Source organism: Sciurus vulgaris (assembly GCF_902686455.1).
Source record: "Sciurus vulgaris genome assembly, chromosome: 9".
Classification (NCBI taxonomy): Eukaryota; Metazoa; Chordata; class Mammalia; order Rodentia; family Sciuridae; genus Sciurus; species Sciurus vulgaris.
The window spans coordinates 45,965,277-46,087,172 of NC_136469.1; the positions used below are offsets into that span (position 1 = coordinate 45,965,277).

General features: G+C 35.5%; 1 protein-coding gene across 1 annotated transcript; it reads left to right on the top strand.

Moving 5' to 3' along the window:
* The first annotated feature begins 44,720 nt into the window (after positions 1 to 44,720).
* On the top strand, positions 44,721 to 118,033 carry ARSJ (arylsulfatase family member J). The gene is made up of 2 exons (XM_079153457.1): positions 44,721 to 46,336; positions 115,748 to 118,033. Exons 1-2 carry the CDS (start codon positions 45,924 to 45,926, stop codon positions 117,144 to 117,146), a joined length of 1,812 nt encoding a protein of 603 aa, XP_079009583.1. The 5' UTR covers positions 44,721 to 45,923; the 3' UTR covers positions 117,147 to 118,033.
* The last annotated feature ends 3,863 nt before the right edge of the window (positions 118,034 to 121,896 follow it).

The following is a 121,896-nucleotide window of genomic DNA, read 5'->3' on the forward strand; positions in this document are numbered from 1 at the left end:
ACAGAAATAAAATCCCTATTCAACTTATTTGCCAGTTGTTCTCCAGCATTTGAGATTTCTTCTCCAAGAGAGGTGGAGAAGGACTCCCACTGATAAGAATGAAGTGTTAAAAATAAAATGTCATTAAATAGTGAAAAGGCAGTGAATACATAACAGTAAGAGGTGAATACATTCTAAGGTTAAATACACTCATGAATATTAAATCCACAAATGTATAGATTTCAGCAAATATATGTCAAGTCATAATTAGATGAAGGCAACCCTACATTTTCAGTGATAATACAGGAGCTTTTCTAGAAGTGATAGTAATTTCAGCTACCTATATTAGTAAATTAGAATTAGAAATTCAGCTGGTATGGCTGACAACCTCTGAGATGGCCCTTGCTGACCTCCATCACTTATACCCTGCACCTATGGACTCTCTTCCAGTGTACAGAAATATGGGAAGAATCGTGATGGGTTATCATTTCAATATTCAGTATTCCTACAATGATGGCAACTTCTGTCTGGCAGTCACTCTGTCTCTTGCTCTCACTGAGATCATTCTTCCAGGCTAGCTGCCATGTCACAATGTGGCCATGCAGATAGAGGGCCAAGACATGCCAACAACCACTTGAATGAGCCTAGAAGTAGGTCTCTCCCCAACCTCCACCTGCAGATGAGCTCTAGGATAAGACTACAAACCTCTAAAGACTGTCAGTGCTTGAAGCAAGAAACCAAAGTGTGCCTGGATTTCTTGCTCATAGGCATTATATGTGAATAAGTGTTCATTGCTTTAAGACAACATGTTTTGAAGTTAGATAAGGTGGTCCACCTATAATCCAGTGGCTCAGGAGGCTGAGGTAGGAGGATCAAGAGTTCAAAGTCAAAACCTCAGCAAAAGCAAGGCACTAAGCCACTCAGTGAGACCTTGTCTCTAAATAAAATGCAAAATAGAGCTGGGGATGTGGTCTCAGTGGTCAAGTGCTCCTAAGTTCAATACCTGGTACCCCAAAAAAAAAAAGACACATGTTTTGGAGTAATATGATATATAAGATGGCAACATTAGTCACCAGACATCATTTAAGAAACACTAAATTAGATTCCTCAGTTAACTCTAATAAAAGCTTATGAATTTTGTTATGAATAATAAAATCATATCACCCTTAGTAACTCCTTTTGCTAATAGTAAATAATTCTTGGTTGTATTAAACCATAAATCCATGGAATTCCCCCAGCTGTTTTTCCAAAGAAAAGACTGGAATTTCTGGATCAATTTGTCTATCTCTTGGCCAACACTAACTGCCTATCAGTGGGCCATGAACCTTACTTAAAACAAACAAGTCAACCCTGATCTACATCATATGTACTTTGGAGGAAATGCAAACTGAGAATGTTGGGCAGTGATGATCAGTATCTTCCAATGAGATTTTCAGTAATAGTTAAAGTTGGAGTACAGTTGGGAATATTCCATTGTGTTTTGCCAAAGAACAAGAGTGTATCAAATGGAATAGGAGAAGGAAGGCTGTTCTTCTACTTATATTGTATAAAATGCAAAAAAAAAAAAAAAAAAAAAAAGTAGAACTCTCGATCTAGTGATGACAAAAACCTGGATCATCTATAAAATACTTTAATCGCGTTAGAAAACTTACACCACAACACAATCAGGTAAACTGAATTCCCAAAAGTGTCAAACCCCTCCCAGGAGAAATAGGAGCATGTGAACTATGTGTTATTCAGTTTTCCATTTTGTGACCAAAATTCCTAAGAGGAAAATTAAAGAGGAAAGGTTTATTTTGTCTTGCAGTTTGAGAGGTTTCAGTCCATGATCACATGGCTCTGTTGTTTTCTGGGACATTGATGAATCAGAATATCATGAAAGAGAACATGTGAAGCAAAGCTGTTGATCTCCTGACAGCAGGAAGCAGAGAGAGTAGGAACTCAAGGGGTCCCAAAAAAACGTTAAATGCACACCTCCAGGGACCTACTTCCTGCATCTAGGCTCTTCTCGTTTCAAAAACCTCCAAAACAGCACCACTAGCTGGGGACCAAGCCTTCCACTCATCAGTCTCTGGGGGACATTGCAGATCCAAATTATAACAAATTCATAGTATTAACAGCACAGGAGAAAGAGATTGACAGTCACAAAAGTAAAACTCAGAGAAAGTCTAACAAATTTATTGAAGGTTGAGGATTAGTTATCATGACTGTTTGGAATCTCTGGGAACCCCACGTCCTCAGTACCACAAGCCTCCTCCAGGGCCCAGAAGGAAGATCTGGGCAGGACAGGGGATGTGAGGTAACCCCAGTTCAACATACAGACAACCTTCCCTGAAGTCCACATCTGCAAATTCTGAAAGTGCTGGCTCCACCAACAATGAATCAAAATATATATATTTTAAATTGCATCAGGACTGAACATGTATAGACTCCTTTTTTTGTTGTTGTTATTCCCTAAAAAAATGTAGTAAAACAAAAAGATTACACAGTATTTATAGTGATTTATAAGTGATCTAAAGATGATTTAAAATATATGGTAGGAACTGGATAGCAAAGAGGTAGAGCATTTGCCTAGCATGTGTGTGAGTCCCTGAGTTGATGTTCAGCACCACAAAAAATAAAAAGTAAAATAAATAAAACATGTGAGCATACGTTTAAACTAGATACAAATACCTTTAGTTTTTGTATAAGGAATGTGAGGATCCACAGATTTTGATATCTGCAAGGCCCTGGAACCAAGCCCCTGTGGATAACAAAGGGTAATTTACATCTACTAAGTCTGGAGGAAAAAAGAGGAATACCTACGAGAACCCATCCAGCTCTGATCCTGCTGTTGGGAGACAGGACAAAACCCACATATGGGCCCAGACCTTCTCAGAGGTGAATGACAAAATCAAAGAAACCCACTCATGCCCTGGACTTGACCCTGCTTTGACAAGGGGCCAACACTCTTTGTTGCGTTGTATGGGGCCTCTCTCTTCCTTAAATTCCTATGAAGGCTTTTGCTGTACCGATAAGGTCTGTTTCTAAACTGCACTCCTACCTAACATATAAGCTAAGCCCAGCACCTTGATCTTCCAATCTCAGAACTATTTGAAACACTTTTCTTTTCTTTAGAAACTACCCAGTCTCAGGTACTTTGTTATAGCAGTCCAAATTGACTAAGAGACATTTCAACAAGTTAAGCACTGTCTCAGTCAGCTCAGGCAGTCAAAAAATACCATACGATGAGTGACTTGAAGATCACAATATATGACTCCCAGTTGTGGAGGGTGGAAACACCAATATCAAGAATGCAATGGAGAATGATACATAATGGGGGGGGGGTAGGGAGTGAGAGAAGAATGGAGGAACTTTAGATTATGTAGAAGGAAATGAGGGGGCGAATGAAAAATGGTGGAAAGAGACAGACATCATTACCCTATGTACACGTATGGTTACACGAATGGTATGAATCTACCGTGTACAACCATAGAAACGAAAGGATGAACCCCATTTGTGTATAATGAATCAAAATGCAGTCTGTAAACAATTAATAAATAAATAATTTTTTAAACAAAAGAGTAGTAAATCTTTTGTATCTAAATTTCTTTTACATGAAGGATAATTTCTACATGACTAATTTTGGTCTCTGTTACAAGCAATGAGGTAATTCCCAAGTGATATATCTTACAATCTTCACAGCCTGTTTTCCTACTTGTAATTTGTATTGACCTTCAAGAATTCTTCATATTAAAGATAATAAAACTTTTTGTTACATTAAAAAAAAAAAAAAAGGAATGCAATAGATTTAGTTCTCTGGTGCAGACTCTCTCTCCCTGGCTTACACAGCAGGAAAAGAGAGGGAGGGAGGGACTGCTAGCACTCTGACCTTTCTTCTTCTTATAAGCTCCTTGAGACCATCACAGAGGCCCCACTCTCATAACAACATCCAACTTTACTTACTTCCCCAAAGTCCAATCTCCAAATACCATCAGGGCTTCAGCAAATGAATTTGAGGAAAAAAAACAAGCACAGTATTGAAAGTCTTATCTAGCAATTGATAGAGCAAGGCTTGTATACAGGCTTATTTGATCTTGAACTGGCCTCTTTCCATCACTATTTCCACCCCTCAAAGATGTGCTTAAAGGAGGCAGTACACAACCATTCAGGAGGGCCCTATTAGATACCTTTAGTCCTTTAGTAAAGGACCAGGTACCTTTAGTGTTCTCCTCATGGGACCACTAGCAGATTTACTTGTATCTTCCGTTGTTGAAGATGTCTCCTATTGCTTCTGAATTCTCCAAAACTTGGATTGTTCTTTCTATAAGTGATATCCTCTGTATCATCTCAACTTTCTTCTCTCTTGCTGCTATTGCCAGATTTGTTCTTTTACATCATGGAAGTTTTCACATTATGGTGTTGTTTGTTTGGTTGGTTGGTTGATTTTTGGTTTTATTTCCTCCACAAACTCCCCAAACTCTTCAGTCTCTAGAGCTATAGGTTGTGTGACCTAATCCTTAAGCCCCTTCTCAAATATAGCCTGGTATGTTTATGAGTCTAGTGATTGCCTTTGGCAGGAAGGAGTAATGCTCCCACCCAAACAACCTTCCAGCTTCCATCCCCATTGTTAGGGTTGACATTCCTAATGGAAAATTAGTCTCTTGGGGCACAGCAAAATGTACAATAGGAAATAAATATAAGCACTGGTTTCCATTAAAGCTTATTTGAAAATGGCTTTATTTTAAGTTTCCACAGTGGGGATAAAAGGGTTGGAATAATGGGTTTTGTTTTGGTTTGTTTTTCAATTCAGGTCACATATTCCTACAGAAGAAAGAATATCTGGACCATATAAAACTGCTCATTAATTTTTCAACCCACCTTTCTAGAAAGGTAACAATAGCCCTTTTGAGTTGGGGGATCCTTCAAGCAGTAGAAGTGGCCAGTGAGTCAATATGCCTTAGCAGTCTGCTGCAATATTGCCAGTGGTGAAAGGGGACTTGACTGAATAGTCTCAATTCCATCTCCCTCTATCCTAATGATTAGTGGGACATATTTCTTAAATATTTGTTGAATAGAAAGAGTAAATTAATGAATTTTGGAATTATCTCAATGTGCCTACAAAAGGCAACAATCATTGTTCAGCTAAATATTTAATGGATTTTAATATCAATAGCATAAAGAGTTTTCCAATTAATCTTTGGTTTCCAAAGGTGAGAAAGGAGAGTATTCAATGAAGTATTTTTAGAAGTCAAGGGCACAATATTAAACATCCCAGTACTTTCATATTCCCGGCAGATAATTAGGCACAATGCATAAAGGACTCTGTTCTACCCAACATCAATCTTCATGGTACTTCATCATTCAGCTACTTATTATTAAGCACTTGTTATGGACAGGTGCTTATTAGGCCCTGAGAATAGAATGGCAAACCCAACCTGATTTATTTCCTTCTCCATTATAATGTTATGAGAAGTCAGGAGTTAATCAAATACCCACATCACCTTGAAAACAGATAAATGTTCTGAGGAAACAAATGGGGTGCATGGAGGACAGAACTGATACATGATCAGATGTGTAAATTTTTTAAAATATAATTGCTGAGTATAGAAAATCAATTGAAGGAAAGCCAAATAATTACTCAATCAGTCGTAAAATATTCTAGTCATTTTGAAAAAATTGATTTTTTGTATTAGATTAATAAATATGCAGACAGAAAAAATTTCATTTTATGTGCATTTGTCTAGAGCTTTGTGAAAGAAACCCTATTGTCTTTATGGGAAACTTATAAGCTGAATAATGTTGGGGTTTTTTCTCTCTGTTTTTCCTTTTGATGTTTGTTGTGTATTCTTTTTGTGCATGCTTTAACTAGAGTGGGTCATGAGTGGGTGGTGAGCAAATACCCTTTGTTTAAACTTGTTATAATTATTTGCTTCAAATACAGTTACCAGTGAGACCAGATTCAAATGGTTGTTTTTTTATTCTGAGTCAAAGGATTAAGTTAATATGATAAAATGAATCCTTACAGGAAATTGCAACATAAAATTGACTCCTCATACTAGATTCACCTAGTAATTTCCAGAAAATAATATTGGAGAAATTCATCTAATAGATATGACACAGGAATTAATATATAATAGTATGGGAAAGCATTATGATTTTATTGAAATCTACTTAAATAAAATTCATCTTAGAATGTATAAATGAAAAAAGTCCCATTTTTGTTTTACATCTATTTGTGTATATGAAGTCCTTAAATATTGCATTATTATTCCAAATACTCTCTTTTTTGCTATTTAAACTGGATTATTTGAACACCACTATATGCTTACCACAACTATCCAATCTTAAATTTAGAAGATTTCTAGCATTATAAAGACTTTACTTTTGGGGGGACTAGGTAGCTAGGAATTTAACTCGGGTGCTCTACCCACTAAGCTATATCCTCAATCCATTTTGTTTAATTTTATTTCTTTTGATAGGGACTCGCTAAATTGCCCGCTATCCGGAATTCACAATCTCCTGCCTCAGCCTCCATAGCTTGGATTAGAGACATTTACCACTTCCCCTGCCTGGTATTTTACTTTTTCTTGCATTTTGACTTCTTATTTCTTTACAAGGTGAAGGTCTTTATTTTTTGTAGCCAATAGTACAGTAGTACAAGCTCAGATGAGTTATAAACAAAACAGATTTATTTCAGCTCATAGCTCTAGCAATGCAAGAACAAGGGGTCACTTCTCATGAGGACCTTCTCAATGGCAGTGTCCCAAGGTTTCTCTCCCCCTTCTTATAAAGCCACCAAGATTCAATCATAGGCGCTCTATCCTACTGCCTTTAATCCCAATTACTTCCCATAGACCCCACTTCTAAACACCTTAGGAGGAATAAGTCTCACAGTGGGGACCAGATGTCAACACATGACACCTTGGGAACACACTCAAACCATAACACACCATAGATGTGACCACAAGCAAAGCAATCTTTGATTTCAGACTTCATCAAAGTTTACAGAAGTGTTGAAAAGAACAATTAACCAAAACCAGAATTATTTTATACTTAATAATTTATGAATTTGAAAAGTTCCCATCACATTAACTTTACATATATAATTATTGGTCATTTAATGTTGAATTCAAATACCTGTAAGTTAATTGAATGAGTCCACAAGGATATAATACATGATTATATGTATATTTACATTTTATATTTTTGTCACAATATTAAAATACCACTGTAAAGGAAGTACAGGTTTCTTATATTAATTCACACAAGATGAAATTTATGAATGTTACAAAAAGTTTCCATATGGCATCAAACTGAAAGAAAATGCATAAGTACATTAGATTTATTTCCATGAGTTTTTAAAGGATGCATCCTTTCAATTAAACTTAAGTCAGACTTTGAGTCTCAGAATACTCAGTATACTAATAGAAACATCTGCAGAAAATCTGTCTTTCTATTTAATGTGGTAATGTGGTAAGAAAGCAAAATAATCATGGGAACTATTTCTTATAAAATCTTATTTTAATGAGCCATATCTCTGATTTCAAAAAGAAATTATTCCAACTACAGTAATGTTTAAACTGTTGAAGTACTCAATATATTTTTCATAAGATTATTTTAATATAATCTGACAAATAATGTTTCAAAATCTGTAGTTTTATTCTAAAATAGCTTTTTAAAAATCTTATCAAATTAGCATTTCTCATTTTGTATAAGAAATGGTAAAATAATTGTATTTTATTGCTTCAGTTGACCCAGGGACTTAAAAATCAAATGCTTCCTAAAAGACTTGGGTGGGGGATGTTATTCATCAGATTCTCCAGAGGAACAGTACCAATAGAATGTATATGTAATTATGAACAGGGATTTATTAGACTGGCTTACATGATGAGAGGCTGGATATCCCACAATGGCCATCTGCAGCCAGGCAAAGCAGTAACTGCTGAGTTCAAGAAGCCTCAGAAATCGAAGGACCAACGATGATTCACCAATACAAGGCAGAAGGCCTGGAAGCCCCCTACAGAGTTGCTGGAGCAAGTCCACATTCAAGGGCTGAAAGAATCAAAGTCTGATATCCATGGGTGATGGCAGTAGCTTAGAAAGCACCTGGTCAGAAAAATCCTGTTTGCGTGAATGGAGTGGTTTTCCTAATTTCTCTTTTCAGAGGATTCATCACTTATGAATAGAAATGCATTAGATTTATATGTATTGATTTTATATCCTGCTACTTTGCTGAATTCACTTATTAGAGACCTATGGTCCTCCCAAACTGAATCAGGAAGACATACCCAATTTAAGCAGATCAATTTCAAGCACCAAAATAGAGGAAGCCATCAAAAGCCGACCAACCAAGAAAAGTCTGGGACCAGATGGATTCTCAGTCAGATTCTACAAGACCTTTAAAGAAGAACCAATACCAATACTTCTCAAAGTATTCCAGGAAATAGCAAAAGAGGGAACCCTTCCAAACTTAACTATACTACTAGTATCATTCTGATACCAAAACCAGACAAAGACTTATCAAGGAAAGAAAACTTTACACCAATATCCCTGATGAACGTAGATGCAAAAATCCTTAATAAAATTCTGGCAAATTGTATACAAAAACATATTAAAAATATAGTACATAATGATCAAGTGGTTTATCCCAGAGATATTAGGTTAGTTCAATATCCATAAATAAATAAATATAATTCATCATATCAATAGACTTAAAGTTAAGAATCATATGATTATTTCCATAGATGCTGAGAAAGTGTATGATAAAATACAGCACCCCTGCATGCTCAGAACACTAGAAAAAATAGGGATAATAGGAAAATACCTCAACATTGTAAAAGCTATTGATGCTAAGCCCATGGCCCACATCATTACAAATACAGAAAAACTGAAAGCATTCCCTCTAAAAACTGGAACAAGGCAGGGATGCCCTCTTTCACCACTTCTATTCAACCTCACCCTTGAAACACTAGCCAGAGCAATTAGACAGACCAAAGAAATTAAAGGGATACAAATAGGAAAAGAACTCAAGCTGTCACTATTTGCAATAAAGCAATTCTATATTTAGAGGATCCAAAGAACTCCCCCAGCAAACTTCTAGAACTAATAAATGAATGTATTTTAAAAGATAATACAGACAATAACCAAGCAAACAAGTAAATAAGCAAGATTTGAAAATTTAGAGGCAATATCCCCACCGCATGAGGGGACATACCCTTAAGACTTTAGGGGTAAAATTTACTCATTTACTTAATTTAGCAAACACATATCAAGCTTCTACTCTATGACAGATACCATTCTGGATGCTAGAAATCAACAATGAATAAGAAGATACAGTAAAGATACAGTCCTTGTAGCATTGGCATTGATGTCTACAAACCTATCCTTTCATGTTAATGCTACATTGACTGCATTTAACCTGGTTAGGAAAAATCTTGGTGGGATCTTTGAATGTCTATAAGGCTGGGTGTGACAGTAGACAGTTGGGAGAGGGGTCTGAAATAGATTTGAATAAGTGGAAGGAGACCAGATCATGCATGATTCTGTAGGTCATGGAAAGAAGTCTCTTTTTACTCAGTATGATTAGAAGGCATTGATGGATTTTAAGCAGACGAATGGTAGGAATAGATTTAGTTTTGAGATCAAAATTTCTTACTGCTTTGTGGAGAATGATTTGAAGAAAACAATAGTAGACATAAAGAAACAAGCTAGTGAAACATATTCCAGGCAAGAAAGTATAGTAATCTGACTGAACTTATATAGGAAAGTGAAAGCAGAATTAGATTAGGAAAATAAATTGAAGATAAAATAAACAACTTACTGATGGATAGGTATGGTAAATAAAAGAAAAAAATTATTCTTTTACTTCCCAAAGAAACAAATAAGTGATGTTAATCCCATATACTAAAGTGGCAAAGAGAAAGAGTAGTTCAAAGAGGAATTCAGAAACAAACAACCATGAGTTTCTGCTTTTTGGTAGATTATGTTAAGAGGTATACAAAACATCCAACTGTGGTGCAAATAGTTTGAAACGCAAGGGCTGGGGGTGTAGCACAATGGAAGAGTGCTTGCCTAGCATGTGCAAGGGCCCAGGTTCCATCTCCAGTATTCAAATACAAACAAAAACAAAAAAAACAAAATGTTTGAAATGCAAGTCAAGAATTTGGTGGTAAGTTTAAACATTTAAGATCCATCAGAATAAATAATGAATGGCCAATCAATGAAATTGCCTAGAAAAGGCATGTTGCTGAAGCAAAGTGGATCTAGGATTGAGATTCAGCCAGTCTGGATGTTCAATGTCTAATTAAGAGGGGTAAACACCAAAAAATTAAGACACAGTTATTGAGTTAAAGAAATCAGCAAAGTAGTAGAACAGAAGCAAAAGGAGAATACAATAGAATAATTACAACAATTTTATGACATATTTAATAACTAGAAGAATCCAAAGGTCCTCAACACATAAACAGGAATAAGGAGGGTGGAAACTGTTCATTCCTCCAACTTGATCATTGCACATGTGTAGAATTATGATATTATATCCCACACCAATATTTACAAACATTAAAAATGTAAATTTAAAAAAAAGTGATGGGGGAGCATTACCTACTATCTCATATAATTGGTGAGGAGCAGAGCAAGCTGGAGACAGTAGAATGTTGATGAGCTCGCTGAGAGGATTTTCAGCGGAATGGCTGGCGGCAGAGTGGTGGGCACAGAAGCTGGCCTTAGTGTGGTGAGGTGTAGCTGGAAGGGAAAAAGTGAGAGCACAATGAGTCATAGTGCAGATAAAGGAGAAGTTATGGGTGATTTGAAGAGAGCAGAGAAAGTATGAAAGTGTCATCTTCAAAGTGGCAAACATGTCCCCATTAGAAGAAAACAGCAGAAATCAATGAGTGGTGTTGAATGGGTGTTTGAGATTTGAGATCACAGAGTCCATGAAATTATACTAATTTTAGTAATAGAAATATTCCATAAAAGACAATTTTGAGGATGATTTGTGTTTTAAACAAATATATGAAAAATTACTAGACCATGGGAAAAAGTAGCATGAAAAAACTAACAAGAAACTGAAATAAGCAAGTCACAAAGTGTGCTTTTATTCGATTACAGTTTAGATAGAGTAGTGTATACATTCTATTAAATTTAAGGCTGTCCCTAGGCATTATTAACTTGTATAACCAAATCATTGATTTTTGTTTAAGAACTCTAGCATTATCACAGTTTGATGTCAATAGTAATGAATATTCTCCAAGTCTTTCCTCTTTTCTCTCAATCAGGTAAGTGAGCCAAGATGTTAGTCAAACAACTTCCTGAAAATTAACATACAACTGGTAATTAAATTTGATCTTTAAAGGAAAAGAGCAACACTGAAAACAACATGTAGTCTGGTCCTTATTTTCTTAGGTATATGTAATCTCATCAAACGAATTTCCCATTTTAATAATTTGCTAAGTGTCACGAGCAGCAAGGAGGAGTCAATGAGAGTAAATTTGGTTCAAAATCAATTGCTTTTATTTGATGCTGATCATACAATTGTTACAGTTATTCAAACTTTTAGTCACACCAATATCACACACAACTTAATCACTAAATTATTATAAGCCCCGAATAAGCAAGACTCACTCCTTACTGAGACTCATTCCTAAGGTCCACCCCTGTGTGACGTGTCTTGAGTCGAAGGGCAGGGACTCCCAGAGGTCAGTCAGGAAGACAGCTCAGGAGATCTTGCTGGGGAACTCCCTTCAGCCAGAGTTCTGATCTGCGAGGAGGTTGGAAGGCGAAGGAGGGCGGCGAGAGATCATGGCAGGCAGGCCAGGCAGAGACGTCTCAGGCAGGATGCACACGGGCAGCTCTGCTGTCACTTTCCACAGGAACGTCTCAGTCATGGTCAGGATGATGGATGTTCCAGCAAGCAACGAGCAAGTCAGTGAGTCCCCTTCAGGCTTGGAGCAACACTGGCGTCATTGGTGTAAAATGGGGACTGGAGCTAGGCTCATCATGAGTCCTTTTCAAATCCTTTTTATCAGACCCTGCCAGCGGTCTTGGTCAGAGGGAAGTTAGTTATCTTACTCGGGGTCAGTTGCACATGTCTCCAACCTGGGGGCAATGTCAATCCTATCTAATCCTATCTTGGGGCAAAACCATATCATTACCTCATTACAACACAAGCAAGTTATTTTTTGCAAGTTACACAGCACAGAGTAAACAAGTTGTTTTTTGCAAGTTACACAGCACACAGAATGTCACACATATAATTTTGCTCCTTACACTAAGGGTTAATTATTAGATCTGCATCTATGTCCCAAGTTAAAGGGTTTTTGTGATAGAAGGTAGACAATAGATAATAATTAGATATCAGGAAGTATAGGTTATTTCTCTTTCATAATTAACAACGCCCACATATTTGCTTATATAACACACACATACATAAATCATAACAACAGAAATTTTGATGGCATTCTTAGAGCCTCAAAACACTATTGCCCTTTTATTTAGTAATCCCTCCTTTTTGACAGACTAATTTGCATGCCAAATTATGATTCAGAATTCCTTTTTACCAAGAAAGAAAGAACAGACTTTTATATTTTTCAGAATAGAGAATTTGTGTTAAAATGTGAGAAAGTAAAACTAAGTTGTTCAGAACACAAAAGATGGTAGATCTTCCAAGTTGGGCCAATACAGAGAGTGCTTTCCAAAAACTCAGTAACTCATATCTTCTGTGGAAAGGATTTTTATGTCTATTTACTTCATGCTCAAAATATCACAATATTTATAAGAAAAATTTTCATACAGAGAAGTGTAAATAAAAATTTAATAAAATATCCAGATTTCATTTGATAAGTAAATTCCATCCAGAACTAAATCATATAACAAAGATAAACTATGAAGAACTCTTTCGGTTACTACGGGAGATGGTCTCTCTTTGTTCATGTAATAATAACGGAAACAATAAATCAGTAATCTTTTGGGAAGTTGAGGGCAAAGGTGTGAGACTGTTCCATTCAGAATCCCCATCCACCCTCTACATTAAATCACCAACTCTCTCTAAATAGTACCAATTATAAAAATTACAGGATGCTCTCAATCTTTATCAGTTATTGCTTTAATTTTCTAGAGCTGTTGTACCAAAATACCAAAGATGGACTGCTTAGACTAGGACCCACCCTGACATCTTCAGGGTAATTTAGCACCCCTGTAAAGGTTCTTTCTGCAAAACAGTCGCATACTGTGGGCTAGGGTTTCAGCATATGAAGTTTGAGGGTGTACAATTTAGTTCATAATACTTATTATTAATATTGTTATCCTGATTATTGCATTAGTCCATTTTAAAATTTCACTTGACTTAGCTGGGCATGGTGGGTGCACACCTGTAATGCCAGAGGCTCAGAAACTGAGGCAGGGCACAGGCACAAGTTCAAAACCAGCCTCAGAAACTTATTGAGCCCAATAGATAGATAGATAGATAGATGATAGATAGATAGATAGATAGATAGAACTAGATATATACTATGTATATGATATATTCTACAGATACTATATATACATATATATATATAAATAATATGTTGTTTGGATTCAATTTTTTTTTTTTTTTTCTTTTTTTTGCTGTGCTGGGGATGGAACCCAGGGCCTTGTGCTTGCCTTGCTGAGCTATCTCCCCAGCCCGTATAATATGTTGTTTGGCTTAATCTTTTTAGTTACACTGAAAAGTAGCTATTTTTAATCTCCATTTAAAAAAAGTTTCTAAGACCTTTAGTGTTTTGATCAAGTGTCTTAAAACAAGAATTGGAGAAACCCGAATACCTTCCCCAAAATGAAGCTTCCTCTGGAAAGTCTGTACCAAGACAAATTTTGATGTGGACATACTATTTCTCCAGCCCTGCTGCTGAAACAGTCCTGCTTGCAGCAAGACAGCATGCTCCCTGTAGGCAGCATCCACCACCTTAAATTGTTGGTCTAGCAAAATTCCTTCCATTTTTAATTGCAAACCATTTCCCCTTTGCTCAAAAGGATTCAAATCTTCAATCCTGGGGAGTGGATAAGACTTTGTTCTATCACAAGACTTCTTCCTTCAGAGTCTGAGCTTTAATGTTGGGGAAAAAAGCCACCATCTTGAAAATGGCCAAAAGAGCATTGCTAAGCCCATGGGACTGAAAGAATCATACTTGCTTAGAGTGGAGTATGGTTTCCATGGCAGCAGCTTTAGGGAAGAATGACAAATAGCTACAGATTTTTTTAGCTGTTCTTTTTACTTTATTTTTTTTTTTTTACTCTCTCTCGTCTCTCTCTCTCTCTCTCTCTCTCTCTCTCTCTCTCCCCCCTCCCTCCCTCCCTCCCTCTCTCTCTCCTCTAACAGGAACCAGATATTCAAATATACCATAAGCTATATGATTAAGTTCAACAAATATATTCTGGGACTCAGCACTCTGGCCCCTCCATCATTTGAGAAGGTTTTTATTTTTATTTTGACTAAGCTCTTTTCAGGAGTAATAATACTTTCCCAAATCCAGAGGGATCTCTCTGCAGGCCTGCACATCACATTACTCTATCAGACCACATAGATGTCTTTATTCCTGCATCTCTTCACACTCTTTATTTCATTCCTTTCTCTTTTCTCTAAGGAATAAGGCAACTGAAAACAAAATGCTTTCCTGCACACAGGCAAAAATCTAATGAGTTATTGTGCTTCAATTTGGAAAAATTTTAATGTAACCAAAACATTGTTAAGGAAATGTATTGAAAGCTACCACTAATAATATATGCCCTCTATTATTTTCATTTGTTTATGTTTGATTGTTAGGAATAAAGGTATGCTTAACAATCTCTAATGATTTAAGATGGCTGGGTAGTATTGCTCGTTTTTTCAAGTTTAAAAACTGTAAATAATTTTCTATTTTCTTTTTTAAAATGCTTTATTATAGAATAATATTTTAATCAGTACCTCTTACTGGTCTATGTAGATGTTGTCTATTGCATATTTTCTATATTTTTCCAAATGGGTAACATTTTAGGAGAATTTATCATTTCCTTTTATAACAATGTAACAACAGTGATACAGAAACAGAAGTACCATTTCAAAAAAATGAAAATCAGTTCCACTATGTAATAGTAATTTAAGACATTTGTGCCCTTTCTTACTCACCCCCATTATATATATATTCTACCATTTTACATCTTTTTATTCAACTAAAAAAGAGAAAAATATTTTAAGCTTTGGTCACTTTCTGAGTGCCTACGTCACTGGCATGAGTGGTACCCGTGGTCTTTCACAATAGATTTTCCTGTGGATTGGTTTGTTTTGTACCTCCACCCAAATAACTTGCAGTTCTCAGGCTCCAAAGTGGTTCAAGGCTTTTCAACACCAACTGACTTTAAACGGTTGATTTGCCAGTTGAAAAAAGAAAAGTAGATGAGCTATGTGTGGGCTAGGTTTCACTGGGTTCATAGACACATTTTCTTTATACTAGAAAATACTCAGCAAAGGAAATAGTTAATTTGTAACACTTTTATTGGCAAATCCATGAAATGGCAGATGTTCTTTCCTACTTATATACTGAGTTCAGGGCTGGCCTTGAACTTAAAATGCAAAGATATGAATTTTAAGGTTTTTTTTTTAATACAAAAACCTATATGCTGACTTTTAAAAATTTTCTCTTTTGGTTAGAACACAGGAAATCATCGATAAATTCTTAAATATTGTTCTATAAATCTATTGGTAACACAGTCTCATGATTTCTTCCTACTGACAATGGCATAAGAACTTTACTCATGATGTTAAGCAAAAGTTTAGAAAGCTACTTATAAAAATAATAAAAATAATAATAATGATTAATTATGAGGTGGTTAGAATTCAAAGAACAATTCATCTATAAATTTTCATCAAGTAGAAGATTGCATAACTGATTCTAAGGTGCAAGGATATCTAAAAACAGTTATAAGAGGTCTTTAAGAATTTCCAAAATAATTTAGGAAAGAAGACAAATACAAATTACACCAACCCCAAGAGACTAACTAGTAAACCCTATTATTTTGAGACACTTGATGGATCAATAGACATTCTCTCAAAATTTTTGATAATGAGTCTAAAGACACCACTTTTCTGAGGGGTTAGATTACACGTATAAAATAATCTCTGCTCCCAAATCGTTTCTCATAAAAAATAAATTTTAAAAAATGATAAAGGGATAAAGGAAAATGTTAATTATCCTGATTAAGGATACACTATATGCGTGTGCTTAAATATCACACTATGCTTCATTAATATGTGCAGCTAATACATGTTGATAAAAAAATTAACTCCCTCCTCCCCAAAAAAGCATTGCATCCTAAGCTTGCCAAAAATTTGTCTCTAAAAATATTATTGGCTCAAAAATATAAAAAGAAAATTATAAACTGAAATTATCATTAACTGTTTACCCAAAAGTATATAGGATACAGTATATCAACTATTCATTTACACTGAAACTCAGTTTATTTAGCTAGATGTAAATAATATTTAATGTGGGACGTGAAAGTATCTTAACATACTTAATATAACTAAGATCTTTCATAGTCCCAGATTCTATGAAGGCTTTAAAGTGGTCACCCCCCAGCCAAAGTATTCACTTTGATAAACCTTTTGAGTAAGCAACATTCAAATAAGTAGTCTTTACTTCTATTAAATGACATTGCTAAGTAACATTCAAACAAATTTGTCTTTATACCTGTCTAGTATTTAGACTCAGCAGGATTAAAACCATATGAACAATTTTAATGAAACTTAAGGAAATAGAACATCAGGCAAATGTAAAAAAGGAAAAAGAATTGAAAAGTGTTTGGTTTTTAATCCACAATAGTCTTTTTTTTTCCTTTTTTTTTAAATTTATTTTTCTTGTACACAAATGGAATACATACTGTTCCTCTGTTTGTACATGAAGTAAAGGCATACCATTTGTGTAGGTAATTTACATAGGATAATAGTGTTTGATTCATTCTGTTATTTTTTCCTTCCCCCCCCCCCCCCCCCCCCCTCTTTCCCCTCTATACAGTCCCTCCTTCCTCCATTCTTACCTCCCTCCCACCCCCAACTATGTGCAAAATAGTCTTATGATCTGGAGTAGATAATGAAAATTTCAGTAAATGCCCGCTCTAAATCACTACAGCAACATTCTAATTGTTCTACTCTCAGTCTTTACCTCTACTTCCAGTCTACAGGTAACTCAATAAAATAATTTTCTAACTGAAATGACACTGTCATTCTTGCCTCCAATTCTCAGTTCATATTTTTTCACAGGGGAAGTTTTTGCTCTTCTTTCAATAGTTCTAATGCTCCCATCTTTAACTTTTGCACTGAGAGAAAAACATCTTCTATGTGAATTAATACAAAATATGATGTCATATTTCTGTCATGAAAGACACATCTTTTCAGATTCTTTGCAAATTTGATAAGAATTTCTGCTGCCTTAGTCTTTTGATCAGTTTCTTCATATCTGTGGAATGAGAACAAATGGAAAAAATGAATATCATTTTAGACTTCATGGTCCAGAACTGCCTGTGTTCACCCTGATCCATAATCACAAGTTCCAGTTGCCTGTTTCTGTCCCCTATATCTAGAAGGGCTGCTCCAACAGTAACCTTGTCCTAGACTGTACACTTGCAGAAGGTGGATCCTCCTTCTCTGAGCTAAGCTTCAAGATCAAGCTGCTGCCCAGGCTCCCTGCCTTGATTCTCAATCTAGGGTTCAGGGACTTTCTTCCCTGAGTTCTGGATTTGTGTTCCCTCTGGCTATTGGATCCAACACTATTGGATGCCTTGGTTCTTTCTCTCTTCAGGGTTTTGAACTCCATTATTCATGCTTGCCCACTTTAATGCCTTCCCCATCACTCTTAAATGTTCATTAATGTCCTTGTCTATCATTTTCCTTTCTTATATTTTTTTAACCTTCAGCTTCTGAACTCTTCTCTAGTCCTACTTGACAAATCCTTTTCTCCTTTTTAAAGTTACTTATCTTACATTATAACATTCATTTTTTTCTACCAAATTTATTAAGGTATATTTGACAAATAAAATTGTGTAGACTATAGTGTACAACTTGATGTTTGTGTGTGTGTGTGTGTGTGTATACACATGTGAGATGATTAAAACAAGCTTATTTTTTAAGTAGTGGTTATTCTCTGAATAAAAATTTTGATAGAAATTTTACATGTGATTTAGAATAGTTCTGAGGTACTCTTCCAAGCAGGTATCCTTTCACTCCGTTTAATGATAAGAAAAATATGACTCAGAAAACTTAGATCTTGTAGTCTGTGACTTCAAGACTACTCTGGCCATTACAATTGTAGCTTCCATAGTAGAAGATTTCTAAAATAGGACTCTCAGGACATATCTTAGAAAGTCTGATTCTAAAGATTTTAAGGACTATCTGAGGGATTCAAACAGCAAACCAGCTTCGGGACCCAATGTGCTATACGTGGTGCCTACTTACCATATTGTAACCTCTATTATGAGGCATCATACTCTTGACATGAAACCAGAATCACTTATACAACTGAAATGTACTCTTACAGTTTATCGAGGTACATTTTGCTCAGGGGTGTTTCATATATTAGTTTACTTACATGCTAAATATATTAACCATTCTAGATTATGTGTTATCCTCATTCTTTCTCCTACTCTTCTACCCAGATCTCAATTTGAATAGCAGTTATTTAGCACCAGTAGCTCAATTTAAATCTTGCAATAGGAATTTTTCTCCTTGGCCTAGCACACTTTCATAAGAACTAAAACTATGACAAAGAGGCCACAATCATAAGGATGCCTTCAAATTGCCATTGCACATGGGGAAGATATAGTGAGGTGACAACTCACTCTTCCACAATAATTGAGAAAAAGAAAGAAGGAAGGAAGGAAGGAAGGAATGCATGAAATGTATGCAATTGTTTTATTCATATAAAGAGATCAAATTTTAACCTAAGCATTCTAAATGAATCTTTCTACCAGAAAATAACCACGAATGTTTTTCATAACTCAAGGAAACATTTTACTGTATCATTACATTACAACTAAAACCAAGGTTCAAAAATCATTCATTTTTTCTTCTGAGATTTTAAAGTCCACTATTATTTTTTTTAATGAGAACTGCGGTACATAGGATAATTACATTTTTTCTTTTGCTCCTTGTAGTCTTCATATTAAATATACCATCAAGACACCTAGAAGTTTTATAGTAGCAAGAAAATCTTCAGCCTCATGGATTAAAAAGGTAAGAACAAAGTGTCTGTCATGTTATTTTACCAAACGTTTGAGACCATAATTTTTCCCACATTTACACAAGAGATAGAAATGAGCTTTGGAAATATCCAGTGATCCTCTAAGTCAATTAATGGTTTAGTAGAAGATTCAGGGAGAACCCCAGGATGTATGTCTGAAAACCCTTCACTGGGCTTAACAAATCCTTGTGGTTCTGATATCAATGTTCCTATAATACTTTCCCATTGTTATAGAGTCCTCTTAACCAACACTGTTTTTCCTATAAGGCAATAAAATAATTTAGAATTTGACCTTTAATGTCCCAAGTAAAGAAGACCAAAGGATTTATGTTGCTTCTGCCTGTATTTTTGTCTGTGTAGAGCAAAGCAAATGGATTTAAGCAATGATTGGTCAAGACTTCACATAAAAGGTCTGAGTTGAATGTAGTTGATTTTGGAATAAGTCCAAAGAAGAAAGAAGAGAATAATTCTGAGATGGCAGCCCAAGAAGGCATTATGCCAGGAAAGAGTTGTAAAAGCCAGGAAATGAATCGGGATGGTTGTGAATGGAGAGAGTCAAACACATCACTAAATCAGGAGGGCCAGGCAGACAGGAAACCAAAAGAATACATCCAGCTTGGGAAATACTCATTAGAGGCAAGACAGATCGGATGAATCTATATTACTGGGGTTTTGTTTGTTTGCTTTCGTGGTGCTGGGGATTGAACCCAGGGCCTTATGCATGAGAGGCAAGTACACTATCAACTGAACTATATTCCCAGCCCTATGGTTTATTCATCTGTCTTGTTCTTTTCATCCACAGCACACTGCACTAGGGTTATTTCCACAAAGAAAGACATACCTATTCTCTTTGAGTTTTTGCATTCTTTTAATAGAGAAAACGTGTGTTCTCAGTTCTGACCTGTTGTTAGGTATTGTGCTTTTGGTGAACTCCAAAAATAGGCTAAGAGGAATATTTCAAAATTTAATGTAAATGGCATCATTTTTCAAGGAAGGATATTTGGCATGTAAGCTATGTTGAATTTCTGACAATTATTCACTCAAATTCAACTAATTTATCTTTTATTCCAAATAAGGTAGGATGGTGCTAGAAGATAAAGAGAGCATATTACCAAATGGCCATGACCTTGAGATTAAGTAATGTGATTTTAAAAGGAACAAGAAGTTCTCCAGTTTGCCACTTATATTAATATTACTCAGAGCAAATTTCTGGTATAAATCTAATAGGTAAAAGAGAGACCAATTAGATTGTTTATTTATGCCTTAGAGAGCTAAGCAAAATTAGAATGCTTCTAATTTGTTATATTTGGATTAATTCCCTGAGTCTTATACCCTGTCAAAAGATGGCTCTCTTTGCATAACAAAAACTTAGTAAATAGTTCTAAAAATCTTACATGCATAATTTGAAAAACTGACAAGGCATTTCTAAAAAGTATTTCAAGATTCTTTTCAATTAGCTTTCAGACCATAAACTTACACTTAGTGTCTTGCTTAAGGTTTCTCTGAAAATCAGTAGTTAGAATCAAATCCTTATTTTATTTAAGCAATACTATTTCCCAACACCATAAAAAATTTCCAGTTATAAAAAACACATTTGCTATTTTATCTGTTGTGTTTTCTTAACCACAGGCTATAGGCTGTACCATTTTTATTAGTGCTAAGGGAGTGGGGACAGAGGCTGTCCAAGCTCTGCTTCATAAAGCATTAGAGAAAGGGGTCTATAGATAGGAAAACATCCATTAAGAAAATTAAGAAACCCAAATCAATTTATACTGTGGCACTGGATGATTTATCACTGTTTCTTTTTGCTTATTGTAAAGTAATATCTTTAAAATGAACCTTTAAAAAGCCACCATTATGTTTACTTCTGTTCCAACATAAAGGCAGGGAAACCAGAAGAGTGATTTTCTGTGTGTGTTTACATGTGTGTTTGGAGTGTGTTTAATTTCCTGCTTCTTTAGTCTTCCTTTATAGTTTATTTGGATACTTATTATAATACCAAGTTATAAAGTTTTCAGGATTGGCAAGTAAACATATTGTTGAAATAGCATGTAAATCCTCACAATAACCTTATGAGGTAATGAAGTATGATCCTTATTTTGTGAGTTAAGAAACTGAAACACAAAAATGTGTAACCTACCATTAGTATTATTTCCTTATATTTCAACAATCACTAACATTCACTGTTCAAATAGACGACTTCCTGAATGATTTTCATGTATACAAAATAATACAGGAATTTGTCTTACAATTTTTGATTTTTAAGTTGAAATACTATTTCTATTTTAATCTGTTCTATTTTAATCTATTTTCATTGACATTATTTCTGTATTAAATCAAAAATATATTCAAATGGCACCTGTGAATACTTGTGTAACAGCAATTTCTTGTTAACGTGATCATCCTTAAGAAGCATTACACAATGAGATGTGGTCTAAGCAGGTCTATCATTTGTCAGGGTTAAAAGAACATAGTCCTACTCAAGATGTTAGTAAAACACACACCTCAGCCAGGTGTGAGACAGAGCATGATCGTTCTCTGAGAGGGCTTGGCACCTCTTCTTTCCAGGTGCTTCATTATTTTTTGGCAGTGTTTTCTATTTGCTTCTTCTACAGAGAATTCTATATATCCATAACTTTAAAGGTAGGACTTTTCATCATTTGCAAAAAAAGAAAGAAAAAGAAATCATGATTTAAAAAAACTACTGCCCAGAGGTTTAGAATATTTATTCAAAACTGAATATGAATCACAGGAAATCGTTTTGCAGCCAAAGGCTGTCTCTAAAGATCTAACTAGGTTAGTAGGTCACTGAATTCCTTACTCTTAGTTTAAGCTCATCCTTTTTGGGAAAAAAAAAAAAAAATGACATAACCAAGTGTGAGCAAGATCTGTACTTTAGAGCTTAAAAAGAAGCCACTGTTTTGCCCACCCTCTCTTTAGGGGTACTGCCAGTGGTAGTGACTTATGTGTTCTTTTCATGTCCCCTGTGTCCTCCTAACTTGCTCTTGTAACTAGATCAACTTACAACACAATTAAACATGTAGTCTCTACTTTTATTTTCTCGAATTCCTTAATTTTCCTTCTTGGTGCTCCTTTGTCTTCTTGTAGATTTTCTCTGAAATTTGTATGTGCTTAGTTTTTCTACTAAAGAATTTTGAATTGTCCATCTTTTTTTAACTTTAATTATTTTTCACCTTACATTTTTAAAATGTGTGGTTAAAAACTGTATGTTTCCTTCATTTTCAATTAAAATTTAAAAGTGTTTATTTAACAAAAGAAAATGGCAGTAAAATGTGGTAAAACTCACACTGGACCAAAGTGTAATGCATCTGAGCCTACGGCCCAACTCATTCATTCAGACATTCTGCAGCAAGTGCTTCTAGATCTCAAATTTTGTGCCAGATACTGATATAATATAGTGCACAGTACATTCATTGTCCCTGCTTTCATGACACTAATAGTCTGGTGGGAAAAGCAAGAGGTAATCAATTATGCAAATAAAAATATAATGACCAAATGTGATGAGTGCATTAGAATGTGGGGGAATTTGACTGCATATGCCTAAGAATTCTCGCTGTAGGAAGTGATAACTAACCTGAAATATGACATACAGGTTGGGTAAAGGGCACAGGAAAGATTGATTCAGGCAAGGGAGGAAAGATTTTAAGGGAAGGACTTGAGTTAATAGAATAAGCTTCATGGTAAGAGAAAGAGTTTCCATATGTGGCAGGGCAGGAGAGGGGGACAGATATCGCAGGATCTAATAGGACAAATTTGTGATCTTGTTCTCAGTGCCCAACAGAAATTAGAAAGAATTAAATCAATGTGATTAGATTTTCATTTCAAAGGAGGTTTCTGTGCCTAACCTGTGGAGAATGAACTAGACCAGGGCAAGAGCAGAAGACAGATGATACCTTTAGAATGTGGACTGTGGTCATTTGGACCAAAGAGGTGGTATTAGGAAGAGACAAAAGTGAATAGATCCAAGATATACTTTATTTAAGAAGTACAATCAATAGGACTTTAAGAGAGACTGAACATAGTGAATAATCTTCTCAAAAGGAACTTACATACTCCATTGTCTAGAAAGCAGAATATGTTTGCAAGAAAAGATCAAGAGTCTGATTGTAGACTACATAATGAGTGTCCCTATCTGAAATCAAGATTGGTAGAGTTTCAGATTTCAGATTTTGGAATATTTGCACAGACATAATGAGATATCTCAGGAATAGGACCCAAGTTCAAACATGAAATTAATTTGTTTCATATATACCTTCTATACATACCTTGAGGAGAATTTCATGCATTATTTAATAATTATGTGCATGGAACAAATTTTCATACATTGAGCCATCAGACTTGTGGTATCATGTCACCACCCAAAATGTTTCAGATTTTGGATCTTCAGATTAGGGATGCTCAACCTGTGTTAAAGTTTGTAATTTCTTTTGAATTCTAACTTTGAAACTAAAGCTTTTAGAGATTCACTTTCTGTATCCATAAAGTAAGAGAATGAGTAAATCATCTCTAAGATACTCCTTTCGGTTATCTACTTTCATTTTAAATCCTATCCATAGAAAAAACTGAGAAATTAAATGTCCTTGCTTTAATTAGTTGCCTGATTATAATCAAAGTATGAAAGAAGAGAATTTACCCTAATCTTAACCAAGTATATTTTCAAAGTTAGATTAGGAAAAGATATTTGGGGTTCAAACTATTGTTATTGCTCATGACTTTAAGCTGAATACAGAAATAAAATCCCTATTCAACTTATTTGCCAGTTGTTCTCCAGCATTTGAGATTTCTTCTCCAAGAGAGGTGGAGAAGGACTCCCACTGATAAGAATGAAGTGTTAAAAATAAAATGTCATTAAAATAGTGAAAAGGCAGTGAATACATAACAGTAAGAGGTGAATACATTCTAAGGTTAAATACACTCATGAATATTAAATCCACAAATGTATAGATTTCAGCAAATATATGTCAAGTCATAATTAGATGAAGGCAACCCTACATTTTCAGTGATAATACAGGAGCTTTTCTAGAAGTGATAGTAATTTCAGCTACCTATATTAGTAATTAGAATTAGAAATTCAGCTGGTATGGCTGACAACCTCTGAGATGGCCCTTGCTGACCTCCCATCACTTATACCCTGCACCTATGGACTCTCTTCCAGTGTACAGAAATATGGGAGAATCGTGATGGGTTATCATTTTCAATATTCAGTCCTACAATGATGGCAACTTCTGTCTGGCAGTCACTCTGTCTCTTGCTCTCACTGAGATCATTCTTCCAGGCTAGCTGCCATGTCACAATGTGGCCATGCAGATAGAGGCCAAGACATGCCAACAACCACTTGAATGAGCCTAGAAGTAGGTCTCTCCCCAACCTCCACCTCAGATGAGCCTTAGGATAAGACTACAACCTCTAAAGACTGTCAGTGCTTGAAGCAAGAAACCAAAGTGTGCCTGGATTTCTTGCTCATAGGCATTATATGTGAATAAGTGTTCATTGCTTTAAGACAACATGTTTTGAAGTTAGATAAGGTGGTCCACCTATAATCCCAGTGGCTCAGGAGGCTGAGGTAGGAGGATCAAGAGTTCAAAGTCAACCTCAGCAAAAGCAAGGCACTAAGCCACTCAGTGAGACCTTGTCTCTAAATAAAATGCAAAATAGAGCTGGGGATGTGTCTCAGTGGTCAAGTGCTCCTAAGTTCAATACCTGGTACCAAAAAAAAAAAAGACACCATGTTTTGGAGTAATATGATATATAAGATGGCAACATTAGTCACCAGACATCATTTAAGAAACACTAAATTAGATTCCTCAGTTAACTCTAATAAAAGCTTATGAATTTTGTTTATGAATAATAAAATCATATCACCCTTAGTAACTCCTTTTGCTAATAGTAAATAATTCTTGGTTGTATTAAACCATGAAATCCATGGAATTCCCCAGCTGTTTTTCCAAAGAAAAGACTGGAATTTCTGGATCAATTTGTCTATCTCTTGGCCAACACTAACTGCCTATCAGTGGGCCATGAACCTTACTTAAAACAAACAAGTCAACCCTGATCTACATCATATGTACTTTGGAGGAAATGCAAACTGAAGAATGTTGGGCAGTGATGATCAGTATCTTCCAATGAGATTTTCAGTAATAGTTAAAGTTGGAGTACAGTTTGGGAATATTCATTGTGTTTTGCCAAAGAACAAGAGTGTATCAAATGGAATAGGAGAAGGAAGGCTGTTCTTCTACTTATATTGTATAAAAATGCAAAAAAAAAAAAAAAAAAAAAAGTAGAACTCTCGATCTAGTGATGACAAAAACCTGGATCATCTATAAAATACTTTAATCGCGTTAGAAAACTTACACCACAACACAATCAGGTAAACTGAATTCCCAAAAGTGTCAAACCCCTCCCAGGAGAAATAGGGCATGTGAACTATGTGTTATTCAGTTTTCCATTTTTGTGACAAAATTCCTAAGAGAAAATTAAAGGAGGAAAGGTTTATTTTGTCTTGCAGTTTGAGAGGTTTCAGTCCATGATCACATGGCTCTGTTGTTTCTGGGACATTGATGAATCAGAATATCATGAAAGAGAACATGTGAAGCAAAGCTGTTGATCTCCTGACAGCCAGGAAGCAGAGAGAGTAAGAACTCAAGGGTCCCAAAAAACGTTAAATGCACACCTCCAGGGACCTACTTCCTGCATCTAGGCTCTTCTCGTTTCAAAAACCTCCAAACAGCACCACTAGCTGGGGACCAAGCCTTCCACTCATCAGTCTCTGGGGGACATTGCAGATCCAAATTATAACAAATTCATAGTATTAACAGCACAGGAGAAAGAGATGACAGTCACAAAAGTAAAACTCAGAGAAAGTCTAACAAATTATTGAAGGTTGAGGATTAGTTATCATGACTGTTTGGAATCTCTGGGACCCCACGTCCTCAGTACCACAAGCCTCCTCCAGGGGCCCAGAAGGAAGATCTGGGCAGGACAGGGGATGTGAGGTAACCCCAGTTCAACATACAGACAACCTTCCCTGAAGTCCACATCTGCAAATTCTGAAAGTGCTGGCTCCACCAACAATGAATCAAAAATATATATATTTTAAATTGCATCAGGACTGAACATGTATAGACTCCTTTTTTTGTTGTTGTTATTCCCTAAAAAAATGTAGTAAAACAAAAAGATTACACAGTATTTATAGTGTATTTATAAGTGATCTAAAGATGATTTAAAATATATGGTAGGAACTGGATAGCAAAGAGGTAGAGCATTTGCCTAGCATGTGTGAGTCCCTGAGTTTGATGTTCAGCACCACAAAAAATAAAAAGTAAAATAAATAAAACATGTGAGCATACGTTTAAACTAGATACAAATACATTTATTTTTGTATAAGGAATGTGAGGATCCACAGATTTTGATATCTGCAAGGCCCTGGAACCAAGCCCCTGTGGATAACAAAGGGTAATTACATCTACTAAAGTCTGAGGAAAAAAGAGGAATACCTAGAGAAACCCATACAGACTCTGATCCTGCTGTTGGGAGACAGGAACAAAACCCACATATGGGCCAGACCTTTCTCAGAGGTGAATGAAAAATCAAAAGAAACCCACTCATGCCCTGGACTTGACCCTGCTTTGACAAGGGGCCAACACTCTTTGTTGCAGTTGTATGGGCCTCTCTCTTCCTTAAAATTCCCTATGAAGGTCTTTTGCTGTACCGATAAGGTCTTTTCTAAACTGCACTCCATACCTAACTATAAGCTAAGCCAGCACCTTGATCTTCCAATCTTCAGAACTATTTGAAACACTTTTCTTTTCTTTAGAAACTACCCAGTCTCAGGTACTTTGTTATAGCAGTCCAAATTGACTAAGAGACATTTCAACAAGTTAAGCACTGTCTCAGTCAGCTCAGGCAGTCATAACAAAATACCATACGATGAGTGACTTGAAGATCACAATATATGACTCCCAGTTGTGGAGGGTGGAAACACCAATATCAAGAATGCAATGGAGAATGATACATAATGGGGGTGGGGGGTAGGGAGTGAGAGAAGAATGGAGGAACTTTAGATTATGTAGAAGGAAATGAGGGGGGCGAATGAAAAATGGTGGAAAGAGACAGACATCATTACCCTATGTACACGTATGGTTACACGAATGGTATGAATCTACACGGTGTACAACCATAGAAACGAAAGGATGAACCCCATTTGTGTATAATGAATCAAAATGCAGTCTGTAAACAATTAATAAATAAATAATTTTTTAAACAAAAGAGTAGTAAATCTTTTGTATCTAAATTTCTTTTACATGAAGGATAATTTCTACATGACTAATTTTGGTCTCTGTTACAAGCAATGAGGTAATTCCCAAGTGATATATCTTACAATCTTCACAGCCTGTTTTCCTACTTGTAATTTGTATTGACCTTCAAGAATTCTTCATATTAAAGATAATAAAACTTTTTGTTACATTAAAAAAAAAAAAAAAGGAATGCAATAGATTTAGTTCTCTGGTGCAGACTCTCTCTCCCTGGCTTACACAGCAGGAAAAGAGAGGGAGGGAGGGACTGCTAGCACTCTGACCTTTCTTCTTCTTATAAGCTCCTTGAGACCATCACAGAGGCCCCACTCTCATAACAACATCCAACTTTACTTACTTCCCCAAAGTCCAATCTCCAAATACCATCAGGGCTTCAGCAAATGAATTTGAGGAGACAAAAAACAAGCACAGTATTGAAAGTCTTATCTAGCAATTGATAGAGCAAGGCTTGTATACAGGCTTATTTGATCTTGAACTGGCCTCTTTCCATCACTATTTCCACCCCTCAAAGATGTGCTTAAAGGAGGCAGTACACAACCATTCAGGAGGGCCCTATTAGATACCTTTAGTCCTTTAGTAAAGGACCAGGTACCTTTAGTGTTCTCCTCATGGGACCACTAGCAGATTTACTTGTATCTTCCGTTGTTGAAGATGTCTCCTATTGCTTCTGAATTCTCCAAAACTTGGATTGTTCTTTCTATAAGTGATATCCTCTGTATCATCTCAACTTTCTTCTCTCTTGCTGCTATTGCCAGATTTGTATTTCTTTTACATCATGGAAGTTTTCACATTATGGTGTTTTGTTTGTTTGGTTGGTTGGTTGATTTTTGGTTTTATTTCCTCCACAAACTCCCCAAACTCTTCAGTCTCTAGAGCTATAGGTTGTGTGACCTAATCCTTAAGCCCCTTCTCAAATATAGCCTGGTATGTTTATGAGTCTAGTGATTGCCTTTGGCAGGAAGGAGTAATGCTCCCACCCAAACAACCTTCCAGCTTCCATCCCCATTGTTAGGGTTGACATTCCTAATGGAAAATTAGTCTCTTGGGGCACAGCAAAATGTACAATAGGAAATAAATATAAGCACTGGTTTCCATTAAAGCTTATTTGAAAATGGCTTTATTTTAAGTTTCCACAGTGGGGATAAAAGGGTTGGAATAATGGGTTTTGTTTTGGTTTGTTTTTCAATTCAGGTCACATATTCCTACAGAAGAAAGAATATCTGGACCATATAAAACTGCTCATTAATTTTTCAACCCACCTTTCTAGAAAGGTAACAATAGCCCTTTTGAGTTGGGGGATCCTTCAAGCAGTAGAAGTGGCCAGTGAGTCAATATGCCTTAGCAGTCTGCTGCAATATTGCCAGTGGTGAAAGGGGACTTGACTGAATAGTCTCAATTCCATCTCCCTCTATCCTAATGATTAGTGGGACATATTTCTTAAATATTTGTTGAATAGAAAGAGTAAATTAATGAATTTTGGAATTATCTCAATGTGCCTACAAAAGGCAACAACAATCATTGTTCAGCTAAATATTTAATGGATTTTAATATCAATAGCATAAAGAGTTTTCCAATTAATCTTTGGTTTCCAAAGGTGAGAAAGGAGAGTATTCAATGAAGTATTTTTAGAAGTCAAGGGCACAATATTAAACATCCCAGTACTTTCATATTCCCGGCAGATAATTAGGCACAATGCATAAAGGACTCTGTTCTACCCAACATCAATCTTCATGGTACTTCATCATTCAGCTACTTATTATTAAGCACTTGTTATGGACAGGTGCTTATTAGGCCCTGAGAATAGAATGGCAAACCCAACCTGATTTATTTCCTTCTCCATTATAATGTTATGAGAAGTCAGGAGTTAATCAAATACCCACATCACCTTGAAAACAGAAATAAATGTTCTGAGGAAAACAGACATGGGGTGCATGGAGGACAGAACTGATACATGATCAGATGTGTAAATTTTTTAAAAAATATAATTGCTGAGTATAGAAAATCAATTGAAGGAAAGCCAAATAATTACTCAATCAGTCGTAAAATATTCTAGTCATTTTGAAAAAATTGATTTTTTGTATTAGATTAATAAATATGCAGACAGAAAAAATTTCATTTTATGTGCATTTGTCTAGAGCTTTGTGAAAGAAACCCTATTGTCTTTATGGGAAACTTATAAGCTGAATAATGTTGGGGTAAATTTTCTCTCTGTTTTTCCTTTTGATGTTTTGTTGTGTATTCTTTTTGTGCATGCTTTAACTAGAGTGGGTCATGAGTGGGTGGTGAGCAAATACCCTTTGTTTAAACTTGTTATAATTATTTGCTTCAAAATACAGTTACCAGTGAGACCAGATTCAAATGGTTGTTTTTTTATTTCTGAGTCAAAGGATTAAGTAAATATGATAAACATGAATCCTTACAGGAAATTGCAACATAAAATTGACTCCTCATACTAGATTCACCTAGTAATTTCCAGAAAATAATATTGGAGAAATTCATCTAATAGATATGACACAGGAATTAATATTATAATAGTATGGGGAAAGCATTATGATTTTATTGAAATCTACTTAAATAAAATTCATCTTAGAATGTATAAATGAAAAAAAGTCCCATTTTTGTTTTTACATCTATTTGTGTATATGAAGTCCTTAAATATTGCATTATTATTCCAAATACTTCTTTTTTTGCTATTTAAACTGGAATTATTTGAAACACCACTATATGCTTACCACAACTATCCAATCTTAAATTTAGAAGATTTCTAGCATTATAAAGACTTTACTTTTGGGGGGACTAGGTAGCTAGGAATTTAACTCAGGGGTGCTCTACCACTAAGCTATATCCTCAATCCATTTTGTTTAATTTTATTTCTTTTGAGATAGGGACTCGCTAAATTGCCCGCTATCCTGGAATTCACAATCCTCCTGCCTCAGCCTCCCAAATAGCTTGGATTAGAGACATTTACCACTTCCCCTGCCTAGTATTTTACTTTTTCTTGCATTTTGACTTCTTATTTCTTTACAAGGTGAAGGTCTTTATTTTTTGTAGCCAATAGTACAGTAGTACAAGCTCAGATGAGTTATAAACAAAACAGATTTATTTCAGCTCATAGCTCTAGCAATGCAAGAACAAGGGGTCACTTCTCATGAGGACCTTCTCAATGGCAGTGTCCCAAGGTTTCTCTCCCCCTTCTTATAAAGCCACCAAGATTCAATCATAGGCGCTCTATCCTACTGCCTTTAATCCCAATTACTTCCCATAGACCCCACTTCTAAACACCTTAGGAGGAATAAGTCTCACAGTGGGGACCAGATGTCAACACATGACACCTTGGGAACACACTCAAACCATAACACACCATAGATGTGACCACAAGCAAAGCAATCTTTGATTTCAGACTTCATCAAAGTTTACAGAAGTGTTGAAAAGAACAATTAACCAAAACCAGAATTATTTTATACTTAATAATTTATGAATTTGAAAAGTTCCCATCACATTAACTTTACATATATAATTATTGGTCATTTAATGTTGAATTCAAATACCTGTAAGTTAATTGAATGAGTCCACAAGGATATAATACATGATTATATGTATATTTACATTTTATATTTTTGTCACAATATTAAAATACCACTGTAAAGGAAGTACAGGTTTCTTATATTAATTCACACAAGATGAAATTTATGAATGTTACAAAAAGTTTCCATATGGCATCAAACTGAAAGAAAATGCATAAGTACATTAGATTTATTTCCATGAGTTTTTAAAGGATGCATCCTTTTAATTAAACTTAAGTCAGACTTTGAGTCTCAGAATACTCAGTATACTAATAGAAACATCTGCAGAAAATCTGTCTTTCTATTTAATGTGGTAATGTGGTAAGAAAGCAAAATAATCATGGGAACTATTTCTTATAAAATCTTATTTTAATGAGCCATATCTCTGATTTCAAAAAGAAATTATTCCAACTACAGTAATGTTTAAACTGTTGAAGTACTCAATATATTTTTCATAAGATTATTTTAATATGAATATCTGACAAATAATGTTTCAAAATCTGTAGTTTTATTCTAAAATAGCTTTTTAAAAATCTTATCAAATTAGCATTTCTCATTTTGTATAAGAAATATGGTAAAATAATTGTATTTTATTGCTTCAGTTGACCCAGGGACTTAAAAATCAAATGCTTCCTAAAAGACTTGGGTGGGGGATGTTATTCATCAGATTCTCCAGAGGAACAGTACCAATAGAATGTATATGTAATTATGAACAGGGATTTATTAGACTGGCTTACATGATGAGAGGCTGGATATCCCACAATGGCCATCTGCAGCCAGGCAAAGCAGTAACTGCTGAGTTCAAGAAGCCTCAGAAATCGAAGGACCAACGATGATTCACCAATACAAGGCAGAAGGCCTGGAAGCCCCCTACAGAGTTGCTGGAGCAAGTCCACATTCAAGGGCTGAAAGAATCAAAGTCTGATATCCATGGGTGATGGCAGTAGCTTAGAAAGCACCTGGTCAGAAAAATCCTGTTTGCAAAATGGTACATTCCCTTCCTCTGCTTCCTGTTCCATCTGGGACCATAGCCTAGTCTATGGTACTGCCCACATTCAGGGAGGGTCGCACCCCCACCCCTTGACATTTCTCTGATTCATGTGTCAATCACCTCTGGAAACACCCTCACAGATACAACCTCAAGTGTGCTGAAAGAATGGACATTTTTTTAAGCTGTCTGAGGTCACCCTCCCAGTTATCTTAACTCCCTAAGATCACCCTCCCAGTCATCTCAACTCCCTAAGGTCACCCTCCCAGGAATGGGAACAAAGCCCTTAAAGCTGTTCCAAGAAACAGCCCCAAACAGAGAATAAAAGGGTAAATTGAGCCAGATAGCCAGATAGTGATCAAATAGAATGATTACCAGAAACTATTGACCAGAATCTACGCCCTATTGTAAAACATTGTGAAACATGTTGTATGTTATCAGCAAACCCAGACCCCCCTTTGAAATTTCCCGGCAGCTTTGTCCCCCTTTTCCCTTTCATGTGTGACCCCCTCCCGATGTGTGGTTTCTGCCTTTATAAACCTACAAGATTTTCTGCTAGGGACTCGACTCCTCGAGTTGGGTCCCAGCGCGCTGGAATAAACACCTCTTGCGGTTTGCATCAAGTGACGCCTCCTGCGGTTGATTGGGGTTGCCGTCCATCCATGGGACAGAGTTGGGGTTTCCTTTTTGGGGGGCCTTTCAGTGCTTTATCAATTTTCTGGGCATCTTTCAATCCAGTCAAGCTTATAACCAAGATTAATCATCACAGGAGCTGAACAGGGAAGAGAAAAAGGGGTACTCCCTAAGACTTCCATCATAACACAAAACATCATCATTGCCAATTCAATTTATTTTTTGAAAATTAAATTAGTTCTGAACTAACTATAAGACCTAATTTCATTAATAATTATAGAGGACTATAGTTCTAAATTAAAATTTTCTAAATTAAAATCTTCTGGTATTTAATTTATCAACAAGAAAAAAGACATACTTTTTGAAGAAAATAAAGATGTAATGACAAAAGAAAGCACAGAAGCAGAGACCAGAGGCCATTGCTTTTATTGCCACCTAAATGCTGATTTGCTATGTGACCTTGAGAAGGTCAAATAGTAACTCAAGGCCTGCCTTTATTTATTTGTAAAGCAGATACACAGTAATAGTTACCAAATGTTTTCAGGTTTAATGAGCCTGGGTGGGGCTCTTCCCAAGATGCATAAATGCACTCCAGCTTGGCCAGGCTGAACCTGTCTACTGCCAAAGAGACAGGTTCCATCTGAAATGCCTCAGGCCCAAGCCAGACCCCACCCCAATGGCTCCAGGCAGCTCAGGTGCGAGTGTCCAGAACGAGGCTGGAAAACAGGAGAGAGGCAGGTCCTCTTCCAGTCCCTGCAGAACCAGGAGCAGAGAGGGTGCACGGGAAAGTGACCAAAATAAAAATGGAAGGGGAGACCCAAAAATAGCACATTTCAAGCAACTGCTATAAAACACAGATAATAATAGTACCTGAGAGAGAAATTATGGGAATTACATGACTTGATCTTTTATATGTAAAAACCTTAGCAAATTTCCAGAAAGAAAAAGTGACGAAAAATAAAAGGGAAGATGGTTTTGAAAGGTCAAATGTTCTCTCTCTCTGATATGTGGCTGCAACAAGGTGGGAGGGCCAGGAGGAATGGAATTTTAGAGAATTACACAAAGGGAAATGAAGGGAAGGGAGAAGGATAAAAATAGAAAAGATGGTAGAAATTATTCTGAATTATTTTGATATAACTTTCCTATGTACATAAATGAATATATCACAGTGAATCTCCCACAGCATATACATTCATGAGACTGGGATCCTAGAGTAAGATATACTCCATGTTTGTATAAATGTGTCAAAATATACTGTCACGTGTATCAAAAAAGAAATATTTTTTTTTATTTAAAAAAAAAAATGCTTTTGAGAGAAGCCAGTCTGACTAGGTCCAAACCCCTGGTTCAATATATTAGTTATGTTACTAATTACTTGGCTCCTCTCCAGCTCAGATTCCTTATTTATAAAGTGGAAAGCAAAGAGACTACCTGCTTATAAGGCTGATGTAAGGATTAAATATGTTAATATACACAGTACAGAGAACAATGCCTGGCACCGATAAGCCATTGGATAAGTGTTAGAACACTTCATATCCGGCCAGATGCTTTGCATGAAGCCTTCTCAGCATCTTTTCTTTCTCCATACCCAATTAATGTCTGGAGCGGGGAAAGTTATATGGTAAGTAGAGCTCTCTTGGAGCAAGATATTATGAAGATGGTATAAAGTTTATAACCCTAATAAATTTAATGTAAAATAATTTCCTAAAAACATGGACAGTTTGGGACAATACGCTATAAATAACATTGAAATATCCTAATGGAAAAACCTCCATTGAATTCATTTCTTTTTCAGGATTAAGAGGCCTAAAGTAAAACCAAACCCAACAGTGCTTAAAGTTGAGCCAAGTAGGAGATTAGGCAATTAAAGGAATTAATAAGAAGCCCTGTGTCCCACCCTATAGGAGAAGTACTCTCTGTTCATATTCAGCTCTGTCACTTGTCTAGTCCTGTTTCTCCCCAAAGGGCAAAATGCCCAGAGAATACTTTTTTTTCTAGTTTATATTTTCAATATTTAGTACCCCAGGATGATTCTGAAATGATCTTTTGCTACAGGTTAGCCTTGGCTGATTAACCAAACTATTCCACAACCACTGGCCTTGACTTTTCTCAAGAGTCTCATGCGTGAGGAGTTTTCTGAAATGAGAGAAATGGACTTGCTTCTTCAGGTCTGTCCTCCTGAGAGTGGACCCCACAGCTACTGCAAGCTCCCTGAATCACAGAGACAACCAGAGGAGACTGTCTTAGGAAGGTCTGGACAGTATGGACATATGGTCTGCGGTATCTTACATCCTGTATCCAAAAGCCGTATTACGAGGGAGTAGGAATAGAAAGAGAAAAGAGTGAGCATGTGTTGGAGGCAAGAAAACATTAACTAATGACATGGAACTCAGGCAAGTCCAGGCATTTCCATATTGAGCAAGGCTTCCAGACCATTTTGAAGATTAATAAGACTTCTGTATCTTCCAGTTCTTCCATTTTATCTTAGTTTCCAAGTATATTCCTTTATCTCCCTTGACTCAAAGGGATTCAGTTCAACTGATGAAATCTCAGAGATTTCACACAGAAACTAACCAGAGGGATTCATTGCAGAAAACAGGGAAGATAGAGCATAAATTATTCAATAATTTATTAGATTGATTTATAGCTAAATGTTTATTGATATGATATATAGTTCTCTACTTTTTTTAAATTAGTACCAACCTTGCAATGTTAGGGGCTTGACCAGGATGTCTACTTTGTAGATCTTTTGTAAGGCCCCCAAAAAGGAAACCCCAACTCTGTCCCATGGATGGACGGCAACCCCAATCAACCGCAGGAGGCGTCACTTGATGCAAACCGCAAGAGGTGTTTATTCCAGCGCGCTGGGACCCAACTCGAGGAGTCGAGTCCCTAGCAGAAAATCTTGTAGGTTTATAAAGGCAGAAACCACACATCGGAAGGGGTCGCACATGAAAGGGGGAAAAGGGGGAACAAAGCTGCCAGGAAATTTCAAAGGGGGTCTGGGTTTGCTGACAACATGTTTCACAATGTTTTACAACAAGGTGTAGATTCTGGTCAATAGTTTCTGGTAATCCTACTGTTTGAGCACTATCTGGCTATCAGGCTCAAATTACTCTTTTACTCTCTGTTTGGGGCTGTTTCCTGGAACAGCTTTAAGGGCTTTGTTCCCATTACTGGGAAGGAAACCTTAGGGAGTTGAGATAAAACAGACAGCTTAAAAAAATGTCCATTCTTTCACTTTCACTAGAGGTTAGCCTGGGCTGCCTAACTGGACTATTCCACAATAGTTCCAGGTTTTAGATGAAAACTAAACTAAGTGAGTCATTCACTTGCTCAGGAATCCCATGGAAAAGGAGTTTCCTGAAGTGAGAGAAATGGAGAAAATTGGGGAAAGATGAGGAATTTACAGGATGCCTAATGGTTATAAAACATTTTAATATATATTACCTAAACTTTATTTTTGGAAAAACCTTATAAAGTAAAAGGGAAGATATTCTTTAAACTTTTAACAATTGAAGAAATTGAAATTCAAAAGAATTTGGATCTTGGTTGGTAGCATAAATAGAACTTAAAACTAGACTTTAACAATCCTGTTATATTTTAATAAGTGATATATTTAGAAAATTTGAAAAAATTCAAATAAAAGATATGCAAACTGGCAGTGAATATAACATGTATGTAAAAATATATATATATATAATTTCATTATGACAAGATGGCATAGTAGACTCTGAAAAGACACAATCCTCTCTAGCTGCTTCCCTTTGAATCTTTCCAGTTTCATCATTGTGGCTGGTGTCCAACTGGCTTCTGCCCTAGAAATCCTGTACTTTCTTTTATTAAGGAGAGAGAGAAAAGAATATAAAAGAGAAACAAAAGATATAACTTTAGGGCTGGAATTCGTCTATCTCTTTGCGTTTATTTGAGGTCACCGAAGCTCAGAAAAGTTAAGTGCATTATTGCCCTAAATCACAGAGGGAAGGAAGAGCCAGATGTAGAACTCAGGCTTCCTTTTCCCTGTGTTCTGAAAACAGTATTCTCTCCCTCCAGTTAATTTTTTACATTCTTCCTTATTTTCTTAGCTTCTCTTCAGTTTAACACCATCTCTGCCCAATTATTCAAAATTACCAATTTTAAACTATGGGCAATATATATGTACCTATTTAATACAATGCTTATATACATATTACAGTTATACAATATATATTTTATAAATTGGATATTTTATATATTGTTATAGGTCTAGTAAACAGTCTCATTTTTTCTATGCATTATATCATAGTATATTTTATTATATTCAAAATGATCACTTCTAATCATAGCTTCACATCATGTTGATGCCCCATAATTTTTTTTACCATTTCCTATTATTTAATATTGTGATTTCCACATTTGCTATTATAGCTGGTATTATCATGATCACATTTGTAAGTATTTTTATTCTGCTGAATTATTTTCTTAATGTAAATGTCAAACAGTGTTCACTGAGCTTAGGTAGAGGTGTTTGTATTATTTGAAATTATTACTCTATTATTCTTAAGAGAAATATATCAAACCAAGGGCCTCAGAAAATTACCATTTCACTCCAATCTTACTATTACTACATATCTTTTACCATTATTTTTGATGTAATAGTTATAAATATCTCTTATTTTATATTCCCTCACTGCTAATATTTTTATTTTATCCATTTCTATTTGCATTAATTATTGCCCAATTTACATATTTATTAATGATGGTTATTTTTCTTATAAATTTGAATGAACTCTATGAAATACATAGTAAGTCTTTGCTGTATTCCTGAAAATATTTTCCTAGTTATTTTCGGTTTTGATTTGACTCTGTCATTAATTTTCATACAACTAAAAATTTTATGCACAATTAAAAATTTTATATCTGTTGCACTGAACAAGTACAACCAGAATGTTAGGCAATTTCTTTTCCTTTTTTTTTTTTTTTTATCTCAGTGACCCTTTATATTCCATCTTACCCTATTGTCTCTCAGACTTCTGGAGTCATTCAACTATCAAGTAGTCTTCTGGTTGCTATGCACCACAAAACCTGATCTCAATTTAGAAATAGGGTGCCCAGTGATGAATAAGTATGAAACTCTGAGCTTCAGTTAAAGCTAATCTTTTATCCTTCCTCCAGATCAGCACTTCTTCAGTTGGGAAATTAAGAGTATTTCTCTATTTCCCTGCCTAGTATTTCTGCTTCTCCTCCCCCAGCTTGTTATTCTCAACTTCTCCTCCAGAAGTTGAGAATCAGTGGGCAGAGAGGGAGAAAAGATAAGGAAGGCAAATAAGTTATTAAATAACCAGTGTTATACACTCTAAGTCTGACACTTGTTCAAAGGTGGCTTTGTTTTATATGGGCCCCCCATCAACCTTTAAGGATCCCTTATCTTCCCTTGAAATGGGATCAGGCATCTCCAAGGGTATTCAGAAAAGTCACCTCCAAGTGAAGAGCTGAACCTCAATGCTCCTTTGAGTCCATAAGAAGCCCTCCAGGACAGGACCAAAGATAATGGAAGTCAGTTTTCTTTCACACATGGCCTACACATGATTTCCAGATAACACTCAAGCATCCTTTACCTTGACCAGAGAGTTGACCAGTTTCTGTAACTTCTTCCTCTGGCTCACTAGTTGTTAATCCTGAGACTTTCTCAGGCAGGAACCAGGCTCCAGTCCACCTGATTTTCAGATCAGCAACTCCCACCTCAGGCCAAGTAAGCAGGCACACCAAGGGCTTTTAAAAGATGTCTCTTACCAAATCCTCTCCAATCTCTACACACCCATTCATTACCTTGGTGGAGGTAAGAATTTTAAGAGTCGTCCAACTGGTTTTCAATAATCTTCCTTGAAAACTGGCATCTTTTTCTGACACACCTCTTTGGAAAATCTCAGCCTTGAATCTTGGTGTCTCAGTTAAAACTTCTGATTTAATGACCTGTTAAATTTATTTCATTTTGCCATTGAAATTTCCATATCATTTAAGTGCTGAAAATAAGTCATTTATCCATATCTGACCATTAAATATTCTGCTGGGATTTCTTTAATATAAATTATTTTTCAATTTAGTTTTCTGATTTTAACTAAACATGTTTTTCTTTTGGCTTGTGCTATAAGATGTGCATCAATTTTTTTAGTGTAGATACATAATTATTCACGTATTATGCATATCACTGGAAATGTTTGCCCTTTCTTTCATTTTGAAGTTTATTTCCACATATTGTTTTGTTGTAACATCAGATCCATTTTTGGTCTCTTTCTTAATCAACATTTATTAATGTTTTACTATTCTTTTCTATTATGTTCTACTATGTAGTAAGTTTGGGATATTCTTTTCTTTTTGAAGCAACTGTACAGTGAGTTCTGAATTTTCATTGGATTGAAGTTGTGATTTAGAAGGACATTAAACTATAAATTAATCTGGGAAGAATTATAACAAGAATGGCAAATTAAAACAAACATTAGTGGCTCCACAGTAGAGAACTTGCCTCTCATGCACAAAGAACTGGGTTCAATCCCCAGTGCCACACTAACAAAACAATAAAGCAGTAACAACAATAAAAATAATTAATAGTGTTTACAATGGACCCAGCTCTGTTCTATATGCTTTTCAAATATTAACTCACTTACTTCTCAAAACAACTCTGGTGGATTTAATTATCAGCTCCAATTCTTCACCACTTCTTGCATCCATAGATTTTACATGGACTCATCCTAGGAAGAATTTATCCCCTACCCTTGGTTTTGGGCTTAATCACACAATTTGCTTTGGATAATGGGATATAAGCAGATAAGCCGAGTCTTGCCAAGTACTTCCTCAGTTAGGTTTTTTTCTTTTGGGCTTCAACCATCGCAAAAACATGTGTCTGCCTTTCTGTTTCCAGGAGGATGTGGGAAACACAGAGCAGAGTAGACCCAATGCTCAGATTTATAAGAAGAAACTGTCAATGCTTTAAAACATTGAGTATTAGGGTGGTTTGTTAAATAGTATTCATTGATGGTAGCTAATGTGTGACACCATAAACTAGGTATTATTATTACACCTATTTTGCAAAGGAGAAAAATGAAGCAAATAGTGAATAAGTAAGGTACTAGCTATCAAGTGGACAGTATGGTTCTCTCTTAATTTTAACCATCCTTACAAAACTTATCCCTCAGTTTTGAAAAAAAAAAAGTTTAATCAAACACATTCATTCCGTTTTCTTTATCTCCCACTATAAATATATGCATTTCTTTATAAAACTTCTACACACATCTCATTTAGTTTTTTCTAACATTTATATTTGACAATTATTCGTTCTTTTTTTATAGATTCTGAGTTAAAGTCCTATTCCCTTTTCAACCCTGCCTCATTTGTCCATATTTCAACACTTAAGAGCTCTATTTTTCTCATTTTTTTTAACTCACAGATAATACCTGCCTATAGCAGGTATTATTTTATTAGGAAAAACTAATGATTGGGTCAATTAACCTAAGGAATTCTAATCGGCAGCCAGGTTTAAAAATTGGTATTCTAAGTAGAAAATTGCTATATAAATAATAATATAGAATTCAGTTTACAATTTAAGCAAATAGAAATAGATTTCTAAATTGTAGAAATTATCAGATTTTTCCATTATAAAAATATTCTTTAACATTAAGCTTTCAGATAAAGGTGTTTGTTGAATGCAAGAAGGGGCTTTTTGACAGTTAAGATTTTCTAAGTTTCTAATATCAAAAACCTTGCTATTTTGGTTGTTAAATATAGACATTATAGAAACATTAGTTGCTACCACATTTTTCTTCTCTTCACAAATTTGTTTGTATCCAACAAAGACTTCCCTCCAAAATGGAAGCAACCAAAACCTAACAATTACTAAATTATCCTATCTGATCTGATCCAAAAAACTCATGTTGCCTGTGATTATTTAATAGCTCAAAGCAGCCTTAGTGCCATAACTCATTAAAGAGTTTATTAACAGGGGAGTCCGTCAAGATGATCATGCTAGGATCAACATCCCTTTTAGACTATTCAGGCATTAAGCTAAATGTGGTGATATTCTTTCATTTTTAAATATTTAATGTATTTATAAACCTAATCAAGAATCAGCTGGGTTTTAAATATTTTTCATGGTTGTAAAAAATTGACTATTTTTTCTCTTTTTTAAAAACCTATATTTAAAATTCTACTGTATCTCCTAAGTGTCTGATTACCTGCTAAGTTGAAAATAAGTACCACCAGAAGAAAGGGAAATAGTGTGGCAGGCATTATGTCTTAGTAGGCCTTCTTTCAAAAACCTTTTTTTAGGTATATACCATTCATAAGCAAAAGCACTTCCGTCTATGTATACTGGAGGGTTTCGGGAAATATAACTTTTATGATGAGATTTAACATAGATGTTTCAAAGAAATATTATTCAGCTGTGCATTTTACTGCCTATTTCTGGTTTTCTTAACTTCTCATTCAATGATGAGCTTCTTACACTCATCTTTTCACTTAACCTTCCAACCCTGGGCACCCAGTACCCTAAGGGTGGCCCAGGCTATCACAGAGTGTCTTATTCAGATTGTCTCTTTCTGGTATTGACCATCTCCCAATTTACCCTACACTTCTGTTTTTCTTTCTCTATTATCCAATCAAACAAGGTCCAGTTTTGGGTCCCTTACTCTTCTGGACCCTTAAATGATTCATTCTTTTAAAGTTTCATGAATGCCACTCTCCAGTCATATAATACAATCAAAGCATAGTTCTTTAACCCAAGGAATATATTGCTATGCAAATTTTAGATGTTAAGACAGTTATATGATTTTAGCCTTTATTTCCTCAAATCTCTCCTTGAAAGTGTCCTGAAATTTCCTCTATTTTCATTATGTCTTATGGTAATAACATTTTTAAAAAGTCAATAGATTCAGTTCTCTCCAAGTAAAATTACAACTCTTCAAACTCTGATGGATTGAAGCAGGCCATTTCTTACTTATCAGGGACAGGCAGTAAAATGCAAAACTGAATAATATTTCTTTGAAACATTCATATTAAATCTCACCATAAAAATTACATTTTCTGCAACCCTCCAGAATGCATAGACAGAATTGCTTTAGCTTACAAATTATATATACCTGAAAAAAAATTTTTTGAAGAAAGGCCTAGTAAGACATCATACCATTTCCCTGTAAGTTTATCACTAAAATATGTTATCATGTTATATCTTATATTCATAAGACTTCATTACTCCTAACATCCCTGGAATCAAGTTACAGCTCTTCATACCTTTACATAGCCCCTCCATATCTGATGTCACCTGAACTTCCTATCATCATTTTCCATCTCCTGTCTTCAGCTAGCTGAACTCCTAGCTTCTTTTACCTGAAATGCACTTCTTTTAACTTCTCCTCCTTCCCATATGTCAGTCATACATCAGGGGTGTGTTTGCAGTGTGCACATATTCAAGCTGAAATAAACCCAAGATAGGATTCCGTAAGAGAAACTGAACACCAAAATGTTGATTCTAAAATCAGTAAAATACTATTAAATGGTAGAGGTATTTGAATTTGAGAGTTCATGATGCAAAACCATGCTTACAGGCATGAAACTCAATTCTATAAAGAGAAATGTAAAATTTATATACGTAAAATACATATACACATACATACACTAAAGCATAGGGCATTCAACAACCTCCTGTTTCCTTCTCTGTTTTCCAAAGGGATGTTAAAATAAGCCTGGCCTACAGAGAGTAGGGCCTCCAGTTGACCTCAATTCTCCTCTGAGTCACATCTTATTTGTTCTACCATGGCATGACCATTCTTGTTTCTTGGCTCTATTACTAGATAAATAGTTCTTAGTCTCCTTTAGTATTAGTCTGGTTTACTCCAGAAATGGCTTCTTCCAACTTGAAGTTTGTTCTTACATCCTGAGTGTGGAAGGTCTGCACAACTCATGTAGGGATACAGTCCTAACTCTGCCAGCAGTGTTCACTCTGTGATTTGTGCAAAGAAAGATTTTAAAGCCCATTTGTAGGAAGAGTATCTTTTGAAAACTAGGGGTTTCAAAGTCAGGAAGATTTGTAAATCTAAATTTTCTGCAAAAAGTAGATAACAAAGTAATATTCCCTCAGTTGAAATGTCACTTCCCTGAACTACCTCACCTACTACCACACCCAGCTTAAGTCAGCTTTCTTTGTTATAAAATTTCTTTGAATTTTGAAGAATACTTACTTCATGCATAACATTGGAGTCAGGGGTGATAAGATGATCCCTATATTTCTTCCCCATCATGGTGTAGTTTCCATCAAGAGCTGAGACTGTTTAGTTTCCAATGTTCCCAGTCTCTAGCATTGGCTCAGCTCTTCAAATAATGTCGGATGGAAGAATAGTCCATAAGGTTGATGGAGAAGGAAAAGAGTTAAAGTATGTAAAGCATTATGTAAACATTATAAAACAGATATATGTATGTATGCACATGAGTATATCAGTATATAGAGTGCTATGGTTAGCATGTAGTAAATATTCAATAAATGTTGACTTTATTTTTTGCTCTTGCTGGAAATCTAAACTGGAAAATGTCTCTCTGTCTTGCACAGAAAAATGGACATTTCTTGTAATATGTCACTTGTTAAAGTGTTAATGAACTCTTCATTGCTGTGACCAAAATACCTAACATAAACAAAGAAAGAAAGATTTATTTTGGCTGCAGGTTTCAATCCATGCTTACTCCATTGCACTGGGCCTGAGGCAAGGCAGAACATCATGGTGGATGGGTATGGCAGGGGAAGGCTACTTATCTCTTAGGAGGGAAGAGAGAGAGAGAGGGAGAGAGAAAGGGGCCTAGGACAAGATACAGTCCCCAAGAACCCACTCCCTCCAGCTATCATCTCAACCACCTCCTAATTGCCCATTCAGATTATGAATTCATCAATGAATTAGTCCTTTGAACATTGTTGCTTTGGGGACCAAGCAACTGCAAACAATTGAGTCCTACTTCTTAGTACTTTTCAGTCCCATAATACTCAGTACTCTCATTACATGTTTGCAAATTTAAACAAAATTACTAAACATTTCCAAACATGTGTTCTAAAACTACCATCTCTCCCCAGACATCAGAATGGCTTCAGAGAAAAAGCGAAGACTAGTAGAAGGCGTGTTAGCAAAATTAATTTCATGGAGCATCATTGTGTCTTCCAAAGTTAAGTTTCCATTTTATAAAGTTCTCAAGAGGATCTTTAGTAACACAAAAGAATTAAAACTAAATGGCTAAATGAAACCCAGTTTTATTCTTTAGTCAATTGAGAAACTCTAACAAGAGGCAGCCCACAGTAGGTGTTCAATAAATAACGTTGAAAAAATTGCGTGTGGGGAGTGTATCTTGGTGACTCTTGGCAATGATATGTCTCTCTTCTATAAAAGAGATGCCATAAATACGTTTCCTGCCTTTGAGCTTAAAAACTCAATGACTCTAGTAAAAGCAGGACTATCTTCTCAGTGAAGACAAACTTTGGGTGTTGAGACAGAGAAGGAAGAAAGTAAGAAAGGAAAAGGAAAAAAAATTAAGCTCCCCAAATTACTGCATAAGAAGCTCTGACTTCTTGACTGCAGGATTGCAGACTGGACTCGTGGGTCTTGAGGGTGAAACGTTAACTCCTCTTCCTCTCCACGTTCTTGGCTGGAGATACCCTGTGGGTTAAGTTTGGAAAGAGGAAAAAGAGGAGCGGGCAGTTTTGATATTTCACTTAGGAAGAATTTAATGAGTAAGTCAGGCGGTAAAGGCCAGCTATTGAGAGAAGAAATTCAACTCAAAAAGTTGCAGTTGCGACCGTTCAAAAAAAAAGGGGCGGGGAGAAAAGGAAGAGAAATAATGGCTGGGGGGCGGGGGATGACAGGGGAGAAAGGGACTGGTCAAAGAAAACCTGAAGTGGAAAAAGGAAGAGTATGCTTTGCAATTTGTTGATTCTCATGCTCTTCTCTCACTCCCTCCAGAAGATAGAAAAGTTCTGGATGCGAGAGAGCACTTCATTCAGACTTGTGGAGAAGCATCTGCTTTACCCTTCCCGACTCCCGCCGAGTCCTTCCCTGTCTCCGGGCGATGGGGTGCAGCAGGCGACCCTCTTAAGAAGCAGCAGCCCTAACTACCCTCGGGGTCCCTTAAGGCTCGGGCAGCACGCAGATCTCCCTCTAGTAAAAGGTTTCCTTCTATCGTCCATCCTCCAGGAAAAGAAAAAAGGAAAGATTGAGCCTCTAAACCGGCCTTCCCCCTTCCCCCTCTTCCTGGGGGACCAAAGGAAGAAAGTACTATTCTATGATTCACTGGCGAGAAAAGAGGGAGGAGGCAAAAGAACTCTGAGATCCAAAACTAAATAAGTTAGCCCAGAAAACGCAAGCAGGGTACAGCGCCTCCGCTGGATGCACCAGCCGGCGGCGAGCAAGTGGGCCCGGTGTAGACAGGCCTCCGGGCCGGGACCCTGCCTCGCTCCCCACGCGCTGCTGCAGCCGGGAGAAGGAATCTGCCCCCAAGTGCCTGCAGAGAAGCGGGTGGTTAGCGGCAGAAGGGAATCAGGAAACGACTTTTTTCTCACTTCGCCGCCTGGTGAGTGTTGGGAAGATTGGCAAACGCCTAGGAGAATCGGGAAACACAGAGCCCTGGGAAAGTGAAGGTAATCGGGAAGCCTGTTCGCTCCTGGCAATTGCTCATTTGCCGGGATAAAAGCAAGACGCAGCGGCTCAACTTTGCAGTGCTTTCCAGGTGTTGGGACCACCGGACATACTGCCAACCTCATCACCCTCCGTGCGTGCGCGCCTTGTTCAAACTGGCTCCACAACGTGGAAGACGCTCTGTTACTAAATGGCCCTATCCAGTGTGATTATCTGGTCCCTATTTGTTTCCTTTTCGCTCCCGAGAACTTTTGAGCGGAAATATTAACTTTTTTTCCCCCCTGTGGAAGCTACTCTAGGAAGCGAGAAGAAGGAAAAAAGTGAAATCCGATGGAGAAGAGCGGTTTTTCCTAGGTTTCCGGTCGTCCTATCTGTTAAGTCATCCTTATTAGAAGATTAAAGTTGTGGGAAGGGGTGACAGTTGAGAAGGGCACAGGATTACTTGCCAGGTGAAGACTCTTCGCGGTCTGTTGGGTGTACCTTCCTGCGTGCATGCGTGCGCCAGCGGCGGCGCGGAGTGCTGGATTTTGCGCGTGGAGTCTCAGCTTGGACCCGAGTGAATGGCCCCCAGGGGCCGCGCGGAGCTTCCGCCTCCGCAGCCTCCACCGCCTCCACCTCAACAGGTCTGGCTCTGGCCTGGAAAAATGCTAGCTATGGGTGCTCTGGCAGGCTTCTGGGTCCTCAGCCTCCTCACCTATGGTTACCTGTCCTGGGGCCAGGGCTTAGAGGACGAGGAAGAAGGGTCCCTGCGAGTTCAAGCTGGAGAAAGACCTGAGCCCAGCACGACTGCCACCTCCCAGCCCCATCTCATTTTCATCCTGGCAGATGACCAGGGATTTAGAGATGTGGGTTACCATGGATCTGAGATAAAGACACCCACTCTTGACAAGCTTGCTGCCGAAGGAGTTAAACTGGAGAACTACTATGTCCAGCCCATTTGCACACCATCCAGGAGTCAGTTCATTACTGGAAAGTAAGTATTATTCTTATATATATATTCCTTGGAGAAATATTTAAGCATTTGATTAAGATCCAGCTCTTAATTTAAGGAAGTAACAAAGTATGGGGAACAACTGAATGGATGAATGAATGAATGATGTACGGTATTGGGGCATGGCATTAAACATTAATGCCCGGTTTAATGAACCTTGATCATCTAGTCAGTAGTCATCTCGTTTTCCTTAGGATCAGAGCCAGCTGTGAGCTTTTGAATGAGGTCAGGACTGTAACACTCCTCCACCAACCAGAGAACTCCAGAAGCAGTACCGATTCCAAGTTTATTCTGACTTTAAAGTATGCTCAGTTTTGCTTTCTGGTGTCACAGTAGGATTCATACTGGTCGCCTGATGATGCGGTGGCGCACGTCTGTAATCCCATTGGCTCAGGAGCCTGAGGCAGAAGTTTCCTGAGTTCAAAGCCAGCCTTAGCAAGAGCGAGGTGTTAAACAACGCAGTGAGACCCTTGTCTCTAAATAAAATATAAAATAGTGCTGCGGATGTGGCTCAGTGGTCGAGTGACCTTGAGTTCAATCCTCAGTAACGCTCAATTCCCCGAAAAAAAATTCACACTGGTCATCAATGATAAGAAGCACAGCCCAAAATTTTCTACAACTCTTGCTTGTTCTTAAATCTAGAATTGAATGATGAAAGTCACAGGTCACCACAAAGAGAAAGGGGGTCACAACAACAGATGGAAGGTAATGTAAAATCTAATCATTGCGTATAGGACTCTGCTTGGGTCTTTGTTGGTTAAATTTTTTTCTTCTTGTGGCGTCACTATGAGGCCTTATTTAATTGCCAAGGCAGTTCTCAAAATACAAGAAAGTTCATGGTAAATACTCAACAAAAATAAGATTCCTGAAGTTTTCTACTGCTCCTCACAGAACTAACAATTTTCTGAGTAACAATGCTCAGGTTATTTGGATGCTCAAGTGTTCTTAATATTGCCATCGTTTTCCTAAATAGCCAAATCTTCCACTTAATTAAGGTGTTCACACATTTTCATATTTGTGCTCTATCCGATCAGGATATAGGTTACTGTAACTGATTTCATTGCCCCAGTTCAGTCTGGAATGGAGAGAAAGCAGGAGAACCAGGAATCAAACTACTTCTGGATAGAGGTAGAAAAGAAACCTTAATAGTTTCACTCTATAGGCCTTGTGATTTCAGTTGCAGGACAGGGAACCCTTCCTTTACTGAAGTTATTCTTGGAATTGGATCCTATAGGAGTAGCCAGTATCCATTGGAAAAATAAAGACTACAATATTTTTTAGGAATCTCTGTCTTGCAAAGACTTTTGCTTACAGCATAATTTCCACTGATTAGCAAACTGTCAAAACTTAGCATCACTGCTAGAAAAACAAACAAACAAAAAAATCCTTAAAGAGGAATCCCACTGTATGTACTTCTGAGTCAACTTAAAGGTTAATTATGCATTATAAAGTCAAGGGCATTTGATATTTACAATGGAACAGATTGTTGGCTGGAAAACAAGAAGTCCATCTGGTGGCCTGGAGGTCAAGTTCTTCATGTTTAATCTCAACTATCTTATATTTAGCTCATGAAATGAATGTGTCATATAGCCTCACTAGACCTGTTCTTCTAATTTATAAAACTGAAATTTGTGCAGATAGCCAACGGTACTTGAAAAATATGTAATTAAATTGTATGAGTATATTTTTCACAATAAAGTGTATGTTCAGGGTTTTTCATCAAACAAGAAAAATATCTTGCACTGATAAGATATTGAGGTTCTAATCTTTTGATATTCATGTTTACTTAAGATGAAACAAATTAAGCTGGAAATAATTCCTAATTTTTCTCTTTGGTCAGAGGTTGACTCTTCTATACTCTCAATGCAAATATTTAATAAGAAGATTTCTTTTCATATTAAAACTTTCTATTCAGTGCAACAAGTTGTATTACTGTTCTCTGGACAGAAAGTTAAAATATCTTGTGTTACTTGATTTAAATTTCTATTTAAATTAACAGTTAAAGACATTTCACCTCTAGTTTTCCTTTTAAACAAATTGCTGGAACTTTCCTTTAAATGAACACAGATGTAAAAAAGAAAGTGGTTATAGAAACTTAGCTCCAGGCTCAATATTAATACTACAGGGCCCAAAGAATATGGTCATTTATCCTCTCTATGAGCACATGTCTAGCCTTTCTGGATCCTCTAAAGCAAAAAAGGAAGCAATAAAATTCCAAATGGACTGAATTATTTCAAGGGGAAAAATAGGTTATGTGAAATGTAAGAGTATTCAAATATCTTCACATGACAAAAGAAGAGTTGAAATGATAGAAGCTAAATTTATTTTAATACTATTTAACAAAACAGCCCTTTCATAATATTTTGCTGTGGTCAAATGTAAAAAAAAAACTTTTTTTTGACTGTACACATCTATAACAAATTCCAGATTCTTTTAAAAATTCATCATACCAGTCCAGCAGTATTGAATATCAATTAGCCCATGAGTAAGCATCAACTGTGTTCAGATCGCTGTGTTGGAGCTGTGAGGAGCAGATAAGGAGCAAGCCCTAATCTCCAGATAGTCATTCTCCAATTGGAGTGTGCAAAAAGAATCATCAAAATGCTAGTTAAAATGCAGATCTCTGCACTTAATCAGTGATTCAGCTTCAGTAGGTCTAGAACTGAATCCAGAAATCACCAGGAATTTAATGAGCAAGTCAGGTTATCGTGATGATAACACTCTGGTAATAAAATAAGAGTGTTAGTATTAAATGGTAGCATCTACTGAGCAGTCACTATGTTCTGGGATAATGTATCTTATGCACGTTTTCTCATTTAATGATTATGACAACTCTATGGAGGTAGCTGTGACTGTTACTTGCATTTTATATAGATGTGACAACAGATTCCAAGAGATGTTAATTATAAAGACGTTCTGGTCATTGGACTTTGAGAAACAGCACTCTCGGTGTTGAATGTTGACCTGTTGAGACGAAAGTTTGCCTGGGAAAGTGGCTGCATTAGTTGGGTTTATTTCAAGGTAATTTTCTTTTTTTTTTTTTAAGAAAATAATGACACATTGCAAATAATGACATGGAGAAATGGCAACATTTCTTCTTAAAAGAGAACATAATGAAGGCTTCAGAATGAAAAGTTTTGCAAAATTTAGACATGTGTTTATTGAAGCATACAGAACAGGGACGATGGGCAGTCTGAACTAAATTCATATCTTTAACAATAATTTTGTGGTTTTTCTATTCTGTTTTTTATTTAGCCCAATTGAAATACTTAGATGATCATTTTAACAAATGCAAAGGTAACTCCAACAGTGTGCCAGGATATTTGATAAATTCATTTCACTTAAAACATACCCCTATCCAACTGCTGCACTTTGCCAAGGATAATCACTCTCCTGACTTCTAACACCTTAGAATAATTTTGTCTATTTCTGAACTTTATATGAGTGGAATTAAAGTGAAGGTACTATCTTATGTCTGACTTCTTTTAACATCATGTTTATAAAACTTTTCCATGGTGTTGTCTGTGAATACAATTTGTTCATTCTCAGCATTAAACAGTGTTCCTTTGTATAAATATACTACAGTTTATCCATTCTACTGTTTATAGATATTTGGTTCTTTCCAGTGTTGCGCTATTATGAATAGTGCTGCCATAAACATGCTTCTGTATGTTTTTTGGTAAACACATGTATACATTTTTCTTGAATACTTACCAAGAAGTGGAATTGCTGGGCTATAGGGAATGTACATGTTCAATTTTTGTAGATATTACCTAACAGTTTCCAAAGTGATGCTACCAGTTTACACTGTCACTAGCTATTGTATGGGGAGTTCCATTTGCTTCACATCCTTGTCAGCATTCGGTATTGTCTTTTTTCATTTTAGTCTTTCTGGTCATTTTGCACTGGTAGTCCATTACTGTTTTAAATTTTCCTTTCCCTGATAATTAATGAACTCTTGTGTCTTCATATAGTTTTATGACCATTTGGATATCTCATTTTAAGAAGCATTCATTCAAGTCTTTAGCCTCTTTTCTCTTAATGTGATTGTTTTCTCCTTACTGATTTGTGGTAATTCTATTCTATTCCTTTGTTATATATTTATATTGCAAATATCTTCTTCCACTCCAGCCTGCTTATTCACTTTCAATGTTTTTTGTTTGTTTTGGTGAATAAGTTTAAATTTTATCATAATCCGTTTACATTCTTTTTACATCCTATTTAAGATATTCTTGCCTACCTCATGATCATAACAGGTTTTTTTCTCCAAAAGTCTTACTGCTTTACTTTTATATCTAGATCTACAATTCATTTGCAATTAATTTTAGTATGGTATAAATCAGAGTTCAAGATAATTTTTTTCTACCTGTATATTTATTTATCTCAGTTTATTAAAATCTCTACTGCAGTGCCACCTTCTTCATGAAACAGATGAATGTCCACATTTTGTCTGTTGCTGGACTTTGTTCTGTCCATTGTCTGTCTTTGTGCCAATTTGCAATTCTCTTAATTACTGTAGCTTTATAATATATATTGATATTTAGAATTTATGTCCTCCTGTTTATTATTCAAAGTTGCCTTTGCTAATCTTTACCAATTCATTTATTTTAATAGGAAAGAAGGAGGAGAATGATATACAGATACAAATAGGTCAGAAAATTTGGCTTTGGAAATATGAAGTCATTCTGGATTACTCTACTAAGTAATATAACAAGTGGTACCATCAGCTGAGAAAGAAGATCTAGAGGTTTAAAGAGAGAGAGATAAAATATTCTTCTAGGACAGTAAGCATATTGAGTAAGGATGCTGGGCAGTAATGAAAGCTCACTTGAGATTTGGAGTCATAAATTTTTGCAGAGCCCAGTCATCATTTGTTTGCTTTTCTCCCGTCACACTCAGTTGCTTTGGTGCAGAGGCAGTGAAGGTGAAGGGGAGGACTGAACTATATTTGGGGATTTCCCAAATGAATAGAATGGTAGGTCATGGACTCTGAATGAATCTCTGGGGAGTTTATGTTCTCTAAAAGAGCGCTGGGGTGAATGGATTGCCTGTCTTGAAGCAGGTGAAGTAAGACACTACAGTAAATTTGAAAAGCTACAAAGATAGGTAATAGTATTTGGGGTAGTGTATACTGGGACCAAAATTTTGTAAGCAGTGAATTTATTTTTTTATTTTTTTATTTTTTTAATGATGGGGGAGTGAGTGCTAAAGTGAGATGCAGGAAAACATTTTTGGAAGTGAAAAGGGAAAGATTAGAAATTGGATGGATCATTCCCATGAATGTCTAAGTCATTGATAGTTAGGGGCGAAGTAGTGGTATGAGGAAGTAAGCCCATTTGGGGATCATCTTTGAATGGGGAATCAGGGGAGAGACCTGGGACTGGTTAAAAAACTCTTTAACAGGAACAATAGTGATTCTATCTATAGTCCCTTACCTTGTTTTTCAAAGGAGTTGAGCTTATAAAGGGAGTCAGAAACCAAAATTGTTCAGAAGCACCCGTGAGAGAATTAGAACTCCCACCCCTTCTCCAGGTTCTGTGATATTTGGATGTAGGTAAAAGCCCAGTCCCGAGTTAACAGTATAACCAGCAATCAATTAGAGCAAAAAAGTAGAAAATGTCCAGGAAAGAGTTAAGGGCAAAGGGGACTCTCTAAATAATAGACTTTCAATAACAGAACTTGTGGAAGAGGACTAGGAGTTCATATAGAGAAGGGGTGAATCAGAGTAGAGGATGCAGACAGAGTTTAGACTCAGTGAAAGTTGATATGTTGGGAAGATTGGAGTTTTGGTGAAGACTTAAATAAATGGGGCTGAAAGGTATAGTGCGATGTTTTTTCTAGAAGCTCTCTTAAGAAATAGTAAGGGTTTGGTTTTAATTATAGCTTTTCTCTGGAGATTGAGCTGGGTCTTCTGACTGTCCATCGCCAACTACTGGAGCGGAAATAGGTAGAGTTAGGTATGCAGCCTGCAGCTCTAGGAAGATGAGAATGAATGTAGACCTGTGTGGACTGCAGGGGGTTGCAAAGGCAGAAGAATGAGTCTTCCAGGGGATAACCAAGGACTGCCTTAAGATGCTAAATTCTCAGTTTATAATTGTGCTAGTGTTGGAAACTGAAAAAGTAGCTGAATTCTTTTAGTCATTCTCATAGGAGAGAGTCCAGAGGAAGCTTAGGGGACTAGGTTCAGTTAGTTCATTTCATGGGTTTCCTCTCAGCTTGGATTGAAAGGTCGAGTTCGTGGGTGCTTCCTTGTCCATCCACTTTACTCAGGGCCTGTTTTAAGTAGCATTCTACACCTGGAGAGTACTCAGTAAATATCAGCTGGTAAGAGTTCACTCATTACCTTTATAAATAGTTAATACATAAACATTTTTAAAAATGTAATACCGATTCAGAAGAAATAGAAATTTTCTTCAAGTCTTACTTTGACTTTGGAAAAATGAATATAGCAAGTGGATAAGATGGCTTTAAAACCTCACATGTGCATGTGATAAAGAGTAGTTCAACAGTTGGGACCATTCTACAGGAGCCGCCAATTCCTATTTGACCCTGAGGTTGTTCTCATGATAGAATCATGGTCAAGTAAGCTATTGGCTCACCCTGATGATCAAAGCCCTCAGTTTTAAGAGAGTCTTTTCTAAAAAGACATGCTTTGAAGTGAATCCCTGTTCAGGTAATACTATTGAGTTTCCTGATTACATGGTCTGAAAGGTGGAGATTTATCCAGGTGCAGAGGGCTAAGCACATCTGGTTTCATCCAGTGACCTTTATCAGAGATCAGAGATGGAAGGATTGAAAGACCGGGAGCTCCTGCTCTTAATGTAGGCTCAGTGTGAAAGCTTCTTTTATTTCAAAGTTTGGTTTCATTTTTTTTTCTGTAGTAATATTCTAGAATTAATTTTAAATTAATCTTTTCCTGTACTTCATTCTGACATAATTAGACTCTGTTGAGATGTTCTTTTATCATTCTAAGTATTAAATATTCCCAGTAGTGTTACCTAATCGGGGAGGCATCTATTTCTCTTGTGTGCTCTATTTTGAAAAGACTTTCTGCCTCTAATCTTTTACTCCCTTTTCTAATTCACCCAACACATTTGCATTGCTAAAACATGATTCTCATTACATCGCCACCCTCAGCAAATGTCCCCCTGGTTCTCCAGTAACTACCAAAAAAATGAGAAAAGAAATGAATCCTTTTTACTGAGGGCCTTCCTATGCCACTTGCTTTTCAGACATCCTGTCATTTGATCTTCACATCTGCCCCGAAGGCAAAATAATTTTATTATTTTGAGAAATATTAATAAAATATTTAACAAATGTCCTCATTTTATGGATGGCATATAAAAATTTTAGAGGGTTATATAAATAGGTCACATCACAGAGCTTCTAATCCACAGAGCAAATGCTTGAACCTAAGCTTGTTCAAAAACCCTCACTGACTTAACAAAATCCTCATTGTTTCCGTCATCCCATTCCGCCTCCTACAAAATTGTAAGCTCCCTAGTCCAGTCTTCAAACAAAAATATTAGCCTCTATACCTTTAAACTCTGCTCAAGAGAGTCAGATGGTTTCATTTCTCCAGCAAAATCTGACATCTCTTTTCTTTTGCTGTCTCTGCTCCCTGGAATTCATAGCCTTCTCTTTGCCCCAAATGCCAACCACCCATTAAGACTCAGCTAAAAAACCACATTCCCCATACAATTTTCCATGTTTCCTTAGCCAGAAATAATTTATCTCAACGATGACCTTTCATAATTCTTTCTAGAACTGTCTTATTAGCCATGATTTTCCACTCGTTCACAGCTATTACCAAACCTTTTGCTCCTTTCCTGGTCCCCTGAGAAGAGAGACTGATTTATAATCTCCATAAATCTCACAGCACCCAATCCGGTGCTTTGTACTAATAGGCACTAAGCAAATGTGTGAAGAATGAATGAATGAATAGATGAGTAATGAGTATTTATTTCCCTCTGACAGGCAACGTGATTGAGCAGAAATAGCATAGTGAGAAAATCAAGTCACAGTGCTGATTCGACTAACAAGCTCCTGACTGTGACCTTGAATAAGTTATTTAATCTTTCTGAGCCACATTGTTTTCATCTGTAGAATATGAAAATGAATGTCATTTACCTTTCCAACCTCAGAAATTATTTCACTGATCAAATGAGGTAACATGAAAATAGTTTGAGAACTTGCATATTATGTAACTTTTAAGTAAAAATTCTTTTAAACTTAGATCTATGTCTCCATGCATTTTAATCAATGCAAACCTTAAAATAACTGGCTATTTGTTCTTTTTTAAAGATTTCTGTGAGCATATTCAGCTCTCTCTCTTCTCCAATTTCATTGTCAATTTACAAAATTAAAATTAAACCCTATGTATATTTTTTAACCCTATATATTTTAATTTTAGATACTTTATCTTCTAAGAACATAATGATATTGTTCTAAAGTGTTCAGGAAAGTGCTGAGGGGTGAATTTTCTTAAGTTTCTGCACTTTCAGATTGTTGTAGTTGTTGGTTGTCATGCTTGGCAGAACCTACTGGAACCCCACTAAGCCTGTGACAAGCGAGAACAGCTGTGTATTTCAACAGCGATGTTAAAAGTCTAACACTAAAGGAGAAATTTGCAAACAAGGTAATGGGAAAAACAGTAATTACTTAACATTCCTTAAATCAACAATACTTCTAAAGCATTTTACTGAATAGCATTAATATATCTTATTCAGTTTTGAATGTCGGCTCACCCAGGGACTATTGCCCCACAGGTACACAGAAAATAATTTCGAATGAATATTTTGTGTTCTAGATTTCAGGACCTTGTGTGTTCTGTGATAATTATTTCAATTGCCTCTTAAATTATTATGATGCCTGCAGCTTCTGATCCATACTCCACAATAGGACCTGAGTGAAATTTCTATAACATAGTCCAATTCCTGCCACTCCCCCACTTTAAAATTTTTAACAGCTCCTACTTCCTGTATACAGCTGCCCAATTGCTAAGAATTCCATATAAGGACCTGCAAAGTCCAGCCTCTGATAAGGTTATGGTGCAATCTCTCAGTGCTTCCTCATTTATACTCTCTAGATTATCACTGCCCAGATGCTTGTGCTTTCCCCCAGGGCAACATCTCTTATCTCCTTTATCCTTCTGAATAGGTTCCTTTGCTAGCATGGCCGCCTTTGTCCTCTGGGAAGACACTGCTGCATCCTTCAGATGGTCCACCACCCTCATCTCTGCAATCCTTTTCTGACCATCTTTTCACCCCACCCTGGCAAAGTTGAGTACATTTTCTTTAGTCTCTTTTTCATATTTCTCTTTCAATTTTCATAATGAAATGTTACAATTATTTACTTACCGCTTTCCTCCCAATACCCCACAATTTAGTATAATAAACCAAATTATAAAATCTGTAGAGTCTAGTTTTTAAAAGCTTACAGAAAGAACTATAGTTAACAGTAAGGAACTTGTGTGACCTGAGTCACATAACTTTATGATTCAGATTTCTCAAGGAAAAATGGAGATGATTCTTGTACTTAACTTGTGGAGTTTATTGAGAGGATTAAGTTTATGTACATTAAGAACTTAGAACAGGGCCTGCCTTGCGGAAACCCGTGTAACCTTAATAATCCTGGTTGTCTCCAGGCAGAGCAATTTAAAACTACCCCATAATTAGTCTCTGAATATTTATTGATAAACAGACTCTCAAAAAATAGTCAATAATCACATTGAATCAAGTGAAAATCTCTGAGAAAATCTTAAAATAACTGTTTTAATGACTAACATATTTGAGTTAATTCTTAATTTCAGGAGTTTTCACATTTTTATCAACTAGTAATTACTTAAAATATAAAGAAGTGTTTTGATTTAAAAATTATCAATGTTCATATCACCTTTTCTCATCAACTGAGATAATATCGTTGATAATTAGACATGGATATTGAGAGGGGTAACAATTTTAAACAATTGCTCAAATAATTTTCAACTTTCTCATATTCAGGGAAAGCACACATGTTAAATGGGAGTTATTTGAGAAGGAGTGGCATAAGATTGAATGCCTAGGTCTAAGCACTAGCTCCCCACTTAACAATGAAATTTAAGTTCTTTGGAGCTTGTGAGTCTCCTCATTCAATGAGAGAACAGGAACTTCACAGATCATTACTTACTGTTGAACTTATCTTAGTAAATGAGACCAGATTTGTAAAAGCCTGGCATATAATAGATGCTGAATATATTTTAGTTTTAGGTTTAACTGAATTCCTCAGGGATATATTTTGAATAGAAAAATGAATCATTCCAAAAATCTCAACTATTCTTATCATTTTTTCCCAAAATGAGTCTATGTAGAATCCTAATAAGAAATTATAAGTTTACCTTATATAGATAGGTTTTCCACATCTTTTCATTACTATAACAAGAAGTGGCAGCTAACACAGACTAAAAGAATTCTTAGAGCTCAAAGAATGTTGCTTATCATTTTTCCAGTTCCTTCATTTTATAACAATGACTTAGAATATCTCTCCACTGACTGAACAGAATCAATAATAAAATGTCTCTCCTATATCACCAACACCTAATCTTCAAATAGCTGGGCCTCATGGGGAGACAATCCAAAAAATAACCACTAAGGTCATTGTCCCCTTGCTGAAGCAGTATACTGATAAGCTTTCTCCATACATCCTTGTCCTGGGACCTGGTAGAGAGGGTTAAAAACAAAAACAGAGAAGCTGAGAAATTGACTAGACCCTGTGTGAGTACCAGAATACAGATTTCTCTCTCTACTAAATCATTTCTATTTCTCTCTCTACTAAATCATTTCAAGACTCAAGTAGGCTTGGTAAGCACTGTTTGGCAACATTCAGTGCCCGAGAAGGTCCATCCAACAGGTAGATACAGCAACAAGGACTTCTTTGACAACTGATACTTGGTGAAATTAAATGCATGCCACAAACAAAACAGGCACTCAGAACTATCCAGTGATTTCTTTTTTACCTCCCTCTATTGTGTCCCCTTCCTCAGAACGACTATTTCCCAAACTTCTTGTCTCTTCTAATTGCAAATGTCCTCTTATCAGCTCATTTCCTTACTTCGAAGTTCCACAAGAAGAACAAAAACAATAATACATTATCTCTTTTATATTACCAACACCAAATTTATGAACCTACCTGCATTGACCACCATGTTTTCTGCCTTCCTTCTCCTAGGCATTGAAGTACATCTATCAATCGAAGACACAAGCCTCCAGAGCTCTGAGCTCTTTCTTATGTCCTCAAGAACCTGATTCCTACAATTTCACCCTTTCTCTTCTTCATTATTGCTTTCTCTCTCTACTAAATCATTTCTATCAGTGCAAATGAGTTTAAATTCCTTCTATCTAAAAACAACAACAAAAAAAGTGAACACACTTGCTCCAAATTCTCTGCTCTCCTACCTTGCAAAAATTCACAAAAGAACTATCTGTACTTGCCAACTCCATTCCAATTATTAACCCATTTTATTTAAATCTAGACTATAAATTTGATGGTATTTCTGTATCATAATATTCATTTTCACCACAGGCGATCTATGTTATAAGATTTTAAGTGATACTATAATTTACTATATATTTATAGAGAGATAGTGCTACAATTTTGAAGCTGAAGAACTGAAAATTTAAGTTGTTTTATCAGATTATAAAAATTATCTTTGGGTTTGAACAGTTTGCAAGATAGTCTTTGAACAGCAGGTTCTTGCATTGGGTAAGACTGCTACTAAGCTATCTGAACTGAGCAACTCAGACTTATCAAATTAAATTTTAATTAGGTTCAGATTTTTAAAACACATTTGAAAGTATAAACTCAAACACTCAAAATCAGTGTTTTGCTCTGATTATTTTCTTAACTAAAGAATTTAGTTAAAGATGGCATATAAGTGATAAGGAATTTACTTTCTATATATTAATTTCTAATGTATATCCTCCAATATAACTATCTCTAAATATGTGTGTATATCTACATCTGTATCTTCTTCATAATATTCTCAAAGCCTCATAACTCTAAAATAATAATTATTATCTACATTTTACATATGAGAATTCAAGCTCAGAGAAGTAAATTGTTTTGGCCAAGGTCCCATGGTAAATAATGAAGCTAGGATTCCAAATCCAAGGTGATTTTTCAACTACGTTACCTTGATGATCCATAGGATTGGTTTGGTATAGTTGCACAACTTATCTTCAGAGTGGAAGTCAATAAATATTCAAGTAGAGCAAGAGCAGACTGAAAAAAATATACTTATTCTAAAACCAGAAATTCATTTTCAAACTGATTTTCCCATAAAATTTTGGGAAATTGGAATAAGTTTTTCTTCTTTATTTCATATATAAATTTAAAATGACAATAGTCTGTCACAATTTCTAAGAATATTTAAACCATTAATCAAACTATACTTTCTCATTATTGAGATGAAATATCTTAACATTTTATTATCATAATTTCTTAAATATTCAACAAGCACAGATCCCTCAAGATATTTAAAATATAATTCCAATTCTATTTTTATTACTGTATTTTGAAGTAACCATTATATAATTTCTATAAAATACTTTAAATTTGACTTTGAAGACTTTTAATAGTTTTTCCATATATATTGATTCTAATAACCTCTTAAGTTATTAAAAATTAGACGTTTAGAACTGCAAACAGTACAAGAAAATTACATGGAGAACTTGTTAAACATTATTCCCCTCATCTCTACCTTAGAAATAATTTTATTTTAGAAATCTAAATTCTGCATTTCCAAGAAATTCTCTGGTGACAGTGAAGTTGTTGGTCTGGGACCATACCGCCTAACACTGCAATAGAGTCCTGGTCTTTGATGCTCCATGGCCATTATTACTGTCTTCCTCTCTCATTTTCCCACTCTCATTTATTTAACACCTAGTATATGCATATAGACATTTACTGTGCAAGTCAGTTGATTCATGTCTTTTTTGCCTCAAACATATCTGTTTTCCTCTGCAACTGAAAGCTTGGTTTCAGGTCTCACAGATTCATCCCTTGAAAGAGACATGGTCCATATTAAATTGCTTCTGTTCTCCCATAAAATGAGTGATAAAAATGTTCCTATTTTAGGCAAAGCCATTGGCTCAAGAACAAAGAACAACTGAATTTCTAAAACAAAATCGTGAAATTAAAGATACTAGGAGATATAAACATATGAATATTGCTTTCTTTAAAACTTCAGCCATAATGCCAACTTGAAAAAATGGATGGTTGTCGCTCGCAATGACGACTCTTACACGATCTTCCTCAAGCAGTTTTATTACCCCAGGTTCTTACAGAGTTCCCGTAGATCTTCTTCCTCCCCCTACCCCAGAAACCATTCCCTTATAGAGCCCATCAGCCAATCAGCAGCCTGTCCACGTGCACATCACATGGACTCAGCCAGTCCATTGGCAGTTGCCCCGTGGCATGCGGTGTTCCCGTGCATCTCATGCTCCCGGTGTCAGACCTCCTGAAAGTTGTTTACCACCTAAGTGCTCCGAGGAACTTCCGCTCAGCGCCATCTTAGCTCTCAGACTTAATGGCCGATGGGCGGGGCCCGTCACAGATGGTTCTCTTGGGTTCAAATAATTAAGCTATGAATTTGATCTTAATTTTCATCAGTTTCTGGATGTATTCATACATAGCATAACATACTAAGGAGCTGTAACCATCTGAATTAGCTAGGGAGTTTGTTGCCATCATGTACCTCTAAAAGAAAGCTGAGTCAGTTGGATCAAAGATCTGAGATTTGCTAAAATAATCCAGTGATTTTTTTTTTTTGGGGGGTGGGGGTTGGTACAGAGAATTGAACTCAGGGACCTCAACCACTGAGCCACATCCCCAGCCCTATTTTGTATTTTATTTAGAGACAGGGTGTCGCTAAGTTGCTTAGGGCCTCGCTAAGTTTCCGAGGCTAGCTTTGAACTCAAGATTCTCCTGGCTCACTCTCCAGAGTTGCTGGGATTACAGGCACGTTACCACCACAACCAGCCTAATGATTTGTTTCTAACAGAACTTTGCAGATCCCTTTTCTGATGTGCCTCTGAATGATGTCAGACGTCAAAAGAACCAAACAAAAAACATAAGTAATTAAAAATAGAGTTTTTGAGACTAATATTAATATTTTGTCATTTTCTCTCACCTGGAACCATAAGGTTGGTGTTATTATTTCTCAGCTTTTAAAGAGACTCCAAAGTTAAATTCATATCCTTAGATACTCTATAATGGAGAAAACTATGCATTGATTAATTTGTAGGCCTTCTTGACTTTCCATTGCCAGTTAATGGTTCTTGAAGTTGCTACCCTTAATTTAATTGGTCTTGTGTTTATTTTCCTGAAATTCAATCATCATTCATTCATTCCTTCAATATTGAGCACCTAGTCTTTGTCAGGTACTATTCTGAGACACTGGAAAACACCATGTAAGTACTTGTTCTCATGACATTTGAACTTCAGAGCAAGGAGATACACATAAAATAGTAAAATAGATAGTATACTAGAGGTTAATGTGCTCTATGACAGATAATAAGGCAGTAAAGAGAATGTGGAGTCACAGCAGTTGAGAGGGCAATACCATGCACTGCTCAGGGAAGGTCGCACAAAGAGATGAAGTAAGAGAGGAAGCCTTATGAGTAGCTGCTCTGAGCAGAAATGTGTAGGTCCTGTGACAAGAGCATTTCTGGTGTGTTCAGGTACCTTGAAGAGGTCAGTTAGCCTGGACCAGAGAGAGGACAGGAAAGGGTAAGAGGAATTGGGGTCAAAGCAGTTAAAAAAGTCGGATCCTGCAGGCCAAGTGTGTTAGCTTTTTGTCACTGCGACAAATATCTGAGAAAGTCAACTTAAAGGAGGAAATACTTATTTGAGCTCATGTTTCAGAGATTTCAGTCCATGGTTGACTGGTTCCAAGGCAGAAATGCCATGGTAGAAAGGTGTGGTGGAGTAAAGCTGCTCACCTCATGGCAACCTGGAAGCAGAAAAAGAGAGGGAGAGGCAGAAGATTATATACACCCTTCCAGGACACATCCTCAGTGATCTACTTCCTCCAACTAGGCCTCACTCCTAAAATGTCCACCACCCTTCTACAATGCCATCAGCTCCATCGATGAGTTTAATGCCCTCAAGATAGAATCACTTCCCCAGAGGCTCACCTCTGCATTGAAGCATTGGGGATCAAACCTTCAAACCAGGAGTCTTAAGGGGACACTTCATATTCCAAACCATAACGCCAAGACAAGGACTTTTCCTCTGAGTGAAATGGGAGCCATTGGAAGGCTTGGACCAGATGAGTGACATGATCCAACTTGAGTTTTAGCACAGTTGCTTTAACAGCTGTGTTGTGGATATATTGTAGAAGTAAGGTTTACCCCAGAAGACCTGTTAATGAGTCCCTGGCATTGTGAGAGAGAATGGGGTGTGGAGAGAGGTGATGAGAGGAGTGGATACTGAGTGTATTCCACACTTAGAGCAGACAAAAGTTATTGATGGACTCCAAACAAGATGAGAAGAAAAGGAGGAACTGAAGACAACTTTAAGGTTACTCATTCAAATACTAGCAAAAAGAAAACAGAAAAAGGCAGTGCTTGGCCAAGCAGATAGTTCCAACTGGTTATAAGTTCTAGGAATCTCTTTGTCAATTACATCTGTCACTTCAAATCCACTAATGAATAATAATTGACTTTTTTTCCTCCTCTCCTTTGTGCAACTTCCTTAGGTTTGTTGTTGTTGTTCTAATTAGTTGTACATGACAGCAGAATGCATTTATACATTTTGATAGATCATACATAAATGGAGTGTAATTTCTCATTTTTCTGATTATTCATATAGGATCACATTCATTGGTCATGCAGTCATTTATGTACATGAGGTAACAATGTCTTCCCTTAGCAATTAGGGATACTTTTTTTTTTTATCCTTATAGTCAGTCAGAAGGTCTGCATTTGAATTCTGGTTTAGATACTCACTAATATTTCAAAAGAAGACAAAGCAGTGCAGATGAATGTGGAGGAGGGGTCCTGTCAGGGCAGAAGTGCTTTCTGACCCTGTGCCTGTCCCAGGATGGCATTCGCTGGATGAATTTCCCATTCTCCACCTCTGTCCTACCTCAGGTTCACAGGTGCAAACCCTGCATAATATTAGCCCATCCAATTGCTCAGATCGTTGGTGAGAAAAGGAAAACAACAAGGAGATCCTATGTATGAGCTCAATATTCCTATTTCCATCAAAACAAAAATGCTAACTTCAGTTGATTGCATTAAATATCCATTTTGTACACATGCACACATACACACACACACCAATGTGCACACATGCACACATACACTTTTCTTCTTTTGGATGCATGACATGGCAAGAGTTTGAATGGTAGTTACTGGTCGACTTTACATCTGAATTTTTTAGAGTTATTGTTTTAGGGGATTTACTTCTGGCAAGATATTTTTAAAAATTAGGCACACACTTTATGTTTGAAAATGGCTAACAATACATCCTTTGCTTTTATTTTTAGAAAACAATTTTCATTTCAAACTGTTGCACATGGTCGCCTCTTCTTTGTTCTCTAAGAGCAAAGCACTTGTTGAACAGCTTATGAAGCACCCTCAGTAAATTGTATTACCACCATCTTCTGCTGTTGTCATCTGGGCCAGAGAGTTAACAGCTGCACAGACACTGAGAAAATTTTTATTGAGATGAATGTTTGCTTTAATGCATTTTCCTAAGCAACCACACCCAGTTTTGAAATCAAAATATCCAACCTCCATCTGATACCACGTCAGCCCAAACATTTCCTTTCTTGGGTTTTAAGGACAAGAACTCCAAGAAATTTCATTCTGATGCAGAAGAAATTTTTCAATTCTTTATTTCTTAAGGAAACTCAAATCTAAGAAGTATTTTACAATTTCAGATACCTCTTCTGAGTCTCTTGATTTTAAATCTCAGTGCGAAACTTTCGGCGAGCATATCACCTTGTCATGTAAGTGTTCTTTCACTTTTCTAGTGCTGGAAGCATGCAGGACTGAGCAGCCTTTGAGTGTCAGGTCGCCCTGCTGTCTAGGCAGGAACTATACTGTACTTTTCTCCCATTACTTATATTTGACCTAGAGGAGCTGGCCAGTTCACACGTTTATCTGCCATAGGTAAATTGGCTTATTTCCTTGTTGGACTTGAAACTTGTTCTATGATTTGCAAACACTTTTACACTGTGGAATGTTTCATTCAAATGACTTCTTTGACAGAAAAACACAGAACATAAAACAGATGAAAGCAGAGCTCCTGGCAGAAGTTCCTAGCACTAACCCCCTCCTTCCAAGGCAGGCTCAGGGTACTTCTGCCCAAGCTCTAGGGCTCCTGGGTCATGTTTGAAACACTGGCTTATTTCATGTACTCCAGGGGTGTTTTTCCGACATATCAAGAGAGATAAGTTGCTGACTTAATGCTACAAATGAGTAACATGTTCATAATGTAATCATGCTCAATAGGCATCAAGTTACAAAATGTAAAATGAATGACTCAACAATAAAAGCCACCAGATCTCTTAAGTGCATCTTTTATAAAAGAGATTTGATTGTATTTTTTGCAAAGTGTGGCTTTCATTTTGATGCATATGCCAGAATCAAGTATAACTGTGAAGCAGTTTGATAATAATCTTATGGCATCACAATGCTACAGTGGAGGTTGACATGCAAAACAGGGCACAGGGAGGCACATGGAAAATAACAATGAAATAGAAATGTCCCTAAAGTAGAGACAATTTCTCAGACAATATCAGACTTTCAAGTTTTTCTCTTGTCATCAAATACCTTTTCAATAGCCCAGTAGAGAGAGAAAGAGTACATGGAAATGATTATTCAATAACTAAGTTGTAGATAAGTATTTTACAAAAATGATACAGGCAACTACTACAAAAAAATCATTTTCCATTGATGTATATTATTTGAGATGCTACTACAGCTCATTATCATTGCCTCATTTTTAGCATGTCATCATTTCAACCTTATTTTTATCAACATCTCATTATCATTTCTCTAACTCTGCAAAAGGGAAATCAGTAGGAAACTACTGAGATGAGAAATAAGAAACTGAAAAAAACACATAATGATAATAGTAAAAACTGAAAAGTGACTAAAAGTTAAAAAGATAGTGATAGAAGGAACATTACTTAAAGCCCCATAGAATATAGACTTGAATAGGAGAAACTAGAAGACTTCAGAAAATGTTCTGTTTGGGTGGCTGGTAAATCATACCAACATGAACCAAAGTATACATTCACCATGATGGAAGGTGAGGAATATTCTGACTTTGAACTGTGCCATTTGGCTCCATATTTTCATTCCATCTTTCAGAAACCAAATGCCATTTGATAATATGCCACTGTATGAACACATTCTGTTGAAGCAGTTAATCCCATGTTGGCAGTAGGCACCAAATGGTCTTTAAAAATCACATTAAATTAACATAAAGTAAAACAGAGAATGTCTGTAAACATTTAAAATTAAAAGTTACACTTGATCATCATCATCTCTTTAAATAAAAAAATGATAGAACGTTGATTCTCCTAAAAAATATCGCAAATTCATAAAAGATACAGGAAACCAGGAAATGCTGTTTCTTTCTTCCCAGTGCCTCATAAGAGCTAAAAATTTTTTATCCCTTGAGATCATGAAATTGTTCACAGGTTTACATTTGTCCCTAAAGTTCAAATAGCTAAGTGTCTCAGAGAACTTTATTACTCTGACTCATATTTGGCCAGATGATTCAATATTAGGGAATTGAGTCACCAAGTCAGACTGAGTCTGTGCATTTGGAACATTAAACAGAAGATTTTTCAAAGGAAATGTCAGGCATATTTAAAAGGAGAGCTGTTAATGAGACAGAACACTGGACTGAGGGTAAACAAATTATCCCCTGCAACAGTGTGCTGTTGGATTTTGAGGCCTATGTTCTGTGTGATCTGTTCAGCAGTGTCCACAGCAATGTGAGACAGAGTACTTGATTTCACAACACTAGTCTGAAAAGAACTGTTCCCTTACAGTTCTCATTATTAAAATTTCTTATTGTGTTTAAATTACTATTTTAAGAAGAAAGTTCATTTTTATGCCCCACTCCTGGCTATGAACAGCTTTGATTCTAGAGTTTTTGAAAGTGTGGTAGAGAAGAAATGGAGAGAGTGTAACCTGAGGGAGGGGTTTGAAGCAAAGAAAAGAGGAATTACTGTGGTAATTAAAAAGGTAGTGGGTTCAGAGGAAGTATATTTTCAAGATAGAAAGGTGTGAGGGAAGGCAGAGCAGAATTTGTAGGGGAATTAGAAATAAAAGTTAAAAAGTAACAAGAAGTCAATTTGTACCACAATTGCCCTCTTCTCTGCCTATTTGAAATTTTACTGTCCTTGAAGATCCAGGCCAATGCCATGTCCTTCTCCAAATCCTCCATGCCCTAAGTTCTGTGTGTGTATACTTGTATATATGTAACAGCTAAAGATAAAATATGGTAGCTAATATCCATAAAGAAAAAAACGTTAACCGCTCTGTAATGTAGGGATCTGGTATTTATCAAAGCTAACGGTTTAAAGAGCTGCTTTGATTATTATAGGTGTCTGGTGTGGGTATGAATAGAAAAATAATGGATTCCTTACTTTTCCTACACATGGGTAAACATTAGTCCACATCCTGTCATTAGTATGACACCGATAAACACCATTTGTGCTTCTGGTCGTGCACATAAGTTTTAACACTAATTTTGCTTCTATACCTTCTCTTGCCATTTAGACTGGATTTCATAGTACAAGACTTTATGCACAGGAACATTTTGATAAGGTAGCTGATTTTACCAGACTGTTTCACTGGATTCAAGATGTATCAGAACTGGTATTCAGCTTTCTTTTCCATGTACGTCTGGAAGGAGGGAGTCAGAGGAAATAGAGACTCCCAGCAATGGCAACAGCTGGAAGGCATCTCTAATTATATTCTGGGAGAACTTGGGCTGCATTCATAGTTTTCCATATGCCGGCTTACCAGTTTCTTTTTAAAAGGTTCCCAGCATAACATGTAAATTTTAAAAGATTTGTTGCACTTGTATATGTCACTCAATATTAAGTTGTTGTTCTTGAGCACCTTAGCATGGAATATAGAGTGGTAATCACTAAATCTTAACTTAGAAGATGTTCTCCAGACAGGATGTCTTAGATCTGTGTTTGCCCCATTTATTACATATTAATAAAAATTTTAAGACTGGGGTTGGGGATATAACTCAGTTGGTAGAGTGCTTGCCTCACATGCATAAGGCCCTGGGTTCAATGCCCAGCACTGCTAAATAAATAAATAAATAAATAAATAAATAAAAACCAAAAATTTAAGACTGCCATTACATCATAAAATTAAGAGAAAGAAATATTTAAGCCTTGCATATGAAATTCCACCCTTGCTCTTAGGTTGTTGTTTTTTTTTCATCACACTAAAAAAATTGTAGTTTTGGCTGCAGGTAATATTAATTTTTTTTAAGAAGCAGAAAAAGAAGTAAATCGTTGCCTTTAATATGCAAACAAATCAGTCTCAAGGAAACCGTGAAAGCACATGCAGGGCACTCGTGATGGTAGTTTTTGTTCTCAAACAGTAGAGGCAGGGCTTAGAGTTGTTGGTTTGTGTTCTTCAATCTTCCTATCTTGAAAAGGTTTGATTAAGATTTTCCTACTCACTGGAACTAAAGACCCACATTGGTCCCAGAAGAACAACTTTAAAGACTCATTGCCACTCTTAACTATAGGATTATTCTACTATTTTACATTTTATCTTCCAATAAATTGTATTGTTTATTAACCTTGCAAACATCAAGGACTTTTTCTGTTCACTTTTCTCAGCAAATGTCTCTGAAATTAACTTTTTAAAAAAAGAAATCCTAAGATTTAAGGATGCTAACAAATATTTAAATAAATATTCGTAATACCTTTTGGGAGAGCTGAGAATAAAGGAACTGTCACCATCCGAAGGCATCAGACATTATGTTGAAGATTCATTGCTATTAGCTATTATGAATCTTTCTGAAGGTCCTCCTCCCCAAACCTAGCCTTGTCCAAAAACATTTCATGTTCTGAGCTATTGACAAGTATTAAAGACATTAGCTATTCCAAAGTAAGATGCATCTTCCAATTTATGACCACATACATAACTCTACAGGTTCATTTTGCTACTAAATTGCAACAACCTGGAAATGGCCAACTGCCATCAGTCTTTTCCTTTTATCATTTTTCCTCCATTAAGGCGTTGCAATTGTCTTCCTAAGTTGCACATCACATGATTGTAGTGTTGGCTGAAAAGGATAAGATTGTCAGAGGCTGCAATTGCAACACCCCATCTTGGCCCAAGAGCCTCCTCATATTCCACCACCTTGCTATCTTTCCAGAATCCTTCCCACTACTTCCTTCAATACCCCTTCTTCTACTTGCAATGGTCATGCCATCATCTCAGAAATGTATATTTTTCTCATATTTCTATGTCTTGGCACAGGCTATTGCTTTTGAAGTGTCCCTGACCCATTTTTTTTTTGTCCTGATTTATCCTTCAGAACTCAAATCAAATATTATTTCTTCATATATTCCTGCAGACAAGTTTCCCCTTTTCAGTTCATTTTATGTTCATTTGCCAGTACCACAGCCCTCATCCTTGTATTCTCCATTGTATTCTGAAATCTTCCATGGCCCTTATAAATTTGTCTGCCCCAGTATCTGACATCATAGTATGTAAACTGCCAATAAATATTAGATGAATGTGTGGTTCCACTGATTTCTAATATTTTTATAAAATTTCTTTATTTTTCTACTGTAATATCTAGATCTCCATCTCTTATTCATTCTAAATGATTAATAATGTACTCTGTATTCTGGGAGAACAATATTTTAAATACACCCTGTGAGAAGGGGAGGTTCCTTTATTATTATGAATAATTTGAATCTGAATCTATTTTATTATAAATGCATTTTTTGTAAAGTGGTTTTATTTCACTTGCTTTCAGAATCACCACAAACTGTTCTCCTCAATATTTTATTTAAGACAAAGAAATTACAGGAGATATATTTTGTTTTAGCTTGGGACTATAGCTCAATAGATGTTCAACTTCTCCAATACTGGTTTGAAAAATTGCTATGTTTCAATACATATATATTACTTTGTCCCACCTACTACTCATCCAGAGTCAGTTAATAGATGGGGTTCAGTAAATACTTGATTATGAGAGAGTAACCTAAGTCAAGCCAGTCGGAAATATAAAAATAAGAAAGAGAGAAAGGGAAAAAGAGAAATTATTATCAGCCTGTAAGCCAAACAGCTACCATTTACATAGTTGACATGGAAACATAAATATATGCTAAGTTTTTACCACGTATTTTATAACCATTTGGACTTGGTAATTATCTTGTAGGAAAACTATTATATCTCTCTTTCATAAATTTCAAATCATAAAATTGTTTTCTCATAAAACTCATTTGGATAAAACCCATTAGTTTTACTTATTATAAGTGGAAAGAATTTGTATTTGCCACATTTCATTAACACATTAGTATTCTGATTAAAATCAGGGTCTGTACACAGGGTTGAATTATCTACTTCTCTTGAGTAACATGATTATTGTTGTCCTGGAACAATTAGGAATGAGTTTGCAGCAGCTCTGGACATGGTCCATTTCTTTATGTTCGATTTGAGTTACATGAGAGTTAATGATCCACAAAAGATAATTTTCATTAAAAAAAAATCTGGAGAAGAAAATTCCAAAGCTTTCTCTGATGTAAAATTGTTTTCAACCACATAATCAGGAAAGTGCTCCTTCATGACCGATTTAAATTCCAGTTAGGCTGCTTCTGCCCTCCCCCATACTCAGTGGGATTATATACTCACCAGAAGCTATCATTTTCATACCTTATAAGTTACTTTAATTCATTCCTCAGTCTCTAGTTCCTTGAACTTTTTTTTTCATGGATATTTTTCTTTTTTATCATGATTGGATTACACATATACTAAGAGCTCAATGTGAAATAAATGCTAGTAAAGCACTGTAGTTTTCAGAAACTGTATTATGGGTTATGTAGATATATTAAAGTTTACATATAACAAATACATTTTACGACACAGAAAAGAACATTTTGTTGCAATGACTACTCTCCTAACTTCTAACATAAACAGGATAGAGCAGAATAGATAAACTAGATTAGAATAAGCCAACCCATGTTGTATTCTTCCTAACAGAAGTGAATTTACAAGAAAATGCTCATTTAAAGAAAATATGTCAGTGAAGATAAATAGGTTGTATGTAAATCATAGGTTATTTAAATTTCTGATATTTGGAATTTTGTTAATTATAAAAATGGTACTTTTGCTACCTCAGACTTAGGTTAATGAAAATATGATACCTTGTCAAGAGGTGGTAAATACAATGGGGAAAAAAAACCAATTTAAGGAAAAAAAATTGTTTTTTTTTTTTTTTGTGTTCATTTTTTTGGGGGGGGTGGGTTTCTGGGGGATTAAACCCTGAGGTGCTTTACTACTTGAGTTACATCCCCACCCCATTTTATTGATTTTTTAAATTTAGATAGGGTTTCTCTAATTTGTCCAGATTGACCTCAAACTTGTGATGTTCCTGCCTTACCTCCCAAGTCCCTGGGATTACAGTACAGGAACTGTTGTTTTAAAAGTGCACTCAGGGAAGGTATCTGTGACGAGGAGGCATTTAAGGCTGGAATAAAAATGAAGGACAAACTATCCCAAAATTGGTCCTGGCTGGGAGAGCAAAAGTGGCAAAGGGCATGAGATGGGAGCTGTTGTGGCATATTTGAAAACTGTTCAGTAGGCTGGTGTGGAGCGAGAGGGCAGTGTGGTAGGAAACAAGAATTGGACAAAGTCAGGGTCAGACTGCATATTGACTGGCCGCCCATCCTAAGAACTTAGAAATTCAGCTCAAATGTGATGAGATGTCACTGAATGGTTTTCACCACAGGTGTGACATGATCTTATTTATATTCCAAGTGACTTATCTTAATCTTAGTACCTCAGACAAACTGCAGGAGAGAGGGCTACAGTCTCCCAGAGCAAAAGAAAGCCTGGGTCCCATGGTGTACTACAATTTCCTATCTCTATTCATAGTCACTTAACTACCAGGATCAAAGAGTTAATTTTATTTTGCCTGCTGGGAAGATCAAAATCAGCAAAAAATAAACTTGCTAATTATATTCTTTGTTTCTATTAAAATCATAAAATTATTGTTTTGCAGTGCTTAAAAACTTTTTTCTTAATTTAGTCATGCAGAACTTTATAACTATTTCCTATTGCAGTTCAATACTTTTATGTTTTGCCCCAATCAAGAGTGAACATACTTACTTTAAATCTGAGATTAGGTTTTCTTGAAAATTTATGCTGTAGAAAGATTTCAGGCCTTAAAAAAAATGGAAAAAACAACATAAGTTCAAGTGTGCTTAACATGTGAGTGGCTATTACTTTCTCTAAAGACATGGTTATCTAGTTTTCCCTCATCTTAATGAATATATATCCTTACCTTTAGTTCAAAAACATTGATCTCTGGCACAGCACCTTAGGTAAAGGTGCTCAAGATGAGTGTGCTTTAAAACTTTTTCTTAACACATTTCATTTTAAATCATTGCTCTTTGTTCTGAGGTGTTTCACTGTTTGTAACTTAATAGCCCATTTGTGCAAGGCAAGAGTCAGTAACCATGAGGGTCCCTGGAAGGAGGAGGGTCTATTTTTCTCTATGGCTATAGTCCACCCAACCTGCAAGCTTTAGCACATGGAAAAATATTTTTATTCACAAGTAGAACCAAATAAAAATGTTTAAATGGATTTCAATAACATTTTCAAATAAATGTTCAGTTTCCATATTATAAATGGCTCAGAAATATTGTCTTCATAAAATATTAGATCACAGCTCCTACGACTGGAAGATCCGAAAGAGCCACATTTTCTTAAATTGCATTGAACACATAATCACAACATTATTATTCCTGCCATGTAGACCATGTTGAAGTATTTTGAAGAAGCAGCACAAAATGGTAGAAATAACACTAGATTTGGAATCAGAAAACCTCAGTTGGAATTGAAAGATATGGTTTAAAACATGTTTTTTTTTACTAGGTGATCTTCACTAAATTCCTTTACTTTCCTAAGCCTTGGTTTCCTGAGCTATAAATGAGGATTATAAACAGTATGAAGGTTTAAACAAAGCAACATGTAGACCAGAAAGCACTCTACAGATGTTAGTCATTATAATTTTCATGGTATTTATTGAGCTCTACCCACGTGAATTTGGTGCTTAGAAATACCAGGCTGAGCATCTTGGTAGTTATTTTCATAATAAAGTCATAGCATAGTTCCTGCAGGATAGCATGAAACGTTGGCTTACAAGTATGCCTGTTGATTCTTTTCCCTCCATATTTTCTATTTAATTATATAGACCTTTAATTGACCACGAATCTTTGGATATTTAAGACCTAAAAGATATCAGTTAATTGGGTTAGGTTGAATTTTACTGGGTTAGGTTAAAATATTACTTTCATAGAATAATAGATCATAGCACATATCAAATATTTAAATAATATCTAGCCTGCCCATTTATTTTGAAAGATTTTACTTGGGGGGTGGGTAAACATAGTATATCTTAAGTAACTCAAGTGAGATTTATGTGGTGCTACTGGATCTGGCAAAACTCTGAGAAGTGACTTTAGCTTATTCTTGACAATGAGTGTCTGTTTTTCAGTTCTACCCTTCTGTTATCTCCTATCTATACTAAAAGTACCTTGATCTCTTTTTCCTCAGATTTTTTCAATAATTAATTTTATCCATCTGGCACGGGTTCGCAAACAGATGCTGTGTGCTCACATGTGCTAAAGAAAATAGTCAAGAAATTGAAAAGGGGGGGGAACATAGCTCTGTTTACAGACAGGAAGAGGGACTAAAATAACACATGACAGATAAAGTGCAAAAGAACAGCAAAAAGAAAGGCATTACTGTATTAGAATAGGTTGAAAATCATTTCTGAGAGGTTCCAGACATCTGGCTCAAGTACAGGTGTTGGATGTCCATGGGTATTTTAGAAATAGTCCCATTTTTGAAGGCCTGGCTCTATTTTAATCTAGTAGGACAAGCAAGAGTTAGGTTCATCTGTCCTACTGCTATGTGATGAATTCCCACATATTGATAATACTTGGACAAAAAGTGCTGTTAACAACTATGGAAATATTTATCCTTGGGACAGTTTGTGCAGTGAAAGTTAATGGAGATAGATATAGGCTTCTAAAGTATATTTCTATGTTTAACTTTAAAAAAAAGGAAGAAATTTTAGTTTTTTGAAACATAACTCCTAGGTATTTTGCTATTTTCTTTTACATGCATTTAAAATCTATATCCTCATAAAAAATAAAACTTAAGAAAATAATATGAATTAAGGCCTATATTCCATAAATCTGGGTTTTGTTTTTGTTTTTTTGTATTTTGAGCTCCTTGTAAACGATATTGTTTGGGATGAGAGAAAATTGCTTGATTATTATCTGCTAAGTCAAGGAAAAATTTGTATTAATTGCAAGGATTCTTTTATTTATATATTTGGGAAGGAGGAAGCACAAGGGGAGGGAGGCCACTGTTAATGATCTCCATACATTAGACCTGTAAGGAATATATTCAAATATTTAATGAGATGTCAGTGACTCTAGGAAACCAGATGACATCCCATCAGAAGACCTAGAGTAGATTTTGATGGAACTATATTATTTTAATTACTTCTATGTTGATATAGGTATTAGGAACCGAGAACAGTTGGAACTATCAAGATTCATACTCATTACATACTCCTCTATCTTGTTCTAGAATGCTTCTGCTATATTTAGAAATAGTCTTTTTGAATCTCAGATTTCTTAAACAATTTTATTCAAACATATGTCATGCATCTTTGACATCAGTGACCTTGCTTGTAAGTTATTTACAATTTAAAATGACTTTACATCTTAAATTTAAAGTGGGCTGGTATTTTCTAGCCCCTTTTAAAAATCCTTTTGTTAGGCTGCCACTGATCATTTTATCTACAAATTCATTTCTCCATCTACCTAGTATTCATTTTATAGTGGCTAAACTTGAAATCTATTTTATCCCCTTCAAACATTTCCTCCCTTAATTACTTGTATGCATTTTCACTAGATCAATCTGGTACCATGTTTTTATGTGGGCTCTAATTGGGTCAGAAGGTACAGGTTCTATTTTAAATTCAAATTGTCACTGAGAATTTTCATTACACTAGGTTTGTTAAATACACAGAACTAAAGATAAAGCCCTTGTTATGTTTACAAAATATGTTTGCCTCAAGACTTGAAAGAAAATAGAATATACTAATAGAATATTTTATTTGTATCATCCTTAAAACAGAAAGAACTTCAAACTGTGAAGGACTGATGAGATGTGTTAGTTGCATAAAAGAAGCCCAAGATAGGTAAAATGTATCTGCACAAGTTCTGAGAGAAAGCCAAGTCTTTGAAGCAGATTGCCACAAGTTTTTTACCATGTTCCCTTTCCAGAATTCTCTTTGCTGCAGTTCTTCTTCAGCACAAAGGGCACAGGCTTTGCACTCAGCTTACTCTGTTCACATCCTATTTCTGCCACTCAAAGTCCTTAAGCCCTTGTGCTTTAGTTTCCTGTTTGTGAATTAAGGATGATATTACTTCTAATGATTCCTTTAAGAATGGAAGATACGTTGTTCTGTTGCTGGACATATGGTCGACACTCAATAAACTGTAGTTATTACTGATAACTCTATGCTTTCTCTGATCTTAACTTTGAATGCAGACTTCAACTATGGCACCAAGACTTCTGGTGTCAAGGTTATTGTCTGGTATTTATATCAAATTTCCTAAAAGTGTTCTGTCACTTGCTGTGTCATTCAACCTAGTGCTAACTGGCTGACCCTTCTTTATCATCAGTTTTATCCCAGTTCTTCTGTGACAGTATCTAAACTGAAATTTTCAGATAAGCCTAAGAGATTAACTTCTCATATGGAAGATCAGTATTTTCTAGCCCATAGAGAATGGTCCCATTAGTCTATTGGTCCTTCTAACCTGGTCACTCACTCTAACACCTATTTCTCAGCCCTCTATTGCCCTCTAGTGACTGCTTTCAGCACTGCCACACCCCGGGGTCTATTCTTGGAAAGAAGCACTTGGTTACCTGGGTTAACGGGTTGTAAGAACAGTTAGCTGAAATGAGAATCCAGAGTGGATTAAATTATATCATACTTTGAACATCAATACATGTGTGAGAATCTTTAAAAGGAGTAATTGAAGACTTGTGAAAAGCAAGGATCAGTATACTGAGGATGTGACATATTCCAATATCAGAAAAAGTTTGAGTTTAGGGAAAATAAATTGATTATGGCATTGATTAACAAAAGCTACTTGACTAGTCAGTTGGCTGTTACTGAGCAAATTACTATAGTAATTAGTGATCATTAGAAGCTGCTTTGAGTTGAGAAGACATCAAGCCAAAAATATACATGGTTTAGATTTGTTCTAGCATGCTGACATCAGGGATGTTAAATGTACATATCTCATAGAACAAGGAATGATAGAATAGACAACCCTTTTAAATTAAAAGAAAGTAGAATGGTATGTAAAACGTTTTTGACTGTGCCATTCAAAGTGATCTGAGTAGTAAATCAAGATTAACCTAGGTCAGGAATCTGGTAACAATTTATAAAGTCTTGTTCTGGGTAAGTTCTGTCCCCTCATACTCTTTAACAAATGATTCAGAATACAACTATTTACCAAAATTAACAGGGAATGAACAACTAGCATATTGTATGTATCTTCTCCACCTTTAAGTACCAAGAAGGATGAGAGAAATCATCAAGAAATGGGAAATTCTCTGCGTTGATTCACAAAATCAGCTGCACTTCTACAAGACACGAGAAACCTGGCTTAAGAACAGCTTAGGTGGGAAGAAAATATCTTGGGATTTTAGCCTCCTGCAAGTTCACCATGTGGTGAGCTGCCAAATGAGCTAATATGGGACCTAATAAAGTGTGAACTTCAGATTAAGGGAGGTAATAGTCCCACTGAACTTTGTATGGTCGAGACCACATCTGGAGTATTATGTTCAATTCAAAGTGCCAGGTTTTAAGAAGACACCGACAGACTGAAGTGTGTGCTGAGAGGGAGATCTGGCAACCACAGGGCGTGAGGATTGGCTGGAATAACTGAGACTACTAGGAAACATGGTAACTGTCTTCATATATTTGAAGAACTGTAATGTAAAGGAGATTCTACATTTATGAGGATTCCAGACAAGTAGAGCCTGAAAGAATCCAAATAAGAAACTATTAGTAAATGATTCAGAAATAAAATGAGCCATTGAGAAATAAAATAAGTCTTGGTGAGACACTGTATTTCCCACCATGGTAAGCATTCTAGAATAAGCTGTAGGACTAGGTGACAAGTACGGTTTTTTATAGCTTTACTGTTCTGGGTTTCTAATGCCTTTCTCATAAAATCTATAACTTATGATTCTGGTTCATTTCCCTCTTTTATATTTGTTTTTTCAAACATTAGAAAAATCTTCAATTACTTTCTTACTCCCAATTCCTTTTCCCAATTTATAGTCTTGTACAGAGTTGGCCCTGTTCAGTGCCATTTATGGAATTATATGATATCATGGCCACATCAGTATGCCAGTGCTTCAATCATATTTCTATCTTGGAACAGACTGGAGAGAAAATAATCCCCATTCCTCTGCCTAGTTATGATCAGGAAACCATAGCCTCTTCATGTGAAAACCTTCATAATTGGTGGCTATAAAAACAAAGAGAACATAGTCATTATAGCATCAGTCTAAGGAACTGATGTGCAATATCTTGATATTCATATTACAGAAACAAACAGAATTTATATACTTAAATAATTTGTTGGCTTTTTAGTGCAAAATCAGTATTTAACCCTGTCCTTCCTCCCATCCTTCCCTCTCCTCTCTCTTCTTTCACTCCCTCTTTTCCTTCCCCCTCCTCCCTCTCTTCTATGCCCTTCTTCCATTATTCTATCTCCCAGTTGCTGGATAGTGTTTCTCAACAGAATGTTCCGTGCTCCTTCCTACGTTTACCTGGATCTGTTTCCTTATTACCAAACCAAACCAACAGCCAGTTCCAGGGCATATCTGGCTGGTGCTTGCTATATCTGCTGTGCTTGGAATAGTGTTTCCCTTCAGCAGCTGGACATGGAGCAGTGACAAGGGTGCATGGGGAGACATGTATTGGGGGAACATCAAAGGGAATGGGATTAGGGGAGAACAGAAGTTTCCTTTCTTCTTTCTGATGGATTTCCTTCAGGTTAGTCCCAGGCAGCTGACATCACTTCAAAGGGAGGGAAATGGAAAGCTATTCTTCCAGAAGCAGGTTTCTCCTTTCATACAGCCCAATAATATATCCTGTGTAATCACTTTTCAGTACATTTTATTAGAACTTCCTTTTATTTCCTGAGAAACCATATAGTTTGCATCTGTGTAACATGCATGTTTGTGGACCCCTAGAGCCTGGCTTCTGATTCCCTTCTCAGATTAAAAGTAGGGAAAATCTAGAAGACAGAAAATCTCCTACACATTTGTTATTTCCTCTAAAGAGCTTCTTTTAAAATTAAATGGAGGAGAGGCTGGAAGCCCTAACAATGATCTCCTACTTCAACAGACGTATTGGGTGGTATAGGAGTTAATAAAACACACTTGGTGTAGAACAGAGATTTCAAAAGTGCTTTATCAGCGATGAGATCATCAATTCCATCTCTTTTTGCCTTCATTTCTTCATACTTAAGATGATGCTAATATATCTAGCCCACAGAGAATTCTGGGGCAAAAATAAGGAATGAAAGCAAATTCCTCAACACAGGGACTGGCATGGAATAAATCCTCAATCGTACTCAATTATTAACATGATTCCTTTTTGTTTTTAAGGTGGACACTGAGGGAGCCATCAGTAAATATCTATGGAAGAATGGAAGGTCACTGAGTACCAATCTTAGTTCAGTGTGTGAAATTCTTGAACTTCTTTTAGAAATGGCCGGTCCTAGTATGTACCACCCCACTTGAACCATGTGCCCTTTTCCCCTCCTTTGATTTTTATCAAACATAAGTAAAAGAAAGGGTCTCTGTATTCATCATATCTTCAACTGTAGTCTGAAGAAAATGCTAGAAGAGAGGTAGCACATTTCTTACATTTGAATCTTAAAAAACTCTTTGAGTATTTGTTGCAATGAAGACACACAGAAAATTCTAAGAACAAAGCCACATACAATCCAAGAAGCCTCAAAGAGCTTAGGAATGCCTATAGACAATTCCACTGTGGCACAAAGATACATGATTCTCTTTGAGCTCCTGCAGCAATATGTTAGGTTTTCTAATATGTGCTTTGGAATTTCATTCTAAAATAGTATTGCCTGAACATATCGGTGAAGCATAATAAATAAGTTAAGCCTATAAGGATAACATTAAAATGTGGTTAGGAAAAAAATATAGAACACTGCATTCTTACAGCTATTATCAAAGCATAATAAAGTATAAGTCTTTGGTTTTATAGTAAATAAGACTGCCTAGATATTGTAAAATGTAACATTTAATAGTACCTCAATGGTTCCAGGGAATAATACCTTTTGAATCTTTGTTAATTGTAAGAAAGTTTTGGAAGAAGAGAATAAAATAGTTTTTCCTGATTCAAATTCTTGGTGATGTTCCCTAGATTTATTAGCCCATAGTTATGATGGAATGTAATTTTCGACAAGTAATTTCCTGTTCAAGTTTATGTAAATATGATACTACAGTGAAGCTCTAAATTATTAATAAGCCCATTACTTCATAATATAATAAATAAAACTGTATGTTAATATAGTTTATTAGATAGGAATTTTAGATTTACTTTGTAAAAATTCTATAATTCAAAACATACTCTATATCCAGATAAATTCCATAATGTTTTGCCATATTGCACTTACTGAAGAATATAAATATGAACTAAGAAAGGAAAAGAAAAAGGTAAAATTTATTAGGTTACCGAGAACTGCTGCTGTATGCCCACGGTCTGCTTCAAGTGGCTTCGGTTAGGGAGGAAAACTGCAGCCCCTTTGCCTGGCTTGCTCCAAGTGGTTCCATGTGGCTTCTTGCTCTTTTCGCTTACCTAAAACCACCACTTCTCCCGCTTACAGCGTGACCAGCAGGACAGAAGACACTCCCACTTCAAAGGTTCATCAAGCAACTTCCCTTTTATTCAAATAACACCCTCAATATATAAGCAGTCTCATGCATAAGCAATTGTAACCAGATATGTCCATCCAATCCTGTTAAAGGTCAAGCAATCACTCACTGGAGCATACATGTAAAGTATATCTGTCCATGCACTAGGCAGCTGAACTGATTATAATACAGCCAATTGCAAAAGTGATCTGCCTTTCTCCGTGCATAATCAGAACGCCGTTTGCTCTCTGCCAGTCGCCATCTTTGGATGCACTTGGCGTAACCCTGGGCCCTGGGTTCCGCCTGCCACATTAGGTAACTTGTAAAATATAGTCTGTATCCTTTCTTTATTTAATTGTTCAGCCAATTTATCCCCTACTAAAGAAAAAGATATTTTTCTATGTTAAAGCACCATTAGAGTACTAAATATCATAACTTGAAATATTCAAATATACATGTCAATATTGTTTAAAATACTTTATGGGCAAATTTTAAATTTTGTGTTTCCCAAATAGTTCATGGAATTGATGGGAGGTGATATTTGTAATTTTTTTAATGAAATCATCAAGTATTAGATACCATTTCATTTTGCTGATGCTTCACCTCTAATAGATTAATGTTTGAATATATTGCCTCTTAAGTGTTACTAAAATATCCTTAACCTTTATATAATTGAAAAAGTAAATAATCCAAAAAGAAAAAAAGAACCAGAAACCACTGCACAAGAAAATAGAAGAACTATAATTCAGATAATCAAAATAAGTTTAATATGCATTTATTTCCTCATGGAATACCTACTGAACTCAATGATAATACTGTGTATGAAAATAAGTTGTGTGATTTATGCAAATGTAAAGCATAATGGATGCATTATTATTATTGAGGTCAAGGAGAAATGTAGATTTATGTAAATTAGAATGCAATTCGAATTTGGCATATTAAAGATATATAAATCATATTACTGCCATGTTTATATATATACTATATATGTATAATACCATCTTTTTTAACTTTTTCTTTATTAGTGAATTTTAATTACATAGAATAATGGATTTCACTGTAGCACATTTGTGCATGCAAGTAGCACACTTTGATCACATCCACCTCCAAGAAATCTTTTAACCAAGTATTTTAAGATGATAATAGTACAGTATGAACACCACAGATACACTTAAAAAATTGAAGTATAATTTACACAGAAAGAAGATTTACCCATTTTAGTTCACAGTGCTGTTTCGACAATTTGTATAGTTACATGACTATCACCACCATCAAAATATAGAATAATTCCATTATTTACAAAATTTCCTCTATTCCTTTGATGTCAGCCCTTCCCTAACTTCTACTTCCTGGCAACCACTAATTTCCTGTTCCTGTTCCTGTACTTTTGCCTTTTCCAAAATGTCATTGTTTTAGTCAGTTTTTGTGTTGCTGTGACCAAAAGACCTGACCAGAGCAACTTAGAGAAGGGGAAGTTTATTTGGGGCTCTGGTTTCAGGTTTCAGTCTGGTTTCATTTCTCTGGACTCCAGATGAGGCAGAACTTCATGGTGGAAGGACATGGTGGAGGAACACTGCTTCACTCATGGAACCAGAAGCAGGGTGAGAGACAGAGAAAGTGGAGAAGGGACCACAGAGCATAAGAACCCTTCTAGGGTTCACCTTCAGTGACCCATCTACTCCAGCAATTAACTACCTGCCTACAGTTACCATCCAGTAGTTCATTCAAACTGGGAGGGATCAGTTAGGTTACAACTCTCACAGTCCAATTATTTTACTTCTGGACATTCCTGTCTTAACACAGAATACCATCTTTTCTTGATGAGTGTGTGTGTGTGTGTGTGTGTGTGTGTGTGTGTGTGTGTGTTTTACTCTAAACTGTTTTGTGGGCAAAACATGGGCAAATTTGGGATGTGAAACATGACATATTTAAATTATCTCAAAATCTTATCATTCTTCCTTTTTTAAGTGCAACTATTTATGCACTTAAAAATTCCACTTGACATGCAAGAGTCTTTTTGGTGTGAAACTTGTGTGTGCCCACATCATTGCATTTATACATAGTGATTTACAAGTGAATCAAAGATGGAGGTTACATTTAGAATTTCTATTCACTGCAAGTTTGGAGAGCAAACACAGTTCCTCTGGTTTCCCATTCAAGGAAAGCATGAAGGAGGCAGATAATAAAGTGGAGAAAAAGACACTTAGGCAAGAGTAAAGAAGTAAATTCTGGGTTGCCTTTTACTTTCTGCTGCCTAACCAGAGCAAAATAGCTTAAAGTGACCTACGCCTCCTTTAAGTTAATCATTTTAAACCACAAAGCAAATTATTTTGAGCTAAGGGAGAAAAAAAATTGGGAGACACACAAAAAAGTTAAGGAGTAGAAGAAATGTGTTTTATGAGAAATTGGTTTCCTAGATCACTCTTCTAGCACCTATGAGCAGATTGGTATTTTTAAACTCCTGGGGATCCTGTTGACTACCAAGATTGTTGGTTCAATTTGGAGAATATCCTATGGGGGAGAGAGCTCTTTTCATCAGGAAGAAAATAAGAAAAAAATCAAAGAATTGACAAAATGCAATAAGGGTAATTCTGAACGATGGTATTTATATCTGGTTGTGTGTATATATATATATATATATATATATATATATATATATGCACATATATATATAAAAGTAAACTGCATTAAGGGTCTTGGCATGTAAATGGAATAATAGGATTTATAACTATTAAGTTAGTTTTCTTATGATTATTTTATTATGCCTTTTTGAAAATTTGACCCCTATAATTGTATCTTAGGATCAAATTCACATGTACTCAATCATAGGAATAATATTTCCCAAATTCTACTGGTCAAATATGATCCCAACTATTAAAAGTTCACTAACTTCTATCTTCTCTTGTCTCATTGTTGGAAATGAGCATTTAAGGAAAAACCAGCAAATAACTAATTAGAGCATATAAGTTTTTATTTGGACTTCAAAAATGTTTCTTGATTTTTAATATACTATTGTTATTCTTGTTAACATACATTTTCAAGAGCTAAAAATATTATTCTTATTCAATTGAGAATAAAAACGTGTCCAAGATTTTCTTAGTCATTGATGGCCATAGCCATCAATTAATCAAAAATTAAAATGTCATTACTATTTCAAATGAGAATTTGAAGTACATATATATGCAACCAGGAATGTTGAAATGAACTTGTTAATAAACATAAAACTGGTTAATATTCATAGGGTATAAATATGTTTGAAGTCATTTTTTCTATAGGATAGAAATCAGTTTTATTGCTAATAACCCCAAAATTTATTTACACTGCTATGAGCAAAACTAATTTGTATTACTCTCAGTTTTCTATCACTTACCTTCTACCCCCTATGGAGTTGTCAGTCATAAGACTCACACCCCTATAGAATAGATGTCCCTACCGGATCTGCTAGACACCCAACTACTAGCATTTCCCAGAAAGGACTCCTAGGGTATTAGCCAGATTTTCATTGCTGTAACAAAATATGTTACAAAAACAACCTAGAAAAGGAAAAAATTATTTTTAGCTCACAGTTCCAGAGGTCCAGTCCATGATAAGCCAATTCATAAGCTCTGCACCCCAAGGTGAGGCAGATATCATGGCCAAAGGACCTGATAAAGGAGGACTGCTCTGTTTATGATGGCCAGAAAGCAGAGAGCAGAAAGGGAAGGGGTCACTGGGAAGTTGAACTCTTTCAGGATACACCTCCTCCAGGCATGCCCCACCTGCCTGAAGTTAGCATCTAATTAATCCAAACTAGGGTAGACTAATTAAATTACAACGCTCATAATCTAATATTTCACCTCTGAATATTTTTAAATTAGTAGAGGAACTTGTGGAGGGCACCTCATATCCAAACCATAACATTTCACCTCTGGCCCCTCAAAACTCAGGTTCACTCAATGCAAAATGCATTTAGTCCATCTCCAAGGGTTCTTATAGTCTTAACAGTTCCAGCAATGCTCCAAAGTGCAAGTCTAAAGTCTCATCTGAGACCCAAGGCAAATTCTCAACTGTTAACCAATGTAAAAATCAAAAGCAAGTTACATATATCCAATATGCAATGGCACAGAGTAAACATTCCCATATCAAAAGGGAGAATTGGGAGCATACAAAGAAGGAATATAACCAAAAGAAGCCTGAAATCCAACTAGGCAAACATATCCTGTAGCTCCACCTCCAGCATGTGGGCCAGAAGGGTATGAGAGAGAGTTTTCCCCATAAGACTTGAGCAGTTCTGCCCTTTGCCTTTACCAGCTGCAGTTCTCGTGGTCTCTCTTAGTCTGTTTCTCTTCACACCTAATAGTTTTCCTGGGCAGATGGTTCACATAACTGCCATTTCTTAATTTGGGGTCTCCATTCAAGCTTTGGCTTCACTATCAGTTTTATGCATTACCTTCTTCATGGGCTACCCACTGGGATTCTGACCCTGCTACACTTTGCTGGCCTCCTAGCCCTTCCTTTGAAATCTCAATGGAATCCTTCCATAACATCCTAACTATGAAATTCTGCATTCTTGCAGAACCAGAACCATGTGGATAACACCAAGGTCTGCCACAAATTTGAGAAATAGTTCAGCACCCTGAGACCATGGCTACAATGACTTCTGAGTACCTGGGTGACTGAGCCTGATGAAACAACTTTCTAGAATTTTCTATGCAAGCAGATGCTCCCTCTAGTCTCTTCTCAAAGGAATGCTTATTTTTACACCCTTGAGCCTATGATGGGCCTTATCTTCCCAATTCCTGAGATGACCTCAAAACATCTTTCCCATTGTCTGTGTGCAAAGTATTTAGCATCTCTTTAATTGTTACAATCTCTTCAACAATCATGTCTTCCTTTATCTACACTTTTCTGGCCAAATTACAAGTGTTTAAAATCCTTCTTTGCTTTCTACTCCTAATTCTCACAGTAAACCTGGTGAAAAGCTGCAATATTCAAACCCCTGAATTCTGTGCAACCTTGAAATTTTCTCTTCCAGATTAATTATTCCAAAACCTTTAAATTAAGCCTCACAGAAGGTCTCAGGACATAATCAAAATGTAGACAATTTCTTTGGCACAATATAACACAAATGGCCTCTAGTCCAATTTCCAGTAGAGTTCCCCATTCCTCTCTAAAACCTCATGAGCACAATATTTGCTATCTGTGTTCCTCTTGGCATTCTGGTCTTCTGAACTCCACCAGAATCACCCATTAGGTGTCACTTACAACGTTCTAGGACTCTCTTTGCCAAACTTTTCCAAACTACTGCAAGTCAGTTCCAAAGGCCTCACAAACACATGGTCAGGTTAGTCATAGTAATGACACACTACTTGGTAGCAATTTCTGTGTTGGTCACATTTTTGTCACTATGATCAAAATACCTGACAAGAATGACTTAGAGGAAGAAAGGTTTATTTTGGATCGTGACTTCAGAGGGTTAGTCCATAGTTAGTCAACAGTTTTGCTCTGGGTCTAAAGTAAGGTGGGGCCTCATACTACAGAACATGGTGGAGAGAATTTACTCAGCTCATAGCATCCAGGAAGCAGAGAGAGAGAGAGAGAGAGAGAGAGAGAGAGAGAGAAGGAGAAAGGGACCACAGGAAAGATGAACCCTTCCAGTGTACACCCCACCTTCCTATAGTTACTACCCAATTAGTCCATTCAAACTAAGATGAACTAATCAGATTATAGCTATTGTAATCTAATCATTTCACCTCTGAACATTCCTGCATTAACACAGAAGTTTGGGGAAACGTGTCATATCCAAACCATAACACCCAGTCATCTTTTGCCTGTTTCCAAGTCATGGAAAATAGCTCTATGACAATGTATATTATTTTGTTGGACAAATTAGTTTTAAATTTATTTTTTAATTAATAGGTCCCTTTGGTGGCTAAATTATGCAATGATTTTTTCTTGTGAAAAATCTTAGATATATGCCTACTGATAGTCATCTCAAACTTTTGAGACAGACCTATTGATGACCTTTTATTCCAGTTCATTACCAGAGTTGCTTAAAACCATATCCTAGGAATCATCCTGGCTTCTGTTTACCCATTTTCCCCACCTTAAAATCACAGAACACACATACACATATATTTCTTGTCTAGCCTTGTCAAACTGAACTGCAAATCATTTCCTAAATATGCATCTCCTGAGTTCAAGCCACAGTCCAAGCAACAAATATCAGTTCCTGGATGATTACAGCAATACTCATATTATTTTCTGTTCACCACCCAAAATCCATTCTCCACAAGTCAGCCAGAGATATTTTGAAAAGCTTAGATCATATTTCTACCTTGCTTAAAACCTTCTAAAGGTTTTGTCCTTTTAATTAGAATAAAAGCCTAATTCCATGGCACAGGCTACAAGGCACAACATATTCTGACACCTACCTACCTCCCTGGCCTTTTATTCTTATCATTTTCCCCAAAGGTGTCTCTGTCATTCTCTGTCTATGGATAGACCCATCTGATTCCCAGTTCAGAGCCCAGACATTTATCATGCCTCTTGCTGGGATGACTTCCCCATGTCTTCCCTTGGTTGACTCCATCTCATTACTTGATTTCAGCTCAAAAGTCATGTTCTTGAGTTTGAAAATGAAGCCTATGGCAGATGCCAACACTTCTCTGTCAACTTTTTGAAGGTGTCTGAATAGCTTTGAATCTACAGTGATGAATTTTGACCAAAAGCTTAGCATCCTCCAGTTTAACTCTTATACTGCTTGGGTTTGAGATGTATTGGGATCCATCAGAGAGTTTCAAAATCCAAATTTATGAATGAATATCTTGTGATTCCTAATAGAAAGATGTTCTACACTCTTAGTTTACTGTTTTTAATAGCTAGATAAATTTATGACTCAAAAAGAAGATTTTTTTTCCACATGTATCTATTAGCTGCACCAAAGAGGTAATGATTATTCTATGCTATGATGGAATACACATTTTGAGTTGCTGTTTAGTAATTTAAAAAGAAACATGGTACATTTTCATATATTTTTTACTTTATCATTTAAAAACTCTGAAATTCTGTCAGCATTGCCTGTTGTGTATATGCCAAAATAAAATGAAAATCTGAAAAGGTCACTTGTTTCTACTGCTTGCTGAAATCTAACACTCTCTAGTGGTTACTGATTGCATTCTGCTTTGTACTTAAGGGAGTAGGAAAAGTCCATGACAGAGGTGGCCTTTGAAACAGGCCTTTTATCTGGACATAGTTTCAGAGCAAAGATTTATTTCAAGTCATAGGAGTGGTGTTGTTTGGGGTTTCTTCAAGACAGAGAAGAAGAGGTCCCTTGTGACTTGGGCTCGTGAAAGGTTAGTTTGAAAGGGTGTGACCATAATTTCAGGAGTCTAGTATTCTGAAATGTCTATCCTTTGTGTACTTTGTAGGTAATTGTGATTTTAGCCACAGAATTTATGATAAGGTTTCACTTATACCATATTGATCTGGAAATGGATAAATTAATCTGATCGGAATGACATGAGAAGCAGTGGAAACATAAATTCAGAGGCTGTTATCATAGTTTATGTTTTCATATCCTTCCTTGATCTGACCTTTACTTACCTTTCCAACCTTTCATGTTCCACCAAACTGGGCTGTTCTTGCACTCCTGTGTTCATTATGTCCAACACAGGGACCTAATGAGATCCTTGCAACTGGAATCCCATCTTCCTTTCTCAGTATCTCAACAGTCTCAAAATTCAAGGAGCTCAAGTCCTTGACCTTCATCCTCTCCTACCACTATCCCTGCAGCTCTGCTTTCTGGAAGATTTTTTTACACAATTCTTACCTCCCCAAATCCCTCATTTTGGATCTGTAAGAACAATAGTATCTTCCTCAAAATTGTGCAAATGTAGATAATGAATGAAAAGAATTTTGAGCATTCTTATTTTTTAATTATTTAAGTTTTAACCTGACAATATAAATTTAGCATTTTGTTGTGCTGTTGGTAATTAGAATACATGGATTATTGCTTCATCTAGATCATAATTCAATTGAAAGTTGAAAATGGTATATTTATATTTACTTCCACCATAGTTTGGTGTGATGCTTTACACATTAGACATTTAATTAATGTTTTTAAGTTTAATTAAATGACATTTTTCACAGCACATCTATCTTGAATTTTGATTATTCGGGCGCTTCTTGGCAAAACACCAGTACCAGATGCAAGTCATTTAAAGGCATATAGACCTTCTCATCTTTGTACTATCTCATTAAACTCCTTCCATGTGGTAGGAACCAAATAAACATTTGCTAAACCAAAATATGAGTAAGAAAAAGAAAATTCCATGTCCTTTAAAATTCTGTGATGCCAAAGACCTATACTTTGGCTTACACAATTGTATAATTGAGAAGCATTTGTGCTGTTTTACAATTTGCAATGTCCTTTGAAACTCTGACCAGTGCCTTTTATTTTCAGAATATGTGGTGTTTTCTCACATTGCTGTATACATCACATTTATATCACAGAAGAATTTGTTCATTCTTTCTGGAGATATTTATAGTCCCTACTGTTCCTGGCTCTGTGATGAACCCAGAAGTTCAGAGGCAGAACCAAATGGAATGATCTTTTTGCTCTCTGTTGACAAACCTCTGAAGTCTACTCAGCTGTCAAACTGTTCCCTTTCCCCTGTAACCTGGAGGTTTACTTCAGGGAAGATATTGTACAAATAAGAAGAGGACTTGTGTGAAAGGTCCATGAGACCTTTGCCCCAGAGTCACCTGCCTTTAAATATGCACCCAAATTCAAGAAGTATGCAAGCTACCTGTCAAAATGCTTGTAATTAACATTATTTTTTTCTCATTTAAAATTCTTAATTCATTTTAAATTTACTCTTTAACTCTTAAAGCCAGTTCTAGGAAGAAATCTGTCTGTGGTACTTCCACCTCTTTTGTTGGGTCTTTTCTAGATATTGAGAGCTTTCCTGATGCTTGGTTCTGGTAAGATCATATTCTTGCTAAGGGTTTCATGTTCTTTTGTGTCACTACAAGATTATTGTCATGATTTGAATGATTATAGACAGATAAACAAGATGTAACCAAAAGAATTCCTGTGTGAATATTCAGAATCTCTCACCTTTTCATTCAGCAGATATTGGAAAAAATGGATCTTCTGGTACCACCAAATCACTCTACAACTAAAATATGTTGATTACCAGTTATTAGTATTTATTAACTGTACATATGTATTTGCGAGTTAATAATGGCATACACATTTTTTTTAGTTTGGTTAATTTTCTTATAAAATTATTTTGTTGTCTTGAATTTTCCATGATAATGTGTTTATATGTAGTAGTGTTCTTTTCTCACAGAACTCAATGCAATATAATTGAAAGTGGAGACATAAGCATAGGAACAGAAGATGTAAAAGACATATTAATATCTTATCTGAAATAACCAAATGTATTTAGAGGCTTTTTTTACATTTGCTTCATTATTATTCTGCTTGTATCAACTGCAACATAAAAATGGTTTGATATTCACACTATAATAAAATATCTTCACCTTTATGATTAATGACAGTGTGCTACCAATTATTTTTAGATTAAGGAAAGCCTACAGTGAATCTGATTCTCATTCAAAAAGAATGCATGCTAGGTTTTTAAATTTTTGAGAACTTATTTTGTGGTTATATTATTTCAGTGCAGTATAAAAAGTAGAAATCAATATATTTTTCTTTAAAATGAGTACACTATTTTAAAAGTTAAATATTTTTCTTTAACAGAAACAAGTTGCAGCATCATCTATCTAATCAATTCAAAATGTTTAATAAAAATGTCTTTTTCTGCATTAGTGAGTTATAGTGGAGAAGATCACATTAACTGTCATCATTTCATGAACATTGGTTAAAAACAAAAAATCTATAATTTTTTTATATTTCTAAATTGTTTTTTAGTGTATAGATCCCAGATAGCATCCTGCCTAATGACATATACATAGTGAATGTTCAATAAATATCCATTGTTAGTGATGAGACCATTTTTTAAGGCAACTTCTCATTTATAAAAGTTACCTCTATTACCTTCTCCCCTCAGGATTGTCTGTGCATTAATATACTCCTGCTATACTGTTTCAGGCTGTAGGCACTGTGCTGTGCACCAGCAATACTGTGCTGAGGAAGACAGAAAAGGCTTTTATCTGCATGAAACTTATACAATCTAGTGAGCAGCCAATGGGAAACAGAGAACAATCCCATCAGTAAGATTACTTCAGATTATGATGAGAAAATTAGCAGATTGATTTGTTAGAGAATATTATTAAACACTAAATGTTTACTTATGCATATAGTTAACCAATTTGTTTATTTTCTGAGTAAAATTTCTGATATACCAGAAATTACAAACTCAAGTGCCTGTATGTGCAATGCATTGAAGTAGCTACCTAATGCAAGTTGTAGCTGTTTTTTCAAAAGTTTTTCACTATTTTCTGGCCCACTGCTGGCTACCACTACGTGCAAATGTCCCATTTTCAGGTGACAGATTCATTATTCTTTTGAATGACAGCCTGATTCCAGGGAATACGTATACATAAAAATGAATTTATTCATTCACTCATTTATTCAATAACTTTGATGAGTGACAATCATCCTTCAGAGTTTGTATAAAGTAGAAAACCAAAATGATAAGACTCAGACTCTACTCTCCACTGATGATAACCACTCACCACCACCAGCATCTTTTTTCCACACAGCCAGAATTAATTTTCTCCTCCTTGGAACACTTGAAAAATTTTCTGTCCTGCATACATTTCTTTGTTTTATCCTCCTCACTTAGCTCTTTATTTTTTATATTTTGTGTCAGTCCTCATAACAGCCTAAACTGTAACAAATCCATTAAGTTGCTCAATACATTTTTATTACATGAATGACAGGGGAAAAACTAACTAAATCAGAAGCATTGCTCATATGATATAATGGACATTACATCCTTTAATGTAATGATATGATTTTATTTGACATTTCATTCCCTCAGTGGATATCCTTAATTAATTTCTTAAGTTTAGGAGAACATATAAAATGCATGTTAAATTTTCATAAAGACTGACTACATACTATTAATTTCTATTTTGTAGAAAGTTTGAGAATCATGGTATATACTTAGGATAAATGGGAAAATAGAGGAATAGATGACCAAGTGATTGAAATATTAAAATAAATATTATTAATCCTTTTTTAGTTTGATGTAGTTGCATTTGTCTATTTTTGCTTTGTTGCCTATGTTTTGAGGTCTTATAAAAAAAAATCCTTGCCCAGATTGGTGTCATGAAGTATTTTCCTTATTTTCTTCTAGTAGTTTCATGGTTTCTGGTCTTACAGTTGCATCTTTTTTTCATTTTGAGTTGAGATAGAGTCTAATTTTATTCTTTTGCATATGGATATCCAGTTTCCCCAAAACAGTTTATTAAAAAGACTGTTCTTTCTCCAATGTGTGTTCTTGGCACATTTATCCAAAATTGGTTGGCTAATAATGTGTGAATTTTTAATAATGTGTGGTAATATGTTTATGTTTCACTAGACTGCATGTATTATATATATATATATATATATACACTTCACATATATATGTACACACACAAATATATAGACATATAGACATATATATACACACATGCAATGGAATACTTTTATCCATAAAATATTTTATCCATAATATAATACTATTTACCCATAAAAATATGAGTTTCTGCCATTTGTGACAACATTGATGAAGTTGGACTGCATTATGTTAAGTGAATGAGCCAAACACAGACAAATCCACATGATCTCACTCATGTTGAATTTTTAAAAGTCAACCTCACACAAGTAGAACATGTTCTTTTTCACAAGTGGAAGGTAGAAAATGTCAACCTGAATGTTAAATAATGATTAGGAGATGTTGGGAAGAATGAGGTTAGGAGAAGGTGGAAAAGGGAAGTTGGATTTAATCAATGTATGCTATATGCCGATGTTGAAATATCATAGTGAACTCCATTAATATGTGCAATAAATACATGTTAATCAAAAATAAAATAATTTTTTAAAAGTTGATCTCTTAGAAATAGAATGTACAATAGCTACCAGAAGTTAGGATGGTTATGGGGTGGGATAGGATGGAGAGATTTTGATCAAAGGATACATAATTTCATATATGTATTGGAGGACTACATTTCAAGACATCTATTATACAGCAAGATCACTATAGTCAATGACAATATAATCTATTCTTAATGAATTTATAGAGTGGCTATTATGTATTATCACCACAAAAATGATAACTATGTAAGGTAGTACATTTGTTAATTTGCCAGGTTTAAACATTTCACAGTATGTACATATATGCATATATACATATATATCATAATATCACATTGTGCAAGATAAAAACATATAATCTTATAATGAAATAAGATAAATAACTAACCAAAAAGGAAATATAAGTTTCTTAATTTAAGTTTGCACTAGAAAATTTGTTTTGTTTGCTCTTAACTCAGACCAGTTCATATTCCAGCATGGCAAAAGATAAACTTCAAATTTAGAATACACAATTTTAAATTATTTATCCTTTTAAATCATTTATGTCTTTCAAGAAAGGAAGTAAATAGTTTGGTTTTTGCCTTGTTAAGCATATTAGAGGCTAAAGTGGAGTTTTCAGGTAAGCAATTTAATGTAAGAAACTGGGATTTAGAAGACAGATTTAAAAATACAATAAAATAAATTAGAAGATACAAATGAAAGAATTAGAAGACACAAGATGGTCTGGTATCCAAAGATGAACTCTAACTACCCCAGAGTTAAGTGGTCTAGTGCCTGAAAGAGGGTCAAAAGAATGCAGAATAAAAGCAGTCACTGAGATTGGAGGCAAATCAAGAGAGTGTTCCAAAGACAAGTGAAGAGAGTGTAGAAAGAAGGAGAAAATTATCAACTTTATCAAATGCTACTCAAGGATCAAGGAAGAAGAAGACTGAAAATGGAGATCTTAGCATGGATTTAATAGCATGGAGGCAACTAATGATCTTTTGGAATGATTGATATAAAAAATCTATTAAAATATGATCAAAAGAAAATGGGAAAATTAGGTGTTGACAAATATTTCAAGGCATTTTGTTAGAAAAGTGAAGCGGTAAACAGGACAGTATAGAGAAAGGGTAGTAGAGATAAAAGAAGATATTTTGCAAGATGTGATAAAAACCTTTGTGTAAGTTTTGGAAAATGGTTCAGTAGAAAGACAAAATTTGCTGATGCTAGAGTATGTCAGAATCACTGGAGAAATGCTCTGAAATAGGCAGGAGAGGATGGGATCTAATGCACAGCTAAGGGTTGGCCTTAGTCAAAAACATGGGAAGGAAGGAAGAGTGCTTGAGCAGAGTCAGAGAAGCAATAGATTAGGGTGGCTACTTATGGAAATTAGAATAGAAGCTGAGTGATTCTGTTTCCTTTGCAAAATAAGAAGCAAATTTACCACTGAAAATAAAGACGAAACAGGAACTGTGTTTTAGTCAGCTTTTTCATTGCTGTGACTTAAAAAGAACAGGAAAAGTTTATTTGAGGGCTCACGGTTTCAAAAGTCCTAGTCCACAGACGGCTGGCTCCATTCCTCAGGGCTCTAGGTCAGGCAGGACAGCTCACATGATTATCAGAAAGCAGAGAGAGAGACTCCACTACCTTCCAGATACAAATATATACTCCATAGCCATACCCACCATGAACCACTTCCTCCAGCCATACCCCACCTGCCTCCAGTTATCACTCAATTAACCCCATCAGAAATTAATTCACTGATTAGATTAATCCTATGACCTGATCATTTCTCCTCCAAACCTTGCATTCTCTCATGTGTGAGTTTTTGGGGGATACCATGTCTAAACCATAACAAACTGTTAGAGATCTGAGGAGAAGAGCGTGGTATGAAATATTTATTTAGGAAAGTAAGTGAGGCAATGAACGAATGAAATCAAGCAGGACTGGTGGCCAGTACTAAGGGCCTACGTGAGGTTAGTAGCCATGACTTCAAAGTGAAACCAGTATACCAGTCCATTTGGACTCCTAACAAAATATCTTATAATTTATAAAAGACAGAAATTTACTAGTTACATTTCTAGAAGCTGGGACATCTAAGATCAAGGCACCAGCAGATTCATGTCTGATGAGAACTTGTTCTCTGCACCAGTCACCTTCTTACCAAGTCCTCACACGGAAGAAGAAGCAAAAGGGGCAAAGACAGTCCCTCTGATTGCTTTTAATAAGGGCATTAATCCTGTTCATGGGGGATCTATCCTTATGAGCTCATCACCTCCTTAAGGCCCTATCTCTAATACTATAATATTGGTAATTAAGCTTCCATATTTTGAGGGGATACATTCAGACCATAGCAAACAGTATGCATCATTTTAGGTTTTTCTCTGAAATGGTTTAGGCAATGGGGTAGACTTAGGCAGAATTAGGATTTTACCAAGAGACTGTGATAAAGTGATAGGGAAGAAAATAGAATTGCACAAATGTGCAAGGAACAATTACCATGAGGGAACATGGAATTTAAACTAGACAAAAAGACACAGAGTATAGGGACAGCAAAAAGGTAATAGAATAAATGAATTTGTTGTCGCAATAAGAGTTATTAGAAAATAGGTGCTTGAAACTGTGACTTATGCCTTTCTATTTATGATAATGATTAGATCTTCTAGGTCATGATCATACATGTCACTAGGAATACAAGATTTTAGGAAGAGAAGAAGTCAAGAAACCAAGAGTCCAAACCATTGAAAAAGTCCTCCATGTGGATATTGAAGTAGAACTGAATAGTACCTGACAGTAGGCCAAACACCAAACAAGAGCAGTAGACTCTATAGTCTGATGACATGGGCTTCAGAGTTAGGCTTTATAGAGAAGAGAGATAGTCTGGAAGTGATAATGAAATGCAAGTGGGATATCTACCCACTTCAGGCCCAGTGATGTGAAAGGTGTAGAACAGGAACACCACTAAAAAGGAGCCACAGGGATTGGAGTGTCCTCCGAGAGCCAGTTTTCTGTGGCACCATAAAGATGTAGGTCATTTTCACCAAGTGATTGAGACAAAAGAAACTGTTTCTAACTACCTGAGAGTTCCAGAGGGCACAGTCTCCTGGAGAGGAGTCAGAAATGAGAGCAGAAAGGAACGTTCAGAGCCTGAGAAGAATTAGATTCTGAAACAGGCGGAGACCCAGATTTCATCAGATGCATGACTTAGACAAAAATAAAAGATAAAATGGAATTGGAGCTGAGTCAGAGAGTCATGGGGACCTCAGTGTCATTGGGGGCAGGTCTTACCAATTATTATTCAACAGACAGAATAGACAGTTTAAAAAAATGTTCTTAAATGAGAACGGTTTGAGGTTCCTAAGTGGAAAGGCAGAATATGAATAATAATAGGGTCTTTAACTTTTGCTAGAAAATTCCATTTTCAATCATTTAAAAATTAATAGTCTGTGGAAGTTGACTCAGCTTATGAAAGAAAAAAAAAAACTTGTTTAGGGAATGGTTTTTATGAGTTTTGTCAGATCTAAGCTACAGTTCCAGATATTTATAATGTTTTGCTGTCTACTTCTTGAGTAGATCTGTAGCTTCATATAACTTCCTGTCTCCCATGTTCCCCTTCAGTTTCCTGGAGTCTAACCTTCACTAACAAAATTTAGCTTTATCATGGTTATGACAGGTGCTTAATACTCTGGTAAACCAAATTTCTGATCCATGAATGAGCTTTAGCTATTTAAAAATACATTTTTAGTCAAATTGTCTGTTTAACAATTAGATAATTGTCAATTGTCTAATATCAAATCATTGAAGTCTCTTAACTATTTCCTTTCTCCCATTTCTTACATCCCTTCCTTTTCTTCTGGTCTTCTGGTGGATTCTCCCTCACTGCTACTTTTCCAAAACAACCCAGTTCCAGTGTTAAGAATAAGTTCCAAGTTGCCACGAGACTGAAGAAAGAGGCAGACAGATCCAAGACTGCAGAGTGCAATTTCTTGGGGACTTACTGGTGGAAGAATGGTGCTAGACAAGAGCAAGACCAGTTAAAGTCCTGCAATTTGGTTCCGAAGGAGGGACTAATATATTGGTTGGGACAAAAGTGAGTTCATTCATGCCAGAATGTAACTGGTTTATCTTAAGCTAATATCAGAGTCAAGCACAGTCCTGGCAACAGGATCTTTTTTTTTTTTTTTTTTTTTTTAATTTATTTTTATTATAAACAAATGGGATACATGTTGTTTCTCTGTTTGTACATGGAGTAAAGGCATACCATTTGTGTAGGTAATTTACATAGGATAATGTTGTTTGATTCATTCTATTATTTTTCCCTCCCCCTCAACCTCTCCCACCCCTCTTTTCACTCTATACAGTCCCTCCTTCCTCCATTCTTGCCCCCTCCCACCCCCATTATGTGTTATCACAGGATCCAGTTTTAAAACTCCATAATCACTCTAATGGTTTTGTCTATTTTTAGTGTACTGGGAAACTATGGAAAGAAAACTGATGAGGATTTCTCTGAGGCAATCATAGTACTTGCAGATCAAGATGGCTACAGTCATGTTAAACTGAATTCACAGAGCCATTTTCAAGGTTGTGATGCTGAGGTCTAGTCTATTGTAAATTTATTATGAATTCTCATTATCCTTTCCTGATGAATATTAACAATTCCATTGACCTTCATTCACTTTTGTTTGTTTTGATTCAGAAATTAAAATTACATTTTAATGTCTCCTGGATCAAGATATTTCCTGGTTTCAATTCTATTTACTGATTTTTTCTTATAAAAATTCATGTCATTCTTGACATGAGTTCTTGCTTGTGTGTAAAGATTCCGCAAAGGAAAAAAACATTTAACCTCTCCCCATTCCAAAACCATCCAAAAATTATTTTTAATCATGACTAGATAAAAATAGTTTCTTAGAGACATTTACTTGCAACAAATCTTGGTAACATCATGAAATGAGGCATGGAGCATGGGGAGAGTTCATCTGTTCTTTCTTGAGAGTGTTAATCTCTTCTAAGCAGGTAGAAACAATAGCTATTCTTTTCAAACTCCTTTTACTCAGTTGGCATCCTCTAGCCTTTTTTGCTTTAGTTATCTCATAAATCTTTTCCCCACTTTTCACTTTTCACTTAATCTTGGATCATGAGACATCCAAGAGAAGAGTAAAGTTGTTAATAAAGAGGGAAAATCCATTTCTGTTCCTTTCCTTCTTGGTTAAAATGCTGAATTTGGACTAAAGGAAAAGGAGGTTGAGTCATTGACTGTCTTTATTGTTATGCATATTTATTTTTACTTTTATTGGCTGGATATTTTCCTACACTTAGTAGAATCAGAAACATGTGTAGACCAGATTGAAAAATAAGATTAAAAAGCATGACTTAATTATTATACTTAATTGGGTGATTTTTTACTTTTAAGTTTCCATGGTTCAGAGTCCAATATTTGAGTTTGCAGGCACTTCAATGAAAATAGATCTTTTCTTTAGAAAGAAATTCTTAGTAGTCAGGATCATAAGGTAGATACATACATACCAGATTACTTATTAGTAACCTAAAATACAAATTGTCACATGGTTTAAAATGCTATTATGTTGGCATAAACATTGTGTTTACTCCTTCCATGAATGGAAGTCAAATTATGAGCAAAAACAGGTGAATGAGTTTAGAACTGGTAGAAATGTTTGTGATTCAGATGTTTTGTGGTTTCTAATAATGGCATCTTTGAATGAAAATATCAGCAAGTATCCCCCCAAAATGGGTATTTATTTAATCATGCATTAAATATACAAATAATATACAATATAAAAAAATGATACTCCCAACCAGGCAGGGTGGCACATACCTGTAATCCCAGCAGCTCTGGAGGCTGAGGCAGGAGGATCGCAAATTTAAAGCCAGCCTCAGCAACTTAGTGATGCCCTAAGCAACTTAGTAGGATTCTGTCTTGAAATGAAAAATAAAAAGGGCTGGGATGTGACTTAGTGGTTAAGCACCCCTGGGTTCAATCCCTGGTCCAAAAAACAAAGGAAAGAAAATAAAAAGAAAATCCCAAGATAGAAATTTTAAAGGGATGATAAAATAAAAATGATGTTTCTAATTTGTGGTTTTTGCCCTGTGCCTACCTGAGGTGGGTACTGAATCTCTCCACCCAGTGACTTTGACATATACCCAGATTCTTCCCTCACATAGTTACTTTTGAGGTTTAGTTCTCACAGCTACACCTTTTTTATTTTTTCTGTATTTATGGGGCTGCTGCTCTCAAGGGTTCCCTCATGGCTGTTCACACCATGGAATTGCCTGTAGTGAAGCCAGTCTTCGTCTATGGAATTTCCTCTGAATGAGCAGACATTGTCAAAGGTGAGGTATAGGACATGAGCTCCCAGAGCTCAAATCTATCTCAGCCTTTCTCTCCCTCATGGCTGGGCCTCGGTCCCCTGTTTTGTGGTACACTCAAGATCTGCGTCATTGCCCAGTCCTGCCTTTTGTGGACAAAACCAAAGCTCTAGGCCTGTCTCCCCACATCCTACTTTCTGAAATACTATGGTTCCCCATCTCTTAGTATATGTACTTTCTTCCTGCTGTAACTGAAAATCAGAACAGCTTGAAAATGATAGCTCTTTGGACAAAGTCATGTCAGTAGACACCCCAGTGCGCTAGTTTTATCCAGTCTTTTACCACAGAGAATCCTTCCTCCACATCTCCCTCCCTGGCCCGTGCCTGCCATAAATTGTACTACTTAAAATTCTATGGCTGTACCTGCTTACAGTATTTTAACCCCTGCTTTGAATGCTTTCTTTCTCACTCTCCTTAACCTTTCCCTTCCACATCAAGTCTCCAACTTAAAAATTTCCTCAAAGAATATTTCTTTTTGAACCTCCTTGACCTATAATCATTTGAGTCTCCATATGACTATCAACAACCCTATCTAAGCACTTAGAACACCAAATTTGAAATTACCTATACATTTACCTTATCCTTTATTATATGGCTGTAGACTTCTTGAGATAAGGTACTGTCTTGTTCATACGTGCTTTAACAGCACATCGTTGGGGAGAAAGGAAAGTAGGAAGGAAGGATGGATGACTGAAGAGAGGGAAGGAGGAAGTGAATTATAAAACTGAAAAAGACTAAAAAGTGATGGGTCTTTGCTTCTACCTTTAAACACATAAAGGTAAATGGAGAAAAGTCTTCATAACATGAGGGATAGGAACATAAGTTTGAATTTTTATAGTGATGACATAAAATAAAGACTATTTTGTCACAAATTATTCATCTCAATGTTCCTGCCTTATTTCCTTCTTGTGGTGCTTTTAATTTTTTATATTACTTTATATGTAAACTTGAGAAATGCACCACTTCTAGAATATATTATTTCATATTTTAGTGATTATAAAATGTCATTAATAGTACAAAACCAAATATATTAAATAAAACCTCCCTGACTAAGTTGATTGTGAAATATGTAACAATTTTGAATGAGGTTATAAAAAATGTCTATTTTAGAATTGAAGACTCTTAGTAATATTACTAAAGGTAAGGGCTAACAATTATTAAATGCTTACAAAAGGCTAAGTGCTTTATACATATTACAACTTTTAATTCTCAAAACAACTCGAGATAGTAAATTCTTCCATTATCATTTAATATGAGAAAACTAAAGCATAGAGAGGTCAAATTCACACTGCTAATAAGTCTGTAACTAAAATTTGAACCTACACAGTCTTAGACTAGAGCACTGTAGACCAGTAGACTTTTATTTAGATAAACAGACATAAAATTAACCATCATATCAGTCATTGGACATTTTTATATGTAAAACAAGTTGCACTGTTCCATGTAGTGCACTGGAGAGGAATTTGACTATACAGCAAACTGCTTTCATGTAATCAAACAAAACTGATGTGTTTAATAATTCACCAGTTGGAGCCTTCTGAAGTAATGTCACATTGATTCATGGTATTCTATAACTCCTTGCTGCCAGTTATGATCAAATAGTATGTTCTTGTTTTCTTTAATGTATGAGTAAAATTATAAAGATAACTCTAAATATTAGGATTTTTCCTCTCATGAGAATATAACAGAGACTGATCAGAGTCGAATCTACCATTCTTTTGCCAAATAGGTGCAGAACATGTCTAATATGTTTGGAAAAAAATAAAAGCCTATCAGTAGACTGGCTGTGATAATATTTTGTTCCGCACACCACAATTAAACATGGAAAAATAACTAATCATGAAGGAACAATTAGAATATTTGTCATACTCCTATTTACATTTCATGTGTAAAAATTAAGTGTTAAATTATATTTCCTCATCGACTACAAACTCTTACCAATTAAAACTATTTAAAATTGAATAATGATATTTGATTTGGGCTGGTTAATAATTTCACAACAAGAATTTGAACCCAGTATTTTTCCAATATAACTTCTTTGATTAGGGTATAAGGTTTTACTAATCTGGACCTTGAGAATTTAGAGGAGATATTTCCTAGAATTTTTCAATGTCCTCTCATGTAGGACAAAATTTACCCTGTCCATGTAATCAAGCAACTGGCTGATACTTGAATTGTTCTTATGACTACTTGAGAATTCCTTGGTATTTGTCCATTTGTTAGCTGAAGTTCTCATCAAGGTATCTGATTCAGTGGTGGTTGTGCAGCAGTTGTCTTTGGCTATTGTAAAAGATGAAATTTTATATTTGGACTAGAAATTGCCAGGTGCAGTCTTTATTTCAGTAGTTTGCAAAAAAGAAAGCTGGATACAACATGCTTGCAGCTTCATGATTAAGAAGAAAAGCTAGGCTGTGTGCTAGTTTAATTAACACAAGGCTGGGGAGATTATTCCTAGAGTGATGGGTTAATATTCACTAAGCTGCTAGCTTCATTATGGCCTAGATGAACAAAATTCCCCATAACAATTGTGTTTAATCAGCTTTGTAGCATCTGGACCCCTGTATCTCTTGGTTAAAAGTTTTGTCCCTGGTAGATTAAACAAATTTTACAGTTTCAGGTGAGTAACTCAGAAAGTCCCTTTTCCCCTTCTCAGTAAACAAAGAAGCAATCATCCAAGATAATAAGAAAAAGAACATGTACAGATTAAAAGAATCTTTACTGAGTCTTTACCAATACACTCCCCACTCTACAGTCTCCTAACAGCCCTGTTCTTTGTACCCTTCCCTCTATTACTAAAATGAGTAATGTTCCATACATTTTGTGAAAGCTGCAGACCACTTATATCACCCACATTTCCTTTCTCTCTAGGCTTGTCACAAAATACCTTTGTGTTCTATGGTTTGTTTTAACCAAAGATGACCCAAAGTTTGAAGCTTCCAATTTTTATTTATATTCTCTAGATTCCCAGTTAGTGTCACAGTTATGGTTATTTTAAAATGTGTGTGTGTGTGTGTGTGTGTGTTTCAGAGAATTTTGAGCAACATTCTGCTCTCTCTGGTGAACTTAACCAGCTCCATACTGTATCTATGCAGTGCAGTCATGTTCCAGTGTAATATTACAAGTGCCCCTGCCTTTTATTTAATGATTTTTATGGTTTTTCAGTGGCCCAGATCAAATCGTTCAAGAATATGAATATCATATTTGTGGTTTACTGGGCCACCTTGCTATTTAGAAATTCTAAATCTTCATTTATATTCTAAAATATGATGATACAGATATAATTTCTCTTCTTAGACAAAGTTCTTATTTTAGGAGAGACAATTCTCATCTTTTAGTTGCTAATGAAAGTTGCCAACCAGGGAGTTCTCTAATTCCAGAATCCTTATTTTCTAAAAGAAATTTTGTTAACTTTTGAAGCATTTTCCAGTTGTTGACTACTGTATTATTTTAGGTGTATCACTAATAGTTTTTCAGATTCATTATTGCAAATATATGAAAAGTCCACAGTGGCAGGGAGATTGGAAAGTAATCTTGATAATTTTTATGTTTCCGGTTGTTTTAAGCATGTTCACTTGAACCTAATAGCAACTGAACGCTTTCCCAGAGAACACTTTATGATATTTGAACATTACTGCAAACATGAATTTCCATGGAAGCTTTTCATCCTCACTGAAACTATCTTGACCTAGAGAAAAACTGGATCTTTGGCAGGATAGTGTTTTTTGTTCTCTCAGAAACTAACTGTTAGCTATAAGGTTCTACTCCAACAAATATGCCAAGGAATATCAAACTACCCCTTCTTCTATTAAGATTTGAAGAGGAGTGGAACACTGAATACAATACACAGAAGGAAATGCTTCCCTTTACAGAATCAGTGGTTTCTAGTTCCTTCTAGAAATCTTCAATAAAATTTGGCCATACTCATCCTACAGAACAAGATTTCTATAACACAGAACTGTTTTGACATTCATCCTTTCTTTGCCTTTCTCAAGCTGCACTCCTGCGTCTATCCATCTTCCAGTTTCCTCCCCTTGTCATGCCCAGTTCACAAATCCCCCTTGCCCTTTTGAGAAATTACTAGCTTTCCTGAAAACATGAATTTATGCAACATAGCAATGGGTTTCTGCTATCTCTTTGGCTCCTCAACTCACACACTGCCCTGTCCCAAATCCCACAACCATCATGCATGTCTGTCCTACCATAAACAGTTGGGGAAAGTTAGGTTTTGAAGGGAGAAGAGGAGACAGATGATGAAGCATGGCCTGAAAGTCACATGCTCAGGTTGCAGATCCAGGGCCCCTTTGGCTACTTTAACAAAATCAACAATAACCATTTGTACATTATTATTTACACATACATTTTCTTTACACTAACTCGTGTAATTGTTAAATACTCCTGTGAGGGAAGTATTATTTTCCCACTTTGCAGGGACATCAAGAAGTGACTTCCCTAATGCTGTACCTGTAGCTTTGCTGTCACCTGGATTTACCCTTTCATTTGAGATCTGATTTATGTAAAATTGATTTCTACTCCTAGTGGTCCAGTAGTCACTTGAGGATTTCTGTTAATTACTAGGGGTTCACAGCCTCATGGTAAGCTCTTTCGACAGCTGACTCCTTGGTCTCAGATGAATCTTATCCTCTAGTCTAGGACTACATGTCTGGGAATACCAGACATAGAATTTAGGAGCACTTGACAACTGAGTTACATCCCCAGCCTTTTTTTTTTTTTTTTTTTTACTGACGTCTCACTGACTTGCTTAGCACCTCACTTTTGCTGCGACTGGCTTTGAACTTGTAATTCTCCTGTTTCAGCCTCTGGGATTACAGTTGTGCACCACTGCACCTAGCCAATATTGGAATTTTTATTCCAAATCCCATTTTCTGTTTACTATAAAATATTGTTTCATAAAATTATGTGCCATTTAGATTTGATAATAGAAGACTTTTGAAATTTAAAGGAAGAATGGTTGACATATTGGCATTGGCCGATACATGTATTCAGAAAAATTTAGCCATAGAATAAGGGGGTTTGTTCAGTTTTGTGGTTCTGGGGATTAGAACCAGAGTTTCAAGCATGCTAGACAAGTGCCATAGAATTGAGCTATATTCTCAGCTCTAACCAGAGTGATTTAGAGAAATTTAAGACATCAGCAGTTCTCAGATTTTTTGGTCTCAGGGCACCTTTGCACTCTTACAAATCACTGAAGATACCAAAATATTTGCTTATATGAGTTACACTTACTTGCTTTTACTATAATAGAAATTTAAAAATTTTAAATATGCATTCATTTAAAAATAATAATTAGCTGTTAATATAAATAGATCTTTCATAAAATATATATAAGTATATATACTATATGTATATATATATACATATATACATATTCTTAAAAAAAATGAATAGTGTAAAGAGTGGCATTCCTTGTCATTTTTGCTAGTCCCTTTAACATTTATCTTAATAGAAGGTAACTGGATTTCTCTTTGCATTTGTTTTTTTCTGTTGAAGCATATGAAGAAAAATCAGCCTCAAAGAGGTATTCAGTTGGGAAAGGTAGATGTATTTGTGTTGGTTTTACAGATAATATTGGCTTTTTTTTTTTTTTTTTTTTTTTTTTTTTTTGGTACTGCACCAAAAGTTGACAAATGGTGGTTTCTTGGAGAATTTTATTTACTATTTTTAGGTAAGACCAGACAACCACCTATAGGCCAGAGTGTATGAGATCTGCCAACAGTTCAATGATCCTACTGTACTCTGAAATGACTATACTTCTATGTGCTAGGCACTATTCTAAGAACTTCACATATACTGACTCCTTCTCTCCTCACAGTGACTCAATGGGAAAGTTGTTATTATAAAACCCATTTATGCAAACAGAAGCATATAAATTCTTTTTAATAAATTTGCCATTTTAATCCTCAGTTACAGTGTTTCAGAGGATAGTAATTTCAAAGTAAGATAAACCCAATGAAATTGATGTGAAATAGTATTGCAGAGTGATTGGTAATCATATATCAAACATATAAAACACCCTAATAATACACTGGTAAGTTATAAAGGGAATAACATTCTTCTTTAGCAGGTCCAGTCACTTATATTTCCCTTAGTATCCCTTAGTATTTGTTGTTTTTTGGGGGGGTGAAACCCTGAATAATTGGCAAGTAACTTGGGTTTTCCTATTTCCTTCATAAACATTTAAAGAAAATGCCACATTTTTCAAAGAAAAGTAAAGACAGCAGCTCCATGGACTAAACCTTAGTTTAGTTTGACATTTGGGAATTCCATCCTAACTACTAGGAAACAGAAAGAGATAGTATTACGCTACTCCCCCCAAAATGGCAATGTTTTGCATTGGTTTGGTTTCATTTTCTTCACTTGCACGCAGTAGAGCAGGAGGTGAAAGTAGATATGGAATTGAAGGATGATGGACAAGGAAGGTAAAAGGAGAAGAAGTGGGAACAATTAGTTATAACTAACATTTACAAAAAGTTTTACAATTTACAACACACTTTATGTTTTATTTCATTTAATCCTACACTCTCCCTCAAAATAATCCTGTGAAGTTCATATAATGTTATTATTAATATCTTCTTTACAAATGAAGAGTCTGAGGTTCAGGCTAACTGAATTGCTCAAGGTTACACAGGATTCAAAATCCAGGAATTTTGATTCTTGGTGGGTTTTTCTTAATATGACCAGGTAAACTGGATTGTTCACACAATATGTGCTGAAAAACTTCCTATAATGTCAAGGCAGAGTATCTAGAGATAAAGTACAACCTCTATCAACCCTCCACCAACCTCACTTCTGACAGATATATTCCCTTTCTCACATGCACGCCAAAAATGAGTGGTTGCCTCCAAGGAGATGCTGGACTGTGGATCCAATAAGTTTGCAAACTTATTGCAGAAGGCAAAACAGAGTTGCTAGAGAGCCTGACAGATAAAACTGTGGAGTTTTCCAGTTAGTGCCCTTTCCAGCCTGCAAGCAGTGAGCTCTCTCTTGAAGGAAAATGATCTGCCTTCACTGTGATTACTTTTCATAGCACTAGTACTTTTCGGATATCATTCTCAGAGAAAAAAATATCTGATCACTGTTAGAGACAAAGTGTTGACCATCTGCTCTTCATATTTAGCAATGACAGAAAGAGGAAGCTCTTTAGCTGCAGCAAGAGAGATACAGGTGGCTGGGCACGGTGTTGCTCACCTGTAATCCCAGCAGCTGGGGAGGCTGAGGCAGGAGGATCTCCAGTTCAAAACCAGCCTCAACAAAAGTGAGGCACTAAGCAACTCAGTGAGATTCTGTCTGTAAATAAAATATAACATAGGATTGGGGATGTGGTTGAGTGCCCCGGAGTTCAATCCCTGGTGACCTGCCCCGCCCCCCCCAAAAAGAGAGAGATACAGGTAGCATGAACTGTGATAATGGCATTCAGATAATGAGGCAGGTGGGAGCAGTTCACCCCCAGGGTGTGTTTCAAGGCAGTAGGTTTCATCTACTAGAAATATTCAGAGTGTGTTTATTTTTCTATTTTTCTTTTTGGTTTTGAAAATTACTATCATCACTATTAAATATTTCCAATTTACTAAAAAGTCCAGAGAACAATATAGCCAATGCTCCAAGTACTTTTCTACATAAAGGAGAATGTTAAATGAAAAGAATTGCAATATGAAATTCATGCATGCTATTGTAATGTGATAGGGGAAGAAAGATGATTTATAATTAATATTTGGGCAATGAATCTTTTAATTTGCTAATTTTTTTATGCTTATAGAAAGCTACTTATAAAGTTCAATACTTCAGAATATAAAATATCAACTTTAAATCTTTACCTGCTAACAGTAATTGCTTAGTAATACTGCCATTTTGTTAATAAATCCTAAGCTATTAAAAATAGTTCAATATTTGCATTCAAGACAGAGTCAGCAGTCATCACTGTTAGAATTTAGAAAATACAATAATGAAAGGACAAAGTCACAGATTAAAGTTCATGAATTTATCTTTTATGAAAAAAATACTTAATACCTGTTAATCAGTTTCTATATCCTGTTTCTAATGATACCTATATGAATTTCATTAGCATTGAGGATCTGATTTTATCAATTATGCAGTTTTACTCACTGAATAATTCTCTTTCTCTTTAGTTGAAACTTCTTTATGACATACAATTGTAAACATCTTTTTAAAATAATGAAATGAAAGTGTAATAAACCCAACTGTCACAAAAAATAAACAAATATATTCTCAGCTTTCTCTAAGTTATAAAAATTGTTCTCTATTTATGACACCTAATGTAGTGCAACATTTCTCACAGAATTATTTGTCATGTTATCTTAATGTCCTTTAGGCTCTCCCCTACCCTCTTGCTGTACAGAGCCTGGCAAGTGTGGGTACTTAATAAATGTGGTTTTTATTAAATTGAACTTGTGGGGTTTTTTCTGGGAATTGCCTCATTTTCTCTATTAGGTAAGCCGTCTTGAATTTCAGTTTGCTTTTATATGGCTTGCAGCTAAGAAACTGATAAGTTCCACATGAGTCTGACATGAAATACTTTCTATGTGGATAATTTCAGGTGCAAAGATACTCAATTGCTTGACAGATGCTTCCCAGACACATCTAAGAGGAAATAATTCTGCTTAAAAAGTAGAACTTTTTGTTGAGCTAATTTCTAAAGAAGACTCCTGGTAACAATAAATGTCAAACTTCTCATAACTTTTCTTTCTTCAAAGTCAGAAATACAAAGAATATGTTGAATTTCTTATATAAAGCAGTCCCATCTCTAGAAGAATAACTAAATCTTGATGAAGCAATTCATATAAAAGAAAGTGAGAGATTATAATTTTAAATAATTGAAAGAATTTTAAATTTTTATTAGGAAATTAATATCTTACTTTGAAAATTCCAAGTTGAGCCTGGTGGTGCATGCCTGTAGTGGCTCAAGAGCCTGAGGCAGAAGGATCACAAGTTCAAAGTCAGCCTCAGCAACTTGCTAGGCCCTGAGCAATTTACTACTAGGTCAAAGTTGGTAGCATCATGCATGGTGTAATATTTAAGTAACTCCCTGGTTTACACCTCTAAGTGAATTTTCTGATGAGAATAAAGGATATTAAAACTTAATAGTATTCTGCAGTCATATCAACAGGGCAAAACAATGTAAATTTTATTTTGTCATTATGGATACAGTTTGTTTTAAGGAATATATGTCTGCTTGGAATAATCTCTGTAAATTAAATAATTTTAAAAGGATCTGCAAAGTTGCTTCTTAAATTGTATTCTGTAAGTAATTTTTCAAATGATGAATTCACTAATTACATAAGCAAATATTCATTTTGATAAATAGTAGGTAGCCTGGTAGTTTGTAAATTATATAGTAATTTTTTTTTTTTTTTTTTTTGAGAATGGGTCTTTAAAAAATAATTCTGGAAGGAAGTAAGGAAGGGAGAGAGAGGAGAAGAAGAAGGAGGAGAAGGAAAGGATGGAGGGAAGAAAGGAAAGAAAGAAGGAAGGAAGAAAAAAAGAAAAGAACATGAAAGAAAAGAATCAAAGAGAAGATCTTCTAGTAGGAAAGAAACTTAATTTTGGATGGAAACTAGTTCCAGAAAGGAACTACTTAACATGTGATTTGCAGCCAAGTTTCCATGGAGACCAGGAAAACTGTAATCAGTGTAGAAAAAGCTTTGATATCATAAATGTTAGCATATTGTGAATGAGGAGGACATTTGGAACGACAAACAACAGGTTCTGATGATAAGGAAAACAGAATTTAGAAGTTAACAAATTTTTCTCGTTTTCTTTTTCAGAATAAGGAATATGTTCCCTGATTTTGAGGGAATAAATAAATAATTTATTCAGTTCATGCCATCCCTTTCTTGTGGTCTACAGGTAGTCTCCCGAGAAAATGTCAATACCAGGAATAACATTCCTTGATGAGATGAATGAATGTTCCCATTCAATTGGCATTTAGATTTAATCTTTTTTAATTTTAATTCACTGCCTTGATAAAATCAGTCTCATATTAATCTGAGTAGAATATAAGTTAATTTTCTGAAACCCGATCATCTAAGTTTAATTCATGTACAAATTCATAAAAAAGACAGTAAAATTTTCTGTCCTACAGTTAATATCTCTCTAGAAATAATCATGTTTAACAGCTTGATGTACATCCTTACATGTTCTTCTTTCTCTAGCAACACACAGACTCATTCATTCATTCAGTATTTATAATGTCTTATTATGACCCTGGTGTTGTTTTAGGTGATATGGACATAACAGTGAAGAAAGTCCTTCCCTCATGAAATTTTGGAAATTTTTATTACAAAAGCACAGTAACGTAATGGACACTCGATCCTGGCTGAGTGAAAACAACTCCAGGATGCAGCACATACACTTCTGCACATCAGCACTTGTAGTCCCACCTCTTGAAATAGTCTATGTTCACTATCTGTACTTTTTCACTTTCCATTCATTAAGTTCTGAGTTTCTTCTCACACTTTTTTTTTTTAAGTGCACCTGTGAAGTTACACATGCTTATTGCCCAATGCAGTCACTGCTTTTCAGTGCTCACCTCTCCCTGCTTCTCTATGGTACGTGATGCTCTCAGGTCTCTAAAACTCTCCTCCACTACTTCAGCTCACACAATAGTTATTTCATCTCAGACTTTTGTTAGCACTTCTTGCTAAATGATAGTATCTTCTGGGCTCTGTCTTTGGCCCTTAGTCTCTATTCTATCTTTTTTCTGATTGTGCTTTAACTAGGGCATAATATTTATACATAATAGTAGAATTCTTTGTCACATATTCATACATGACATATTCATAATATAATTTGCTCCATTTCATTTCCCAGTATTTCCCTTTTCCCTCCCCTTCTCCCCTACCCTAATTTCCTTCCTCTACTGTATAGGTCACCCTTCTATTTATTTTTTTAATCAGTACATTATATTTACACATAAAAGGGGATAGACTGTGATATTTTCATACATGCAGATAGCATAATTTGGTCCATTTAATTCCCCAGTACCTACTCTTCCATCCCCTCCTCCCTACCCTTCAGTCCCCTTACTTTATTCTATTGTTTTCCTTTCCATTTTCAGAGATCCACCTCCTCCCTTTTTAAATTCCTGTTTTCTGTCTAGCTTCTTTATAATGCCTCATGAATTCACTCCCCAACACACTTACCTATAAGATGATGAGCCTCAAACCTTTATTTTGCTTCATCCATACATTTCCAGGTGGCTATCCTCCAGGTACTTTAGGCTAAGCAGAGCAAAATTCATCATCTTCCCCTTATTCCGTTCCTTCTTCTGAGTTTCATAACTAAATGCAAGGAAATTGCTCTTGCCAGTCACCTGGACCAGACATGGTGGCCTAGTGTTAACATTTCCTTCTCCCATGCTCCCTTTTGTTTGCAGCCCTATTAAATGTCCCTAGTTAGAATCTCTGATCTCCTAATTTGTCTTCACTGTCACTTCCTAGCCTTGACTATCATCCTTTATCTCTTGGATTTGGGTAAATCTCCTTGCCTATGTCTTATTCCATTCCAATCTATTCTTCACATGACCACAATGAACTTTTGAAAGCAAGGCTTCTATTATATCATTCTGTTTTCAAAAGTACTTCTGTGCCTTCCTATGACCTTGACCATTAAATAGAGCTCTATATTGTAATGCAGCTCTCTGATGTTTAGCATATACCTGTTTCCGTAGACTAATCTTCCATCAAGAGTATCTTTGCTCTCATATTCTAAACTCTTGAATCATAGAGGGCCACAGTCTTGTGCATTTTGGATTTGACAATTGTGCTCCTCTTATTGAAACACTCTTTTTGTCTTCCCTTTAGCTTTTCACCTGGATTGCTCTTCCTCCTACAAGAATCACCTTAAATGCTGATTCCCTTGTGAATGTGTTTTTCGTCCATGTTTTCCAACTGGTTGCCTTTGTTCCGCATTTACCCAGACACTCTTATGAATGCGCTAAAACTCTATCCCTTAGGAGAGAGTTCTCAACCCTGATATGAGTGAGCACTTAAAAAAGTCTTCAGTTATCTACTGATAGCACTTATAGCTCTTATAATAATCCTCTAATTACTTGTCTGTCTCTTTCACTAGATTGAGTTCCTTGAGAGCAGGGACCATCTCAATCATCTCTGTGACCCCCAAAGTTAGTACATTTTCTGGCACATAGTAGGCAAATGAGTATTAAATGAGGAATTCATTCATCCATTCAGTTATGAGATAAAAAACTAGGCATAGTCTGGTTGTGACACCCCTCCCCCAGCTGCACCCATCTCCAGAAGATATAATTAACTGAAAGAGGAAATTAAGCCCTAAAAATAGAATTTGTATTTGACACAAGAGAATCTTTTGAAAGGAAGTGATGAATGGACACCTTTCAGAATATGTAATAATAGTTATATTTTCTCACTTATGAATATCTGATATTTTATTTTCATATTGGTGTTTTCTAGCTTATGAATATCTGATTGATATTTAATTTGTAAACTGCAATCTCTTATACCTTTGCTTCCTTCAAAAATTAATTTGTACTCCACTATTGGCTTATTTTGTACTTTCTAACCATCCTGTACTTGAGAATCTGCATGGAACTATTAGGATTCATATTTCACTCCACTTATAATGATAAATGTGTAATTAGTTTAAAACAATAGTGTTGTACTAATCATTTTTAGATAAAGAAAAGTCAGAAACTACAGTATCTAGCTCCCAGTGATATAAATTAATATAAAACTAATTAGAAAACTTTTTACATATTTTTATGCCAAGTTGAAAGACCCACTTAGCATTTTTCTTTTAAATTGGCAGAAGAGTGAGGATTATGGCTATTACTTTTAACAGATTTGGCATCAGTACTAGGTTCACTATCATTCGTATGGCATTTTCTTTATGTGGTAGCAAGATGGTGACAAAAAGTCCACTAAATTTCAAAATTATTTTCTTTTTATTTTTAGCTAGGTGATGCAAACACTCAAAATATGTTACATGAAAACAAATCTTATTTTAAAACAAATTTTATATTATGCAAAGAAGTTAAATGTATACTAATGTATTTTGGATACTTCCTTATCAAAGATCTGTAAATGATATTATAAATTTGGTTTCAAAAACTGTTCACAGATTATATGGAAGCTTTTATTTTAATACTGAGCTGTAGTCTTTGACTTATGGATTATTATAGCCAGAGGGAAACTTAAAGATCAACTAGAACTTCTTTTCCATTTTGGAATCCTTTTTTACAAAATCCTTGGCAGATGACCATCTAGCCTGCTTTACTGTTTGTTCATTTTCTTTTGTGAAAATTCCTTTTTTGCATTAAGTTTTAATCATCATCTTTATAACATTACCGATTAGTCCTAATTCCATACTCTAGAATAAAACAAGAGATGAGTTGGACCATTCACCAAGTTATAAAAGCTACAAATCTGGAAATCATTCTTTACCATTTCCTTTTTCTCCCACTTCCTCTATCAGCCACTTACAGATTTAGTTCTATCAGTTCTAAGTTGAAAGGATACATTTGATCCACCCTCTTCTTTCCATTTTTACTGCCACTAGATGGTAGTCCAAGCCACCATCATTTTTTACCTAATCTAATAGCCTTCTAAATAATTTCTGTGTCTCAATTCTCAGCCCTACAGTCGACTTTCAATACCTATGTCAAATTTGGAGTACATACACCCTAAGGCAAAACAAGATAATTCACTGAAATTCAAGAAGAAATGCTAGAAATTCTACTCACTTATTTTTATCTCATTCTTTAAGATTTCTATATTTTGTATGTTTTATAATGTTCAAAACTAAGTACAATAATATATATGTGTAATTTATAAATGAAAAATGTGTACATATTGAGGCACATGCTTAGATATTGACTATTTTCCAGATATGCTCTGAGTAGCATTCAGAGGGATTATTACTCTTAAAAATTTGCACACAGTGCTTTTGTATAGTGTATTCTCTTATTAGCATTTTAGCTCTCATTTTTGTCTTTTGTTTTTATTAAATTCATGGTTTGAGGTATCCAACATCTCAGATCTTTTTGCAGTCTTTTAAAACAGGTAAAAAATTGATTTTATTCAACTGAAATGTCTTCCATTTATCTTAGTTAGCTTTGTCTAATACACTTTTTATAAAATTTGAAACAATCTCATATTTATAGAAAAATTGCAAGTAAAACACAAATGACATTTTTTTCTGAAAGTTTTTGAAAGTTAATTGCCAACACCTGGCCCCTGTATCTCCAATAGTTTACCCTGTATTTCCTACAAGTAAGGATAGTCTCCTAAAATTAGCCACAAATCAATCATCAAAATCAAGAAGTTAACATTGTTATTCCCTTTTCAACCTGAGACTTCATCAAAGTTTTGTGTGTTCTTTAAGAATATCCATTCAAATTTAGAATCACCTATTGCATTTAATTATAATGTCTCCTTTCCAACTGGAAGAGCTCATCAGTCCTTTGAACTACATAATCTTGGGATTAAATTCAGGTTACACATCTTTGGCTTCAACATCACAGAAATAACACTGTGCTTTCTCAGTGGATCCTATCTGTTACAATAACATCCAACAAAATTTTGATTTGTCCCATAACTGATGATGTTAACTTTAATCACTTGATTAAGATGGTGTCTGTTAGCATCTCCCTGTAGTTCCTCTTTTCCTATATGTTTGAGGAGTATGAGGAGTACTTTGAAACCATGTCAATATCCCATTCCGTATCAAATTTTATTACTTATTTATATCAGTATGAACTCAAGGATTCCTATTTTATTTAGATAATACACTTTTTTATTACCATTATTTATTTTGATGCTCAAATTGTCAAATTTGACCTCTGAGAGCCCCTTCAATTAGATTTCTGCATCCTTTTAATATAGTCCCATCAATTCTTGAACTTCTCCTTATTTTCCATCTATATTTAACCTTCTTTGCTTCAACAACATTTCAGGTCATTTAGATTACTTTGAATTATGATTCTGTCACTTCTAATATAAATTATTCCTCCCAGACAATAAGCATCTCCAACTGATATATTTAGGTCATAGATAATATGTATCAATGAGTCTAAGCCAAAGAGAGGGTCCTAAATTAGTTGTTGCTGCCAAGTGACAAGCATTATTAAGCCCATCACTTCAAGCCAGCTCTTCTCTAGATTTCAACGTCTCTTTTTGGAAATAAAATGATTCCTTAGCATTCTTAATGGAAAGAAGGGAGAAACAGAACCAGTAGTTTGCTTTGCACGTGATTGACAGGCACTGTCTTCACCCACACCTGATCCCAGGACCCAGATAATTTGTACTTGGTAGACCTTTACTTTCAGCTCACATGGTAAATAACAAAGCTTTGTAGAGGAAGGAATAACTAAATTAGTTCTCCTGTCACACATTATGCACTCAGTAATGTTGCTCAACTGAGCAAATTAGCAAATAATTCAGGTAAATAAATAATAAATTAATCCAAACTTTAAATGGATCTAGCTGTTTAACTAGCTGTTTGTGTACCATGGAAGAATCTACAAAGTCAAAAACCTGAATCCAGTGTGAACCCTAAGGATTCAAGCTGTAAAACTTGGACAAGCCACTAAATTATTATTCTAAGTATTTTGGGAGATTTTTGTTTGTTTACTTTGTTTAAAGTTTCAATGGAATATCACTACTTAATTCATAGACTCATGGAGTCTAAAGATTGTATAAAATAAAATTTTCTGTGCTGCATTAATTGGTATTAAAGTGTGAAATTTTCATTCTTACCTCCAATCTAGTTGATTTTCCATTCTTTTATAAGACAAGCTTCTTGGGAATATTTTTCAAATGCTACAGCACTCCTAAGACATTTACGTAATGCTGATCCTTAAAAAGAAAAGAAAAAAAGAAAGGAAAGGGAGGAAATGAAAAAATCCCAGCAGGACTTTTCTCTTGACTCTGTCTAATTTGTTCTTTTGGAAATGCTCACAAATCATCTACTTAAAAAAATCATTCTCACATTTTTCTATGACCAACATAAGCCTCACAATCCGGTTTGCAAATTCTTCCTCCTTTTTTATTGGAAAATTAGAACAGATTTGCTACTCAAGTTTTCTGGCATCTTTCCTCTGCTCCTTGATTTTTTAGAAAGTACTAATATTAACTCTCAAAAAAAAAAAAATAAATAAAAGAGAAAGAACAAGCGTTAGACTTAGCCCTGCTGTTCAGGAATCAGTGTTACAGCTTGGTGGAGCAGGTTGAGGGACGTAAGAAAAATATAGCACAATTTCTCAACCTTTCTATTTTCCCACCTGTAAAATGAACATAAAGAATGAATTAGATTCTTGTTATGTTCATACTATAGTAGTAAGGATCAAATACAATGATGTATGTGAAGGAAAGTCTGTAAATTATAAAACTTTATTAACAAACAATTCTACACTCCAGGGTAATTAAAGTAAAAGATACCATTTATTAAATGTACTCCCCTCACTGGACTGGGTACTCTCTTACAGTGCCCACAGGAACTCAAGGAAACTGAGATCAGAAGGATTAAGTAAAATTCAAAGCCACAATCCTAAAAAGCTGTAGAGGAAATTCAAATCCAGGTCTGACTGTTTCCAAATTCTATATCCTTAACCATACCACAAATGCCACTCCTAAATCCCTCTTCTGAGACTCAGGAGTTCAGCATTTAAACAGAAGTTGCCCTGAATATCTCATGCCTCTTAAAAGCTCCTGCCAAACTTTTATGTTGTTGGTTCTAAATTTTCTAATATGAAAACCATTCTACTTTCTGGAGAAGACAGAAACCATGTAGTTGATTAATAGCTCTGAACTCTCATTTATCCCCTACGCTACACCATCTATGAAAACAGCAAACTTCTTTTCTCCTGCAAATATTTTCTATTTCAAGTTTTTCATAAGCTTCAATTCCTTTTGCTTTACTACTAGGTGAGGAAAAAAAAAAAAAAAAAACTAGAAAGACTCCAACCAGTTATCCTTTCAAGAAATTGAACAGACATTCTGGTCCAGTACATTTTCTGCATATGATAATTATTTATTTACATAACCCATCCCCATAAATCCTTTCCAAAATATTTACCTACACAGGTTTCTCCCTTTTTAATTTTCTCCAAGTTTGCCTTAATAGGTGATACCAATTTGTCATGTGCAAAAGCAGTGGTTTCAGAAGTGTTTTGTATTCTGAACTAGATCAAATATTCAAGGACAGTAACAATGCCTTCTGAATGTAGTGTTTAATAATGCTTATGAAATGTCTATCTTTGGGAGTTTATTACATTTTAAATTACTTCAACTATGGTTATTGTGAAACTTTTATGGCTAATGATCTGTGAAGTGGACAAGGGGAATATGGATGTACCTTAGCAGTAGTGACCAGCTATTACTTTAGCTCCCACAAAACATTTCATATCTACAATTAACACACCAAAAAAACTCATGATTGCATTACCCAGTCATTGGGGCAATTAAAAAACAAATTGAACCATTTATCCATTGTGTATATAACATGCTGATGTTTCAGGATAAACCACTGTGAAAAAAGTTTTGTTTTTTTGACCTCAATGCTCCTCTTTGTAATCTGATCCCAAGAATATTTTCATATTTACCCTAACAATTTTCTGCAACCATCATTCTTTTATAATTTCTATATCGTCTTTTTTTAAAAGTGTTTTTGAACTTACATAACAACTCTAGTGAGTCACTTTTAAAATGTCTTGAACTAACAAATGTATCTGGACCTAACTGGACCCACTCATGGTCCATTTCTAGACAAAAGTCCTGAGAAAAAAATTATGGTCCATTTCTAGACAAAAGTCCTGAGAAAAATGTCTGTGAGGAAAAATATGACAAATTAAAATTCATTTAATTTTAACATATAGGACTGTTATCATATTGTCTTAGACTATATTATAAATGTTGCTAATAAAAGTCAGAGGAGCCACTAAAAAACACTCATTTCCAACTATTATTGGAGAAACAATCCTTAGCACTAGCTAACACTTCTACTCTAAAATGGTTTTGCAAAAATAAAGTGCTCAAACCTTCTCTTTTTTTTTTTTTTTTCACGGTGCTGGGGATTGAACCCAGGGCCCTGTGCTTATAATTTGTAAGGCAAGCACTTTACCAACTGAGCTATCTCCCCAGTCCCCTTCTCTTTTTCTTTTGGAGTTCTGAGATCTAAGAGGTTAGGGACTAAGTATGAAATATTTTTTGACAATCAGTCAAGAAATTTTTGTACAATTTCTCATGTGCTTTTAGTACTTAAAAGCTAGTTTGAAATAAATGATCTCAGGAAATGATTTAGAAGCTAATGTGAGATCCCTAAATTGAAAACAATGATGATAATACTCCAGTTCTATGTATACCTTCTCTTCTTAGTTTTCATATAATTATGACTAAATTTTATTTTAATTAATTCTGTAATTAGTAGAATGAAGTTTATTTGAATTAATTATGTTGTAAAGACTTTAATAAGACTGTGAAATAAGTGGTGAAATCATTGCTTTGAAAGCATTCATTTAGACTTATGCATTTCAAATGTTAAATATGAAGCTAATTAGAATAAAAATTTTGAGTCAAGAGTAGAAATGTGGAATTGGTCATATATAATTTTTATTAAAGCTTATCTTCATAAAAACATTATTTAAACTTAGGAATCATTGTCTTTTTTATGTAGAATATCTCTTTTATTCTGCCCTGACAAAATGTTTACTCTTTCTTTCTCAAGGTATCAGATACACACAGGACTTCAACACTCTATCATAAGACCTACCCAACCCAACTGTTTACCTCTGGACAATGCAACCTTACCTCAAAAGTTGAAAGAGGTTGGCTATTCAACACATATGGTTGGAAAATGGCACTTGGGTTTTTACAAAAAAGAATGCATGCCCACCAAGAGAGGATTTGATACCTTTTTTGGTTCCCTTTTGGGAAGTGGTGATTACTATACACACTACAAATGTGACAGTCCTGGGATGTGTGGATATGACTTGTATGAAAATGACCACGCTGCCTGGGACTATGACAATGGTCTATACTCCACACAGATGTACACACAGAGAGTGCAGCAAATCTTGGCTTCCCATAACCCTGCAAAGCCTATATTTTTATATATTGCCTACCAAGCTGTTCACTCACCACTGCAAGCCCCTGGCAGGTATTTTGAACACTACCGATCCATTATCAACATAAATAGACGGAGGTATGCTGCCATGCTTTCCTGCTTGGATGAAGCAATCAACAATGTGACTCTGGCCCTAAAAGCATATGGTTTCTATAACAACAGCATTATCATTTACTCTTCAGATAATGGCGGCCAGCCAATGGCAGGAGGAAGTAACTGGCCTCTCAGAGGTAGCAAAGGAACATACTGGGAAGGGGGAATACGGGCTGTTGGCTTTGTGCATAGCCCACTTCTGAAAAACAAGGGAACAGTATGTAAGGAACTTGTGCACATCACTGACTGGTATCCCACTCTGATCTCCCTGGCTGAGGGACAGATTGATGAAGACATCCAACTAGATGGTTATGATATCTGGGAGACTATAAGCGAAGGCCTTCGCTCACCCCGCGTAGATATTTTGCACAACATTGATCCCATTTACACAAAAGCAAAAAATGGCTCCTTGGCAGCAGGCTACGGGATCTGGAACACTGCCATCCAATCAGCCATCAGGGTGCAGCACTGGAAACTGCTCACTGGAAATCCTGGCTACAGTGATTGGGTTCCCCCTCAGTCTTTCAGCAACCTGGGACCAAACCGATGGCACAATGAACGGATTACCTTGTCAACTGGCAAAAGTATATGGCTTTTCAACATCACAGCTGACCCATATGAAAGGGTGGACCTATCCAGCAGGTATCCAGGGATTGTGAAGAAGCTCCTACGGAGACTGTCACAATTCAACAAGACTGCAGTTCCTGTCAGGTACCCCCCCAAAGACCCCAGGAGTAACCCACGGCTCAATGGAGGAGTCTGGGGACCATGGTATAAAGAGGAAAACAAGAAAAAGAAGGCAAGCAAAAGTAAAGCTGAGAAAAAGAAAAAGAAAAGTAAGACAAAGAAGAAACGACCCAAAGCACGTTCATCTCCAAATTGCTATTCAGGTATTATCCCTGGATAACTATAAATATTTCCAGTTTGGTTAAAGTTAAAAATTCTTGGTCCTTCACCTGTTTGCTAGCTAAACCAGCAAATTTGGCTCAGAAATATCACTGCCATAAACACAAGGTTCATTTTCATGTTGTGCCACTGCAGAGACTTCTGCCACCTGGCTGTCACATGGAAAATTGTCCAGCTCCATGCCAAAGATGCTGCTTCTGCAAGCCACACTTGGAGGTCATGGAGATGTTTATTTCTCTGGATCCTTTATTAAAGGTGGTCAGTCATGGGTTTAACTGCTGTGCTTCCTCCAGGTGACCAAACAGGATACTTTATATTATAAGAGGGGACTATGATCAACAATTGAAAAGCATGCTGATTTGATGGATATTACAGGGTAGCATGATTAGAAAACTACTTTTGATGTAGTCAAAGTTTGTGTCACCTAAAATACATTGAAAATACATTTTCATAGTGAATTTTTGTTTCTCTATCATATGAAACTTGGGTTTTAAAATTAATTCTATTTTATGTATCATTTCCTTTCCTGTGAAAATAAGCTGTTCCTCTTACATGTGAACAGCTTGCACCTCATTTTATCATGCATGAGGGAATGGCAAATAAGAATGTTTGAGCACACTGCCAAAAATGAATGTAACTATTTTCTAAACACTTTAATAGAAAAGCACTTCAATATAAAGTGCATAATTTATTTTTAAAGAAAAAAAATATTTTGTTTTCATAAAAAATATGCAAATAATTTTATTTTATTTTTAACTTCTGCATACCATTAGAATAATTTTATTTCATTTCTTCAAGATTAGCAAGCACTGTAATACAATGAATTACTGTAATACTGTGTAAATACATAGAATTTAAGAAGAAAATTTTCAGAAAAAAATTATAATCATTATTGTTCAATCATTATTTTGAATGTAATAAGATGAATATAGTCCTTACAAACTATTTGGAAATTCAATGTGCAGATTTGATACATCTTTATTGTTTCTACCATAAACTATTTATGTATATTAATTATTAAAATGATTTATTTTATGACATTAGCATATTTAGTGTGGCTTTTCTGATCCAACCTCTAGTATCTAACCTCTAGTATTTTGATCTAACCTCTAATATTATTCATCTCAACAAGTAAAATTCTTTACAAATAGGCAATTGTAGGTACAGTTTGGTAACATAGTAATATAAAGATTTTGCAATTAGGAAATGTTTCCACCTGGCTAGTGCATTAAGAAAGATGTTCACTTATTAATAAATAACATTCATAATATCTCTAGTCTTATACAAAGTAGACAGGAGGAAAGAAACAGAAAAATAAAAGATATGGATCCTGGCTGGAGTAGTTAAAAATCTAGTTTGGAACTTGTACAAGCAAACATAATGAGGAAGATTAAGAGGATTATCCATAATGAAATTTACCATGGGCCATGAATAAGCTTAGATGGGTGTGGTTCCTGAAGGCCCTAGAGTTTCTTTGAAGTGTCCTCTCTTAATGCAGAGGCCTATGTGCCACACCTGAAGACTCACAGCAAGAACTATGATCTGTGAAGTTATGACTGTGATAATATACATGGTAGTATAGCAGTATGCTATGAAGTACATGTATATTAGAACTTAAGGGATTGCCCATTATAGTTTCAGGGAATCTATAAAACATATCTGTAAACTAGTACTGAAATCACTATCTAAATGGGCAAAATAATCAAATTTTTAAAAATTTTTACATTTTTAGAATATGTGTAGCTTCATTTTTTTATATAACATTAAGTAGTATTTCCTGAAGTTTAATCTAAAAGAATATTATCAGTGTTTTCCTTTGTTGGTGCTGTGACTTATAATAGATGATATAAATTTTAAAAATAATTATTACACTAAAAAATACTTCTGAAGAAAAATAACAAAGATATTTTCTATTAAAGAAAGTGAAAGGTGTCAGTTTGCTGCAGATTTTCTTAGAGTTTTTAAAATCCTAGTTGGCATCAGAACTCTAACAGAAGGAAAATTATATACAATATTTTCTAATTTATTTTATTATAAAACTCTTCTCTATAGTGCATTACATTGGAGCAACAAACTGAAAATTTCCACATATATAATCTTCTATATGTGCCTAGCAAGACAAGAAAAAGTAGCAAAGAGGTAAATCAGAAATATGAAAATTAATTCAATTTGGAGTCCAGTAGGCTCTACCTATTATGATATGATTTTAAGTTCTTTATAAATGACCATAACTTTCTCAATGAAACTAAATCAGACTAACATGAAATGGCTTTAGGGATATTGATCACTGTTTTAAAGAGAGTACTTGCTGCCTGCACGTGTCTCTGAATAGGCTGTGATTTAAGCCTCTGTGCCTTGTCCCTAAGAAACCAAAATCTAATATAATAATCATATATAAATCATGAACAAAAATGTTTCCAAACTGCTGTCAGCAAGTGCTAGTTATCTCAAGAAGACCAGGAAGAAAAAGACCATGCATTTGACGTTCGTGCCCTAATCACCAAATGCCCACATTATTATTAGGCCTTCATTCTCTGATGTCCTGAACTGGATCTTCAAGAGGCATTTCTAGTCTATCTGTGTCTGTCTGCACCTATTTTACAACTCGGATTATTTTCTTAGGATAACAAAGACAATCCCACTAGCTTTAGCAGAATATTCCTTGTAGATGCAACTCAAATAAAAACCAACAAGGACAGTAGACTGAATCAGACATAACTTTCCTATGTTTCTACATGAATACATGACCAGTGTAACTTCACATCATGTACAAAATGGGAAGTTATATCCCATGTATATATGATATGTCAAAATACGTTCTACTGTCATGATAACTAAAAAGAACAAATTAAAAAATAACAAACTTAACAACAAGGAGGTGCACTCACCCAGTGAAAATATTTACTCCTATTGTCAAGTCTACCTAAAGATGTGTTTCATTTATCTTTACTTACTCTTTCCTCCTTATTCAACCAATTGATGAACATTATAACTTTCTTAATCAGGACTCTTTTAAAGTCTTAAGTATGCAGGGGAAACCATGTCATTGATAGTTGAATATACAACATATATATTTTAACAGTTGACTTCCCAGTATACCAGAATGTGGCATCAGAATTAGCTTCCTAAGCAATTCATTCATAGTATTGTTAAGCACACAAATTGTGAATTTGTTAGTAGCAGTCCGAAGTGTATTGTTGGCAGGGAAAAAGTGACTCACTCAAATCAGAAAGCAAAATTCATGTGTCATAAGCTAATAGCTACATTGTTTCCCCTTAAGGAAAATTATGTCATAAAATTCATTCATTCCTTCATTCATTCATTCAAAAACTACTAAATCTTATCGTCCATTAAGCAATCAATATTCTAGGTACTTGGGATACCTCAGTGAACAAAACAGATATAAAGTTCTCAAGCTTGTGCAGGTTACCTTCTAGCTAAGCAGTGCAAATGGTCACTAATAAACAAATAATGAGTTAAGTTATAGACTGTAGAAAGTATTATTGAAAAAAAAGAGTACATCAGGTAAAGGGGGGATTCACTACACACCAAGTTCATCCATCCATTGGGTTAGTATTTGTTAAATCCCAATGTGATGATATATTCAAGGGTGTGATGACAAGTAACATCAGGCAGAGTCTTCTTCTTCAGATAGCGTACATCTTCCTGGAAGATAAGGCCATCATTCAAACAAATAGCTCCTCCCCCTTCCCTCCCACCACCATTCACCTCTTCCTCCTTTGTTTTTCTTCATAGCCCTTCCCACTGTTTACTATGTTTCATATTTTAATGTTTTCTTTGTCTGCCTCATCCCACTAAAGTATAAGCTTCTAAAGAAAAGTGATTAACATCTGTTACATTTCCATCAGTATTTCTAATATATAAAGCATTATCTGCTGATAGCACTCAACATATATTAATATATGTATTTTTGGCTGAATAAAGAAAATCACCTATCCACTATATTAGCTTAGGTATTCCCTTATTATTTCTTATACAGGGATTTCACTATTAAAAATAGAACTAGTCATCTTTAATGCCATTCCTCATAATAACAGAATGATAGAAAATTCAGAAATTTCTAGCACTATAAAAACTAATTCTAATAACATAGTTATAGGAACAGAGTGTAACAACAAAAACCAAGCAAAAATTACACAACATTGAGACTACATTGTATCTATATAATTTTTATTACCTAACAGGGTAGAACAGGATCATTCTAACACTACTTTGAGCATTACAGAATACATTGACTTAAACAAAAATTTGCAGAAAAGAAAGGTGGGGGCTGAAATGACTATTGATTTCTTTGCACCAACTTGTGCAAGGAAAAATATAATTATCAAATGAACCTCAAAATCTTCATAGAATTGTGAAGCCAAATAAACTATGCTTCACATCCTTTGTGTTTTATCACAAAGCTCTACAATTTGGCAGATTGGGAAATTTTGTTTTTTAAAGATATATTTTTTGTGAACATTTTATTGGTTGTAGCCTCAATATAAATTTGATGGATTGGTTGGTTGGATATGTTGTATTTAAAGCAGAGCAAAATGTTGCCTTTTGGAATCAGACAGACTTGAAGATACCTACTTTTTTTCCCCATTTTTCTAATTCAGAATTTTCTTTCCTTTTTTTTAACTTCAATTTTCTTATCTTTATTTTATTATGTTCCTATTAGTGCATTACAATTATACATAATAGTGGAGTTCATTGTGACATATTCACACATATTCAAAACATAGTCT

What these genes read in the sequence shown, in the direction of transcription:
- ARSJ (XM_079153457.1), top strand. Translation starts at nt 45,924, where the DNA reads ATGGCCCCCAGGGGCCGCGCGGAGCTTCCGCCTCCGCAGCCTCCACCG. An exon ending in AGTCAGTTCATTACTGGAAA is followed by an intron (nt 46,337 to 115,747) that starts GTAAGTATTATT and finishes TTCTTTCTCAAG; the next exon opens with GTATCAGATACACACAGGAC.